At 43.7% G+C, this 133,802-nt stretch overlaps 3 protein-coding genes across 5 annotated transcripts; 1 reads left to right on the plus strand and 2 right to left on the minus strand.

Annotated features, from left to right (window-relative positions):
• Positions 1 to 24,550: 24,550 nt before the first annotated feature.
• On the plus strand, positions 24,551 to 27,663 carry NXPH3 (neurexophilin 3). The gene is made up of 2 exons (XM_063113155.1): positions 24,551 to 24,604; positions 26,959 to 27,663. The coding sequence occupies exons 1-2, from the start codon at positions 24,551 to 24,553 to the stop codon at positions 27,661 to 27,663; spliced, it is 759 nt and encodes a 252-aa protein (XP_062969225.1).
• Positions 27,664 to 44,490: 16,827 nt separating this feature from the next.
• SPOP (speckle type BTB/POZ protein) lies at positions 44,491 to 109,374 on the minus strand. Of its 2 annotated transcripts, XM_063109710.1 has the most exons (11): positions 109,215 to 109,374; positions 74,613 to 74,661; positions 64,550 to 64,693; positions 63,600 to 63,721; positions 61,523 to 61,674; positions 61,273 to 61,400; positions 54,658 to 54,835; positions 51,880 to 51,935; positions 51,194 to 51,316; positions 47,160 to 47,302; positions 44,491 to 45,723 (listed from the first exon to the last, which is right to left on the minus strand). In XM_063109710.1, exons 3-11 carry the CDS (start codon positions 64,625 to 64,627, stop codon positions 45,579 to 45,581), a joined length of 1,125 nt encoding a protein of 374 aa, XP_062965780.1. In that variant the 5' UTR covers positions 64,628 to 64,693; positions 74,613 to 74,661; positions 109,215 to 109,374; the 3' UTR covers positions 44,491 to 45,578. The 2 variants fall into 2 exon arrangements, with proteins under 2 accessions (XP_062965780.1, XP_062965781.1); XM_063109711.1 differs by lacking the exon at positions 74,613 to 74,661.
• A 15,922-nt stretch (positions 109,375 to 125,296) lies between these two features.
• SLC35B1 (solute carrier family 35 member B1) lies at positions 125,297 to 131,644 on the minus strand. Of its 2 annotated transcripts, none has more exons than XM_063110909.1 (9): positions 131,221 to 131,644; positions 130,441 to 130,544; positions 129,702 to 129,832; positions 129,361 to 129,391; positions 128,616 to 128,773; positions 127,409 to 127,535; positions 126,510 to 126,616; positions 126,176 to 126,329; positions 125,297 to 125,613 (listed from the first exon to the last, which is right to left on the minus strand). In XM_063110909.1, the coding sequence occupies exons 1-9, from the start codon at positions 131,430 to 131,432 to the stop codon at positions 125,561 to 125,563; spliced, it is 1,077 nt and encodes a 358-aa protein (XP_062966979.1). In that variant the 5' UTR covers positions 131,433 to 131,644; the 3' UTR covers positions 125,297 to 125,560. The 2 variants fall into 2 exon arrangements, with proteins under 2 accessions (XP_062966979.1, XP_062966981.1); XM_063110911.1 differs by having other exon boundaries at positions 129,702 to 129,807; positions 131,221 to 131,305.
• Positions 131,645 to 133,802: the final 2,158 nt, after the last annotated feature.

The following is a 133,802-nucleotide window of genomic DNA, read 5'->3' on the forward strand; positions in this document are numbered from 1 at the left end:
GTGAGTAGGAAATTGAAGAGAAGAAAGTGAACTCAGATGGGAGAAGAGGAGATGGCAGAGGAGTGGAACTCAGTGAGGACCTGAGGAGACTCCTCTCATGGGGGACACAGGGAGTCACCCCAGGCACAGCTGCTGCATGATAAAGCCTGGGCTGAACCAAGCTCTGTCTGACCCTGGAGCTCAAACTCCAAACTGCTTGCAACCCTGCCTGCTTCCCTCCAGGAGGCTGAGGGGAGCCACTGCAATATAAGGGGCTCAGCCCTGGAGGTCTCATAGGAGTCCTCAGCTCCCACCCAGTCCCCACGTGGTAACAGGTGCTGAGAGACAGCTCATGGGGGAGACATTGTTGTGCCCCTGAAGATTCTGGGGGTGGGGAGAGGTGTGGCCCTGTAGTGTCTACTTGGGAACTTGCTGAATGTGGAGATACCCAGGCCTCTTTAGAGATTCACATTTGGTGGGTATGGGGTGGGGCTGGACCTTTGAGCTCCCAGGTGATTCAGTTGCAGCAGGTGGCCTGAGATTCCATTTTGAGAGGCTCTGCTCCATGCAATGGGCATCTTTACCCCAAAGAGCTGCTGGGAAGGTAGAGGGCCTCATAGTCTCAATGCTTGGAATCAGGGTCCTGATGGGAGTCCAGAACTTGGGGAGAGAATAACAGGCAGATGGTGGAGGGAGGAGCCTAGGTAGCAGTCAGAAGTGAGCTGGGTGGAGGGGGTCTGTCGGCACCCCTTTAAAGTCCCTTGTGCCCTGGGCTCTCCTTCCCTCCCAGATCTTATCTCTGGGTGCCTGTCCCTGGATGGAGCTTCCCTCCGGGCACCCCAACCTCCACCCTCCCCACCCCACCCCCCTGCAGGAGGAGGGGGCAGATCAAAGGGCAGGCGCCCCGACAAGGGAACCTGAGATGCCTTCTTTGTCTGCATCCTGGAGAGACCCAGGCTGAGACAGGATGGATGGGAGTCCTGGGCCAGGGGCTTGGATGGGGGTGGGAGGGTCGGTGGAGAAACTAAATCCTGATGCATTCACTGTGGACAAAAGGAAAGGGTTGGAGAGGGGGTCAAGCTCCTCTCACCAGCTGCTCTGGCTGGAGGCTTCCGGCAATATCTTGGGACATCTGGGTCAGGTTCTCTCCAGGGGCAGGAAAGACCCAAAGGGGGTGGCAGTTTGCACCTCTGTTGGTTAGGGACCTAGTTCCACTCACCAAGCCCCGCTTCTAGCTGATTCCAAGTTACCCACACCCAGGAGGGGGTCTAGGAGCAGAGGTGAGGGTGTAGTAGGAAATAGTCCACCCCCGGATTCTCCATTCCTAGACACCCTGATATCCCCATCCCGCCTGGGGAAGCATACCACTCACTTGGGTGTAACACTATCCCCAGGCTCTGGGCTCCCCCACATCTGGAGCCCCAGCTGCCGACTCACCATAGAGGCTGTGAACTCTTCCCCTTCAGCCTGCCTGGTCGCAACAACCGGAGAAGAGACAAGGGGAGCAGCAGCTGTCTGCTCGGGGCTGTCTGGGCCACAGGCAGGCGCCAAAGCTCTGTGGGGGGAGGTGGCGAGAGTGGGGGATCCGTGTTTCACCTGCCTCTATGGTAATTTGGGGCCTTCCAGTTGGTTTTAGGGTTGGAGCATGTGTTTGGAATGGGGTTAGCATTATATCAACTTTGGTCTGAATTCAAGAAAACATGGAGACTGGAATCCCCAAATCATGTACCCCCAAGTCACCCACTGAGACCATTTGGATTCCATGCAGGTTGCCTGAGCCAAGTACCCAATAGGCCAGGCCAGGTTGGTAGTAGAGATGGGTGGAGGTGGGGTGGGTAAGTCCAGGGACAGGTGGGAGTGTGAAGATCTATTCTCCAGGCCTTCTCACGCACCCTAAGACCCTCCGCCACCATCACTCCCTCGGCTGATTGTTCTCAAGCCCACCTGTATACGTGGCTGAGTACCAAATGACCACAACCCTAGCAGCCTAAAACAATACAATTTTTATCGCAGTGTTTCCATTCCACGGGTCTGGAGGAATCTGGGCAGAACCTAACCGGATACTCTGTTCAGGGTCTTGCAAGGCTGCAGTCAAGGTGTCAGCGGGCTGCGTTCCTTTCTGAAGTTCAGAGTCCTCCTCCAAGGTCACGTGGTTGTTGGCAGACTTCAGTTCTGGCACCCACAGGGCTGAGGTTCCAGTTTTCTCACTGGCTGCCCACAGTCCCTCACCACGTGGCCCTTGCCAGGCCCTCTCACGACAGGGCACATTACTTCTTCAAGGCCAGTAGGAGAATCTCTCCGACCTCAGGGAGGGCCTCAGTCTCTCTTTTTAACAGCTTTCATCTGGTTAAATCAGGCTCTTTCAGAGAAAACTCCCCTTTGATAACTCAAAATCAACTGATTTGGGACCTTAATTACATCTGCAAAACCCCTTCATCTTTGCCATATGCTATTGGCTGGAAGCCAGTCCCAGGTCCTGCCTGCACTCAAGGGAGGGCATTATATGAGGGCATGACTCATTGGGGGTCACCTTAAAGTACTTCTGCCACACCATCCCACTGAGGGTCTTTGTCATGTCACTACCCCTCCTTCAAAAGACTTCTGCCACTTCTGTCTCTGTGGGACAGTGAGCCTACCAATGGCTGGGGAGGGTCCAGGTGTGGACCATTTCTTTCTTCAACTTTAATTCAACAAAGGGCCATCAAGTGTGCATCAGGCTCACTAGGAGTATGCGGGTTGGTGAGGCCTTGACCCCAAGCTCTGGGATCCCCATCCTCTTGGGAGAGGTCAACCCCACCTAAAGAAGTCACTTTAGAGCCTTAGGGGAGTTCAGAAGAGCTTCTAAGAGCAGGGATCCTTTGAGCTGGGCTTGGTGGGGTTTTGAAAGCAACCAGGGTTGGGGGAGGAGGGCGGTTCCGGCTTAGGGACAGCTGGAGTGAAATGACTTTGGAAAACAATGTGGCCGTTGACTGCAAGGCTTTAGACTGAGAGATGAGACTAGAAAGCAGTTGGGGGAAGGCTGAGAACAGTGGGCTGAGAGGCATGGGGAGCTGTTTGTGAGTAGGGGAAGGACAAGATGATATCTTGTCACGGACACCTCCTGAGAATCCTGTTTCCTTCTCTGTATTGAGCTCCCACTATGAGCCAGACGCTGTTCGGTGCTGGGAATACAATATTGAATCAGCAGAGAGGGGACCTCAGGGGATGCAGACATTAACCAAAGCATCAATTACATCTGGAATATGAACTAGAAGGAAAGAACGGGGTATTGTAAGAGCAAAGGACCAGGGATCTGACCTAGTCTGGCAAGTCCACCGAGGCTTGGGGCTGTAAAGGAAGGGGGCAACCAGGCCCAGGTGGTGCCCCATATACCACACCCCTGCAGAGAAAACAGGAAGATCTGGCCGGCTCTCTGCATGTTCAGTCCGAAAGCAACCTCCTTGTCCCTGATTCTTACCCTCTCTCAAAACAAGGGCTACCAGCTCTGAGCCAGCACCCTCCCCCCAACTTCACACACTGTGAAGGAAAAGCACATGATGGCTGACTCTCCTGCACAGGCACAGAGACCCTCAGCCAGCCAATGGAGCACAACTGTGTGTCCCCAGGCTGTGGGAGCTCCCCAGGGCGGTTTGTCCCTCTGTGCCGACATTAGCAGGCCCAGGGGCCCCTGTCCACAGCCTTGCGGCTCTGCACACCCAGCCCCAGATGTTCTCACGCCCCATCACCCCAGACGCAGCCCTAGACAGCTGCACAGCTGGCTGGGTGTTCTGTGGGACAGCGGGCCTGCCAATAGCCCTGGGAAGGAGGGCAAAGAGGGGACACCTCAGACAAACAGATCCGACTCCCTGAGCCAAAGCATACATGGGTCAGCGGTATGAGTGAGCAGGCTGGCCAGGGGGTGGGCTTAACTCCTTCTCTCCCGGCACGGCCCCAAGGAGTCCTCAGTGAGCTCATCACTGTCATTCCCCTGCCTCCAGCCAGGTGTGCCCTCACCGCAACCATCCTAGCCCGCTCTGCTGTCTAGACAGGGAGAGCCCTTCCTTGCTTCCCGAGGAACAAGGTCGTTCATTTATGCATTCATCTTCACAGAAACGAGTAAGACACAGGCTTTGCCCCCTAGGCGCCAGCGTCTGGAAGTTCTTTCTGTTGTCTGGCCTCGCTCCCTCTCTCTGACTGGGTCACTGCTGTCTAACTGCTGCAGCATGACTGCCGCCCTCTGGCCAGTGGCTCCTCCCCTCTGATCTTCAATCTGCCTCTGCCTTCAAGCACAGAAACAGGAAATGCGTCCAGGAACAGCAGGAGCAGGAGAATGGTTGTGATGGGGTCTGCAGGAAGCACCAGCACCTTCGTGTCCCAAGGGCGTTGCCTCTGCTCTGGAGGCAGCACAGCGCAGCCCCAGCTCCCCACCCACTAACTGCGTGTCCCTGGACAAGTCCCCACTTGCAAGATGGCAGTGAGCACTGGCATTCCCTGCATGGGGTACTCACAGGAAGAAAGGAGGTGATAAGGTGCTGGCACACAGTAACTGCTCAATGAGTGCTTCTATCATTATGACAACAGTATGTGACAATAGGTAGTGACAAAGCCTAAGCCATCTTGAACTCTCCCTCTAGTGGGTGAGGCAGACATTGAACACATAAGCAAATGAGCCAACAAAATCATCGCAGACGTGACAAGTGATAGGAAGGAAATCAGGAGGCAGGTGCAGGAAGGGCTGGGGTGTTTGGAGAGCAGCCGTTTGCCCATCTCTCCTGGTCTCTGTCCTGGTGTGTGTTGGGAGACAGAGATTCAAAGGTAAGTGGGCACCAAGCCCTGGCCCAAGACCTCACAGTCCTGACTAATGCTGAGAGACACACAGGGTCGCAGCACAGAGGAGGGGTCCTTCGTCCCTGGGGCGGGCAGAGGGAGGACAGAGGCTTGGGACTATTGGAGAGGAAGCTTGAGGCTGGGGTGAGGTAGGGTAGCCTTGTGGAGCCAGGCTTGAAAAGCTCTGCATGTCAGGCGAGGAGTTGGGACATTCTCCTGGGGCACTAGGGAGCCATAGAAGGTTGGAGTCCCGGAAGTGACTGTTCAGATGTGGGTTTTGGGAGGATCGCTTTTGGCTGCTGTGAAGAGAAAGGACCAGAAGGGCTGGCCTGAGGCAAGACAGGGGGCCCAGGCAGGGGCCATATATGAGGAAAATAAGTAGCTCCTGGTGACTGACTGGACCTGCAGAAGGGGAAAGAATTGGATCATCCCTGGGAGCTAGACTGTGACTCCCCCACTGTTCAATTCACATTTTGGTGAGCATCTGCTACAGGCCAGGCTTTGTCCCAGGTGCAAGAAACAGCCATGAACAAGCCAGATGAGAAGTCTCACAGAGATCCCAGCCTGGAGGGGACAAACAGACATTAAACAAAGGCAATGGAAGTGATGGCTTATGAATTATTAAAGGCAAGTGGGACAGGACTGTCTGCTTTTGGCCTTGAGTTCCCTGAGGGCAGGGGCTACGTCTGCCCCTTCACACTGGGGATGCTTGAGGTCAGAGCAATGTGTTCTCCACGAGGCTGGAGGCTCCCTAAGCCAGGGTCTGTTTCCTGCCAGTGCTGGGGTTGTGGACTTGCAGCCAGGCTCTGCCCTCCCCACACCTCCCGAGGGACCAGAGCAGAGGGGAGTGGGTCGCGTCATCCCGAAACACTCACCAGCCGCCTGCCATTTCCTGAACTGAACCCACTGCTCCAGGGCAGCAGGGCCACCCGCTCTGTCTCAGGAGCACCTCTCAGGGGTGTGGCCAGGCAAGGGAGGATTGATCACCTCCTCACAGAGGGTCCCTGCAGCATTCAGTTCCTGCTGGCCCACTGCTCTCCCCCAAGCCCCAGGGGTAACCGCCTATTCTCCCAGCCCTAGTCTCACTTGGCTGCTGATGCCAGAGTGACTGCTGAGTGGGGCTAGACAGGGCACTGGGCAGAGGCCAGAGGCTCACACTCACCTTCAGGAGGGGGTCTGAGGGCACCAACAGGGAGGTTGCTGCAGAAAGTGCCTAGAAACAAGCAAGGGCTGGGAGACAGGAGCTCCAGCCTCTGTCCTCAATTCCTCAGGTCTTTGTCTAGCCCCTTTCATTCTACTGGCCTCAGTTTACCCATGAGGTGATGGGCCTGAGATAGTCATTGCAGTCTCTCGGGGGCTCACATTTTTTTTTTCCAACTGGGGCAATATGTCTTAGAAAATTGAAAGGTCAGGAGTTATACTATGTGAGACCCCCATGAAGCCCCACAAGAGGAAATGCCACAGCGTGAGAGATTTGAGGCTGATGTTCAAAAGGACTTCCTAGAAGGAAGTGGTATGAGTCTGGACAGGCTCTGTGATTGCTTTCCAGGGTTTCATCTGGCTGGGCAGCAGGAGGAACCTGTGGCCAAGGCAGCATAGCGGGAAACCTCCTGCCCTTTGTAGGCGATGGCATGGTTTTGTCCTGGGCTGCTCTGGCCCTACGGTCAGGCTCCAGAGGTCTGGGCTAGGTTTCCCTCTTGGCTGTCATGGAGTTTGATCTCTGATTTTTAGTTAGGCATGGGGCAAGGCTGTTTGTCCACTCATCCCAGACCATTAGGACTGTGCAGAGCCCGGTATTGGGCTCTGAGAGGAACTAGCAGCCTGTCTGATGGGGCAGAGGCAGACATAGGAGGTGCCTGTCTGACATTGGGAACAGTCACCACTCGCAGGGAGCTCTAATCTGATGGGGGATACATAGTTCCTGCCTTCAGAGGCCCCAACTGAAGGGAGAAGTCACAGCCTCTGGCTCAGGGGAGAGGTCTGTCACATGAAGAAATGACCCAGGAGTCAGGTAATCACCAAACCCCCAACTCTGAAGGCAGCTAGACCCCCAACTGCATGTGAATCTGAAACAGGATCAAGAGCTCTGGGGAGCAGGGATGGTGACATACCTAGCAGTAACTGTAGTGTGTTGGGGGAGCCTATGGAGGTGAGGAAATCATGTACTCCCTGCCCCGGGCCTGTCTGCAGACATGTACATGGGTACGAGGGCAGAGACATGTGTGGGAGAAAGTCCCACTCGAGGCTGTGGGCACATCTGTGGGCAGGCGTTCTGGTGGCTGTTCTCAGGCCTGCAGGTTGGGTGCACCCAGGTGCACGGTCTTTGGTACTCGTGAACATGCTTTGTATAGACACTGTGTGGAGAGTCTACAGACTGTGAGGTGTAGGCACATGCATCGTGTGTGCAGCACACATGCAAGAATCAGGATTTGTACTCCCAGGAAGAGGGAAGAGCACTAGCCTGGAGTGGGGAGCCTGGGCACGATCTCGGCACGATAACATCATGCTGGGTGATCTCGGGGCCCCTGCATGCAAGGAGGGGGCTGGAGGGCTGTGTGAGGCTCCTCCAGCTCCATGGATTTGTGCTCTGAGTATCAGGGAGAACCCCAGGGTCCTACACACCCATCTTCAGGCCTTCTGTCTGCCCTTGATCCCTCGCCCTGGTGCCCCAACAACTGGGCTTGACCAGCTCATGCAGGCTGGGCCAGCTGTCACTGTGACATCCATTCTCCGCGGTGAGGTCTGGGAGCTCCCACCCAGTTCCCCCAGGTCTTTCTCCCCTCCTCACCCACTCCTTCTCCCACAGCTGGGAACTAGGCCCAGTGGCAGCTGGAAGTCTTCTGTGGGGTCTCATGGGGTTTTGAGCCTTAATCCACAAGCGGGAAGGGACCAAGATTACAAGGAGCTCTGCTCCCAGCACTGCCAGAGCTCCACCTTTCTGCCCATGCTCCTAGGGCTCCAGGAGAACTCCTGGGGCCCCTACCAGGGCCAGGAAAGAGAGATCTGCTCATTTGCATATCACTTACATCTGATTAGCATGTGCCTCCTGGCTGGCCATTTCTAAGCAACCCTGGAATTCCAATTTCACTGATGCTGAGCCCTTTCTCACCTCTTTTCTCATGATTTGCTTCTCTTAATTTCCCCTTCATTGACCCAGATGCCTCCTAATGGACAGACACACATACACACAAAGCCCGGCCCCTACACACACCTGCATTTACAGACCTGCACTTGCGCACATGCACATGCAAGAAAGAGAGACTTGGGTGCCTGCCCCTGTGCACACTCGCCATGCCCCATGGGATATACACTGATGCGCACATGTACACACTCACATGCAGCTGCACAGACACCCATGGTCAGGGGTCTTCACAAACACTCAAAATTCACCCACGTGTCCACACTCCTATACACACGCACCCCACAGCCTCCAGTGCACTCTGCACACGTGATTAATGCACAAACATACACACTCAGGCTTACAGAGGGGCCCAGGCCTGCACATGGTCCATGTGCCACTGGCCTGACTGCCACTGAGGTGCTCTAAGCTGTGAGCCCCTCCAGACAACAAGACTCGCAGCTGATAAAGTGTCTATTTCAGTGGATTTACCACCAGTGGGTCCCTGGAATTCCAGTCAGAGCGACAGTCCGTTAGTCAGAGCTTCGTCTTCACTGAAATACGGCTCCAGCCTGCATTGTCTGTCATCCCTGTCCTCATTAATACTCAAACACAGCTTCCCCAGGTGGCCCTTGCCTCTGCCTGTGTTCACCGCATTCCCTACCATGAGCAGCTCCCCGCCTTCCTCCACCGGAAACACGTGTTCCTCTGTGCCTTTGCTCCTGCTCTCCCTCCTCCTGGGTGGGCTTCCCTCCCTGTCCACCTAGAGAACTCCTGTGCATCCTTCAAGTCCCACCTCAAATGTCACCTCCCGGGTGAACTCTTCTCCCGCCTTACCAAACAGAAGTAATCGCTCCTCGCTCTGCATCCAAAGGCAGAACAGTGGGGTGGAAGGACAGGGCTGGCCCCAAATATCTTTCTAGGGGCTTGTGGGCTGTAACCCTCCATCTGTAAGGAGAAACCAGGGGACTTCCTTGGAAACTGAGATTACATTGCAAGCACTTTGGGTTAATTTATACTTTGTGTTTATTTTGGGGGGGAAGAGCATGGGCACTGGAGTCAGACAATGCTGCGTCCACCTTTTTCTTTTCTTTTCTTTTCTTTTGTTTTTTCTGACTGGTAAGGGGATCACAACCCTCGGCACGGTGTGGTCCGCACCACGCTCAGCCAGTGAGCACACTGGCCATCCCTGTATAGGATCCGAACCTACGGCCTTGGCGCTACCAGCGCCGCACTCTCCCGAGTGAGCCACGGGGCCAGCCCCACCCTTTTCTGCTGTGCACCTTTGGGAGACGGTTGCAGCCTCTCGGGGCCTTGATTTCCTTGTCTGTACCATGGGCTCACTCTGGGGGATTATGAAGACCCAATTAGAGCTTGAACATTTGTGACCTAAATTCTCATTTCACTGAACAGTAAAGTCTAATTTGGCTCAAAGGATTTTTGCTCACTTCTCTGTCTCCCCACTGGACTGGAAATTCCTTGAGAGCAAGGGCTATGTCTCTTTTTACCTACAAAATGGGAAAATAATAGAACAGAACTCATGCTTACAGTGAGGATTAGAGTTATTTCATATAATATGCTTAGAAGAGCTCCCTGGCACTACCTCAGTGTTTGCTGTTATCATTATTATTATATACTCTGTCTTTTAATTCATATGGCAACTTCATGTTGTTGGAGATATTGTTATCCCACTTTACAGATGGGTAAAGCAAGGCTCTAAGGGCTTTCTTGTCAAGGTTGCACAGTAAGCAAGTATCAGAACCCAGATCTGGACCTGGATCAGGCAGAGTCTCAGCCACTAGACCACTCTGTCGTCCGGTCATGAGTCAGGATGTGATAATTCTAGGCAAACTAATCAAATGTCCAGCCCAGGACTTCCTGATATGGCCTATTTGTACGTGACTGTGCCACTCACTGTGTCTCTATAGCACACAAGCCGGTACTCCACCTGGATTCAGCAACTGATGACAACATGGGACATCTTGAGAAGGAGCTGCCCCTTGGCCCAATCCCCATGGCTAACAGAGGTTCATTAGTGCCACCCTGAGAACAGAATTCCACATGGGGAGGGGAGAAAGGGCGAGGGCCTGGGAGGTGGGGTCTTTGTCCACACTGGCCCAGGGTGCTGGTCGTTCAGCCCCTCCCAACACATCCATTCAACATCCCAGTCCACAGCGCCTGGCTGGAGAGACACTTTCCACACCACACGCCATACAGTGAGTGCCAGACACTTCTCCTGGGAAGCTTGCCATGGAATGTGCTTCCTGCAACCCCACTGGCCAGGCCCCATTCCCACCACCCACCTACTACAGACCCTAGGCCAGTAGCCTAATGGGGGCCCTCGGTCCTGCTGGGGAGAACCATGGGGGCAGCAGAGGGCCACAGAGGCAGAGGCACATGCATTTTCCCTGTGGCATCTGGGCAACAGCCAGGACAGAGAGTGGCTCCTCCAAATCATAAAAGTCTGGGCCTGCCTGGCCCCCCAGTCAGTGGGATTCTCCTTTCCCTAACCCTGTTGGGGGCTTGGCCATCAGGTGGCAGGAGTCCCCGGATGTTCTCCTGGGGGGCTGGCCCCACCTGTGTGCCCAGTCTGCTCCAGACAGGGTAACCTGGATGGCCAGAATCCCAGGAGGGACAAACTGGGCATCTGAGAGGCGGCAGAGCTTCCTCTGGTATTGCCACAAAACACACGCCCAGGAGCCTGCCAGGCCTGGGATGGCAGAGCCAAGGAGGCATGAAAATAGGGAAGGAGGAACTTTCTTGGGATGAGATGAAGCAAGACACGGGGATGAGAGGCCCGCAGCTGGCACCGATCCTGCCCACAGATGTCCCCGCTGGGGCCCAGCCAGCTCCGGGCCTGGAGAGAATTATAAGGAGGAGCACGGAGGTGCAGATTTGGGTACCAGAAAGGGGGAGACCTGGGAGATCCTGTGACAGAAGCTGCAGTTGCAAAGGGGAGGGCTGTCCAGGGATGTTCTAGCGTTGGGTTCGCCTTCCCCGAGGGCAGAGGGAGGTAAGTTCTGGGCATACACCAGGAGGCTGGCCACCCTCTCAGCCCCCTTACCACTTCCAGAGTTCTTGGGGAGGGTCTGTTAGATGCCTCCCAATTCAGTTGCTCCCACCTGCCGCCTAGGACCTGTGGCTCCCACCCCAGCTGTTCCTGACTCCCGAGAGGAGAGCGACGAGGGCTGTAATGGGGGTTAGAGGACAGCGAATATCTGCTTGGAGACGGCCAGGCTTGGGCAGGAGAGCCACTAGGACCCCGGGATCGTGGCTGACTCCCACTCTCCCGGCTCCTTCTACACCAGCTCCCCTCTCCTCTGAAAACAGCCCTCGTTGCTTTTAACAGCAGCGCGAGAGATTCGAGTTGGACACCGAGAACCGGCACCAGGAGTCAAGAACGGCGGTGCTGCAAGAGGAGCAGCGTCCCCTGCCCAGGGGCAGGCACTCGGCTGTGAAACTCGGCCCAGAGCCGAGGCAGAGGCATGGAAGGAATGACTTCCTGAGCAGCCTCCAGATCCAGCCTGACCTTTTTGGTCCGGGTCTGGAGAACCGGACCCCCGAGGCCTGTGGATGCTGTGGCGTGACCAGGCAGAGAAGGCTTCCGAGGACGCAGAGGCAGCGGACGTCTGGGGCACCCCTAGCGGCGGCGATCGTCTCTGCAGCGCGCTGAGCCCGCTCAGGCGGCGCCGCCACAGCGCCCTCTGTTGGCCAGAGGCGGAGACCGCCTGTTCAGCGCCTCTAATGCGGGTGAGGGGGCCTGGGGCTGCCTGCAGGACTCTGCCCAACCCGAGCTCCCAAGGGTCCCGGGAGTCAGCGCCTATTGAGGTGGTTGTTCGAGCTGGGAGAACCTTGGAGATTCCCTTGTCAACCCTATTTCATTGCTGGGGAAACTGAAGCCAATAGAGGGGAGACGACTGATCCAAAAATGGGCTGGGACCAGGTACTGGACTATGGAGCTGTCCAAGTCCTAGTGGTGGTGCCACCGATGGCCCAGGACTTCCTAGTCACTCCCACCAGCCATACTCCCCACCAACCATTTCAAATAAACCTACCTCGAGCCGACTGCACAATCAAGCTTCTAGACGGGCCCCCCAGCACTTATCTCTGCCTGCCACCCCGTCCACCCAGCTGTGAACTCCACAATCTAACAACTCTAGAACCTTCCTGTCCCCCCACCAACCCCCTCCTCTCTCAGCACACCCTGCAGCCCTCTTTGCTCCACTCCAATCCCTTGGCCTCAAGAGACTACCTGTGCTCCCCGACTCACCAGTTTCTCATGTAAAGTCTCTGCTTCTTTCTTATTTTGTCCCCAGGAAACGAAAACTTTAATTCATTTCTTTTCTTTTTTTATTAACTTTATTGGATTTTCTTTTTAATTACAAGCCATAGTACTACATGTTCTTTGTAATAGCTTAAACAAACCAGAGGTATCTAAAGAAAAAGTTGGTAATCTCCTCTCTCCCTTTCCAGCCGTACACCCCTGAGCTCACTAACGTGGCTGAAGCAGTGTTGTTCTGCCTTAGGATTCTCTAAGGGCGTTAGCTCAACCACTAAGAAGTATGGAGACCTATTACGCATTGGGCCCCGAGCTAAGCCTGGGCTACAGCAGCAAATAAGTCAACAGCCAAGGTGCCCACTGCTCTCATGGGGCTTCGATTCTAGTGGGGCGAGGAGAATATTTCAAGTAGTGATGAATTTTCTGGGGGCGAAATGGAGGGTTGGTGGGCTGGGAGTGATGTGGCCTTGGGCAGGGACCAGGCTGCTTCAGGTGGCATTGCCAGGGAAAGACTCTGAGGAGGGACATCTGAGTGGAGCTCCAACAGAGGGCACTATAGGCCACCATAAGGAGTCTGAACATTATTTTAAGGGCATCAGAAAGCTACTGAGGGCAGGGATGGAATCTGATCTGATGTGTGTTGTCCAAGGACGACCAGGCGTCTGCTGGGTGGAGAACAGACTGAGAGTGGGGCAGTGTGGCTGCCAGGACACAAATTGATAGAGAGATAGATGAAGCTAGAGATAGATAGCGAGAGGAGGGGTGGAGAGAGAGAGATTCCTTCCTTTTAAATAGAATGGGCTTGGATGACACACGTTGCCCTTTTTTCCTTCTAGTGCTTCCAGGTCAGAGCTTGCAGCTCCAGCACCAAAGGGGCAGCAGTTCACACTCCCCTGGCTGTTCTCCAGTCTTTTAATTTTTCCAATCCAAAGGGTAAAAAAAAAAAAAAAAAAATACATCACAATGATTTGGGCAACAAAAGTAAAGTAGTATTGGATTATAACCCAAATTATGAAATAAATATTCATGAGCTCATACTGAGATGCATAAAGGATTGAATAAGTTAATAAGTGGGGAAGAAGAGACAAATCTCTCGTGCAGAATTTCAAAGAAGTTACATAGATTCTTCACCCTGAAACAGGGGGACGCAACTCCCCGCTCCCTAACCGCGGGCTGCGCGTAGCCACCTTCTTCAGAGTTCTGTATGGAAGGAGGCAGGGTAACCCCAGGTGGAGACACCTGCCAAACACCACCTCAGCCAGGCGCTCAAGGTCAACAGCAACAGTCATAAGTCACGTGGGTAGTATGTCCCCTGGATCTGATGTGATGAAATGGCCCTTTACCTCTGTGGTCTTGCTCCCCAAACCCATAGCCCCAGTGTACGAGAAAAACATTCCAACAGAGCGTCCTCCTGTACCGGACCGGTACTCCCCAAACCGTCAAGGTCCTCAGAAACGAGGGAAGCCTGAGACACTGTCCCAGCCAAGAGGCACCTCAGGAGAAATGATGACGAAGTGTAATGAGGTATCCTGGGATGAATCTTGGAACAGAAAAAGGACACGAGGTAAAAACTAAGAAGTTTTGAATAAGCTATGGGCTGGAGTTAATTATAACAAATGTACCATACTGTATTAGTCCCTTTTTGTGGCTTATAACAAAATACTTGAAACTGGGTGATTTATAAAGAAAATGACATTTATTGCTTACAGTTTCTGAGGCTGGGAAGTCCAAAGTCCATCTGGTGGTGGCGACAGTGACCCAGGCGTCTCACGTTGCAAGATGGTGGAAGCAGAGAGAGAGAGAGAGAGAGAGAGAGAGAGAGAGAGGCTCCCCTTCTTTTAAAGTCCTCAGAACCACACCCCTGACCACCATTTTTAATCCATTCACTGCTGCATGGTCCTACAATCCAGTCACCTCTTCAAGGCCCCACCTTTCAATGACCATAATAGGAGTTCCCACCCTCTTAACAGTCACAGTGGGGGCCAAGTTTCTAATACATAAAACTTGGGTGACACAATTCAAGCTTCAGGGAGTTTTGGGGGGACACAATCCAATCCACTACACATACTAATGCAAGTTGTTAATAATAGGGATAATGGGGGGTGAGGGAAATATGAAAACTCTCCATACTGTGTTCAGTTTTGTTTTTATAAATGTAAAACCATTCTAAAAAATAAAGTCTATTAATTGTAAAAAACACACATCACATTGTTGTTTTAAATTGGATTTCCCCGACTCCTACTAAGGCTGAATCTCTTTAAATATATATGTTCTTCTGTAACTGCTTGTTTATACGTCTGCCTATTTTTTATTTTTATTTTTTGCCTTTTTCTTATTGGTTTACAGTTTTTTCATAGAAAGGATGTTAACCCTTTGTCTGTTACAAGTGTTGCAAACATTTCTTCAGTAAATTGTTTATCTTTTTATTCTGTTTGTGAAAACTATGTCACTTGGAAATAACTTTTTCATAACCAAACTTCTCTTTCTTTTTCTTTTTTATGACTTCTCGGTTTCGCATCTTACTTAAGAAGAGCTTCCTCGTCCCCAAGCTTAAAGAATTAGTTTTCTAAGTTGTCTTCTAATTTGTCTTCTAATATTTTTTAGTTTCTTCTAATATACTTAGTCTTTTACTTTAAATCTTTACTCCATCTGGGATCTATTTTGTAGGTGGTGTCTGATGGTAGGGGAGAATTTGGCTTTATTTTCTTCCAGATGGATCACTGATATGGCAGTGTCATTTATTAAGTAAATTGACTTTCCCCCTAAACTGACATTTCCCCTTTAACAGATAATAAATTCCCATATCGATCCTTAGATCTGCTTCCAGCAGGAGACCATCTACCCCACTTCTCCATGCTGTTATCAACATCCAGCTCAAAAGTCCATACGCCCCTTCTCCTTAAAGGCTGTACCCATCTGCCCCCAGTCCTCCCATCTGGAGTCAGCCTTCTTCCCTCCTGGCCTCCTGTGGAGTTCATTCATTGCACACACATTTATTGAGCTCCTCCTGGTTGTCAAGTGCTGGACCAGAGAAGACTGTCCCTGTCTTCTAGGAGCCCGCAGTCTGAGATGGGGGGGCAGTATGAGGGAAGGGAAGGGAACAAGATATAATTATGCTTGAGGACAGGTGACTCTGGAGCTACAGGGGTGGGAGAAGTGTCAATTCCATTTCAGAAAAGCTTCCAGCAGGAAATGATGCCTGAGCTAGGTTAAGCCTCCAGTGGCGAGTAGGTGTTTGCCAGACAGCCAAGAAGGAAGGGGAGGTTGGAAGGTGGAGGGAACGGCGAGTACAAAGAAAGCCTGGTGCATTTAGGGAGCTGCAAATGGCTCGGAGGTCACAGCAGTGGGAGTGAGGGTAGGAAGCGTGCTGAAGAATCTGGACCGCCTCCTGAGAAGCGGCGTGTTGCAGTGAATATGCTCACAACTCATCCTTCCACATCTGCATTCCACCTCTGCTATCATGCCTTAGCACTTTTCTTTCAATTAATTACTTATTTTCCTAAAATACATTTATTTGAAAGGGACACTTTGTATCACTTCCATAAATGGAAAGCCAGTATCCCTTGCCATAAATAAAATAGAAGAAAAACCTTAAAATAAATATATTTCTATTATGATTTACAACGTTCATCCAGGGCTGGACGGTTAGCTCAGTTGGTTAGAGCACAGCCTCATAACACCAAGGTCACGGTTCCGATCTCTGGACCAACCGGTTGCCAAAAATAAAATAAAATGTTCATCTGCACTATTTTTAAAAAGGACTCTCCTAGCCAACACAAAGCATACTTCACTTCAGGAAACACGTGTGGTCAAAGTGTGGACTCTGGAAGCCGGGCTGCCTGGGGTCAAATGCCAGCTCTGAAGAGTACTGGCTATGGGGGCTTGGGGAAGTCACTTCATCTTTCTAAGCCTCAGTTTTCTCATTTGTGAAATATGGCAATAATAGAATCTACCTCATTGGGTTGTGCAGTTAAATGAGAGAATGCAGGTAATATTCAGTGACTATGTTTTGGCTAGTCTGGGGCTGTGGGAAGCCTTCTTAGCATTTGAAACAGGAGGGGGACACCATCTAGTTTGCATCTTAGAACTAAATCTCCCTCTGGCTGTGGGGGTGGCTAAGGGGGTCCGGGAGGGACCAGTCCGAGGCTGCTGTAGTGGCAATAAGCAGTGATGGCGCCCTGAAGCCTACAGGAGGATGCAGGAGAAGATGGTTTTGGGGAGAGAGACCAGAGGCAAAGCTGGCACTGAGATTCTAACACTGGGTGGGTGGGGCCCTTCATGGAGTGGGACACACAAAGGGCCAAAGATTTGTGCAACAGAATGTGACGAGTACGATTTTGTATACCCTGAGTTGGGGGAGTCAGCATGTCCAGAGGTGGCTGATCACAGGCCTGGCATTCAGGAATGAGTAGGTCATCCCCTTGGGCTGAGGTCAGGCCCCCCACCAGCCCACAGGTCCCTGGTGCAGGCAGGTGCTGAATGTGCATGAAGTGGGTGTGGGCAGCCACACTCCCACGGTGGTCCATTGGTAAGCAGGGTCGGAAAAGCATTCTCCAGGTGGCGTCCATCCCGCTGCCTCTCACAGTCTTCTGCTGGTCCTTTAGCCTCCGTGGCTGTGGCAGACCCCTCCAGGGAGCCGCTTGGAACCCAGGTCCATTTTGGGCTATGGACACTCCCGTGCATTGCCCTATATTGCCCCATTTCCCCCATGCATTGCCCTATATTGCCCCATTGTAATGTGGTGGTGGGGGGTGGGTTGCTGGGGAACCAAAGGGGAACAATGATGACCCCAAATAAGGTGGAAGGAGAGGGGCTGGCCGGTTAGCTCAGTTGGTTAGATAGGTGTTATAACACCAAGGTCAAGGGTTCAGATCCCTGTATCAGCCAGCCAACAAAAACAAACAAAAAGGTGAGGGGGTAAACTAGGGGAGTCTTCCTCCTGACTCCCTGTATCCCTGCTGGCTACCACCCCTAGCTCTGCCCCTTCTTCAGTGCCCCTCGCCTCCTTCCACCCCAACCTCTGATTTGGAATCAGAAAACTTTAGATTTTTCCATCTCCCCAATGGAAGTCAGTACTGCTCTGGGAAGTCCTTCTACCTCCCGGACCCCACTGACATTGTCTGACACACTTCTTAGTAGCGATGTCCTAGAAATGAGGTGCGCTGGTCCAGTGGACGGCGCGGCTATTCTCCCCTCCGCCGCCAGGTGTCACCACTGGCCTGGAAATGGAAGTCCCAGGCATGCGGCTCTGGACATCCAAGGGACGGTCAGCCCTGCGACAGGCTGAAGCTCCTGGGCAGGCCGGGGCGTGGTGGCCAGGGACGCTCCCAGATGCAAGTCTCGACTTCCGGAAGTGGCTGCCACTTGGCGCTCTGTCCCCCAAATCCATCGGGGGTCCAGAGGGACGTGATTTCGACTCAGGAGGCAAACCTGAGAGCCAAGGTTGAGGGAGAGTGTGCAGACCCTGGGGCACCCTTCCTCCACACCCACCCTGCGCGCCCCTTCCGTGCAAAGGGAGAGGGAACTTCTCCCCGCACACGTTATACTGACCCATTTTACAAGGAAAGAACCCGAGGCTCAGTTTCCTGCCCCAGGTCGCACCAACCCCCGTCTCCCTCCAGTCGAGGTTTTGCTCACTGGCAGGACTGCCTGCCTACAAGTTCCTAGCACGACAGCGACACTTGGAAATCTGTGGTTGAATGAGTAAATGAATGCGAATATACAATTGCCAGCACTTATTGAGCACTTACTATGTGCCAGACGCTGTGCTCAACCCCGTATATGGATACTGTTCCTATCCCCGTGAAGAAAGTGAAGCACAGAGAGGTGAAGTAATTTTCCCAAGACACAGTGGCAAATCCAGGATTGGGACCCAGGCGATCTGCCTGCAGACCTCAAGCGCATAGCAACGCCTCTGAGTAGCACACTCCATTCATTTTTTGAGCTTTTATTAGGCGCCTCTGTGCGCCGGCACTGGCGAGCGGGAGGCGCCCCGAGCGCCCACCAGGTGGCGCGCTGACCCTCCTTGCCTCCCACACGCCACGCCCGCGCGGTCTCTCCATCGCCCCCTGCAGAGCTGGCATTGACCACAGCGACTTGGGTCCAGCTGACAGGTGGCCGAGGGGGCAACCACTAACCTAGTGCCAGGTGTCTTGCAGTCTGGCGGCCCCGCTCAGGCCCTGTTTTCTCCCTCTTGCTTCTCACCTCCGGAGATGCTGAAATGTAGTGGGAAGGAACCTGGCATGACCCCTTTTGTTTAGTACTTCAGTGTTTACAACGCCCTTTCCACCAGCCACATTCAGACAAAAGACCGGGGAGTACTACGTGCCCAGGAGAGGGCCAGCCATTCTCATACCCACCATGTCCTCACCCCATGAGATGGGTAGGATGATCTCCCTTTGCAGATGGGGAAACTGAGGCCCAAAGAAGACAAGAGACTGCCTAGGATCACCTAGGCAGCAGATCTCAGAGCCAGACCCCTAAGCAGGGCTGCTGGGCTCCACCTCCCACACTCTTTCCATCCTATCAGAGCACACAGTGGAGCCTTCATAGCCAAAAGGACACTTCTGGCTGGTGAGGTCCTTTGAGAGGCAGGGGGATAGACAAAATAACCTCTCAGGCCTTAAGCAATCACATACGCAGTTTGGAATGTCAGTGGCAGCTTCTTTGAGGGCCTACAGGGCCAGCCCCCTCCCCTCCTACTGGATCCCTTACCCGGTCCAGGTCCCCCGTTCCTACATGGCTGGCTCTGGCAGCCGCATTTGGCACACTCCCTGGGGCTCTGCCCTTTGCAGGTTCCTCACACTCTCACTTTGGATGATTCCCTGGGCTCATGTGCTTCCCAGTCTTGACCCTCCAGTCTGACCTCCACTCTGCACCTTGCTATTCACTGCACCTGAGCACACTCAAGCACTTTCCAGGCCACCTGTGCAGGATGGGGTGCCACATCGACAAATCTGTTCCCCAGACCAGAAAGCTGGGGACTCCTCAGTCCCCATGTCCCTAGAGTCTAATTCCTCTCCGTTCCAGCCCTTAGACCTCTTTTAAGCCCATTCCTCCTTCCTACCCCCATCTCTGCCCTAATTCAAGCCACCCTCACTTCCCAGCTTCCAGTTTCATCCACCCTCCCAAATCCACCTCCACATCGCTGCCAGAATGATCTTTCTAGTGATCTTTCTCAAGAGCAAAGCTGACCCCTGTTTAAAACTTGTAATCAAAACAAAAATAAAGACACCTTAATTACAGGATGAAAACCCAAGCCCTTAACTAGAGCCATCAAGCCCTGCACGACCTCGCCCCTGCCCCACTCTCTGGCCGTCTTGTGTCCCTGTCCCCCTCTTCACTACACTCAGCTCCTCCAGCTTCTCCAGAGCACTGAGTTCTTCCTGGGCTCAGGGTCTTAGCAGGTGCCCTTCCCTTTGCCTGGAAGGCTCCTCCTGCAGCTCTATGGCTGGCCCAGGCCTCCTCATTGTTTAGATCCCAGCTGAAATGTCACATCCTCACAGGTGCTTTCTCTGACCACTCCCAGGAAAATTAGAACCCTTCTTGCTTCTCTCAGAACTGGCTGTTCTCCCTGCACCCCAGTGCCAGCACCTCAGAGCTTGCATTTTCGTGTGCTTAGTTGCTGAATCTCTGTCTCTCCCTTAGCCCAAGCTCCCATGCAAATAAGGACTGCAGTCTCTCCATTCACAGCGGTACCCCACGCCCAGCCCAGGACCAGACATAAAAGTAGACACTTGATAACTATACGTGGAACAAATGAGTCTTTCATCTCATCCCATCAGAACCCCATTCACAGGCTTGCTTTCATCTCTGGCCTTTGCTTGAGTTGCTTCCTCTGTCTGGAAGGTTCTTTCCTTTCCCTCCCACCTGGGCTGATCCACATATCATTTAAGACTAATCCCTTTGGGATCCATCCTGGGCCCCCTTCTTTGAATCAGGGTTTCCCTCTGGGCACCTCTAGTACCCTGTACATAGCACTCTATCATAACACTTTAAAATTGAAAATTGCCAGCTAAACATGAGAGATTATTAACAATAATGATCTACTCTCGCCTCTCCCCGACCTCTCTACTCCAGCTGCCTCAAGGGCATCCACTCTCTACCTTTCAAACCATCAGGAACCCCATTTCCCATTCATTCACTAAGCGCTGCGCAGGTGCCTACCGTGTTGTTTTCTTCCCTGCCGCAGTGGAGAGGCAGGGAGGAGGGAAGAGATACAGACAGGATTCTTCCAAGGATGAGACAGAGCAGGTGAACGCATCACAGGTGCGAAGCAAATGCCCATCCAGCCCTATCTAGGGTGCGAGTGGGCACAGAGGAGGCTGGGAGCAGAGGAGTGGACAAGTACATCCAGTTCTGTTCCCTTCATTGAGCACCTACTGTGTGCATAGCACGGTGGGGGAGGGGTTTGGTAGATACAGAAAGGTGATCCTGAATGGCAGACATGTACTGGATGTCACCTCCAGCACAGCTGTTATTGTGTCTGGTGCACAGTTTACTGTGTCTCTGGTCTGTCTTTCCCCCGAAAGCCACTGGAGGGACCAAGGTTGAGTACAGTTGCTGGAGGAATCTCAGACAAGCCCAGTGGTCACTTCTCTGTCTCTCCCTTGCTTGGTCTCTCTGCTCCTTTGCACTGTTGTTCATTCCTACCTTCCCAACACTCCCACACCGGGGTTGATCAAAGTGAGGTCCAGAGGCCACCAACATCTGCATCACCTGGGTGGGGACAGGAGTTTATAAAAATACATAGTCCTGGGCTCCCATCTACCAACTGAGGCTCCCTGGGAGTGGGACCTTGGAATCTGCATAGCATACAATGTGCACTGTGCCCTCTCTGCTTGACACACTCAGAGTGACAGTCCCACTGCTTGTGTTGCTTCCAGGATCAGCCCCACTTGACCTCCTTGCCTCTGGCAGCCTGTTCCTCCTGGGGATCCTTTGGGGGCCCTCTTCTGCTCACCCCTTAAATGCCGGGGTGTCCAGGTTCCTCCTTTTATGCCTGCTGCTCCTCTGGTGTCCTCCACATTTCCAGCACCCCATGCTAGATGTTCTTCTGCCCTTGAGTGGCCAGCAGCACCCTAGGGCAAGCTTTGGACTTGACATGGCAAAAGTTGACCCCACCACCTTCTCCTGTGACCCAATCCTCCTCCCCCGCCTGTGGTGCCCACCTCATCGATCATCCAGCCTGTTGCTCAAGATGGAAAGCTGAGGATCGCACTTCATTCCCTTTCTCCCTTCCTCCCTCAGCTCAGCAACAACCAAATCCTGATCATTTTGCCTCTTAAAGATGTCTTCAGTCCCCACTGCCAAGACTATTGCATTTATCTCCGGGCTGATTCCCTCCTCTTCTCCATCCCTCTAATCTCTCCTTTTTCCAGTAAATTCTCCAACAGCTTTCTAAAATGCACATTTGGGCTGGACAATTAGCTCAGTTGGTTAGAGTGTGTTGTTGGTAACACAGAGGTTAGGGGTTTGGATCCCAGTACCAGCCAGCTGCCAAGAAAAAAAAAGAAAGAAAGAAAGAAAGAAAGCAATAAAGACCTAACCTGAGATTCCTTCTTAAAAGTTTCAACAAAGCAGACTTAAAAAGAATCTATAAAATGCGAACCTGACTATAACTACCAGCCCCCTGAAAACCCTTCTTTGGTTCCTCATAAACAAAGATCTTAACCCCTTGACCCTCCATCAGCTGGTTCCAGCCTCTCCTCCTCCCCTCTGTGCTGCAGGAACAGCAAACAGCTTCCAGTTCTAGCCTCCAGACCTTTCCTCTTTCTGTGCCCCCTGCCAGGAATAGCCCTTGCCTGGTTGACTCTTGCCCACAACCTCCGCATCACCTCCTCCAGGAAGTCATCCCTGACCCAGCTTCTGCTCTCACCTTCCTCAGTGCATCCATAATGCCTTGTGCAAGGATCTGTTATTCCACTCACCACACTGCGTTATAATTATCGATTTTCATGTCTCTGTTCTGAACTAGAAGATGAGATCGTGGAGAGCAGGGATGGCGTCCCATTCCTCTCTGTATCCCTGCCCTTGGCCGGGCGCCTGGCACTAAGGACAGGCTGGGCCAGTGGTTCATGGATGAATGCAGAGCAGAAACTTGAAGGAAGTGAGAGCCGGGAATGGCCGAGAGGGGAGTGAGGGCAAGCCTGGCAGGAGGAGCAGCCAGAGCAAACGAGTGGGAAGTGGAGAAGCAGCGCTTCCGTGTATTGCACTCCTACGGCTGCCCGCCAGCCATTGTGCTTGCGCTCTGCACATTTTGTCTCATGCCACTCTTGCAACAACAGATCAGAAAACTGGCATCAGAGAACCGAAGTAACCTGCCCAAGGTCACACAGCCAGGTCTGGAGTGCAGCTAGGACTGTCTGACCTGAAAACCTGTGCTCTTTCTGCTGGGCCACACTGCTCTCCCAGGGACAGGACCTTCTGGAGATGGCCAGGGAGTGCCCCGCTCACTACGCCTCCACCTAGCTGAGCGCCGGAACCAGCTGCCCACGCTCAGGAGGACAGCTTCTCCCTCCCAGCCGGACCAGAGGCTCAGAGGCCAGACAAGGGTTTACATGTTCCTTCCTCCCCTGGTTTTGGGGGTCTTTGACTACACATGCATACCCCCACCCCAGCCCCCACCACCGCCACCACCAGGAGAGAGTTGCTGCATCCTGGTATGGCCCAGGGTGCCCCGGAATGCAGGGGGCTCCGCGATGCTGTCTGGGTTCTGCAGAATCTGTCTCCCTCACCGCACTTGGCCCAGGCTGATATTAAGATTCATCTGCATTCCCCGCGCACCCGCCTGGCAGATGGTGGGGGAGGAGGCTGGGTGCGTGCTGGGGGCTGCAGCCAGAGGCCAAGCTGGGCCTCAGAGGGCCACAGGGCAGAGTGTCCACCGTGCCCCAGGGGCCCAGCCCAGTCTGGGGCTACTGCAAATGCTGGGGTACCTCCTCACCCTTGCAGCCTCCAAGGGATGCTAGGACTTGACCTTTTATTTTTTTAAAGACTAAAGGAAGGAGACCTGGAGATACAAAGTGGGGGTAATGGAGGATGGCCCCAACCTTTGGGAATCTCAGCTGAGGGTCTTGTTCTTCCTCTTTGCCCTGGAGGTTTGCAGAGACCGGAGATAACCAGGGACCCTACTGGGACAGGAGCCCCCCTGAGCCGGGTAACTGCCCTCCTTGTGTCACGGGGGGGTAAGTAGTTAAGAATGGAGGGACAGTATCCAGGGAGGTCTTGCCCATCTCAATCCCCAACTTCTCAGGAGGCTAACCCCTGCCCCCAGCCCCAGAATCCAGCCCGGCCCCTAGCAGCCTTTTCACCCAGGGCCACAGACGAATGGTTCCTGACACGGTGATGGGACTGGGAAGGTCCGGGGATTATCCCAGCCCCTCCGTAGAAAGGAACAGACAAGATAAAAGGAGTGCAGGCTAGACACGTAGAAGAACTTCCCTCAGCACAGGAGCAAGTCTTGCAGAGAGAGCGTGAACCTGCGGCTGTGGGGATAGGCTACAATAAGAAAAATGTCCTTTCTCTTAGAACGGGTTTGGAAAAAAATGTTCTTTCATAATTCCAGGACTCCTGGGGCTGAGGGTAGGGCAGCAAATTCCCGATGCCCGCTACGGAGAAACAGGCAGGGGGGTGGGAAAGGTAGGGTCCCTATCTCCTGGCAACCATCCTCTCCCTTCTTCTTCAACAGTTACTCCGCCCCCGCGTCAGGTCCCCTTGGGGCTGGACAGCCAGCGTCCTAGGTCCCCAGGCTGCGGGTCGGCAGGGAAGGAGTTAACTCCGGAGGTACCGGCTGGGCTCATTGTACCTGCCGCCGCCGCCGCCGCCGCGGGTGGGAGGGACGAGGCAGCAGGAGCCGCCTGGGCGCCGGGAGCGCTCCAGTCTGGCGGGCTGCAGCGCCTGGAGCGGGCGGCCGGGGCTCGGCGCGGCTCGGGGCGTCCGCCAGAGGGCGCGCCGCGACGGGGCGGGAGGGGCCGTCTGGTCTGGAGAATTAGCACCAGGGACGGGCGCGCGCGCAGGTCCCCAGCACATCTGGGCGAGAACGGCGCCGCTGGAACCGAGGGGGCGCCGAGCTGGTATCTGGAGCGGCGGAGCCACCGCGCAGCTGGGGTCCTTCGAGGCGCTTGGGGCGCACATCTGGGACCTCGAGCGGGGGCCGCGTCGCGCGCAGCTGGAGCAGGGGAGGGGGGCGGCGGCTGCACAGCTGGACCGAAGGGGGCGGGGTCGGTCCTGGGCGACCGGCTGAGGGGAGGGCCGCGAGCCGCCGGGGACTGGAGCATGGGACGGCGCGCCTGAAGGAGCAGGAAGGGGAAGAAGAGGCCTGGGACCCCGAAAGGAGAAGAGAGAAAGCCGGACGAGGGCAGAGAAGGAAGATGCAACTGACTCGCTGCTGCTTCGCGTTCCTAGTGCAGGGCAGCCTCTATCTGGTGAGTGGTCCGCGGGGAGCTGCGCGGAGGGGCGGGGGCCGAGGATCCGGGGAGCGCGCGGGAAGCTTCCGAGCCCTTAAACTTTCTCCCTCCCCCCGACATCCCAGGGATGGAGAAGAAGACTGGAAGCTGGGGGAGGGGGCGGGTCCGAGGCCGGAGACTGGACAGAAAGGGTTAATAGGGGCGGGGAGAGGGTGCTGGGCTGGCCCACCCACTCCGCGGCTGGTGGCGGGAGGTGCGACGAGCACTAGGGAAAAGGCTCGCAGCCGGGTCGCCAGAGGTTGCCCGACCCCTTCCCGGCGCCCCGGGACGCTCAGAAGGACGGTGGGTGGGTGGTGGTTTGTGCAGCTGGTGACCTGCCGGCTCAGGGGGCGTAGCTTTCCCCCCGACCTCCGGCTCCCCCAGGCGCGCAGCCGGTCCAGGCTGGGGCGGCCCCGCGTCCCTCCCTCCAGCCTTCCCTCCAGCTCCCTCCCTCCCCGCCTGTTGTTTTCCTCTCCGCTCCCGGCCGCGCGCAGCCCGAGCCCCACAGGACCCGGGCAGGCGGCTCCCGCCCCGGGCGCTCGCGGCGGCTGAGCGCAGCGCCCCGAGCCCGCTCCCCGTACGCTGGCTCGCGGCTTCCCGGTGGTCCGGGACGCCGGGGAACCCCACCCCGACCCCAGCCCAGGGCTTAACAGCGCCCGCCGACGCCTGCCCCAATCCGGTCGTGGAGAAACCTCAGCCCCACATCTGGATCTGCCTCTTCCCTCAAAATCATAACCCCCTTTGCCACCACCCCTCTTCTACTGTTGGAAGGGCCGTTCCCTTCTCACGGCCCCACCTGTGACCCTTTCTCTATCCTCCAGCCATTCGGCTGTAACCCCCAGGGCCAAGTGCACACGTCCGCAGCCCTGAGCCCAGCCCCAGGATCCTCGCCTCCTGGCTGTCCCTCTACCCCATCCCTGGAGCCTGGCCGGCAAGGTCAGCGCTGACTGTGGGGCAGAGAGGGCTCGGCCACAGCACACTTCTGTGGGCACCGAGGCCAGACAAGGGGCATGAGGACCTCAAACTCCTTTGGAGCTCTCCCGTCTCCAGCTGCTCAGGCATCCCCTATTCCTGGGGTCACCACCAGATCCAGATACTGCCCAGCTGAGCTGGTGCCCCTGATGCTGGGGCACAGACACAAGGGGCGAGGACTGTCTTTCAAAAGCAGAGTAAACACACAACCAGGCTGCTGCCCTCAGGAAACCGTCTAAACTCCCTGATGCCCTCCAGAGCTGCCCCTGAGCTCAAGCTCAGGCTGGCCCTCCCCACAGCTCCTTCCCCAGGCGTGGCCTGTCACCGGGTGGGACGAGCCTTGGCAGAGTCTTACAGGAGATTCTGGGTGGGAATGGGGCTTGGATAAAACCCTTTTCAAAAGATACATCTGGTCTGTGAGGCCAGGAGTATGTGGTGTAATAGGAGGGCTGACCCTGCCTGACCTTAGTCTTGCAGTGATGTAACCTCTGAGTCCTGGTGTCCTCATCTGTGAAATGGGAATAATAAGAGCTCCTACCTCAGAAGGCAAGTAACATCTTGGCATGTCATCATCAGAGTAGCTTTTGGCTTTCCATACCCTTGGCCATCCTGGGTGTGGCATTCACTCCCCTTCTCTCCTTAGTCCTGCGAAAACCTAAACTACATTTGTGCTTGAGAGACAATGTCACTGGGTTCCACTGCTTATTCCATTTTTTGTTGGTTCTCTTTGCATCTGAGAGTAGAAATCATCACAGGGTAGGAATGGTGTTTCACCCAAAGACTAGTAAGTCCCAAAAGGCAGGTGCTGGACCTCTCCTGTCAAAGTGGGGAATCTCCCAGCCCTATCTGACTCAGGGTTCTCAAGGGCAGAGATGATGCCTTCCCAATCAGCCTGGGAATTTCACAGAGGCAGGGACTGCACCTTTCCTATCAGATTGAGGGCTCTGTCAGCACAGGGATGACGCTTCTGCCATCAGATGGGGCTCTCCCAAGGTCTGGAACTGGGTTTCCCCCATCAGACTGGGGAGTCCCTAAGGGTAGGGGCTGTGTCCCTATTGTCACAGTCCACTGGAGAGAATTCTTGACCACCCTTCAGACTTTGAATCGTGGCCAGACAGGACAGTGGGGAGAAGAGGACATGGGGGTGACCCGAGTGACAGAACATGAGAAAGGACCATGACATAACCTAGGGGGTACACCCGACCCCCCATATAAGTGAGCAACATGCAGGGGCCCCTCAGCCCCAAGTCAGAGTGGAAGGGACAGGGACAGAGATGATGCTGGTGGTGGGAAATGGTGGAGCAGAACTCCTGGGTCCTATAGGGACAGAGCTCTCACTGTCCTTCCAACTCCCTCCATAGGTCATCTGTGGACAGGATGATGGTCCCCCCGGCTCAGAGGATCCTGAGCGTGATGACCATGAGGGCCAGCCCCGGCCCCGGGTGCCTCGGAAGCGGGGCCACATCTCACCCAAGTCCCGCCCCATGGTCAATTCCACTCTCCTAGGGCTGCTGGCGCCACCTGGGGAGGCTTGGGGGGTCGTTGGGCAGCCCCCCAACCGCTTGAACCACAGCCCCTCACCCTCAGCCAAGGTGAAGAAAATCTTTGGCTGGGGTGACTTCTATTCCAACATCAAGACGGTGGCCCTGAACCTGCTTGTCACAGGGAAGATCGTGGACCACGGCAACGGGACCTTCAGCGTCCACTTTCGACACAACGCCACTGGCCAGGGCAACATCTCCATCAGCCTTGTGCCCCCAAGTAAAGCTGTAGAGTTCCACCAGGAACAGCAGATCTTCATCGAAGCCAAGGCCTCCAAAATCTTCAACTGCCGGATGGAGTGGGAGAAGGTAGAACGGGGCCGCCGGACCTCACTCTGCACGCACGACCCAGCCAAGACCTGCTCCCGAGACCACGCTCAGAGCTCGGCCACCTGGAGCTGCTCCCAGCCCTTTAAAGTCGTCTGCGTCTACATCGCCTTCTACAGCACAGACTACCGGCTGGTCCAGAAGGTGTGCCCAGATTACAACTACCATAGCGATACCCCCTACTACCCCTCTGGGTGACCCTGGGCAGGTCACAGAGGCCAGGCCAGGGCTGGAAGGACAGGCCTGCCCATGCAGGAGGCCATCTGTCTGGATACTGGGCAGGGAAGGGGATGGGCCTCTGGCAGGGAGGGGGGTGGAAGAGAGGAGATGCCAAGTAGGGCAGGGCCAAGTCTCAAGTGGCAGGGAAGGGATCCCAAGTGCTGGCCCTAACCTGAGGCTGTGGAGCCACCAGGACACAGGAGCACTGTGGGAGGAGTGGGCTCCCTGTGCAGCCTCACAGGGCTTTCCCACTGAGCCACAGACAGATGCTGTCCCCAAGGTCCCTGGGCAGGCAGTCTAGTATGGCCCCAAATCAAGCCATGGAGAGGAACCTAAGCCTCTGCCATGCTGAGAGAGGACAGCAACAGGGAGAGGGGGTGTTATCAGTGTGGACACAAGTAGTCAACTTGGGATGGATGGCTAAGACAGGGCTTCCTGGGGCCAGCAGTGGGGTGGGATGGGACAGGGCAGAAGGAGCTCGCCAGCCCAGCCCAGTGGGTAGTTCTGAGCCCCTTGTCCTGCGCTGAGCATGGCATGAGGGTGATGTGGTGACCCTTGGGGTCATTGACCTCTGGACACATAGACCATCTGTCTCCAGACAGGCTACCCCTTTCCAGACTCGCCTCTCCTGCCAGCACTCTCCACTCCTAGCCACCCTCCTGCTGATGGCACACTGTCCTTAAGTTGAGACAGGACAATGGTGGTCCTCCCAGCACCAAGGCCGTAGATGTGCCAGGTGTCCCTCCTCCACCCCACTCCCCTGCTGGCTCCTCTGGGAGCTTCTTTGTCCGAGCAAGTGGCCCCTCAGTAGTCAGCCTCGCCTGTCAGACTGGGGCTCTCCCAGATTGGGATGGTGCCTCCCTCACGGCCCGTGGGGCCAGCAGCAGCGTGGGGCAGCGTGAGTACTACCAAGCCCAACAAGACTGGAGGGCGCACTGGACCTGTCCCTAGTGTCTGTCTGTGGGCGGGGGGAGGGGAGGGAAGTCTTGTGAAATCACCTGATTGCCGACTTCTGTGTGCAGAATCTTGTTCTTGGAGCAGGGAATAAAGCTTTCCCCAGGGCGCTGGATTCTGAGTTGTCCAGGGGAGGGGGCCCCGGGTGCCCCTCGGTCCAGCCAACACTTCTCAGATGGCAGCAGGATATTTGCTGGAGACCAGAGCTGCAGTCTCTGACAGCCAGCATCAGGCTTCCCTCTTCAGCCCCCTTTCCAGGCCAGCAGATCCAGCACCAGGAAACCTGAGCAAACACCCTGTGCCTGGTGCTCGTAGGGGTGGCGGTGGCATCTGCAAGGCAGCCTGGGGAGGAAGAGTGAGTAGGTAGGAGGGGCCCCTGTTGCCCTCCCTGAATTGCCATCTGGGTAGGCCCCATGGGGGTAGTGGCCAGAGACCAGTGGGGTCCTAGCTCTGTCCTTGTTTTCTGTGTGGCCCTGGCCAAGTCCGTTCTCTCTGGCTCTCTTTCAGTTTCCTCCTCTATATCATGAGGGGCTTGCCCAGCCCGGTGGCTCTCAAATTTGAGTGGGCATTTGAATCACCTAGAAGGTTTATTAAAACACAGAGCTATAGGCCCTACCCCAGAGTTCCTGATTCAGAGGTCTGGGTGGGGCCTAAGAATCTGCAGATCTAATGAGTGCCCAGGTAGATGCTGGTTCTGCTGGTCCAGGGACCACGCTTTGGGAACTGCTCAAATGACTAAGTTCCTTTCTGGCTCTGGCTCCGGAGGATGAGGAGACACCTCTGATGCACTCTCCCAACTGTAATCTTCATCTGCTTCTCCTGGGGAAGGGTCCTTTCAGAGAATCTGAGGTATTGGATTTTCAATCTGGCGACATGCTAGTGTAGGAACAGGTTGGGGTGGAGTGGGGACACAGGGAGCCTGAAAACAGCCGTTGTCCCCCAGCCCATAGAAGGGGCTCAGAATGGGTGGCTGCAGGTGGCACCTTGTCAGGGAGTTAGTTGGGCCCTTCGGGGCTCAATGAGGGGAAGTCTGAAGCACTACCAAGATCACAGTGCCCTCTCTGGAGGTCATTCTACGTCTGTTCTCAAGGGAGGGCAGCACGCAGGTCTCCTGGGTCCCTTTTGGCTATATAGCTGCAGCGAGGAGATTAGCGGGAGGGTAAGCCAGCCTTGCCACCCTGTCTTTAGCACCAGCCCACACTGCTCAGCAGGGACCAGTTCCCCTCACACATTGCAGCATGGAGCCAGGCAAGGCTTAGAAGCCACATTGTAGCAGTTCGACCAGAAAGGGCAAGTGACCTGACCTTATGCTCCTATCCCAGCTTCTTTCCCCAGCACCGTGCTTCCTGGGGCCATCTCTCCTGAGCAGAGAATTAAGACACACGGCCCTTCCCAACCCCCCGTGCCACTCTCTGCCTCCCAACGCTGGGACAGGTGCTCGGAGTTCAGAGAGGCCCAGGGGCTTGAGCCCTGCCATGGGAGGCGTGCAGCTGCTGGAATCTGCAGTGTTCTCCCACCTGCGACACCCACCAGACGCCATCCAGGCGCACCTCCCACAGCACTGTGGCAACTGGAAGAAGACAGGAGGGAGCCGTGGGTGGGTGGCCTGGGCCCCCTCCCCTACTGGCCTGGCTGAACCCTGAGCAGGACCTGGGGACACTCTGACCCACCCCCGTCCTGCTCCTCTCCTCTTGTGGAGAGCCAGATGCTGCCGACAGCTGGAAGGCCCGGCCTGCCTGGCACACAGTTTTGCCTGCACAGGGGGTGGGTTCATTTTAATAACTTCATTTTACCCTCATGCACACTCTGTCGCCTCATTCCCCCTTTGCTTCCTTTCCCAGTAACCTGGCTGTTCTTCTCGGCTAGGATTTTGCTAACAGATTTTCTTCCAAATCTTAATTCTTTGGAGTAAGCCGTCTGGTTCCTACTCTTCTAGCCAGGTACATTCTGTGCCCCCTTGGTCCTCACAAAGGTGAGGGATCCATCCACCTTCCTCTGGCTAAGAAGGTGCCCACCTCTGCCCCCTTGGTGAGCAATGTCTATGGCATCTCCCAGGAAGAAGAACCCCTAGTCACCACGAAGTGCTCCGACCTCCCACTCTTGCCAAACCTGAGAGCAGATTCCTCTGGAGGGAGCTGTGCTGCCTCTCCCGCCTAGAGAAAAGGCCCAGGTTCTCTTTCACCCCAGCCCCCTGCCCCCACCACTCCATCACAGTGGAGTCTCTGGAACAAGCCTGCCGAAATGGGTGCTCTTAAGGCTCTTTGAGGACAGGGCTTGTATTTCTCCATCAGACTGGGGAGTGCTGGGGCCGGGGTCTGTGCCTCCCTCATCAGACTGGGGAGGCCCTGAGGTCAGATCTGTGCCTCCCTCATCAGACTGAGGACTCTCTGAGGGCAGGGGCTGGGTGGCCCTTCAGACTGGAGTCAGCCAGAGGACAAGAACTGTAGTGTGGATGAAGGGAGAACAGATTGCTCTTTTCTAAGCCTCCGAACACCTGGAGGCTGACTCTGCCCTTTAGCTTTGCACAAAGGTGCAGTCTGGCCGCAGCATTCCCACCTCTAATGGGGTGAATCTTCCCCGCAGTCTGTGAAGCTCATGAGAGGGAACACACGTGAGGTCTTGGTGACGCTTAAGGCAAAAGTGAATGGGTGTCTGGCCTTCTCCTCCCGCCTCCCTCCCCCCTGTTCTCCTTCCCCGGGATGAGCAAGCGGGAACTGAGTCACCCCCTTCCCCATCCTTGGCAGGAATGCTGGTGACCTTGCATGTGGCAGACTCCTGTGGTGAGGCCCATTGCTCAGAGATGCAATGAGGTGGGTGGGCGGGTAGGGGAGCTGGGGGAAGGATGATTTATGGGGGAGGAGGCAACTGAAGGTCAGGGGGTGACCTGGGACTTGGATCATCAAGTGGGGGGTTGTGGGAGACATAATGAACCAGCCACTCTGTGTCGGGAAGTGATCCAATGTCATGGCTGGGAGTGGGAGAGAGAAATGTTACTTCCGAAGAGTCTGAGTCCTGTGGCACTTCGAGGAGAACCAGGGGCTAGGGTGACAGGTGAGGAGAAGCACCACCATCCCTACCAGGCAGAGGCAAGATTGAGTGGGGGTGGCACCTGCCAATTATGCCAAAGTCCTAGAGTGGCAGCTGACACCATCACCAAGACACAAATGCCAGAGGGGACCTGGCACTCACCACTCAGGGGCTGGGTTCTGGTTCCATGGGGACCCTGTTTTCCTGTTGGCCTGCCAAGCTCAAAGGCTGACCTGATAATAATTCAAGCAAAGGATGCCTAGTTCAAGGCCTCCCAGTGCCTCTTCTCAGGGCCACTTGGTTAGCTGGTCCCAAGGGACAAACTAGCTCCTCCCAGACTACAGAGGCTAGAACTGGCAACATGCTTGCTGTAGGAAGCTATATCTGGGTCCTCATCCTGGTCTGTAACTTATTAGCCTTGGACAAATGACATAATCTCCCAGAGCCTCCTTATATGAAAAACTAGGGCTCTACTTGCTTTGGAGCATTGTTGGGAAAATTAAATGAATTTTTCAACAAATGTCATTTCCTCCTCTCTTTTTGAGATGAGTTTAGGTTAACTTTAGCCTTGTTCCTAGGTTGAGGAAGTGAAAGGATCAGGCTTCCTGTCCTGGTTTTGTCCCATGATACATATGGCAAGGATTGCTAATTGTCCCATAATATCCATTTCCACTTTCTTCATAGTAATGGGATCCTCAGTTTTTAGCTGGGAACATGGCTGCCTGAAATAAATACTACATTTCTCTGCCTCCCTTGCACCTCGATGTGGCCATGTGACTGAGATCTGGCTGGTGACATTTAAACCAAAGGGTTATATGGCAACTTCCAGAAATCTTAAAGATAGTTGATGTCCCCCTTTGCCCCTTCTTTGTTCCATCCTTCATCCTGCTGCCTGGAATATGTATGTGATTGCTGAAGCTCTAGCTGCCATCTTAGACCATGGAGATAAGAGCCACACTTTTGAAGTGGCAGGGCTGTGAGCTGGAAGAAGTCTTGGCCCTTAAAAACTTTGTGGGATAGTAATACTATACCACCCCTAGGCTGCCTATCTTCAACTTCTGTGTGAGAGAAAAACCTAGTTTCTACCTTATTTAGGCCACTGTGCTTTGGGTGTCCATTTCTAGCAGTGAATTCTAGCTCTGCCTGATTCAGTGGAGGTATTTAAGTACTTCGCTTGTGTGGAGCTCAGTTTGCTCATCTGTAGAGCTGAGATATGCTTATGTACCTTGCCACACATCAGAGAGGTTTTACTAACACATCAGCAAGTATGAATTTGGGAAAGCTCTGACCCCTCTTCCCCGCTCTGGTGACTAGACATATAGCCTCCATTTTGGGGGGTGGAACAAGTTCTTGCTATACTGCAGGGAGCCCCCAAGGGGCTCAGGAGGACTCTCTACCCCTGTCTGAAAGACCTTTAGTCCCCAAATTCAGCCCCCACACATCTGAGTCCCCATCCACATTCTGATGTTGGTGACATACAATCCTCGTTAAGGGCCTGACTGATCCCAGCCAGATGGGATCCTAATTTAATTAAAACCCTTTAATTACCTGCAACAACACAGCTTTGGAAATCCAGTGCAGAAGGGGACTGTGATAGAAGCGGTGCTGTCGACAGGGTAGAGCAGTGCTGCCCTTTCAGCACTCAGGGATCCCAGGTTTGTGAGGCATCCCCCACCCTGTTAGGCACAAAGCCAGTGCGGCCTGGGCTTCTGGCGTGGTCTACAGGGTATAGCCAAGTGGGGAGTGGAACAGACCAGGCCCTTGGGAGCAGAGTACAAGGCTCTTGGGCCCGAAGCTGTCAGTGGTGGTTTTATGTTTACACTGAGACCAGCACAGCCTGTTTAAGGTCAGGTCCGAGCCATCCTGAGACCCTGGCCCTGCCCAGAACACTCTGGGTAGAAGAAGGCAGGGCTTGGATTTCTCCCGGATGACCTCACCATCCACCAAAGGAAAGCCATGCCCCTGTGCACAGAGTCTTTCCTCAAGGTGTCATTCACATGGGTGGGGGATAAAAGAGAGTGACAGGTGGGCTGAAGAGGGGCCATATGGTTTCTTGGGTACTAGTAAGGACTCCCGTGGTGCTAGGCCTCAACTGGCTCCTCCCTGTGAAGGCAGAAGGAAGTTCCAGGCCAGGCCAGAGCCTGCCAAGCCTTGGCAAGGGTAGACTCAGAAACCCAGATTCCTGAGTCAGGCTATTTTTAAGCCTTGTGGACTTCATACATTAATACTCCTTATATTCCCCCTTAGTACTTACTCATTCAACAAATACTGTTTATTAAAGTCTCTGAAAGTCCCTGCTGGTCTCCACTGGGCCAAGAGATTCAGGGGAAGAGGTTTCAGTTTACACTTGAGCCATAGCCTTGAAGAGAAATGTTCTATTGGAGTCAGTGTGATGTCAGTGGCTGGAATTGGGGCAAGAAACCCCAAGAGGAAAGAGAAACTCAAGGGGGAAAAAGGTGGAATCACAAGGCCCAGCCTTTTCACACTTCAAAGATTCTCCTTCCAAATAAAACCAAGGGGGTCTGTATTTTGCTTTGTTAAACAAGCCCCCCAATACCTAGCTCTTTGTGCCCCCACCCTTCTCACCACCTTCCTCTCTTTCCAGAATCCTCCCTCAACTCCCCTGTCTTTCTTCCTCTGTTCTCTCCTAACATCTATAGCCTCTGAAGAAAGGGCCTGCTCCTATCTCTTGACTCAGGTTGTATCTGGGGAGCTAGCTGTGTACCTGCCAATTTGGGGACTCTCAGAGCAGGAAATGTGCATGTCTCCTCTAGACTAATAGAGACTGGAAACAGGAGCTGTCTTCCCCCTCAGACTGTAGACTCCTTGAGGGCAGGGGCTGTGTGCCCCCTGTCATTGTTCTGCAGACTTCCCAAAAGCAGGATGGCACTTCCTCTGAGGTGTAGTTAATGAGCCACCTTAACGCAGGTGTCCTGGCACATCAAATTCTGCATGGGCCACCATCCCTGCCATGCCCCATTGGACAGTGTGCTGAGGCGTGATCGCAGCCTTCATGCCGCCGTGTGGGAGAGGAAGTCGCCACAGGAAGGCAGGCTGCTTCGCAGATAGCACTCTAGTGTTTCCAGGCCCTCCTGGCTAGAGGAGCAGGTGGATCAGGAAGGGTGAGGGCAGCGACCCCTCCTCCCACCTGTCCCTGATACTGTGTGCCGTCTTCTCTAGGAAGGTCTTCAGTGACTCAGCTTACCTCCTGGGTCACAGTGAGTGGCAGCGTATCACCCTGAGTCACTTAGACATAGGAAAAGCCAAGGCCTTCTGGCTCCCATCCCAGTAACTTCTCTTCCCAATAGCAGGCTTCCTCACCACGGATCTCCTTCATGGCTTGACAGAGGATGGCCTACTTGGTCCTGGGGAGCCTAGGCTCCCCTCACCTTGGGGTGAAGGCAAGGCCATGCCCAGCCATAATGTATTGGGAAAGTGGGGCCTGAGTCTTGCCATGGGACCCTGATCTAGTCACCTCGCCTCTCTGGGCCTCACATGGCAATTCTTCCCCTGCCTGCTAACATGGCTACTATGAGGGACAAACTGGCTCTGTCAATGGTGAGCACCAGGTCAGTGTCAGGTGACTGCTCATGGGCATCCCAGAGAAGGAGAAAGGGCTGGTTTCTCTTTTTTTTCAGGGCAGGAGCAGCAGTCGAGAGCACAGATGCTGGAGCCAAGTTGCTGCATTCCGATCCTTGCTCTGCTACTTCTTAACTGTACACGTTGGGCAAGTTACTGAATATCTGTGCATCTCAATTTCCCCATCTGTAAAGTGGGGATGATCTCTACCTCTCAGAGCTGTTGTGAGTTGGGACCTGTGAATTAGTTGGAGCTGTGTTTGGCACACTGGCAGTGCCCAGGATAAGTTACCTGGATCACAGCCCCACATCATAGCCCTCCTGCTCCTGGCCAAGCCTGGGTGGGAGGTAGGGAGAATGGCCGTGGGCACTATCATTCCTTGCTGCAGGAAGGATATGCAGGAAAAAACCCCTAGGGAAGGTCAGAAGTCTGTCTACAAAAGACAACATTTATAAAGAGGAATCTACTTTTGTTTTCTTTGATTCTGTCCAAGAAACATTTGAATTCCTACTGCTCCTTGGGCCCAAAATCCCACTTGTGCATCGCTCCAGAAGCCCCTCAGGTGCATCGAGCAGTTTCATCTGTGTACTACCCTCTGGACCTCTACCTGTAAACATAACACAAAGCTCAGAGAAGGCAGGTGGCCAAAGGGTCTTTATTTAGAAGCACAGAGAGCAACCAGCCAAATGCACTCTCCAGGCCCAGGGCGCCCTCCTGCCTTACCTTGCCCTGAGCCCTCGTCCCACTGTGCTGCCCCACGAAGAAACCTCTCTCCCTCCCTCCACCCCCTTCTTCCTCACCTCCACCCGACAGCAGTTTCTCATCAGCTTGGATGGCCTCCCATCAGCTGGGACCTCTGTGAATGGGTGTGTGAAATGTGTCCCTGTCCTGGACTGTACTCTGGAGGGTGAGGACCATGTCTGTTCTGCCACATGAGGAGTTCCCTAAAGACGGGGCCTTGCATGACCCACTTCTTTCACAATTTGAGAAGCGCCAAGTGAACAGGGCACACACAAGTCCTGGTCAGTAAACCTGACTCACAAACACTGACCTCAGTTTCTATCGTGCTACCTTTCACAGGGACAGGGAGAAAGAGAAGGGAAGAGACATAGGTGAAGAGGCAGCTAGACTCTGCCAGGCTTCATGGGCAGTAGATGACAACAACCCCAGTTTGGGTAAACAGGGGTAGATGGAAGGTAAGAGTGAGGAAAGGCATCTAAATGCCCCGTTTACCAGTCTTGGCAGCTCCCAGGCCAGGGACGGGAGGGGCCTGCTGCCGCTCAGTCAGGCTCTGCCATCTGCCACATCTCAGCAGAGATTAGAACTGGAGGGCTCGTTGTAGGCGGGGTTTTTTTTTTTTTTTTTTTTTTTTTTTTAATGTGGCAGGATCAGGCTCAAGATGTCACTCCAGTGAGTGGGACTGGAGACCGGGAAAGAAATGTCTAGGAAAACAGGGGAGAAATAAATGGAAGGTTCCATGCTCCAGAAGGAGAGAAGAACAGGGGGCGGAAAAGGAAGGAAGGAAAAAAGAAAAGCAGCAAAGGAAGGACGAGTGTGTAGAGATGGGTTTGATTCAGCAGGTATGTATCCATCTTTCCCTGGTCACTCGGAAAGCAGCAACAGCCCAAGAAGCAGGGCTCCTGGGTCCCAAGTTACTTCTCCCCAACTCTTATGTTTACACCTACAATCCAAAGTGCTTCTGTCCTGCTCTTACTTCCTCTCTGGAATGCCTAGTTTCCTAACTTTCGGAGATTATAAGAATGACAACAGTGAAGATCATAAATGAAAAATGAAAGAGTGATTTCCAGATGACTGAGAGACTGGGCGCGGCCTGACTCTCTCCAGGACCTCTGTGGACTCTTCCTCCTCTACATATCACAACAGATGAGACACCCAGAGCCTCGTCGGATACCAGGCTAGCCAGTCTACTCAGGATGCTTTTTCCAGAGTGATTCCTGCTTCAGAAGATCCCCACACTCACAAAGGTGCCCATTTCAGTGTCTCATCACAGATTTATATTCCAACCCAACAAATCCTAAAAAGAAGTGTACTCAAAAGGCCACATATGGCTTAGGTTAGAAAAACAATAATTACATAGCAATTACAATAACATAGTAGCAGTTTACCTCTCTGGGGCCTTTATGCAATGCCAGGTCCTGTGTTAAGGATGTGCCATGTGTTTTCTCATTGATTTCCATGAGAACTCTGTGAGATATACCCATTTTATAGATGAGAAAATTAAGGCTTACCCAAGCCAGTACTCTGGCGTGGATCATCAACGGTGGCAGGACATGACAATCAGGCTCCTGGACTCCAAATGCTGTGCTCTTCAAACACCAGTCTTGGCTGGCCCCTCAGGGCTGCCTGCACTCTTACCAACTCCTCTACAGCTAGTTCAGATCGGCCTCCAACCCCCCACTCTCTCTCAGGAGTTCTCAGCCACTGACCTTATTTCTACTTAACACTGAAAACATATGAGGACATGTCTCCAGATACAAACTTGCTCAACTTCCCGCTATCAGACAAACCCACTCGCTTCTGCAAGACTCTCCTCTCCTTATACCCAGATAGAGGAGTGAGTCGTCCCTCCTCTTCCTACCTAAGCCCACCCACCCACCTTCTCCCAGCACTCTCAGAACCTCGCAGTGTAGATTATTCCCTTTACTGGACCTTGGAGCTTTAACTGCGTGCTTCCTCTCTACTCGATCCTTTCCATCAGCCTTAAACATGCTCATGTCTCTTGCATCCTACAGAACTTCACCCCCACCCCCATTTTCTTCCTCCAGTTAATGTCCTGACTTTTCCTTCCCTGCACAGCCATACCTCAGTCTTGCCTATACTCTGTCTCCAGTTCCTCGCCTCACACCCACTCCTTATCTCACCCCAATCGGGATCCCTTCCCTGAAATGGCCTTGGCTAAGGTCACCAATGACTTCCATGTTGCTAACTCCAAAGGGTATTTTTTGACTCTCTCTTATTCAATAGCATTTGACACTCTTAACACTTTTTTGTCTTTGTTCTCTCAACTTTATATTTTCTTTCTATAGATCTCTGGCCACTTCTCCTCTGTGGCAGATCTTCCTTAAATGGCCTTTAAACTGAAGAATTCCTTAAGGTTTAGTCCTGGGCTCCCTTCTCTCCTCACCCTATACTGCTCCTCGGTGATTTAACACACCTCAAGCCTTCAATGACACCTACATACCAGTACCTCCCAAAACCATCACCCCAGTTGCAACCTCTCTTCTGAGTTATAGGCTCATAATTTCAGCAGCCCATGTGATTCCTCCATTTGAACTTCTCAAGGCATCTCGTAATCAACACGTAAAATAAAATTAATGATCTCATTTCCCTCAAGCTTGTTTATCTTCCCATTGGTCTCTATTCTCGTGAATCCTTCTAGTCACACAAGCCAGAAATCTCTTCATCCTTACTCCATTCAATTCACTGAGTTTGCCAATTTGCCTCCTAAATCTCTCAAATAAACCTACTCTTCTCCAGCTTTGCCACCTCCCTACTTCAAGTTCCATTATCTCTTGCCTTCTTCCACCCCCATTCCCAATCTTTTCTATACTCTAGCAGGATATCTTATTAAAATGCAAATATCACCATCCTCTCCTGCCTAAAACTCCTGCAAAGTTTTCCTATTGCTCTTAGCATAAATTCCTAAATCTTAAATGTGACCTCTGAAGCCTGCACATTTGGCTTTTTAAAATTAATTAATCAATTAATTATTTTAAAAAGCTTATAGCACCTGATATTCCCAGGCAGTGTCCCATCTGAGTACTAACCAGGACCAGCCCTGCTTAGCTGACAAAATCGTGTACGTTCAAGGTGGTATGGCCATAGACCACTCTGGCTCTCACACCTCTCCACACTTGAGCCACCCAGTCTTCTCTGGGCTTCTAGAACACACCAAGCTCCCTCCTGCCTCAGGGCTTTATGGATGCAATTTCTTTCGTGTGGAATGTACGTCCCTGGCTTTACCAAGTTGACAGCTCCTCATCCTTCAAAAGCTGTTTTCTTAGGGAAGCCTTTCACAGGCTGTCATGGTGCCCTATACATTTTCTTCAGGGTACTTACTACGGTTTGACATTATGTATTTGTGGGACTATTAAGGATACTCTCTCCCCACTAGAAACTAAGCTCCAATGAGGGCAAGGAGCAGTTAGTTTTACTCATGGTTGTATCCCTAGAAACTGGCACTGTCTTTGGTACATTGTATATTGAATGAATAAATGAACAATTAGTGAAGACAAAAAAGACTGTAAAAACTCATTCTTAAAAGGCCAAACCAAGACAGAGATTCTTGAACTTTGATGGGATTAGAAGAGCTGGGGATCACCTATTGGCATGCTGACCACTCTCAAATGCCCTTTTCTTTAAAAAAAAAAACAAAAAAAAAACTTTTGTTCAGAGATAATGCAGGCAGGAAGGATGCATTACGGAGACCACAATCCCCTGGAACAACTACAGATTGTGCTGGACAACTTGTCAATCAGTGGTGACACCTATTTTTCATTAGTGTTTCAATAAAATACACACCTCCAATACTGATAAGAGGTAGAAATAAAAATGTTAATTTACTCAGAGAGATTAAAATGTGTGATGTGACGATTGGATCATGTATCAGTGTCAATGTATCTATAGATTTCTAAAAAACAGTGCTTCATTTTGCCCTTAAACTACATAAATACATCCTATTTTTTGGCAGCTGGCCAGTAGGGGGATATGAACCAATAAATGCATCTTAAACTGCTGTGGGATAACAGGAAATAACAAGATACCCAGTCGTCAGAGAACAAATCTGAAAGCACACCAGTGGTTGTGCTGGAGCTGGTTCACACTAGCTTTCTAGAGCCCACTGTTACATTTTCAGGAATTTTGAGAGCTGCTTGTTAAACAGCCATTATTAAAAATTAAATTGTATTAATGTATGATTAGTAAAAGTAATAAGTACTCAAAATTCATGTATTCCTAATTATTTTACATTTTATTGTCTACGCTCTTGAGGTTATTTACATCTACGGTATCTGCATGGCTGAGATACTAGATCACAGTGTGCTGCGCATCTCTTCCCAACTCCGCATGCAGTAAAGTCACCTTGGTAATTTGAAATCAGCCATGGTGGGACTATTTACACCGTCAGGACTTACACGTTTGGGAACTGAATGTTATACCTTTACTAGCATACCACTGAAGCAAACCATTGGCTTATGAAGACGTTTTAAGGTGTGAAGCACACTTTTACTTGGAAGATGGATAGATTACAGAAGTATAAAGACACATCTTTAGGAAATCATTCTCAAAATTGTGCAAGGGTTGAAGATGATTGTTTTCTTTCTCAACTTGAAGCTATTATTACTTACAAACATGATTTTCATTACAAATATTACTCAAGTGCCCATAATTTATGAAACAACCTGTACACTATTACTTCTAGACAAAAATGAATGTGCTCACTGACTAGATTGAGATATAAATTCTTAAGAGTAGAAGAGATTCCCTTCCTCTCTCTCTGCCAAACTTCTGGAAAGAGTAGCTTACGCTCAACCTATGTTTGTTTACCTCCTCTCATCCGTCTTGGCTTCTGCCTCCATTTGATCAAAACTGCTCTAAGGTAATCATTGACTCCTTTTTACTGTTAAGTTCAACAGTTTTTTTTTTTCAGTTTTCAGTTCTGTGGCCTCCTTGGTTTCTTCTTGCCTCCTCCGTGAGACTAAAATAGCAGAGCAGAAATTCGACCCTCTCACCCAGGCCTAGCCTAGCACAATGTCTGGGACCTCCTAGGTGCTCAGCAATGGTTTGCTCAATCGGTGGCCTGAGTTTTAACTTCTGTGACCTTGAGCATGTCATCTCACTTCCCTGGATGCGTTTTCTCAGACATGAAAGTGAACCACATGGTACACCTTCTTTTTTCCTTCAATTTGTCAAGAGCAAAACTTTAATAAGAGTCTTGAGAGGGCTAAAGGTCTCCCCATTTCAACTGGGCATTATGACATGTGTCCACTTTACCACCAGGCAAACTCTTGGATGTTCGTCTTCTCCTTGGTCCTTGGTCCTAAGCCCCAAAGCTATTCCTTTGCTTTCTTTTGTTTCTTGGCTCACAGCCAGACTGAGAGACCTTGAGAAAGTCACATCACCACATTCCCAAGTTACACAATTGGAATGAATGGAAGCTGCATGAGATAAGCCCTCAAGTGTTCAGGGCCTTCGAGATCTGTAAACCGCAGGTACTGGTACTACATTCCCATATTCGAGTTCTGCATATTTTATATTCATAATGTTCTTCCACTAGAGTTGATGCCCTTCAACTCTTTAATCATTTCTGTTACTTGTACTGAATTCCTTCAAGTCTTAAATTCTTTTTTTCCCTAGAGCTGCAGAAATCAGAACCTAACAGTATTCCAGATGCCATTTTCTACTCTGGCATTATAGGACTGACAGAGGGGGAGTGATCATCCTGCTAATGGCCGAGCAGCAGGAAGATCCCATCAGTCAGCGGCAAACATTCAAGTTTCTGCTCTCATCTGTAGGTCAAAGCTTCTGGTTCTCTCAGCTCATTATCCCAAATACCGATTGTCTGACATTTGCTTTCTCGCTGTCTCCATGAGGTGTCCACCTATTGGGTCAAAGGCCCCAATATGGCATGGTCACCTCTGAAATTAAAAGGGGGGAAAACACATCCACCTTGCACATTTACATATAGAAAGAGCAGTCCAATGATACTCACCTGAATGTTAGATTAGTCAGCAAGCCATTAGAAAAGAATTTAAATGATCTAGGGCAGAGTTCATGGAAAAGTCATGGGATAAAGGAAACACACAGGGCCCAGGCAGATTAAAAAGATAATTAGTTGTGGAAAATAAGGTTGGGCTCCAGCCAAGAACTTGCCTTTGACAAAGATAAACCAAAGAAACCCAATACAGTCATGTTGGGGGGACTTAGTTGTTCTTTTATGGGAGTTAAAGAGACAGAAGAAAGCAATAGCCAGTTTCAAAGTAGAGTTCAAGTCCCCCACCGTTTGTTGTTATGCTCATAAACATACAAGCTGTTTCCTTTCATCTGCACAGATTCATACAATATGGAGATCCCACTATAGGTTTAAACCAGATTTTAAAATGATTATGTGCAGAATGGTGGTCAAGCCAGAGATTTGGTCTAAGAAAGGATCTTGATGTCTCCGGCTGGAATTAAAAAAAAAAAAGAAAAAGAAAAAGAAGAGGAAACTCTTTAGGACCTAAAAGGCCTTCAGCCTTACCGATGAAAAGGAAAAGAGGGGCATCTCTTATTCGAATTGTTAAAACCCATAAAGGTGTTCAAGATGTCTAATAACAAGGCAGAGAGGTTTAATCTCCATATAGGGAATAGGAATATTTTTTCACGGACGGCCAGATATATAAGGGCCTGACCAAAGGGGAGGAGGGGCACTGGGGATGATGCCAGATACTCTATTTAGACCTGAAACTGCAACTCCAAAGGTTCTGTGAAACTACTTGCCTGAAATATTGTTTTGATAAATAAGCCATATCCTTGTGGAATTGCAATCTCCAACTGTTCCACTGGCACGGACATCTCTGCAGTGACAGCACATGCCCCAGATTGTGGAGTTAACTTGAATTAAATTTCAGATGTGAGGGAGCTAAGGGAGGGCATGGTGGCAGTGGGAGGTTTATGAACAGTATGCTGGGGCTCTGATGTTGTCATAACCAGATGGCTTCAACTGTATCATTTAAAACAAAAACAAACATGTCCAGGAATAATATAATAATGATAGGAGAACCATCGAACATCTTCACCTGTACCCGAAATTCTAACAGCCTTGTACCCACAGTAAAGCCCATGTTAGAAATTACATAAATATCGAAAATCCCAGAAGAGACCTTCATCCTGCCAGCAGCTAGGTGCCAGGACTAATACCCTCCTGAAGGCATATTCCCTGAACCCACCAGCCCCCAATCCACAGCTGTCTGTGACTGAAGAGGAAAGCAAATTTATTTGAAGCCTGATGTCTTCCTGGAATCTCTGAAGAACAGGCAGACGGAGGCACTTTTCCAGAGCTTTGTTCTTGCTATTCCCGCAGTAAAGAAGGTTCACTTCTGAGTCTGTACCTAAACATTTCAGAAATGGACCTCCTTCCAATTAATTACATAATCTTTAGGATACTACGTCAGAAGATCTGGCACCCAGTAGTTGTGTGATCTTAGGAATGTCCCTTCTCTGCATTTCAACTTTTCTCATCTATAAGATGGGAAGATGCTGTATCTATCACCTGTCCCACCAATCTCATCAAGTCGTGGGGAAGTTCATACGAGATAATGTATATGAAGGTGGTCTGACAATGACAACTGTGGAGCAAACACAGTTACCTGAGAGACAATATGGGTGGACTTTGTGTCTGCCCCGAACCCTGGATCTGTGTGATGATCTGGAAAGCTAGAACCGAGGAGACAGAGGATAGCAGTCAGCACATGAAGAACTGGGCACCTCCTCACTAGGTGACACTCAGAAGAAATTGGGAAGTAAATGGAGTAGTTTCTAAAATTGATTGTATTAATAGTAGATCATGTCTATCCATTCTAGGGGCAGTGAGATAGATAAAAACTGGACAGCATGCAAAAGCAATCTGAAGGGAAATGCAAAGTAAATTAGGTTGAGGTTCCATCTAAATTCAAATAATACACAGCTTGGCCAAATGACCAACGCATTTTCCAGTGTATCCCACTGTCCTATCTAACAGGGCTATGAAAAAGGCAGATGGGGAGCCCCAGAGCATTCTTGTGAACTCACTCAGAATTCACACATTAACTTTTCTGGAAACACATCAAGTCAATGACAGAACCAGTCAGAGACAATAACTTCCCTTTATTTAATATGCACATTCATATCCCCTGGATCTTTTTATATTTAGTTAGGAGAAGAGAAATTGGGGATTAGGTCTTAAAACATACATGGTGCAGAAAAGCCCACTACCATTACTTGCCTTGGCAGAGGTAGGGGCCTGATCCCTTGTTAGGATGTGGACTGTGAGATACTTATGAAGGACAAGAGACTGGCAGATGCTGATACCTCACAAAGGAAACTTGAGATTACATAGACTCAATAAATCCCTGCTGCTTATTAGACATTTCAAACATAATCTCTGCAAGCTGAAGGATCAAACTAGGCCTTCAAAATCCCTTAAGTAAGGAACTCAGACCCAAGAGACAAGCCAGGTGAGTGAAACAAAAGACCAGAGATGCCACACAGTACAAAATAGTAATTATTTATATTTTCAAAAAGAAAAAAATTAACATTTGGAAGTTCTCCCCTGTAGGAAGAGGGGCTAATCAGAAGGAACAGGACTGGCTCCTATGCAGGCGGCAAGTCAGGTGCAAACAGCTGAGCAATCTGGGCTGGGATTTTCTCACACAGCATTAATAATAAAATTTCCTTTTCTCTTCTTTTTGTTCAGTTTTGTATGTTTTTCATTTTGGGGGTTTTTTTAGAAAAGAGGGGAAGGGAGGAGAAATAAAACCAGAGAAAAATGCCAAAAAACATTTTCCACAATATCTAAAAACAGAACCATAGTTCTTGTCAAGATAGTATGAATTCTGGATGAATTATCTTTTCCAGTTTTCAACACCAATAAAGATTTTTTGCAAAAGCTACCACATCAGAATACTCATCTTCCATATCAAATAACCTCCTTCTCCTTTCGCCTTCACTTGTTGTTTTTCATAAAAGGATAGAAGGATATATTCTGTTCTTGCAAACAATAAGTGCTAACAGCAAGAGAGCTCTTCTGATACTTGTACGGTGATGAAGAGATTTCACAAATATCAAAGTTTTAGCACAGTTGGAAGGACTAAAATTTGTTTCTCTCAACATAAATACTACTGGAATCCACAACTGATTTGAGAAATTCTGCAAAAATCTTTTCTTTCCTTTCTTAAAACTAAATGTCCTTTTTTTCCTTTTTGCTCCAGGCACCTGACGATTTGTTCTGCTCAGTCAGATGCAAACAGGTTTCTCCGAAGTACCACGCTGCGATGTCCTCGGGGCCAGCGCCTAAACTGAGTCCCCACAGTATCAAACTCGGCCAGGCCAAAGGGAACACAGTGACGCAGCAACAGGGTTTTCATTAGGTTGAATAGCTCTGGGCCCCGGGCCCTTCCCTCCCCCCACTTTCCCCAAGTTATTGAGTGCTGTTTTAAAAGTCTGGGGCCACGATGCAGTCTTTTCCCCCCACAACAGAGTAAAAGCTCCACAGATTGCGCTGTCTACCTGGTGGTCACTGGCAGCAACAGTGGCTGCTGCTTCTGGAAAATAAACGAAGTCTTACAGCAGGCAGGATCTTAGGATTGCTTCAGGCGTTTGCGTGGGGGTCCCAGAAAAGGGCACTGTGCTGAAGCCAGAGAGCGGTATGCCTCAGCCACCAAGTGGGGATGTGACACCACCATTGACTTCCACCCAGAGGTCTCCAAGACATCCGAAGCATGACTAGGAGAAACGCGGAGAACTGAGTTACCAAAGGGCTTGAGCAAAAGATGGACTGAACAGCCACGTAGACAGCCTATTTTCCCAGTCTGGTGTAAAGAGTATCAATGCAAGAAACACTCAAACTGAACCCTTAATATCCATGAGAATTTGCTTGTTAGACAATATGCAGACTGGTGACCAGGTAGTAGCTGTTGTAATGCTGAAAACCGGGACTTTGAGCCACTATACTCTCAAAAACAAAAATGTAATACGCCTCAGGCTCTTTTCAATATTGTCAGTGTTCTTTATATACACTGGTGATGCTCTTAAAGAGAAAGAGCAAGGGTTCCCTCGGTCAGAGAGCTCTGAGCTTCCACCTGGCATTGTCATTTACTAGTCTTGTAACCACACAGCAGATCATAGCCTGGGGCCTATTTGATTATCAAAAAAGAGGGGTAATAACTACACTTCATTCAATGGTTGAGTTAGTATCTAAAAAGCACCAAGTAAGTGTGAAGCACATAAGTGTGAGCACTCAAGAGAACTAACATTTACTAGTCCTTTCCCTCCCTCTTCTGCCTCAACTGGTAACTCTTTAGAAACAATCTTAGGACTAGACCCAGAGGACAGTACTTCCTATCTTTAGGCATTTTCTGTGTTGAATACTGTTCACTCATCTACCTGGAACATTTTAGACTTGTCTTACCCCAGAACTGCTGTTGTGGAGGCTTTATAAAGTCTGCTTCTCCTCCTTGGGTTTTCCCCAACTTTTGCTCCCTATCAGGAAAGGGAGCAGAGCAGGCCCCACTAAGAAGATGGGTTGTAGTCACCACTCACCTTGGTCCCTTCAAATTATTTCAGAAAGTAATATGGCCAGGTCATTTGTCACTTAGGATGAAGGAACAGATCTAGTGGAATGAACATTTCTTTCTCAAGACAGTATTTAAACTATCCCAGCTATTGATCATCCCTTCTCTTTTTCCCATTCCACAACAGACCATTAGATAACATTTTACTAACTCATAATAAACATACTTCTATAAGGTACTTCAAAAAGTTCACGGAAAAATAAAATTAAATGATAATATGAATCTTTCCATGAACTTTTTGTAGTACCTTCATATTCTCTCAGAAATCTGTCTTTTATTAAGACAGTGATTGTAAAGTAAAGATGCTATCATTTGAGGCACACAGCTATTTCAGGCTAGCAAGTTATCATTTTCATCAATTCCAATCACTATGAGGAAGTAAAACATTTCACTCACCAGCAGGATTCAAACTGTGAAAGCAAAACCATTTTCCATACTGTCAAGCTGAAGGGAAAGATGAAAACTCTATACTTACTACAAAAAGGTTAATAAAGCTACTAGCCTGTTTTACTCACTAATTCAAAGTCTTTCTCATTTCTTTAGCTATCCAACTATTCTTAAAGAAGAACTTTGAAGATGCCAACTCACTAGTTGATGAAATCCACTGCCTGAGTTTTCAACTGATCTGCGCTGTGGAGGTCAGCCAGGATGAGAATTTCTGCGGCGTTCTCCACAGAGAGGTTACTGCAGAGGGCATCCTCACACATGACCTTTAAACGCTCCAGGGCATACTGTAAAACACAAGCACTGCTGTCATTAGAGCAGCAATAGCTCTGGGCTGATCACTACTGAAATTGTTTTCTTTAGCTGTACCATCATATAACTAGATACCTGAACAGAACTGCACAGACCATGAAAAGATATTTTACTGCAATTATAAAACATAACCATACTCTGAAAGTTAGGTGTTTAAGCTTGAAATGAAGACAACTAAAATAACTTGGGCAGTTGCCATTCAAGTTCTAAGATCTACTTATTAGAAAAATGGCAATTACACAGTAGACCTGCATTCTAAAGTTTGCTCTATCTCCTGAATATGATTAAAATCTTCTTTCAACTATCACTTCTTGCCCTAACAATGAGATGATAGTCTGCTTCAAGTCAACAGAGAAATTACATTTAAAATTTCTGCAATCCTTTTATTTAGAGCCAGACTAGGGTAAAACACAGTCCGATCTACTTAAGCATTGTCACTAGTGTGGCAGGATATCCCAACTGACCCATCAGGCTGTGAAAAGGAGCCCTGTGGTGACTTTCACCAGTATCTCTGCCACTAGTTGTTACGGAATGAGGGTCAACCAAAGGCCTCCTTTTAAATAGAAAAGGACAAATGGAGTCTTATTTTATTGGAGTTTAGGTTAAGATTCTCAGGGTAAAAGGATAAAGCAGCAGAGACCTTGGAACTAGTTTCAATTTAAAAACTCCTATATTCCAAGTAAAGGGCATAAATGTTCCGGAAATGGAAGGTCTAGGTTAATGCTGGGCACATTTGATTCGGTTGATTGGTTTTGATGCAACTCTACTATTTGCTCTCTAATATGAGATTATGAACTTACTCAGGAACTTCAGGGATAAGAAAGAGAAAGGAAATAAAAGGAGGCAGAAAATAAAATGTCATTAATCAATTCACAGGAGACTGGTTTTCTTTAAGGCTATCCACAGTCTCCTTATAGGTCGCATCTTGAGGGCCTCAGAACTCAATGACACAATGCCCCTCCAGGCTGAATCATGGCAATCAAACCAGGACAATTTTATTGTTATGAATTCTGGGTGAGGAGGCATATCTGCTGGCACTGTGATCTCCTGCAGCGAAAAATAGTGTTTTATTGGTTTTGGTGCAGCTTTAATTTTTTGCATTTGAGTAACTAGAAAACAGTTTCCACAGAAAACAGGAATGACAGTACACAGGCAAGAAATGAGGTTGCTGTTTTTGTTTTAAAAGGCTGGAAAAGGTTGAGTAAATGATCAGTCTTTATACAGTGCTGCACGGGCTACTCCTGTTATCCTTTCTCAATACGTTCATTTAAAAGGACTTTTACTGTGAATAGCTCTGATCCCTACTGCATAATTAGACAAAAGTAGCCATTCTTGTCCCTTGGGGGACAAAGTTTTTTTCTTAATTATGCTTCTGAAAAACCTGCCTAATGGCAATACTTACCCGAGAGATTGAAACTGTGTCTCCCCAGCATGGCCGAAGTGTTTTGTTTTGTTTTTGGTCTAATTATACATGTCCCCAGGAGACTGAAAAAGCCAGAAGAAGCTGTTTCAGCCTCTTGGGTAAATTCTAGATGTTTAGTTCTTTCCATGAAAGATTTCTTATTCTGTTTTCCTAAAACTCACAAGGAGGTGTAAAGGTAAAAATGTTTTCTTTCACATGGGCTTAGAGCAAAGACTGTCTAATGGAAAATTTTGAATGGAATTTGGAAATGCACCCTTCAGTTACTTCTCATTCATAAATTTAAAGCACTGCTGTGATTCAAATGCCTTTCTTTTTTTTTTTTTTTTTTAAAAAAAAGATGACCGGTAAGGAGATCTTAACCCTTGACTTAACCCAGTGAGCTAACTGGCCATCCCTATATGGGATCCGAACCCGTCGCCTTGGTGTTATCAGCACCACACTCTCCTGAGTGAGCCACGGGCCGGCCTGAAATGCTTTATCTTTTAAAAATGTAAGTTAAGGGCTGGCCTATGGCTCACTTGGGAGAGCATGGTGCTGACACCACCAAGTCAAGGGTTAAGATCCCCTTACCAATCACCTTAAAAAAAAAAAAAAAAAAAATGTAAGTTAACACATTGTACTGAAAATACCATCCCTGCAATGGCAATTCAGGCTGATCCCCATGTGGTATGAACTTACAGTAGGTTACCAGTAGATTCTCTGGTTGAATATTAAGAATGAAAATCCAGGGACAAAGAAGTTTAAAGTGGCTCTGAAGATTTACAACTGTGAGGTTTAATATTTCTGTCTAAAAAGTGGGCCTTGTAATACTATTCACCTTTATGAGATCTAGGAGATGGGGGGGATAAATATCTGATGTGTACGAGCACAAGTGACCACTTCACTGAAAATCAGATGGCAGGTCAGGCAGCATCATAGGAACTTTATAAAAGCAGGCACTGGACTGTCTTCTACTCTCCCAGAGCTTGCAGGGAATATTTTCTTACTGTCTCCACTGAAACCAAGTTTCCCCTGGTCAGAACTGAGGTAGGTTGGAATGGTATGGAATTTCATGTTGCTTAACTGTATTAATAAAGTCTTAAAAGGTGATAAGAAGGATATGGTTATTATTCCAATCTTCTTCATCAGTAGCACTGATTGAGTTTACATGTTCCAACCTCGACAAAACTCCAGAAAGCTGATCAATAAAGATAAAACCTTCACTGTAAACACAGGCACTTTTCCTCTGCTCTCAGGTGCAAAGGGATGTAGGAGACTATCCCCATGAGCAAATCCTGGAAGGGCTCTGGTGCCCTTAGCCGGAGCCCAATTTTCCTTCAGATGGGTGTTGCAGCATCACAGCAGGAAGAGGGGCACTTCTAGCAGAGAACTTTCTTTCTTACAGGGTCTACTGCTGCCAGAGCTTAAGCCCTTTTAACATTTCTCACAACCCTGCACTCCAACACAAGAAGAGTTTCCACAGGGCAAATACCAATCTTTTCACTCCTTGCCTGCAGGTCATGTTTCCACAGACCACAGGGCCTGGGTGGGCAGGCTCCCAAGCGCTCTCTGATGTACCTATATAATGAATGTTAGTATCCCAACATGTGTTTTGGGAACCACTAATCCTCAGAGGCAATCCTTGAGGAAAAGGATTCCAGAGTTAACTAAATTAGAAAAGTGCTGACTATCACATTCCCTTTTAGAAAACTTACAGTACACATTAACGTGCTACAGGTTCTGAGAGACCTTGTAGTAAAATAGTAACTATTTGACTTGGTTAAACTCAGTGTTTCATAAACGCTTTACCCTCAACCTAACATCAGATACTTCACCTTATATTAGGAATCACTGACCTGCTGTTTTAGGTAATCACCATATTTCTTTGATTATAAAATCCACATTTTTATTTTCACACTTTAACATTTCTCAAATTGAAATGAGTCTTACAAAGTATGCATTTACTGTAGTAGTGTCTCTTTCTTCTCGAAGAGCTATTAATCATCTTATAATTTCGAAGAAATACAGAATATTTCAATAACTACTTAGGTAAAAGTTGAAAATGCTAACCAGGACACTAGGTAAAAGATTATTCTCTTATTGACAAAGTTTAAATAAGTTAATAAACTCAAAAACATTTTGCAAATTATAAAGCACAACCCAAATGTTAGTATTATCTGAATCTTTACTATTACTGTGGTTAAATTTGAGACGTGGAAGAGAGGTAAACATCAAACTTCTCTTTCTTTTCCATAGTTAGGATAACCATACAGTTTACCATTCAAAGCAGGACACTTTTGAGAATAAAAAGGGTGCTATTAATAATTGTGTTGGAATAATACATATAAACCAAACTAGAATATATGCTCACTTTACCCACAATGCACCACAAAGGCCCATTCATGAAACTCAAGACATCACAATAACTCCTAGCCCTGTGATTATTATTCTATTTTTATCTCACCTTGTCAGCAGCTGCCAGCAAATCATCAGCCATTTTGTCAAGGTTAGGAGCCTTCCCGGTGTAAATGAAGCACATCATTTCCTTAAAAACTTCAGGCTCCACATCATTGATTTCAACCCGATTCTACACCAGAAAAACTGAAAATGAGAAACATTCCAACAGACCAAAATTCCTAAACTATTTTCATGCTTTTAAGCTCTAGTGAGGAGAGATGTTTGTATCATTTAAAACCTAACAAACGGAAGGCCGGCCCGTGGCTCACTCGGTAGAGTGCGGTGCTGATAAAACCTAACAAACGGAAAATTTCTCTTTGGCCTATTTGATCACAATAGTATTTTCTTATCATATGTACCATCTTTGTTTTCTTAAATATGACAGCAAAACAGCCGTACCTTTGATTTTTCACCTTTCTTTTCCTGAGCTTTCTGAGAAGAAACATATCTAATACCTTCATCCATTTGTTTGGATGATATGCCTGGGGCCTGAGTGAATCTGAATTACCTAGAATACTTCCAGACCCCTTCTCTCTACTCTCAGAAGGTGTCTGTGTTCAGGGAATTGTATTCCATTTTAATAACACAGTAAGAAAAAAATAATAATTTGGAAAATAAATCTGCTGCCAAACTGGGAAATCATCTGAGTCTAGTCATCTGGCTAAAAAGACATATTTCCCTTACGTTACATACCTTTTTGCTCTCCTCCATTTCATGTTCAAACATGGCACTAAAAACTGGAGAACGAGCTACAAAGTGAAAGGGAAACAGATAAGGTTATCACATTGAGATCTCTTGGTTCTTCCCAGTTATGATAAAGAGATCATTTTCTTTCCCATTCCACTGCTACAGGAAAGGGTCTCAGCCTCAAATTACACCAGAATTATAAAATTCTTTTCTTCATGTTTTTATAGCAATGAGTAAATATTATAATACATAAAGGGGGAAAAAACCCACTACTTTCAAAATAATTTCTTATTAGCTCTACTCCAACCATTTGTGTTTTAAGGAAATTACTCAAGTCACCTATGTTGGATGACAATGCTATATTCTCTCTGTAGAATTGGGGGTTCAAATGGAAGGTCCCTCATGGTCAAACCAGGGTGTCCTAATACCTGGGTTTCTGCCTGGAACAATGACACCATATTTTCTCTACCTCCAGGACCACAGAGCAACAAGATCAAGGACTGGGCTCAATGGCATCCACTAACCAGATGAAGTACATGCTCATTTATGGCAGATAGTCTGTTCTGCCAAGCTATGCACTCTGAACAGAGATAATGTTGCCTCACAGACCAAAAAAACCTACATATTATAGTGGTTTGTGGTCCTTCCAAGCTCAGCCCTACCTGATAAAATCTTCTTCCTTAGTATTTAATTTCTCTCACTAGAGAGAATTTAAATTTACGTTTTTCTCATTAGGGGTGTGGATAATGAAAAAAGGCTGAGAAACAGTGCTTGAACCTATGCTCATTCTAGTTTAATGAGCATCATGAAAAGTAATAAAATGAACTCAAATTTTTTCACGTCAAGTAAGTCAAGGATTTTGGTCAAAGTTGAGACTACCAACAACTGCCTAAGAGTAGAGAAACAGATTTCCATGTACGTAGTAGGGCTTTGAGTTAACAGGAAACTGGAACTTTTGGCCTATAGTTTATGTATTTTAGCTGTGCCATTTTCTAACCGCATACTCTTGGGCAAATCACTTAACCCTCTAAACCTTGATTTTTTAACCTTTACCTAAAGAATGTTAATTCTCATCGTTCATATCTCAGAAAGGTTCAGACTAAGGTACTAAGTAAATATGAGGGGTCTTCAAAAAGTTGATGGAAAGATTCACATTATCCTTTAATCGCATTTTTCCATGAACTTTTAAAAGTACTGTCATATATTACAGAAGTTAAAGACTAAACTGGTGCTTTTAATAAAGAGGGAAGGGTCCGAAGTAGCAGATATGTCTTAGAAGGTCATCAGTAGATAGACCGCGGCTGATGTGATGGGAATAAATGAGATCACCCAGGGAAAACATGTAGAGTAAAAACAGAACCGAAGCAGACTTGGGGCTCACCAGTGTTGAAAGGGATGGGTGATGAAGAGGGAGGGAGGCCACACTTTAGAAGGAGCCAGAGAACTAGGAAAAAACCAGGAGGGAGGAGTCAAATAATATATGAGCTAATAAGTCCCTCAAATTTAGGGACTAACGGGTCATGCAACTTTGGAAAACTGCTTCTGGAGCATGGAGGTGAACTGAGGATAAATGGGCAGAAAAAAGTAGAGAGTGAATATGCTAACTCAAGCAACTTAGCTCTGGAAAAAAAAGAGAGAATAATGAGAGGGAGAAGCTTGAGCCTATTTACAGGCTGAGGGTGAATAGGCAATAAGAGAAAGAGAGATGGTAAAAATACCAGATGGCAGGGTACGACTGGTGGAGTAAGGTTTCTGTGAAGGCAGGATGGAATATGAAACAGAGCAGAAGTAGGAAAAAGTCTGTACATGAGGAAGAACACCTCCTCCACTGAGGACACAAAAGAGGTGAGAGGCAAGAGTTGAGGGAGTTCCTACAAAAGGGCCTCGATTTTCTCTTGGAAGAAGTAGGCAAGGTCATCTTTTAGGAGTTGGAAGAAGTTAAAGGAGAGAGATTAAGGTCTGAAATATCTATCGCTGAGAAAAAGAAAGGGAACTATTTATGTGTAGAAAGATTCACTGGCAGTGTTGCGGGCCTAGCTGAACACGGAGACACTAACCTAAGAGTTAATGACTTCCTCAAGTCATTAACACCTAGTTGAGAGAGGGAATAGGAAGGTGATAGAGCTGAGAGTGTTGGTAAGAGGTGTGTTGATTGAAGGTTCATGTGATCTCCACTTAGGTCTTACGGTCTGAAGAGAAGTTTGGGGGTGACCACTACCCTTTCATGTGAGGTGAAGTCAATCTTCCCCCATCAGATCCTCTTCTATGTCAGTCTTTCTGGTCTTAAAGACCAAGGGCCTATTTGAGCAAGACCCCCCATGTCAGTGGCAAGAGTCTCATTCTTCCAGTGTGTTTATATTGAAAAAAGGGCTGAGCCCTCCACGGCTGGGGACTTAGCTAGATGGTATTTAGTCCTGGGTCCAGAATCCTGTCTATTATATCCTAAGCCCCTGTCTAGAGGCTGACACATGCTTTTAACTAGTGTTCTGACATCCACTCTCTAGATGCAAAGGCATTCAGTACCTTTGCACATCATCATCCATTCTTTGAAAGCAGTGGCCTAAGTCCACTACAGAGAAGAAAAACAGAAAATACGACTTTTAAGGAGAGGAGCCTTTTTAGTTATGAGAACGAATGTCATCACAATGTAAAAATACATTTAGTTGCAGGGTTTTTTTTACAGCTGAGTTCAAAAAGTTTAAAGTTGTTCAAAAAGTGATTACGCCAGCCACTGTTTTTCCTTGTTTCACCAAAACTATGAAGCTCCCATGAATAAATACCAACCTGCTAAGATAGCTTTGTGTGCCTGGAATTCCTGGCCAGCAACACACAAGCAGCAGTCTGTGAACCGGGAATTCTCCCATAGTCCTCCTAGCTCATCTGCCAATCGGCACTCAGGAACCTTCACCATATTCATGGTATTCTGGCCAGAAATGTTGACAGAATCTTGCACCACACTCACCTGTGAAATACAAGTAAACACAAACCAAAGCTTTTGTTACCAAGAATTTTCTTCCCAGCAGGCAGAGAGATGACTTTTACCTCATTGCTCTGGAACTTTCAGATACTAATGTGACTAAATAATATGACTAATATTCTCTTGAAACCACCTTCACAAATCAAGGCTTTATCTTCTGGATCAAGGGGGAAAAGTGTCAGAAACAAATATTAAACCTCAAGTATTTATCTTATCTTGCCTTAAGCAAAAAGTTACATACAAAGAACCCCTATAGGTAGTTTAATGATTATGACACTACCAGTAAGGACTGGGCTTGGAAGACCTTTCTGGTAGTGATAACTGGGTGGGTATCCCACAACTTTTATGCCCTTACTTAGTCATTTGTGACAATGACATATGAGATGGCTGGCTGCAGCTATGTATGCACTTACAGATTTAGAACAGAATGATGACAATAGGTTTATAGAGGGATTCAACTTCCAGCATGTTAACCAGTTGAATGAATTAACTGTTCAACCTAGATAAGAACCAAGCTAACTTCTAGATGGGTCAGTGAAACTCAGAAATTTGTTAGGGCACCAAATACAAGGATTTATAAATTACATAACATTATGAAATAAATGTTATTTACCAAACTGAAAAGACCCTGCAGCTCAGTCAACTGCCTAACAAGCATTGTTATGTTTCATCTCCTATATCACATACAGTTAGAAAATTTAAAATCAAAGCAGAACTCACAAATCTTTAGAATTAGCTCCCCACTCTGGCTATTCCTAAGAGTCAGATGAGAAAGACAGCTTAGGAACATCTTTAATGACTCAGATTTCTTTTAACCTTCAAGATGCAAGTCATTCCTTAAATGCAGTCATAAACCCAAAGGCAAAGTTAATGCCCCATCCAAATGACCTGTAGTCCCTTCTGTACAGTAGTGAGATATTTATTACCAGGTCAAGAAATTTATTTATTTGTTTAAAACTAGCTGTTATGGTCTTGAGCAATGAAGCAGCCAAGCTAATCAATTATGAATAATGCACTTAGCATTAGTAGCATATTTATCAGAGCCACATTATAACATTATTTTAATAGCCCAGGACCCAGCACAAACCACCATATAGAGATTCTCTCTTGTCCTCTGTAAGATCTCTAATTTGGTTCAGCCACTTTCTCATATTAACACCCTCACTTCTTTGATATAACATTAACACCAAAAGTAGAAGTTATAGCTCCAAGACACTGATTAAAAAAAAAAAAAGGAAAGGACCAATTAAATCCACCTTCCTCATAGGGAAAGGCAGGAACCTCCTGGGATGGCCAATGAAGGGAATGGAGAATGCTTCTGGCACTGGGATACTAGCTTGAATTAAACCAGGTTGACAGGAACCCAAAGTCATTAACACTTGATGGCAATTTAGTAGACTGGTAAAATGAATTGGCAAGAGTTAAGCTGAATATCACATAATCAAACTATGGTTACCAGTGGACCTTCTGCTAGTGAGATGCATGCTTGGCAATAAGTGGGGCCCAAAGACTGTGACACCTCTCACTGGGATAATTCCTCTTTCTGGACACAGACAGGAACATAGCAGGAAGGAAAATGTACCTTTACTGTCAGAGCCAGGCTTGTCTGCATATATATAGATGCCTGGAGTCTCCAGAGCTCTGAATGTCTGGCACCTCTTACCATCGTTAGATATGCTTAATTAAAAATAAATTTTAAATGGCATTCACAAATGAGTCTTCAGAGCCCAAACTTTTAACTTAGAAAGAGATTGTTTTCCTCTGCAAATGATGATGCTAAAATGAGACCATTTTGAGAAAAACTAAAGATTTTTTTAAATGCCTATAAAGCTGACTATGGAGACTCATTCAGAATTGCAGCTGTGAAGATGACGTGACTGTGACATTTGTCATCTTAAAAATGACTGCATGAAAATGTCTTAAGAAGGCTGTATAATCCCCAAAATTTCAAGTTGTAAAAGGGTCCATCTTTTAAAGTCAGTTCTTTAAAAGAGAAAATTTCATAAAAGATTAAAGATTGTGCCAATTCTTGTACATTCATCTATACATAAAGTCAAAATAAAACCCATGGAAATACATTTTTTTAACTTCTATATAATTAAAACTATCAAGAAAAAAAAGACATTGCATACAAATTGTTTTAGCAGCAGCACTATTTCTAATAGCAAAAGACTAGCAATAATATAAATACTCATCAACAAGAGAATGAAAAAATTGCACATTCACACAACAGACTATTATATAGCACTAAAAATGAATGAACTACAGTTACATCCACAATATAAATTTTGGAAACGTAATATGAAAAAAGCAACTCCTAGATGACTACATATAGTCTGGCGCCATTTTTATAAAGCTCAAAAACAAGCAGAACTAAACAATATATTATTCAGGCATACAAATAATAAACAGGGGGATGAATAACATAAAATTCAAAATAGCTATGTACCATCCTCTGAGTAAGGAGACAAGTCTCAAATATGGGGGAGAAGCATATACAGGTTAGTTCCAAGTTACTGGTGATATTCTTAGGTTGGGTGGCAGGTTTACTACATTATCTTGCTTTAAAACCTTCAATGATGTTACATATAAATCACCATTTTTGTAGGTCAAGAAAAACCAAACACTGAACTAATAATACAGTAGAACTAATAAATCCAAGTAATCCATTAATAAAAAAGTAAAAAGTAAAAAATGAACAGCCCCACTTAGTAACATTTGGCAAAAATATATATTCCCAGGATATGAAGGGATATTCTATGTTTGAGAAGGGAAGGATGGATATTTCACGTTTCATATTTCAACTTTAATTGCAACATCACAAAGAGGCACTGGGATCATCTATCTGTCAAAGGCATATACAACAAAAGTGGAATACATGCATCTTTATTGCTAACAGTTATTTATTTTCAATATAAATAACTGGAGAGAAGGGTCAATGGAAACTGAAACATTTCATGAACGTTTTCTCTGGACCAAATTGTTAAAGAGAAAACTAAAAGTGTAACTTAAACACACTTTCATGTGTCTCTCTCATTACTAGAGTAAACACTCCCTGTCAGGAGAACTTGGGAGAGCCCAAGCTTTCTTGGTTAATAGTGTTCAGCTCCACTTAGTGTAATGCTAGGAAAAATTACCTGACCTCCCTAGGCACTGCTTTTTACCCCTGCACCATGAAATGAAGAAAACAGAACTAACATAGCTCAAAGGACTGTGATAAGGGACAATTCAGGAAACGCTTTGAAAATGCTTCCAAATAAGTTAACTAAGCAGTATCAACTTATGGAAGAATTGCCACATTTCCTATTAGTCAGACAAAAACATCACTGAGAATTGAAAGTGAACCCAGTGGGGCACATTATAAACAAGATCACCCATTTGGCATTTTCAGAGTTTGCAATCTAATTTCATTTAACCTTCAATAACAGTAATACCACTGAAATAAAGGCCAAACACACAAATGTGTGATTCTCAGTCTTTCACCTTAGGATTCCTTCTTGTGGCCTCGAGGAGTACCAAAAAAATCCATAACACCACTGTACTTCTTGCATGAGGATAGGACAGAAGTGCCTGGGGCTTAGTAAAGAATGAAGCCCAGTGGGGTACCTATAACCAAGATTTTTGTCTATAGCCACACCACCCTGAACACACCCAATCTTGTCTGATCTCAGAACTAAGCAGGGTCAGGCCTGGTTAGTACTTAAATGCGAGACCACCTGGAAATATCAGGTGCTATAGGCTTAAAAAAAAAAACACACAAAACTTAAATTTCTATGTGGATATCAACTTCATAAAAGCCTGTAAATAATAAGAAAATACTAATCAAACCAATAATAAAATATTAATATGAATTAAACTCGTTTATGAATATTCCATTGTTAGAAGGGAAACAACAGGTCAAGGGGATAGAATTTGTACCAAAAATGATCTAGCTATGAAAAGTGATAAGAACTAAGATGAGCTGGGCCGAGCCCGTGGCGCACTTGGTAGAGTGCTGCGCTGGCAGCGCGGCGACGCTCCCGCCGCGGGTTCGGATCCTATATAGGACTGACCGGTGCACTCACTGGCTGAGTGCCGGTCACGAAAAAACGACAAAAAAAAAAAAAAAAAAAAAAGAACTAAGATGAGCTGCAGACATTTTTAAAACCTACACATCCAATACACACTCCCACGCAACTGTCTTGCAATGCTGAATGCTACTAACTCCACAGAGCGCCTTGGAACAGAAACAAGTCTCACTAGGCACAAGCATAAGTACGAGAAGCAACACTCAGCACCTGTAGCCAACAGAGAAGTGTGAGAGGAACAGATGGCACACCTGGTTTGATGGTAAGAAACCAATGGCATCAGCAGAACTCAGCAGACGTTTCCCTGTTCAACATCTCCTCATTTCCAAAGTGTCATCTCACTTCCCTTCTAAGTCAGTAAGGCAAATCTAAACTTAACCACAGGATTTCTCCTAAGAGAATTTCATATGGGGAAGTGAAGGGAGAGAGAAAGAGCTGGAACTCAGCCTCAGACTCAACCACAGGATAAGAGATTGCCAAATGAGGGCAGGCCAATTGGTTTCCAAATCAAGAACATCAGTACAGGGGTTGGAGCAGCTGGAATGGATTGGGGAGAGAGGCGGAAGCATATGAAAAAAGGCTAAACTTGTTGAGGACTTGAAAATGCTGCAATAAAGGTAATGGCATTGCCTAAAATGCCAGACGTGATATTTAAAGAAGCATTTCTTCAGAGAACAGTTTGAAGATTGGCTTTCATTTACAACAGAAATTAGAATTTTCCACTATTTTTAAGTTTTTCTGAAATACAAGTCTCTAAGATAAGTAAATGGAGATTAAAACAGATGGTCAGTTTATATAACATCTAACCTCATACAAAACCACCTAATCATTCTCATTTCCTCACTCAGGCAACTGAGAGTGATCTGTTACTAGGTGAACTTACATGAAATTCAAATTTTAAACTCATCAAACATAAAACAACTGCCACATTTTATGATTTACATAGATGCTACCACTCTAGTATTTCCTTCTTTGACTTAGCAATTAAAAATGAGAAGGAATAGCTACTATACAAACTACGTTTTATGTATTCAATGTGGTTTCTGAATAAACCATGCCTCCAGAGTTTTCTAATCATTAGCAACTATTCTGTTGAAATACAGAAGCCTGCTACTGCAGCCAGACTCCTCTTCGGCAAAAGGGCAAGATTCCTAAGGGACTCCCTTCCCTTCTACATAGGTGGTGATATGCCTTTGGAACTGTCCTTAACTCACAGTGTGAGGCTATTATTTGACAGAGCAAGTTGGCAGCTGGGGAACTTGCTGCACCCTCCCCCATGAAGAAACAGTGGTTATTCTCATCAAGTGGTGCTGTTCAGGAAGTGGTTCCCCAACCATACAATGTGCAAGGAACACTAACATCCCAGGTAACTGGAGATTTTATTCATTTATTACACTGTGAGCTTGTAAGTATTTACAAATGTACTGATAACAGTATGAAATGACTAATTAATATGTAATCATTAAAGAAACCACTTTCCAACTCACTCTTGGTTTGGAAATTTTACTTCAAGACTTCTCCTGCAAACCTGGGAAAGGCTTTTAGGTGGTTGATGGGAGAAGGACTCTCCTAGCTGACTACAGCTAAACTCTCCTAGGTAACTATGAGTTAGAGAGCTTTACTCACCCTCATCCTAGAAAAAATGGTTCTCATCTTCCTATTTCACAATTACTTAAGCAAGACAAATCACAGGCACTCAGCTCCTGATAAGTCGTCTAGTTCCAACAGCAGAAAAGGAAAGTAATCTACAGTCAAACACACAAGAACCTCACCCTCAAGGAGGAGCCAGCAGATTTTTTTTTTTTTTTTTTCCCAAGATGACCGGTAAGGGGATCTGAACCCTTGACTTGGTGTTGTCAGCACCACACTCTCTCAAGTGAGCCAACCGGCCATCCCTATATAGGGATCCGAACCCATGGCCTTGGTGTTATCAGCACCACACTCTCCCAAGTGAGCCATGGGCTGGTCCTGATGCCAGCAGATTTAAGGAACAGATATACATATTTAGTTGCTAGACATTCTCCTCAGCCTGAGGTGACAGTCCTTCCAAATGCTATCTGAAAAAACTAACAGTGAAAAAGCCAGAATCCTGACCCAAGCAAGCAACTCAAAACTGACACATGCCAAGAGAGCACACAATCTTTGTTTTTAAGGACAGTAACAAGTGGAAAGCTGAAATGCCCAACAACATTGAAATCATGAGGTAGTTCGGTCAATCACATAAATAACATTCACATAGCACCACTCCTCTTGGGGATTCTTCTCACTCTACATCCTTGATACAATACAATTAAGTCTATCCATACCCATCAGGTCTGGGAATTGCTAGTCTCACAGCAGGGTAAAAGGACTCACCTCGCAGAAGAGGGTAAGCTTGTCATCAGGGAGAAGCCCGTTGGCCTCATCCAAGAGAAAATCTCTACGGATGAATTTTTTGAATCCCCAGTCTTTGCCTTGTACAAACCTATACGCCCGTTGACTCTCTGGGGTAGGAAAAAAAGTCATATTTAGGGTTACTCAGAAACCAGATCAAATCCACAATTTGTCAGCATATGAAGTTGCTGGATGTGAAAGTAAAGAGTTAAACAAAGAGGAGAACATTTACCCATAGCTTTGGTTTCTTCTCCCTTGGCATTCAGGATGGAGAATTTGAATTTTGCCCGAACTTCACTCTTTGGACAGCTGACCAGTAACAGGTAAAGTGACAGGTAATCTTTGCTTTCTTCATCTAGCCCTTTTGGGTTTACTCGCAAACACCTGCCCAGAACATGCGAAAAAAATGTGTTGAAAGCATCCATGTTTATAGACTCCTGAACTGACAGGATGGAAGTGGAACATCAGAATCAAGGGAGGATGTTTTAAAAAAATCCAGGCCCTACACCAGAAGTTTACGATTCAGTACAATGACTACCTGGGAACCATTTTTCTAGAGCAATCTGAGCCAAAATTAAAGGGGCATTCTAAATCTGACAATATGTTTTTCCTTATAATCTCCCAAATCTAAATCTGACAATACTATTTTCCTTATAATCTCCCACATCACTAACCTTTGTTCCCCCCAAAATATTTTTAAATTGAGCCTAGTCTTGCCAATCCTCAATCTCAGGAAAAGCATCCCTTAATTTTGCTGAGACTATGGAAAAATCATTAAAAAAAAGGCCAATGAACCCTTCAATATTACACTTTGGGAGAGAAAAAGTATTCTGGAGAATTATGTGAATAGTATCTTTACAGATATCTTATCAATCTGGCAATAATATTCTAAGATTAAAATAAAGGAGGCAACATGGAGGAAACACAGACAAAAGTAAACTCCCATTACACAGGTTAGAGTTCCAGGCTAGGCTTCTAAATAGAGTTAGAGATGCCAATCAGTTACAGATGAATCAAAACAGAATCCAGATGGAATTTAATAGGTTCAACTAAGTTGTAAATGTCATTAGCTGAATTGAATGTGGTTCAGACACTGCTTCTACCACATAAATACATAGGCCGTATGTATCCTTAGGCCTTGCCAGTATTATGGCACCTCTCTCAGACAGGTGTCCCAAACCAGTGCCTCTCTAGGGAGTGCATATGCCATTTACATTACTATAAACTGTGCTAAACATGTGGATTTAAATACACTGCCTAAGAATAAACATTTCTCTCAATACCTAGTAGTACAATGCTTGCTAAATGTACACAGCCAACTAATAGTAAATGAATGAATGAACACCTATTCGGTGGATTATAAGAGGTCAAAACTGGTGGTTCAGAGACACGTGTTTTGGTCTTTGCAGTGGGCATATAGTTGTATGCTAAACTGTCTGCTCCTCTTCCTCAAGATGACACGTGGTTTGGATGGGACTGACCTCCCACTCTCAGACAGTATTCACCTTGCCCATAGGATTAGTTCAGGGAACAAAGACATATAAACCAATCAGTGCATGTATGACATAGTCTTGGCCACACAGTTCGTTCAGAGAAAGCTCAAAGACTTTTGTTGGCATGTAGTGGGTTATGCCCACTGCCACTGAAAGACATCCTTTCAAGCACAAAGGAAGCTAGACTTGAGATGTCCAACAGCATGGAGAGAGGGCCAGAGCAGAGAGAAATGGGGTCCTTAATCTAACGCCTGGCCTGCTAGATCAAACTACCTTCAAACCCATTCTACATCCTGGTCAATCCAGTTACATAAGCAAATAAATCTCCATTATTATTTAAAAGCAGGCAATTTAAAAGTCAAGATTTTATGCTAAAATCTAGATTCTTTGCTTTTCTTGAAAAATCAGAAAATTTGGAAATGGTCAGCCCTTACTAATGCAGAGCTATGGTTAGCTGAAGCTGAGTAGCCACCACCACTTTTAGGACACTCACTAGTTTGCCAAGTAGTCACACTAGTTTGCCACTCACATACCAAGTATAGAGAGATATCATTTACAACACTGACCCTCTTTATCTGTTTATATTACCCTATAGCTTCAGTTTGCTGATCCCTAATATACTTATTGAGTTAATTCAGCAAATATTTGGTGAGCACCTATTATGTGCCGGAAACTGTGCTAGGCACTGGGAAATACAGTAAGAATAAAACAAAGGCCCTGCCTCAAGGAACTTACATTCTAAGGCCAAGGTGTTCCATAAAACCAAGCATAACAACTTTTAGAAAAAGTTTTACAGCTAGATGTATTCTTCCTCACCATTTCAGTTTATCATTGGCTCCTGATGAAAAGGTTGAACTTTTAATGACTTCACCCATTTCCTCCCGGCAAAAGCTGAAGTTATTGATGGTCCACATGTAGGAGAATTTCACTACTTTGATCTGTTGACAGAAAACCAGGAAGCAATTAAATAGGAAATGGGCAACCTGAAAACACAGGCTGAAGATCATATAATCATTTCCCCTCCATCCCTCTGGATCATCCCGATAGGAAGACAGTACTATTTTTAGCTTTTTCTCACCTTAGGTCTCTCATCCAAATTTTAAGAAATCTCACACTGACCACATGCTTTTATAACGCTTTTCAGCTTTTGACAAATACTGGATGGAAAGTGAGAAAAAACACGGACAGGAAACACACACACACACACACACACACACACACACACACACGGAAGCAGCTGATAAATCCACAGAGTTGGGAAAGCAGTTAATAAATCCACACCTAAAATGACACACACACAGACACACACACAGAGTTGGGAAAGCAGCTGATAAATCCACACCTAAAATGACACACACACACACACACACACACAGAGAGAGAGAGAGAGAGAGAGAGAGAGAGAGTTGGGAAAGCAGCTGATAAATCCACACCTAAAATGAGTCTCTGTTGATGCCACTGCCTGGGGTTGCAAATCTCAAACTCAGTTTCCTCAACAGACGAAACTCAGTACTCATTTCCATCAAGGGAGATGTTAAGTGGAACTGGTTTCAAAGATTCCCCCTAGTGCAAAACATTAGACTAGGGGATTCAAATTCCATGTGGAAAACTAAGGAATGGAAAGCTGACAAGTATGTTACCTATCTGCTATGTGGCAGTTAAATCCCAGAAAAGGAGAAATCCCAGTGTAGAAAAGCAATCCTATTCCTTTTGTCCACCAAAACCTCCTGAGATGCAAGATTGACAGGGTGAAAGCTTGAATGTACCTGTGTGTAGCACCAGCTCTCGGCTACAGGGCCACTCGACATTTCTGCCGGAGGTGGAGGACTTGGAACCCTTGACATCGCCAGTTTGAAGGTTAAACGAGACTTCCAAAGTCAGAGGGCAAAGATTTCTGTTCTCTCTTCACCCTGGTCAGGCCCAAGAAGCAAGAAGACTTTATAAGATTATTGGTATACTCTCCTATTTGACCTTCCGGAGACTGGAAACTTTGTCTCCTGCCTGGAATGCTTTACCCTACCGTTCAAAGGGCTCCCTAGCATTCAGATCCCAAATTTAAATGTTAACCGCAGAGATTACCTAATCTAAAGTAGTTTCCTAGTCACAATTATATCACCCTATTTTAATCCTCTGCATAATACTCAAGATTATTTTACCAAATGAATTTACTAAAAAGTTATGTAAAAGTACATTTATTGAAAGGCTGCCTGAGGAGCAGACAGCATAGTTAACAGCACATACAACTCAGTGCGGGCTTCTTCCCTTGAGGCATGAATACTCACTCAGAACAAAATGACCTTGTTACCCTCTAACTTTGCCTCAGGTTCTCCTACACTTTACTGCAAATTAAGAATAATCTTCTATTCTTCAACTCATTGCTGCTGCTCTCTAGAAGGGTGACTTTTTATACCCTTTTTAGACGTGTTCCTTTCTCTGCAGCATTAGGGATCTCTCCCCACTTACTCTCCATCACCACCCAATTTTCCAGATTCTTCTCCCTCTCTGTTGTCTATCATTCCTCATTCTCATTTACTAGATTCTCTTCCTCCACTGTTGCTCCCCATGGTTTAATCCTCATTTTCCCAATCTACAATTCTTTATGGCAATTACATCCATCCCAACAGTGTCAGATTTCTGCCTTTACACAAATGTTTCCCAAATCTCTCTCTCACCTCTCAAACCATTTTCAAATATTTGCTATACATCTCAACAGGGTGTCCCAATAGCAAATCAAATCCAACTCAAAATTCTCCCCTCCAAGGCTTTTTAAAATACAAAAGCCATTCAAAAAATTGGTGAATGGGGGAGCAGAATGGGAGAGATGTAGGCCAAAGGTTACAAAATTGCAGATATGTAGGATGAATGAGTCTAGAGATCTAATGTGCAACACGAGAACGTATCATATAATGGAAATTTGCTATGAGAGTAGATTTTAGGTACTCTTACCCACCCTCCCCCCCCACAAAAGGTAACTATAGGAAATGATGGATGTGTTAATTGGCTTGACTATGGCAATCATTTCACCATCTATATGCATATCAAAACATTATGTTGTATACCTTAAAGATATACAATTTTTAAAACTGGTGAATTTGGTTACAATTTTTAAACAACATAAAGTCAAAAGACAAACTAGAAAAAAAAAGCTTGCAATACACGACAAAGGGATAACTTTATTAATATATAAAAATAGTTATACAAATTTTTCCTACAAAATCGATAAAGGTCAACTATCCTATAAAAACACTGCTCACCAAAAAAGGAAGTAAAATAGCTTGTAAACATTTTACACCTATCAAATCAGCAAGAAAAAAAATCAGCCATACTGTGTATGAGAAAATGGGAACTTTCATACACTGCTGGTGAAACTATAAATTAGTAAGCATACTCTTATTTTGAATAGAAATTTTGCCATTTCTAGCAAAGTTGAAAATACATGTACCCTAGGACTTAGTAATTCCACTTTTAACTATATATGTGCTACAGCAGTGGTTCTCAAGTTTAGAGTGCATCAAAATCACCTCTTAAACGGACTGCTGCCCACCCCCCCATCCCGCCCCAGTTTCTGATTCGGCGGTTTGGGATGGGCCCAAGAGTATGCATTTCTTCTTCTTTTTTTTTTTTCTTTTTAAGAGTTTGCATTTCTAACATGTTCCCAGGTGATCCTGATATGCTGGTCCTAGAATCACAATTTGAAAACTAATGCCCTAGAGAACCTCTACACATGGGCACAAGAAGACATAGACAAGGGTGTTCAATGTGGCACTGTTCATAATGGTGAAAAACTAGAAACTAATAATCCATTAGTAGAGGAACAGATAACTAAATTGGATTATTTCCATATAATGTAAAACTATATTTCAGAATTTAAAATTAATGAACTAGATCTATAGCATGAACATCAAACACAGTGCTACTGAAAAAAGCAAGTTTTGGAATGACATGTGCAGTACATTATTTATGCAAATTTAAGATTTATATATTATTTACAAATATACGCATATAGTAGAAGTAAAACACTGACAAGCTATGTATCAGTTTGATGAAGGAAGAAAGAGAGAAGAATGAGACTGGAAAAAGAATAAAACTTCAAATTTATCTCTCATGTTTCTTTTAAAATAAGGATGATATGAGGTAAATATGACAATACAAACATCTGTTAGCTAGGGATTACAGGCATTTGAGTACATACTATTCCTTGTTCTGTTCTGCTTTATTTTTTAAACACTGTAGCAGTAGTATAAAAATATGTTCCATTATATCACACATTATATAGTTTATAATATCTAAGAGAGAAATTTCTTTCCTGAACATCTGGTTTGTTTTTAGCTATGGATGGACAATATGACTCTTAGAACTAACTGATCCTCTTGCCTTCTCTGCTCGGCTACTGGGAAGTCCAGTAATCACAAATGCAGTTAACAGTCTTGTACATTTGGTGGGCTATCTCACTGGAGCTAGCAAACTAAGCACTGTAGTGGCGTTTAGGCCTGCCTGGCTTGTGCAATGCATGATCCCATGATAACATCAAGAAAAGAGAACAAATGTTACTGTGATCACCTCTGAGGTAGGCTTGCATATGATGGAAAACACATTCTCACAGAACTGGGTTTCTTTGTCCAGTAACAAGTAATTATATCTTAGGCAGTTTTACACATCTGTTACCATTACTGTCAGTTACCATTATTGGCCAGAATGAAATATCAAAATTCCTACTTTTGGGCAGGGTGGCAATGAAGATGTGAATTTTACACGTTAATTAAGAGCATAAAATTTGGCTCTGGAGGTGTGGGTTGCAAGCTCAGCTCTACACTGAACAATTACAAAATACTAATTGGAGCTTATTTTGAAGTTAAAAAAAAAAAACAAAACCTTCAAATATATTTAGCAATTAACAATTTACAAATTCTTTAAGACCAAGAAAAGTCCAAATCTTAAAAACCAGTTTATTTTAATGCCTTAATTGTTGCTAATGAAACTTGGTCCATTATTAACAACCAGAAAACAAAACATACTTACTTTAGTCATGGCCATTTTTTTTGGTTCTGACTTATTTTACAGTCAAGTCTTTTTTATTTTTATTTTTTTCAAATAACACTACCTTTCTTTCAATTTTTTTTAATGTCCAACCCAAGAGTTAGTAGAACTGGAGTCCCAGTCTCAGACTTTGAGGAGCTCTAACCACACAACCTGCTGGGAGGGAAATTGACTAGAATAGCACAAGTATAATTAATTTCACTCATAGCAGGCACCATGGGCAAAGTGTTCATCAGCACAGTAGCCTAGTGCTCCATGAACTCTCTTGCACTTCATGCCAACTGCTGCAGATGCCCAGTAGAAAAACAATTTTAGAGAAGAGAGATCTATTTGAGGGTCATAGTTTGAGAACCTTTGCAGGAGGCAACTAGAGCCAAAATACATTGTCCCTGCCTTCAAACAAGTTAAGACAAGACTGTCCAAGATCTCTAATGAGAAATTTATTTTCCAAAGCTTACCAAACTTTCTAGTATGCTGACAACTATGAGGCTGAACTATCTGTTACGTATCACCATTTATCACCATTTATTTTCCTGCTCACTCTATCAAAGTCTGACCTGTAAGGACAGACCTCTTCTGCGTCACATCAAGAAATATACTTTAAAATAACTCTGTCATCTATAATACTGCTTGAATTCCAATGAAGGTAGTATCAGCTGGCAACTAATAACAATCTCTAACAGAATGCTTCCTAGCAGGTGTTATGAGATCATGAAGTCATTAACCATTTCTGACAACAAATTCAAGTAAATCAATATGACATGATTTTTCAACTAGAATGTTAAACTTTGGAGTGAGTACAGAACTAAAAAAGAAAATAAATGTATTAATGCTGTCATGATGCAGAGATAATGCTTTCAACTGAACCTACACAGCGCTCTTCTTTTCTTCCTTCTTTTTCACTTATGAACATTTCTGCTGCCTCCAATAGACTTTAAGCTCTTTAAATGGTGCTTGCAATTGTTCTTTGTATCTATCCCCTCATCACCTGGCACAGCTTGTTTGAAACTGGGAATATTCAGTAAAAATACTTTGATGACTGAAACACTTATCCAGTTGCATATCTCTAAAACAGCCCTTTGAACAAAGCTGAGTATATCAGATTTGCAATGTAATGAGAATCATTAATTTCTTCTTTTGGATAAGTTACATACAAAGCCCCAAACTCCTAGCCTGACACCTCAAATCCCAGCCCTGGTAAAAATGAGTTTTTCATCCAGTATCAAGTATATCTTCATTCTGCAAGGGGAGAAAGAGTGGTTATAATTTCCTCCATTTTGAAAACACAAATCGGCAACTAAAGTTCAAACTCCGACATAATCAGAATTCTTTCAAGATAGAAGATGAATTAAAACAAGGGAAAATGTACAATACAAGAAAATGTCCCAATAGTTTACCATGCATGTAAGCTATCATACAGAGCCAGGCTGAAACACTCTCTGAAAAGTGCTACACAGATAGCTTATGCAGTTATTTTTAAATCTTTTATTCCCCAAGAGCATTCTTCCATCACCAATTTAGTCTATTCATCTAGAGAATTAAAAAATAAAACAAACCTATTAAGACAGTAGGCGTGAATCTCATACATGGTATCTATGAGTTAACATTACATCTGTCAGTTTTTAAATGATAGGAATAAGATTCTGAAGATATTAGGTTGAACCATGAAACTGTTCTTTTGTATGACAAGAATAGCTGAATATTGGCAATTTTATGTGGTTCAACATAATCTAGCATGTATGTGCTAGATGGCTGGGAACATAGCTATTTGCCAGAGAATGGTTTGTTATGAACTTTTAAAAAGACTGTCTCTCCCTTCTTTTTTTCTTTTGGTTTAAAGCCTTGCACAGTTTCCAAGTAAAGAAAAATCCCATTGTCATAATTATTTTAAACTTGAGAGACGTGTACATTTTCCAAAACAGCAGATGCCAAAAAGATGTTGACAATAAAAAAAAAAAATTATAAAAGAGTTGTCTATACTCATTTTTGAGAAACTAATGCGAACTAAAAGGAGCATTTTGTGGTACAGTATACTCAATAATATATATACAGCCCAGGAGGTAGTAATTTCTCTTTCATTACCCTAAGGACAGTTATTTACAGGTCATACTGACTTCCTCTGTTGCAAGGTTTGAGTGACTTTTGAATATTTGTTATGAGTAAACTTTTTGCAGTTCAATCTAGTCTAACAAAATACTAACTGTACTTTTTACAGACATTCCTTAAAATGAAACTAAGGGCAATAAAGAGAGACCTCGATAGGCAAAGGAAAGACGGGTTTCTCTTATGTCTTCTATCAGGTTCATGCTTTGTAAAATTTTTAAAATGACTGCTTTTTTGTTTTCGTTTTCTAAATTCTTCAACACTGACCTATAGAGAGATTTAGCAATATTAAGCAAATCTACACATCAAGAAGAAAAAAGCAACAGGCTAACAGAAAAATGGGCAAAGACTAACCAATGGTGTACAGAAATGGAAATACAAGTGGTTCTCAGAGATATGGAAAGATGCTCAACTCTCATTCATACTGAGACAAATGCAAATTAAACCACACATTAATTCACCCACTGAATTGGCAAAGATCAAAATGTTTGATAACACTTGCCCAGGGTAATAAGAACATTTCTTGTTGGAGTATAAATAGTTACAATCTCTGTGATGGGCAATGTCTATCAGAATAAGAAATGCACATACCCTTTGATCCAGCAATTCCACTTCTAGAAATGTATTCCTACTGACATATTTAAAATGACAAATAGAAAAGGCTTTTCACTGTGGCACTACTTCTAAACACACAAAAACGGAAATAACCTAAAAGTCCATCGGCAGTGGATTTATTGAATAAATTATGATACCGATAGACGATGTAATAATAAACATTTATTAAAAAATGAACAAGGAAGCTCTTTCTATTTTTGTAATAGAAAAAATATATTTGTTTTAATATACATAGAATATCTCTGAATAGCTACACAAGAGTCTAGGGCCACCAATTACTTCCATGGAAGGAAACCGGGTACCTGAGAAGCAAGAAGAATTTCCATTGTATTCTTTTTTGTACCTTTTGAATTCTGAACCATGTAAATATTTTACCTATTCAAACAGTAAATAAAAATTTTTAAAAGGAATTAGCCTTAACAATTAATTTTTCCAAGTTGTGAGAAGACATAAATCAGATGCATATGAGAGACAAGACGGGAATTCTTCAGTGTCTTCCATCATCATCCGAATAAAACTGACCTTCTTGTCCTGATTGCTATGGCCTCAGCATACCTCCTTTACCTCACCTAACACTTACCCTTTTCAGTAGCTCAGGCCTTTATTTCTACTCTGTGAATACATGAGCTCTTTTTTCAGCCTGGAAAGCTCTTTCTTCCCTCAGGTCTTTTCATATCTGGCTCCTTCTTGTCATTTAGTTCTCCTATCAAACATAGTATCCTCAGAGGTGTTCTCTGACCACCCAATCAAGTCGAGGTAGATCCTTAGGATTTACTTAGATTTGACCTATAATTTTCATATCTGACATTGGATTTGATTCCCTTAAAACTGACATGTGGAGAAAAGATAATTAACATTAAATATATACATGGGTAAACACGTATATACATGTAGACACATCTTACAAACACTTCTAAGCACATAACTAAGTTTTCCTATATCAGGCTAAGATGTAGAACACACGCATTTCTGGCATAGCCAAATATTTCTCTAATTAAGAACTAAATTGCTTTTGCAACTGTTGTATATAAGGAAAACTCAGATACAAGTATAGTATTATATGTATAAATCAGTACCTTTAAGATCTTCCCAGTTTACAGATATTTATGCAAGTACAGATTGTGAAAAGATTGTGAGGGTTAGATAAGTTTTAGCACATTAAAAAGGCTATTTTTCCTTCTCCTCAATCTAAGTGTTATAAAATACAGTTTTACAGAAATATCCTCACTAGCAAGGCTCATCCAAAGTCAAGCTGAAGATGAACAAGAAGGTACATGAAAGACTCTCAAGTCACTAAACACAGTTGGATAACAACAAAATGCTCCCACTGACTCCCAAACCTCAGTGTGTGCTGGCTGTTTACAGCCTTACTGCCCTTCTTACAGGTTATAAATAACTACAAACTGTCCCTGTCCCCAAGGAGGTCTTAGCAGCCAGCTCAAAGGTTAAAATATGGAATAATTCTCACTTTGGATGTAACTCTTCCAGTTGGCAAAAAATCAGCGCAGAAAATGTACTGCCAGTTTAAGGGCTAGAGAATCATCCTTTCCCTCCAAAAACTATCCATTATGTAAGAGTTATTGATATAGACATATTAGCATAATTTTCTACCCCAAAAATATGTCCAGGGAGAATGCAATGCATCTCTGCTCCAAATGCAAACATTTGTCCTGGAAAGGGGCAGATGTCACTCAACCACCTTGTAGGACTGCAACTCCTCAGGCCTTATAAAGACTTCTTGAGTTTTTGTTTTGCCTTTTAATTTAGGCACAAATGACTACTGAGCTAAATACATTCGCATAACATCAGAGGAAATAGTTCCTCTGTCTGCACTTGGATGGAAGATCCAGCAGAATAAATCACAGCTGCAACAAGTACAGGTTTCACAAGGTCCAGGTTGATACCATCAGGTGATGCAATGATATTGTGAATTACGGAACCCTTGCTAGGAAGAAAAACTCCTTCAGCTGCTTCAAAAAAAAAAAAAAAAAAAAAAAAAAGCAGATGGGTTTCATCAGATTAAGCTTCTCCAAACATCACTTTCAAAATCCATCAGTTGGGAGATGTCTGAAATGGAACAAAATGACTCCAAATCAGGAAACAAACCTGATTATAAAGGGGCTATTTTACTTCAAAGTGGGTCTCAGCTCCAAAAGAAAACATCTTCAGAAATGAAGTTAGAAAGGCAAAACCAAACAATCAGCAACCTCTCATTCTCAGAAATTAGAATCATGTGTTATTCCCACGGAATGGCTTGGGCAAAAATCTCGAGGGCCACAAAGAGCGAACTTGGGGAAAGATGAACATTTTAACACATCCCACATGTTATCAAAGATTTCTCCTCTAGGCTGAGAAAATTTGCTTATTATGAACAAGAGCTGCAAAAGGATCAAAAAAAGGAGGAGGAGCAGGAAGAAGAGGGAAAAAACACTATGGGTTAGAAGATTCTATTTATTATATAAGTTACTATTCCCAAAGCTGTTGTGAGATTTAAAAGATTATGATCTTTCACCCTCTCCCCTCAACTATGAATATGAAGAACTTATAAAATCTAAATACTAAACAGATGAAAGGGTTGGTCCTAATACTATTTAATCGTGTCCAATCTGTAAGGAATTAAAAAACAGAAGAGTCATTTCATGAAACAAATAGGCAGAGGTTGCATAACCCCATTGGGTCCTCTGGCCTTCATAGAAGACAAATTCAACAGGTGGTTCTCTTTGGCCATCTATACTTTAGTCAAGCCATTTATAATATTTCTTGCTAACATGATTTGGCTACAGATGATGCACAAGGAATTAATTTCAAAGGAGAAAGTCTTAGTGTTAGGGTATACAATTTTGAATAAGTTCATTAACTTGGAAATTGAAAAGGCTCACCTGCTCCAGAGCATTTGGTATACTACAAGGGCAACCCATATGTTTGGCATTAACTACTACCATCTAGCAATACAGAATTCAGTATTTCTTGGAGACACTTTATGAAAAGGACCTAGGCCTCCCTCCAACTTTGGAAAAGAGATGGAGATAAATGTATGCTTTTAATCTTCTCCTTTATTGTCTTCACTGAAGAAACCTGATTACTGTTTACATGGACCCATGTACCTTACCTAGAAAACGTCTGCAGAAAATAAATTCTTTTTCTAAAGTTATTAAAAATAAGACCAAAAAAAAAAAAAAAGCCAAATCCTATGTTAATGTTAAGGTTCTAAGTAAACTAAATGGAACAAAGGATGGGCAGGAAGTTCTCAGTTTTATGTGTTCATTCCAAAATTCATGAGTCAAGGAAAAAGTAAAACCACACAGACAGACAAAACAGGGGAAAGTTAGACAGAATGTCTGTTTTAACAGAATTTCCTGGCTCCAGATGATCTGCATCAGAATTTAAAAGATTAAAATGCAATAACACCTATTTCACCAATAAGACTCTAAAAACATACCATAGCATTTGAGGTAAAAATTTTAATGCTAGCCAAAATGATAGATTTTTTTTCTAAGTTATCCATAGAGAGATGAGCTCTAAGATACAAAGGCAATCTGCTCAAAATCAACTCCGTTTATAGAGTAAAACGAAGCCCATGAATTGCTTTAAGGTATCTCTTTTTATAAACTATATTTCTAATTTCCCTGAAGATCTTTTCTAGGGAGAAAAATAATCATACTCTAAGGCCTCCATATCATGTATTATCAACCACTGATTAAAATTTAAACCCAAACATCTTTTCTCTCCTCCACTATTAGTGTAAAGCCTTATTCTACATATAGTAGTCACCAGAGAAGACTTGAATAAATTGTGATTTACTTCAGGTAAGAATATTTAGAATAAAACTTTTTTTGAAGCAACTTATAAAAAATGTTTCTTTAACATTGCACTACTCATTATTAAAAAAAAAAAAAACTTACATGTTTACCTTATTTGACTTCCACTTTACCCACCACTTACACTGAAATGAAACAGTAGATAGCACTCAAGATGTGCATTTTTTAAAGTCGTTGTAAATACTTCTATGCATCTCATTCTGCTTTTTTCCTCATGATTAAACTATGTTCAAAGTAAAACTACGTAAAAACTCACCAAGTTAAGTCAGTAGGAAAACTCTAATTTGTCTTCTCTAACAGGAAATCTGTTGGAAATAGAGATGATGAATCAGACTTAACTAGATTCTGAATTTCACACAAGTCTTTACTTACTTGGCTATTCTTAAAAGGGAAAATCTCACAAAAAGCAGGTAATACAGTTGCAAAGAAATGACTAGTAAAAAGGATTTACAAGTCAAAATACCATTCTTATATATCATCACTAGCTCTGAATGCTCTATTTTTTAGTCATCTGAAAAAGATTATACTTAGAAATGAAAGAAAGAAATCCAAGCTAGTTCTTTTAATGAACTGGCCTATGAGTACAGCAAAAATGAAATAAGTGACTTGCTCTGTGTCAATATTTATGAGAAGTAATTACTTTTGTCAACCCCTAACAAAATGCTGAAAAAATTACAATGAAGTTTTTATGTAAAATACTATTTTAAAAAAGTGCTCTGTGGGTAAATTACAGCAAACCAAGACACATTTAACCAAAGCCATATATCCTATGGTTTTAATAAATAGCTGTCACACTGAGATTTGAGGGAAGGCACGGTGTCACTAAAGACTGGATTAATACTGATTAACCCAGACAGAAAGTGGTTCCTGTTGAAGACTGGTGAGGTATCTTGGCTAAGCAACACCCCTACTCTAACCCTGTAGGATATCTACCACATCCTAAAAAGTGACTCAAACCAGAAACAGGAATAAGAACGGTTGCAAGGCTTCTAGAAACCTAACCTAGGCAGAAAATTCTGGTGCTATCTTTTGTGGGAAAATGAAGTACTGCATAAATCGTGGGTAAATGATTCTTTAAAAATAGAATCTCTGGGGCTAGCTGGTTAGCTCAGTTGGTTAGAGCGTGATGTTATGACACCAAGGTCAAGGGTTCAGATCCCTGTACCAGCCAGCTGCCAAAAAAATAAATAAAATTAGAATCTCTTCTTGAAAATGTAAACACTAACTTTAACAAGTACGCTGGTACAAATAAGGTTCTCTTAGGCTATAATAGATTTTGATAAACTGTTTCTGGTTACTATCAGTAATGGAATAGGCTATCACTAAACATCGTGCTAAACTACTGACACTAAAAACAGGCAAAGTCTTGATCAGATACCACAAAATAAAGCCTACAAAAATCCCATGTTGTTCAGTCAAAAGTAGCAGGAGTCAGGTCAAATTCATTCAACAAATATTTACTGAGCACCAATTGTGCGAGGCATTCTTTGAGACACAGTGGTAAAAGAGACAGACAAGGTTCCTGACCCTCTGAGGGTAGAAAGATAAATGCCTTTAAGACTTTCTAAGTATTCCTAGGCAAAAGACATCAAACAATTCTAACAAATGAAAATGATCTGAATAGTTGTGATTCTTAAAGCAAAAACCAATACTTTTAGTCCTTTACTCTGTAATCTTTTTTAAGATTAAGGATTTGGTTTCTCAGTTAATTTGCTAGAATTAACATTTTCAGGTTCCATGGACTGGCAAAATTAATTAAAAGAGTCTGACAATACTGGTAAGGGCTGGGAGGAACATGGACACTCTCACACTGTTAATAGGACAAATTGGTACTACTAATTAGGAAAAGTTTATTATCTAATAAAACTGAAGATCCAGCCAATTTCCCTCCCAAATATATGGCCTAAAGAAACTCTCATACATGTCTATCAGCAAAGGTAAACAAAAATATTCATAATAGCACTGTTCATATAGCCAACAACTAGAAACAATCCAAATGTTCAATAGCAGAATGAATACATAAGTTGTGATATATTCACATAACAGAATGCTATATGAAACTGAACTACAACTCTATTATATAACATGAACAAAATTTACAAATATATTGTTAGGTCCTGAAAGAAAACACAAAAGCTCGCATATTGTATTATTCCATTTATACAATGTTTAAAAACAGACAGAACTAAACTATATCAGTTTGGAATAAATCCTAGGTGGTAAAATCTTAAAGAAAAACAAGGAAGTGATTATCACAAATGTCAGAATGTCAGGTTACCTCTGAGCAATGGTATGGGTTATGGTCTAGAAGGAATACACAGCAGGCTTCTTCTGGGTGCTGGCAATGATATTTTCTAAGTCTAATTAGTGGTTATACAGGTTTTGCTTTTTATAATTAATCTTTAAACTGTACAGTTATGTTTTGTGTATTTTTATGTGCTATTATTTCATAATAAAACATTCAAAACATACATTATTAAAATAACCTAATATCTATCTAGTCTCCAATATTTAAGGGTGAATATGTCTTGCATATAATACACCTTTTTTTTTTAAAGATAATTCAGGATGAGAACTCAGAAATAAAGCAGGGCCACCCAGGAATGAACACCTATAGACAAGATTTCCTACTATAATTCCTTCCTTTGAGTTTAAATGCAATACCTAAGATCTGTATTTCAGGGAAATTTTCTGTACTGACATAAATAAATGTTTAAATCTATGTATGACTACTCACCAGGAGCCATTAGTTCAATACCCAAATATAAAAAACAAAAGCTTCTGAAAAAGCAAAGCCAGGACACAAGTATTCTTTGCTTTTACAGTAATCCCTCCTTATCTGGAGGGGATACATTCTAAGACCCTCAGTGGATGCCTGAAACTGCATTCGATTTTTTTTTTCTTTCCTTATTGAGAACTTTCACTTTTTCATTTAAAGGAAGCACTTTACACATATCCATATTGCCAGTATAACTACTCTTGAGTTTGGGGGCCATTATCAAGTCAAATAAGGGTTACTTGAAACACAAGCACTGTGATACAGCAACAGTTGATCTGATAGGCAACACGGGCTACTAAGTGACTAAGGGGCAGGTGGCATATACAGCATGGATACACTGGACGAAGGGATGATTCACTGAGGTAGGACAGAGTAGGAAGCATGAGATTTCATCATACTACCCAGAATGGTGCACAATTTAAAACTTATAAATTGTTTATTTCTGGAATTTTCCATTTAGTATTTTTGGAATGTGACTGACTGCATGTAATTGGAACCCAGGAAAGCAAACTGCAGATAGGGAGGACTACTGTATTAGTTTTATCTTGGCCTCTTATGGAACCTCCAATAACTTCCCATCTCATGCTGAGTAAAAGCAACAGTCCTGCACCATGTTACAACACCAAGGTCACAGGTTTGATCCTGACACTGCCCCCGCCCCCGCCTGGGCAAAAAAGCCATATTCCTTACAATGGCCAAAAAGGCCCTGCACAATCTGGACTCAATTACCTATCCAGCCTCATCTCCAACTACATTCTCCTGAGCTCACTACTGCCCCTCTTTATTGTGATTTCTCAGATAGAACAGGCCCATGCCTGCCTCAGGGCTTTGTACTTGCTGTTTTCCCTCTGGATAACTCTTCCCCTAGATATTCTCCAGGCACACTCCCTCACTGTTGCTGGGTCTTTCCTTAAATGTCAGCATCTTTGTGAGGCCTTCCCTGACATCCTTAAAAATGTAATCCCCTCCCCGACAGCCACAATCATTTCCTGCCTCATTATTTTTTCTATAGCACATAAAGTCATCTACCATACTGTACCTTTTACAATCTGTCTCCTCTAACGGGAAAATAAGCTCCACAAAGGCAGATTTTTGTCTGTTTTGTGGCTGCAGCCAGACAGTAGAAGAAAGGCAGACCAGAAACAAACACTTATTTAATAAATGACTGAATTAATCCTTTTTCTTTTGGATTTCCATCTCTGAAAGATTAGACAGCAACTATACACACTCCAAAAAAAAAAAAAAAATGTTTTCCTCTCTGTACATCAAATTAACAAAGTTTATTTCACTAACAAGTTTAAGGTTTATGCTCTTATTAGTATTAATGAGTTATAGTTAAGACTTCTAAAGCGTTGATGCATCCATAATTGTATTTTCCCCTAACAAATGTACAATACCTGTTTTTAATGATAACAATGTTGTTGAGGGCACAAAGAGTTAAGAAGCTTCAGGTTTTGCTGGTATGAGTGTAAAGTGGCATAACTGTTATGGGAACCATTTGACAATATGGAGCATTAAGACTGAGTGCTTGCTTCCTTCATTTACACTTTTTGTTATTTTGTTTGTAAAAAATGAGCACGTTTTAAAATGTTTTTAAAGGAATTATGCAAATAAAAAACAACTTCAAGAATAAATTCTTTATATTTTGATTCCCACAGGAGCAGTGAAGGCTTCTGTTACATATCCAGATAAAACATCCCAAAAGGGTGATTATGGTTAGCAAAAAATATTATTTTTGACTTAGGAACTAAAAAAAGTTTTATAGCACAATTTCCAGAGTGGAAAGGAAAACAAAACTACATGGTATTAATGTTCCATATAAGAATATAATTTTCTTGCAAAGAAAGATTTAAGATAGCAACATCTCTCTGCAGCATAAAAGGTGGAGTTGGTGTGACAAAAGCAGGTGATTATGATAGCGTAAGGAACAAAATCGCCTCTTGGGTGACATGACAGATACTCCTGAGCATACAGATAGCTCTTGTACTTTTAATGGAATACTTCATACATGTTAATATCAGAGTAAGCCTAGATCCAAAGGTTACATTCCAACCCCAATATTTATGACCTGAACCGTATACTAAGATGAGAACACCTCTGAATGAAAATACACAGGCATCTGATATTCTACTTATATTTATTACCGTGATTTCCACTTTAAGGTCTTATTGGTTGTTTTAAAAAAAATACTCAGCACATAAATTCTCCTCAAATTCTTAAAGATGGTTGATATATTCATGAGACAGGAGGCTACTCAAACTAGTCGTTGAGAAAGGAAGTCCTACTCAAACACTTACAGCAGGCAAAGTGTGTTATTAGAGAAGAGTAACAGTTTTCATTTGTAACACTTTATGATTCCAAGTGCTCAAAGCTCTGAACAGGATCCAGGTTTAAAAGAGGAAAAAACATGGAGCATAAAAATTAAAAATATACTCAACCTCACAATAATGAATAGAGCACAATGGATTAAAGACTCCAGAAAAAAAAAAATTATAGATGAAAACCACTGGTCATTGAAACATATGGTCCTTGAACAAAATTTATATGTAATAATCCTAATCTAATATCAAGGTGAAGGCATATTTTTAAAATGCTTCCTTTGGCTAAGAATGCTCCAAGAAACTCTTTCATAAATATCAGCTATGTCTGGATTTTGCTGCACTTGTAAGGTAACACAAAATTGCATGAACTGGATTGAAGATCACTAAAATAGTCCCACGTTTTGTGGGTAGAAAGTATTCTAGGAGTTAAAAATTGGTAAAAGAAAACTTAGGAAGAGGGGAAAAGGTGAGTGGTTATTGAAGGTTATGTAAAACAGCTACTAGATATGAGACAATAAAAATAAAATATAAATAAAATAAAAATGCAAAATATTAAAATGAAAAGTTGCCGAATTTATCAGGTTCCAAAAGGAATCTATAAGGAAAGAAAATTTTGGAGCATCTCGCCCTGGTAAAAGACGACTAGTAATCCACATTATGGAAAATTTTCCTCATCCCTCTCCCTCCTTCAAATAATAACTATAAATACCAACGTGTTGGACCAAGTGTGAGAATTCAAATAATGAGATATTTAGGACAAAATCAAACCACTGAAGCAAAAAAAAAAAAAGAGAGAAGGAGGAGATATGTATGAGGTTGCTCACTGGAGCTGTGTCTATAACGGCAAAAAAATGGAAACAATTTATTAATTTTATTTTTAATTTCCTTTTTTAGGTGGCTGGCTGGTACAAGTATTGAATCCTGGACCTTGGTGTTATTAGCACCATACTCTGACTAGCTGAGCTAACAGGCCAACCTAGAAACAGTTTAAATGTCCATCAAAGGGGTTGTGGTAAAACTGTGAAATGTTCATACAGTGAAATAAAACAGCTAAAATGGGAGACCTAGATCTATATATACCAACGTGGATAGATTTTAGAAAGTAAGAATACATGAGAAAAAAAAAAAAAAGACTCCCATAGAATTTACACATGTATAAATATATATACATATATACTTACACATGCATACATAACTTATTGTGTAAAAATTAACACAAAGCAATACATTTTCATATATACATACACATATATCTACATTGCACCAGAAATCTTTCAGACAATAGGTTGTCTCTGTGGAGCAAGGGTAGAAAATAGAACTGAGAAAGTGAATAAAGAGGACTTCAGCTGACAGTTTTTGTCACAATCTCTTTTTGTTTGGCTTTTTTTTTTTTTTTTTTAAAGCTTTTCAAATCAATTAGTTCAGGAAAAATGGTAAATTAGAAAAGCTTAAAACAAAAGCCAAAACAACGCAACATGGGAGTAGTATTTAAAACAGACAATAATGCAGTCTGAATCAAACTCCAAAAAGCCAATGAATTCAGTCCAGATCTTCTCACTGAAAATCCTATGTTGGTAAAATATTTTTCCTAAAGCTGATGGGAATTATACAGCACTGGGGTTACTTAAGCAGAGGGAATAAAGAGACTGACTTCATATACTTCAGTAAGAGAGCACATCTTAAAAATAAGATGTAAAAATATGTAATCCAGCACACCGTCATAGGCTGTAAATCCTTACAAGGCATCGTGTTTCCATAGAGCAAGTTCTCTTTCCTTCCTCTCCACCATTCTACCTTCTAACCTCCTGAAGAAACTTGTCCTTTCTTTAATTTTATTTATTCCCCTCTAAGAACCAATCCCTCCTTCTTTAATCACCTCAAATTTCAATACCTGAAAACTCAGACAGATTTCTAAAAGAAGACTTGGGACTTTGTTTTTGCCTCCTTGAAATGATTTAAACTTTTCCTCCTCTTTTAAATATGTTTTTCCTCCCTCTTCCTTTACTTTTTCCATCCCCAACCTGTTGTTTTTCTTTTTTTTTTTTTTCCTTCCATTATCTAGCTGACTAACAGTTGCTTTGAATTGCTAGCGTGCCTCTGGCATATATATACTTTTCAATTCTTAGAGGAAAAGATACTCCCAAGTAACCCAAACGAAATCCCACTCCACAACCTAAAGGTCAAATAAAGGGGAAAAACATTTCAAGGTAAAAAATATTAACCATATTTTGCTGCCTTACATTTTGGCATAATGGCTAAAAATAAATTCTAATCACCAAATAAGAGCAAAATCAAAAACTTGTTTGTACATTTTATCATATTTATAGCATTTAAACTTATTCAGCGTCCTCTGTTTCACAAGTCACTCTGGTTAAGAATTATAAAGGCCATTTAAAATAGATCTGTACAGAGAGCTCTTGCCATTCTCACCATCAGATTGCCTGTGTCCCACAGGACTCTACAGAGTTCCCACCAAGAAGAAGGTCCTCACCAGATGAACCCCCAGACTCTGGACTTCCCAGTCTCCATAACTAAGAAATAAACCTTCTTTATTAAAATAAAACAAACAAAAACAAATAGATCTGTACAGTTAAGTGCTATAGTCTAGTGGAAAGCATATCCTCAAGATTCAAAGTAGAGGTACAACCCGTGCACTCCCACCCTCCATCCTTCTGGTCTCCTCCTTTAAAAGGACTTTCAAGGTCCTTCTGAGTTAAAAGCTTTAATGCTTTAGGCTGTATAACCAACCACTCCCTCACAAGCAGTATTCAAGGCTCTGCAGTATTCAAAGTACTCTGACATTCATGATCTTATTTGGGATTTTTAACAGCTTTGTGAGGCATGCAGAACAAGTATTTTACAAATAAGGAAAGAGAAGCTCAGAGGTTCCCATTTGTCAGGGTCACATGGCTATTAAGGGGCTTGAGTTCAACACTCAACTCCCAGTCCAATGCTCTCTAACTCCTTTGACTCGGTGATTCTTACATCAGACATGGTCTTTTATTCAACATTAGGAACTGGAAAAATATCTGAGAGAAGATACACTTACATACCCTAGCTTTCAATTCCAATTTCATTTTCAAGTGGCAACTCTGTAGAAAAGTATGCTCTTTCGTTCTAATGAATTCTGAGCACCATTATTAATGGAGACTTCAGCAAATCACTGATGAGTTCATGCCTACTTCTAAGACTCAACCCTGGGAACAAATCCTATGCCCTAATTCTTTTAGCATAACTTTTCATATGTTAGCACCTAATCATCAATTTTTTAAAATAAAATCTCTACTGTTCTAACATGCTGGAGTAATTTTGTAGGCTGAGTTTCCAAGAAACTAGTGTCTTTCTCCCCAGAGATCTTTCTCTCTCCTTTACCACAAACGTATGAAATTAAAAAGCACAATTTCCACCATTCCTTAATTATTTTCATTTGAGGTGTCTAACATGACTAAAACTAGCTGACACCATCTTCAACTTAGTTGCTCAAATGAAAAACCCTATCTTTTCATGTCCATCTATCAGCAAGTCCTGTCAGCTCTCCTGCTTCTCATTGTATTCCATATTTATCCATTTCTGTCCAAGCCCAGTTTTCTCTCACCTGAACAGTGTTAACAGGTTCCTATTTGATCTCCTAGCTTAGTCTGTAGCCCAGTCTATTCTCCACATAGCAGCCAAAGTGAGCATTTTAAATGTAAATCAGATCATGCCACTCCCTTACATAACCACACTTAGAATAAAATTCAATCTCTATCTGACCCTACAGGGTCCTATAAGAGCTGGCCCATTATACCAAATTCATCACCTACCACTCTCCCTTATTACTAACTTCACTCCAAACACACTGGCCTTCTTTCTATGAACAAGCCAAGCTTGTTTCCACCTCAGGGTCTTGGCACTTTCTTCCTCTCAGCCTGGAAGACCCTTCTCCCAGATCTTCATATTGCTAGTTTATTACTCAGGTCTTAGCTCAAAAGTCACCTCCTTTAAAAGACATCTTCTCTGACAGCAGTCAGAGAAGTACCAGCCCCACCTCATCACTTCTATGAATTTATTTCATGTGAATTAATCCTCTACATTGTCTACAGTCTATATAGCTGGATCATCTTCTTGGTGTACTTGTAATAATGACATTCTAATCCTGCAAGGCTGAGAACCAGAACCTGGACATGGGGGCTCTGCTGAGATAAGGCCCATTTCAAAGTCAGAAGCAGTCCCCTGGTTTTTTGTTTTTTTTTTTTTTTTTAGACCCAACAGAACCTCTACTAAACATTTTTTCTTTGGGTGTAAAATTTTTAAACAAAGGCATACCTAATGACAGAAAATTTTCCTATAATATTGTTTAGGCCTCTCTTTTTTTAAATTTCAATATTATGCCTCTAGACCCTGTCCTTATTTTCTATTTGCCTTAGAGAAATGACTAGTTTTTCTGATCACTAAGTCTTACTCTACAGTTCATAGTTTATTTTCTATCAATTAAAGAAAACAACAGCTGATCATGATAGGTCCAGAGAGCTGGAATCTGTTTTCCAGGAAGGGAAATTGGCTTGCCAATAGGAAAACAAAAGGTAAAGATATGAGTATTTTTTGAGCTGAAGATCTAAATAAATACCAACAATTTTAACAAATGCCTTATAAGGTAATAGTAAAAAATTGAGGAAACTTGCTAATACTACTAATTTTTCAAGAGAAAAAGATTAAGCTATCATCCCTGCAATTATGTTGGAAAAAGATGTTGGGATCGAGAATTTCATTGTGGGTAAATGAAACATTTTTTTCATTGGTGAAAAAAAATCAGATTGTAGTTAAGGACACTTGGTTCAATAATGATTGGTAAATTGAAAAAATGCAAGACAGACATTGCTGACGACAACAGTTATCCATTATATACAGTCTAAATGGACCAACCGAATTCTTTCCATTATCAGAAAGGATACTAGAAACAAACCAGAAAACACATGCAACATTGACATCTCATAGCTTTCCAGCCTTATCTAAGGCAACTGTTCAAATTAAGTCAATTGTCAAGCTACCTAATACCACTGTTCAGTCTACATTCACAAAAAATTAATTAAAGGGGTTATAAGAACTGGATTTGTCCCTAAGGATATGAGGTTACAAAGATAAATTTTTAACTCTATTTGTTCTTGGCCCTTATAACCTTTTCTCCCTTTCCATTCAACTAAACCTTTACTGATTAAAATAGTACAGACATAATTTGACTCTGATCCTCAAAATATGAGAAGACTTCTTTATTTCCTGAAAACTCTTTCCTTCAAAGAAAAGATTGATTCTATCAGCCCAATCAAATTATCATCAAATATTTAGAGTACCTGTTTTGAGATAAACCTATGGGATCATTTAAATTTTGGAAAAGTAAGTTTTCCCCACCTATATACTAATAATAGTCACAAATAAAGACAGATTTTAATCCTAAATCTAACAACTAATCTTAATATTAGTAAATGTGTTTCTATTCTTTGAGCCCTAAAGTCAATCAACTATAAAAAATATTTACTGAATGCAGTTTGAATGTCCAGTCCTATGGTGAACTGCCAATCTCACCATCACCAATTTCTTTGCTTGGTTTGAATACAGAGAATAGGTTTCTGGCCTTGAAGAACCATGAAAAGACTCGACTTACAATAAAAGAAGAACTGCTCTTATTTTCAATAACTAAGAGCTTCTCTTCAATATATAAATTTTCCTCCTTTAGAAAATTTCTTACCATCTCTTATACTAGATTTTGTCTTTAAGTAGCAAGCCATTTAAGAAGTCACAAAGACTCTCTCTCCACGTTGATACCAGATAGAACAAAAACATAATAAAATCAATTTTAAAAGTCATGAATAATCAGCTAGTTATTCAAATAAAAAAGAGAAGCTTTGACCCTTACCAGTCAGCAGCGAAATAAGTAAATAAATAAATAATAAAATAAAATATACGGGAAGATGTGCATAGGTTATATGTAAAAAGAGAAGCTTCGAACTCTAAATACAAATTCACTTAAAACAATACTTAAGGAACTCATAAATAAATTCACTTTCAAGGGATTGGATCCCTCAAAGTTACAAAATGTGGAGAACAGTTAACACTATCACTTTATCATTATTGCCAGAGGTAGTTACTTTAAGAACTGTCTTACAAAAGGACAACATTTTATCAGGTCTTCCAAAATCAATTTTTCACAATGAGAAATGGACATCAGTTAAATAAACTGTTTGAATAAGAACAGAACAAGTCAATATATTCATAAGCTATTGCTGTCCTCAGGACCTGAATTCTAATGCAGCTTTGCAGATACTTTCCTAAATTTGAATATTCCTAAATCTGAATTTAAATTGAGGGCAACTGTATAAGAATCTGTCTCTTCCAGTGCTAACGTTCTGTGCCCCACTGGAAATACTGTTAAAATTTTATCTGAGGGCCGGCCCGTGGCTCACTCGGGAGAGTGTGGTGCTGATAACACCAAGGCCACAGGTTCGGATCCCTATATAGGGATGGCCGGTCAGCTCACTTGGGAGAGCGTGGTTCTGACAACACCAAGTCAAGGGTTACGATCCCCTTACCGGTCATCTTCAAAAAAAAAAAAAAAATTATCTGCCTCTCTTCATATATGCTTTTTAAAAACTAAAAACAATATATATACAACATAAATAATTCAAAAGTTACAGGAAGCTATAATTGAAAAGTAAGTTTCCTCCTAGACTCCCAAACCCCTCTCTAAAGTCTGACAATCAATGTTTTTTCTTGTATCCTCAAAGAACAAACAAAAAAAGGCATGTACCAGCAAATACAGTCATGTGCCACATAACGACATTTCAGTCAACTACGAACTGCATATACAATGTGGCCCAGTAATATTATAATAGAGCTGAAAAATTCCTATCTCCTAGTGACAATGCAGCAGGGGTAAAGCTGTAGCACAATGCATTACTCACATACAGGAATAGGCTATACCATATAGCCAGGTGTGTACTAGGCTGTACCATCTAGGTTTGTGTACATATACTCTATGATGTTCTCACACAGACGAAATCACCTAACAATGCATTACCTGGAACATATCCTTTCCTTAAAGATGTATGACTATATATATCTGTGTGTGTATGTGTGTGTGTGTATATATATATATATATTCCCTGTAGGCACACACATATATCGTATTCTTCCTAATGGTTACACAGAATTCCACTGTACCCTGCTGTGCAGTTTCCAGATGTTTTGCTACCACCAACAATGTAGCATACAAGTGTATATAAACATAAGCACAAGCAGGCCCAAAAGGCTGCACACTGTTATGTTGATAGATATTGCCAACTTGCCCTCCAAAAAGTAGCAATATATACTTCCAGTGTGATTCCCCTTAAGCATCTATCCTCTTGATACACTATCCATTCAGAATAGCCAGAGATAGTCATAGAAGAGTGGATACAAACAAATCTTTAAGTAGAAGAGCCAGTGAGATTAAGACAAAAAAATAAAGGCCAGAAATGTCTTTTATAAATTAAATGGACAAACTCCAACCAAAAATACAGCAGACATGATATACGGTACTTGTTTGTTGTTTATTTAGAAGATTTAAGTGTTAATGTTTCCTTGCTGTACTTGTAAAAGAAGATATTGACAGAAAATAAATCTCTATTCAAGGAGGATAGGTAAGCAACTTGTATCACAAATACTATGAATCCCCAAAAGGCCCAGTTCTGTTGTAGATCAGGATGCACATTTAATAAAATATATGGCCAGATTCCTCCACATATAATCTGGTCACTCTCACCACGAGGTGGTTATCAGCACAGTAAAAAGTAAACTTAGGGGCCGAGCCCGTGGCGCACTCGGTAGAGTGCTGCGCTGGGAGCGCGGCGACGCTCCCGCCGCGGGTTCGGATCCTATGACCGGTGCACTCACTGGCTGAGTGCCGGTCACGAAAAAACGACAAAAAAAAAAAAAAAAAAAAAGTAAACTTAGTTCCTTGTCCTTGTCACTGGTAAAGGATCCCTATTAATTCAGCTGTTTGCCCCCAAATTGAATGGGACAGTGCATGATTCCAAAGGTAATAAATGTGTTAATAAAGCACATATGGAGCAACTCTTAAGATATTAAGTGTTTTTCAAATCAAATAATTGGTATAAGGTCTAGCAGGTAGTATATACCCAAAAAGTAACTGTTAAATTAATTCATGATATCTACTTTGGAAATTAGCATCTTACTTTTAACAGAAAGTATTGCAAAGGCCCATGTAAACACAAGACAACTCTAGGAGTGTATGTATATGTGTGGGAGAAGGGGGGAACAAAAGAATTTATAAAAACAAAATATGTACGAAGTTCCCATTTTACCTTCCTGTATCTTGCTATTATAAATATTTATTAATCTTCAATTGAAGCATGCTACTAAAATTTTGGGCGGGGGGGGGAACAATACTTTGGTCTTCTACTGAAATGTTAAAAAAAAATGAGTATTTTAGAATCAGGGAAATGTAGTATATCTAACATTGTATATCTATTTTCAGCAGAAGCACCCTCTAATTTTGTAAGAAAAGTGGGAAAATATAACTTATGAGTATTCACTATGAGACTATTTCCAACACATTCTACTCACCCAAGTAAACCAACTACACCCAATAGATAAACTTTTCCCCAGTTCCTTCTATTATCAGGGATCACTAAAACACAAGATTGACAATTTTAAACATAAAGGGAAGTACTCAGAATCAAGGCCAACCTTATATATACATCAACACATAAAATTAACCAAGCACAACAAGTTCTTTGCTGAAGGCCAGAAATATCTCTTTCAAAATGAGGGTGGTCTTCTAGCCCTGTTCAAACTACACCACAAATGACTGATGGGGCCCAACTGCAGAAACGGGGCTCAGAGCAGATAGTTCCAGGTATCCAACAGGGCATCAGCTGGAAAATGGAGGGTAAGTTGAACGAATGGGATGGAAAGTCAAATATAAGGGTTACTTGGCAAGGGTCCTACCTATGTATGACATTATCAAAAAGTTTTGTGGGAGGTCCTCAAATTCTATCACTAATAAAGAAACCCTTACCTGCAGGCATATGATCCGGGCAGGTACTTTAAGATTTGTTGCAGCTGAAGAAAAACTAAAGTTTTCTAGGTGCTAGCAAATTCTACCTGATAGAAGTTCAATGTCTCATTTATCAGGCTGAATTCTACAGATTAGTAGATAAAAATTTTAGGTTAAGAGTTTCAAATAAAAATTTTAAACCAAAGAAAAATAAATAAAATGTTCCAATCATACAATTAAAGAGGCAGACCTCAGACTAAGATGAAATAATTACATCTGTCAATAAAATCTACTGTTTCCAAGACACACGAGAACACGTTCCTTGGACTTGAGATTGGTATTAAGCGGCAATGGGTCAATGAGAAAAAAATATGGAGGCGTGGGGGGAAAAAAGGAGAAAAAAAATAACTGACTATTTGAAACTAATCCAAAAATCAAATCCAAAGGTATTCAGTTTAACACTGAGCTTGCCCATACTGTCAAGAACAAACTAAAGCAATGTTTGGTTGGGTTGCTATGTTAAATGGCAAACGATTGTGACATAAAAGAAAACAATAGCTCATGATTGGCTGTAGTTGCCAGAAAAGTTTATCCAACAAGATCATGTAATACAAATAACTTCCAAAAGTAAGTAGTTTTTAAATCAATGTCCAATGTTTAATCATATTATTTATAACTAACCCAATCGCTTGTATAGGTATGTTATGTCTATAAGTTTTGATTTTCACAACTGATGTTAATTTAGCTAATTCAAGATATTTTTATGTTATATTACAGTTGGCAATAAAGATGATACCTTTATCCTCATTCTTTATTCTGGATTGAAATTACGACCTTTATTTCAAATCCTACCGTAGTAGAAGAAGATGAAAAACTTAAGAAATTTCAGAAAAATTATTTTAAAACAAACCAATAGATATCTTGGTGAAATCATTCCCAATTTTAAGGAAAAACAACAACAACAAATGACTAGAGTCAGTACAGCTTACTATTCAGTTTTTGGACCTTTCAGGTCCTTTCTTGCCTGCCTCTCTACAAGTATTAATAGCCAAGTTGGAGAAGGAGAAAGGATAAATTCAAACCCACCCATTTTCTTATTCATAAACTTGATCAAAGAACTGGTGAGAAAGTTTAAAGAAATTGGTTAAAATGAGGTTTTTGCATTATCAAAAATAACTATATCTTCCTGTTAAAAGGGAAAAAAAGTAGAGTATCCACAGAACTCTGGGATAAACTTTGAATACTTTTTTTTTTCTTTTTTACGATTTTTATATACAGTAAAATTTACCTTTTGGTGTACAGTTCTGTGAATTTTGACAAATACCTACAGTCATGTCACACCACCACAATCAAGATACAAAACAATTTTGGGTTAAATTTTAGGACAACCACCATAAATTAAAAGAGTTCTCTAAAGCACTTACTTCAAAAGACAGGACTTCTACCAAGTCAAAAGCAGACAAAACTGGTCCTAAAAATTTGAACAAGGATTTACTGAAAAGAAAGAAATATGCTGATCCTTCTCTATTTTTGCTCCAGCCTTCTGGCCAATCCAAACCATTTTACAATTTCCCCCATTTCACTAATTTCCATGGCTTCAGTTACCATCTGCATGCCTGCCTATCTCTTCTGTACTGCAAACCAACTTCCTGCTATTACACATCTCCATGTGGCTACCCACAGACATCTCAAACTCAAGTCCAAAATGGAAGCCCATCTTCATCCAAAAACCTGACTGTCTTCCAGTGATCCTACCATTCATCCAGGTGCTCAAACTAGAAATCTAGAAGTCAGCCACAACCCCTTACTCTCTCCCTCACTACCCCCTTCACTTCCCACCCCTCAGTTCAGTCAATCACCACATCTCCTCAATTTTACCTCAGAAATACTCTTCAAACTCATCTGTTTCCCTCAATCCCCACAACCAACTATCAGCTTAGTCCAGGACATTAACACACTGCAGTATTACTTTAATTGCAATACTCTCCTCTTCCATTCCTGCAAACAGAGTAAGTTGTTTTTTTGCTATGGCATCTTTGAATGTAATGTTTCCTCTACCCAGAATGCCTTTCCCTCATATTTGGAATAAACATCTACTCTAATCTCTCCAAGTAGAATTAAATGCTTCTTCCTCACTCTAAATGTGTAGATCTCTTGCTGTTGTAATTATTTTTCTTTCCCACTGGACTAAGAGTCCGTGGAGGGTACTTACCATGTTATATTAACCTTGGGAAGCCTTTTGTCTATGCATTGCCTAGCAAAAAGTAGGTGCTTGATAACTGTCTGAAAAGGGAATGAGTGAATATATTGTGATCTGGATGAGATGGCCTCAAGGATTTTTACTTCCCTTTGCTCAGATTCCACGTTTACCAAGTGATCTTTTGATTAGTACAACACAGTACGTTTGCTAGCTGTACAATCTCAAGCAAGTTACTTAAAAACCTCTTTGTGCCTCAGACTTCTCCTCTGTAAAATACAGATAAGAATACCTCCCTTATAATATCGATTCAATCATCACATAATGTACAAAAATACTGACAGTCAACTCTGTACCTCATAAATATGTATAATCAAAAATAAATTTAGCAAAAAAAAAAAAAGCTGGAGGCATAACACTACCTGACTTTAAACTATACTACAAAGCTATAATAACCAAAACAGTATGGCACTGGCATAAAAACAGACACACTGATCAATGGAATAGAATAGAGAATCCAGAAATCAACCCACACACCTACAGCCATCTGATCTTTGACAAAGGCATCAAGCCTATACACTGGGGAAGAGACTGCCTCTTTAGCAAATGGTGCTGGGAGAACTGGATATCAATATGCAGGAGAATGAAACTAGACCCATACCTTTCACCATACACTAAAGTCAACTCAAAATGGATTAAAGAATTAAACATACACCCTGAAACAATAAAACTTCTTAAAGAAAACATAGGAGAGACACTTCAGGAAATAGGACTGGACACAAACTTCATGAATATGACCCCAAAACCATGGGCAACCAAAGGAAAAATTAACAAATGGGATTATATCAAACTAAAGAGCTTCTGCACAGCAAAAGAAACAATTAACAGAGTTAAAAGACAACCAACAGAGTGGGAGAAAATATTTGCAAAATATACATCTGACAAAGGATTAATATCCAGAATATACAAGGAACTCAAACAACTTTACAAGAAAAAAACAAGCAATCCAATTAAAAAATGGGCAAAAGAGCTAAGAAGGCATTTCTCTAAGGAAGATATACAAATGGCCAACAGACATATGAAAAAATGCTCAACATCACTCAGCATCCGGGAAATGCAAATCAAAACTACACTGAGATACCATGTCACCCCAGTTAGGTTGGCTAAAATCCAAAAGACTCTGAACGATAAATGCTGGCAAGGTTGTGGAGAAAAAGGAACTCTCATACATTGTTGGTGGGACTGCAAAATGGTGCAGCCTCTATGGAAAATGGTATGGAGGTTCCTCAAACAATTGCAGATAGATCTGCCATATGACCAGCTATCCCACTGCTGGGAATATACCCAGAGGAATGGAAATCATCAAGTCGAAGGTATACCTGTTCCCCAATGTTCATCGCAGCACTCTTTACAATAGCCAAGAGTTGGAACCAGCCCAAATGTCCATCATCAGATGAGTGGATATGGAAAATGTGGTATATCTACACAATGGAATACTACTCATCTATAAAAATGAATGAAATACTGCCATTTGCAACAACATGGATGGACCTTGAGAGAATTATAAGTGAAACAAGTCAGGCACAGAAAGAGAAATACCACATGTTCTCACTTATCGGTGGGAGCTAAAAATAAATAATTCACACACACACACACACACACACACACACACACACAAACCAGGGGCGGGGGAAGAAGATATAACAACCACAATTACATGAAGTTGGTACGACAAGCAAACAGAAAGGACATTGTTGGGTGGGAGGGGGGAGAGGGAGGAGGGAGGGAGGTTTCGGTAATGGGCAACAACAATCAACCACATTGTATATCGACAAAATAAAATTAAGAAAAAATAAATAAATAAATAAATAAATAAAAGAATACCTCCTTCAAAAGATTATTGTGAAGATTAAATCAGTTAAATACATGTAAAATGCTTAGAGTAAGGCCTGACACACAAAATTGCGTCAGTAAACATTAGCTATTATTATTAGTTTTATTTATTTATTTATTTAAAAGATGACTGGTAAGGGGATCTTAACCCTTGACTTGGTGTTGTCAGCAACATGCTCTCCCAAGTGAGCCAACCAGCCACCCCTATACAGGGATCCGAACCTGTGGTCTTAGTGTTATCAGCACCACACTCTCCCAAGTGAGCCATGGGCATGCCCTTTATTAGTTTTAGTAATAATTATTAGTAATAATACCCTGACACTAGGAAGGCAATGTACTGAACAGACATGTTTTCTAGGTCATGGAAAAGGCTACCCCTCAATGTACATTAGTAAAATGGCATTCTTGTTTATCTGTAGATCCCCTGTGAGTTTGGTTGGCTACTTTTTTTTTTTTTTGTCTTTTTCGTGACCGGCACTCAGCCAGTGAGTGCACTGGCCATTCCCATATAGGATCCGAACCTGCAGCGGGAGCGTTACCGCGCTCCCAGCGCCGCACTCTCCCAAGTGCGCCACGGCTCAGCCCTGGTTGGCTACTTTTTTTCGAGACTAATCAACTCTGGTGACACTGAAGAAACTGAATTAACTAGCAAAATTGAGGAATGGATTCTGAATCCTGAAAACCCCAAATTAACAGCATCCTGAGAGGGCCTGTCAGAAGAGGTAGTTGGTCACATTACATCAACTTACCTTGGTTCTCCCTAAAATGCAATATTTTGTTCAAAAGTAGTGCAATTTACTGAAAAGAATGTGATGCTAACAGGGAGATACTTAAAGTATGCCACTAATTAGTACTGAACATGATTGCGTATTTTAAAGAGAAAGTCCCTGAGTTAAAAAAGTACTAGTCAGTTCTCAATTACCTATACTATGGGAGGGAAAAGGTGATAAAAAATAATTTGAAATAGATAGTAAAAAAGAAATCCTTAACATTTTACTTTGGAATGCATTATGTAATTTTTCTATATATTTTACAGCCCAAATCATATCTTGGCTGAATTAATAAAAATTATTTACACAGCCTGGATATACATTAAAGAGATAATGGGAGTGAATTCAGGATAAAATAGGAAGCCAGCATGAGATACATTTCAATGGATAATTTACATGAGGATAATTTAAAACTGACTATTATATAATAATTCCTCTTGACATCATAGCATTTTCTTGCAGCTAAGTCTTCGCCATCAAATTCTTTCAAATAAAAATCCCTAAATGTTAGAAATAAAAGATGAGAACAACTGAATTTCCAAAGGTGAATCAATCTAGACATGGGAGGCCATTAGAGAATCATCCAATTGAGGATTTTTGATCCCACAGATGTAGGTATGGGGTGCATTATTGTGCCTAAGGAGCTAGAAGTGGGTACCAGCCTAACTGTAGGCCAACTTATTCCTTAAAATCAAGGTATTCTTAAAAGATTATGTAATAATAGTGCCAGAAAGGACTTCAGAGACCACTTTGTCTAAACTCTTTGATTTTGTAGAAGAAACTGAGATCCACAAAAGTCGTAACATGTCTACCAAACTATGTAGTAAAATAAATATTTAAATATTGGAAGTTCATTATTTAAATCACATATAAATAATTAACCCTTCTCCTATATTTCCTGTAAAAAAGAAACTTTAATATAGTTGGCTTAAAATTAGGCCACATCTATATATCGCCTTTATCTTATAGTTCCATACTATACAACTTCAGATGTACTAAAAATAAAATCAGTCTTCTGGTATATAACGACTCTCATACAAGCTTTTCCACTATATCACAACATAAACCCTCCTCTCCAATTAGTTGACTCTAGCCTCTTTGTTGGCTCACACATACAACCATATGCCTTTCTCAAATTTATTCATACCACTCTAAAAGCCAGGAACTGTTCTCCTACTTCCTATCTGAATACTACCCTTCCAGATCCATGTCAAGTCCTACCTTGCCCTGAAGCATTTCCTACTCATCACAGTTCACTCTGAATTCTTATCATACTTATTGTCACTTTCTTGCAGCAGTTAACAAATGTTTCTTAGAACCCATTAGCTGACAATTGACAGAGAATGTCCAGAACTGTAATTATTCTATATGTGTCTTTCCCTACCCCAAATTCCTTTCAGTAGGTCTACTGAAACCTAAGAACAGACACTTAAAAATTAAAACAACTTAGTTGGTCCGAGCGTTGTGGGTTATTGTTAAGTTGAAAAATTAAAACAACTTATGAGATGGGAAGAAGAAAACAGTTGCTATAAGAATAAAATTGATTTTTTCCCTTTATTAAAATGTCCTTTAGTGCTGTTTAAGTATCTTTTCAACTGTAAAACTATTTAAGGAATAATTAGGAAAAAATGTAACATCGTGCACCCTTTAACACAGCAATTCCACTTCAAGAATCAATCCTAAGAAGTCAATCTTATCAGTGCATACAGATTTATGTACAAAGATGTTCATCACAGCATAATTTATAAGCAAAAACTGGAGGAAAAAGAAGTTCATTAGTAGGAAACTTGCCAAATACAATGTATCCATATAACAGAACTCTATGTAGTTACTTTAAGGATTATTTTTTTTTTTACTGGCATGAAAACAGGTAATACACTGAATTTTGAAAGCAAATTTTAAAACCATATATCATACAAACTTTGTAAAGATATAAATATCTATATGCACATATAAATTTAAAGAAATGCCAAATAAGATGTTCAGAAAATGTTAACTGTAGTTAACTCTGTGTGGTGGGATTTTGGGTAATTTTTTTTACTTCTTACTTTATACTTTTCTACTTTTTTCCATGAATTATTTTAAAATCAGAAAAGGCAAATACTTATATTCTGAAGAAAATACAGTGTAGATTTTTAAATCACACACAATTCTTTTTAAGGATTTGTATGTAGTGTATTATTCCCATTGACTATTATCACCAACACTTAAGGGGTGACATAGTAGCTCATAAAGTGTAGTAATCCCTAACAATGTGTCAAATGTTGACATACAAGTAATTTCCCTGCTGTTTTCCTGTTATTTCTGCAAGCCAGAAGTTTCTGAAATAATTTACCAATAACTTTCACTAAAGGAAGTTTCTTACCTATGCAGAAGATGTTTCCTAGGTGATGCTAGGATAGATGGCAATGAGTCAAGTCATCACCAAGTCAAGTCATATTCGAAGGTCAACCATCACCACCACCACCCCATCATTAGACCACCAAGGTGGAGGGGAACCACCACTGCTTTGGTATCTCTGGTCAACAGATTTGAGTACTGGCGCATACTAAGGCCAACATGTGTCTTTGTGTTGACAGGATTTCAACTTCAAGGGTTCCCATAGCCATTCCATTTTAGATGCTCATCCATATTCCCATACCTTAGCAAAGATCTCTTGGAACTTTCTCCACTTCCCAGATACCAATTTCTGAATTTTTCTCTCTGCACTCCTATCCCTTTATCAAGAGGTAGGGAAAAACCAAGACGAGAAAATAAGGTACAAAAGCTCTGAGGGAGGACCGAGCTGGGTATACTGGAAGAACAGAAAAAAAGGTAGTACAGCTTGAACATGGTGACCAAAAGAAAACACTGTACAAGAAATAAACAAGGACCATATCATAGAAGGCTTAACAGGTCATAATAAAGACTGTGAATGTTGTCATTTTCACAAATTTTGGTACTCCCATGGTGAATCGATTTTATATAAATGAAATTGTTTCATTTTCAATGTGTGAAAATGAATTTCTAGATCTATGTTTCGAACCTCATCTGCTCTTCCAAAACCCAGTGCAACAGATACAACTGCCTGCCTGCTAGGCAGCCTCTTCTAAATGTCAATACATCCAAACCCAAACACTATCTTTTTTCCCCAAACCAGCTACTCCTGACTGTTTCATATCTACTAATGGACCGATCATTCATCCAGACTTGATATCGCAAAGTCATCTTTCATTCCTTGCCTACTGTCCACCCCCACTACATATGGGCTCCACAGGTCCTCCAAATCTCCAACCGATTCTTTCTTTTCTAGTTCCACTGCCACTATCTTAGTTCACACTAGCATCAACTTTTAATCAGATTACTGGAATAGGCTAACTAGTTTCTTTCTCCATCACATTTATCCTACATGATGTTATTTCAATACTTTTAAGACCACCAATAAGCAGATGATACACAAATTTATTACCCTAAGCTCTGATTTCACTTCAAGCTCCACTCATATATCTGCTTGCTTAACATATTTATACTTAGCCTCATTCACATTTCAAATTTAACATGTTTAAAAGTGAACTCCTAGGGCCGAGCCCGTGGCGCACTCGGGAGAGTGCGGCACTGGGAGCGCAGCGACGCTCCCGCCGCGGGTTCAGATCCTATAAGGGAATGGCCGGTGCACTCACTGGCTGAGTGCCGGTCACAAAAAAGACAAAAAAAATAAATAAATAAAATAAATAAATAAAAGTGAACTCCTAGGGCTGGCCCATGGCTCACTTGGGAGAGTGTGGTGCTGATAACACCAAGGCCAAGGGTTCGGATCCCTATATAGGGATGGCCGGTTAGCTCACTTGGGAGAGCCTGGTGCTGACAACACCAAGTCAAGGGTTAAGATTCCCTTACCGGTCATTTTTTTTTTTTTTTTTTTAAGGGAACTCCTGATTTCTGATCTTCCCTTGAAATCCTACACCTACTCCTCCTATTCCTTTTTATTTCCCACCCCCATCTCAGTAAATGACACCTCTACCCACCCAGTTGCTTGAGCCAGAAGCCTGGGAGTCATTCTTGACACCTTCCTGTCCCTCAACCCCCACATTCAATCTATAATTAAATGAATCCTTTCTTTAACATACTTTTCAAATCCATCAACTGCTCTCCCCCTGTTCTGCCACTGAGTCCTACCTGCAAAGATTCTTATTTAAGTGGTATTGGTATATCCCAGATATCAGGAGTTTTAAAAGTTCCCAAGCTTTTCAAATGATTCTAAGAAACAGCCAAAGGTGAGAACCACTGCTCTATAGGATCTGGAATTCCACTGATCTGACTTCATTTTTACTACTTTCTCCCCTGCTCACTTACTTAACTAAGCTGGCTGGCCTCCTTGCTGGTTCGTTGAACATGCCAGGCACACACATGCTTCAGGGCTTTTGCCCTTACTATCTTCTCTGTCTGGAGTGCTAGTTCAGTCCATCATATTCTACAGACATTTACTCAAACATTACCTTTGTAGTGATTTAGTGAGGCCTTCACTGGCCATTCTATCTAAAACTGCAACACTCATTCCCACCCCAACACTCCCTTCTATCCCTTTCTTGGGTTTTATTTTTCTCCTTGGGACTTACCACCTTCTAACATGCCATATCTTGTTTGCTCCCTGAATATGAGTTCCATGAAAACAAGGATTTCTTTCTGTTTTGTTCCTTAACTATGCCCATGGCACCTAGAATAGCATCTGGCACATAGTAGGTACTCAATTAATACTTAACACCTCACAGTAAGGTCTTCCTTGACTTGCCGACTCCCCCAACTAAACTTAATCTCTCCATAATTCTCCCTAATAGTAATTTATTCCTTTCCTTCATAACATTTACAGTAATTTATAATTATATTTGCACCTATTTGTTGAAGCTCCTGTCCTAGACAGCAAATTCCATGAGAACAGGGATTTTCTGTTTGGTTCACCATTATATACATCTTGCCTCATGCCTACATGGCACAAGGTAGCTATTCAAAAATAAATGAATTAATAAACAAATTAGGTCAAATGAATTTTCTGAAAGACACTCTGATCATGTTATTTCTTTAATCAAAACTTTTCAAAATGACTTACCACATTAAATCCTAACTGCTTGGCCATGGTAGAAAACCTTCCATGTTCTGAGCCAGTTTACTTCCCATCTTATCTCCCATTACCCCATGCATCTTTTGCTTCAGCCACACTACACTCATTATTTCCAGTACATACCCTGTACTAAAGAACACTGCATTTGCCCACCTTCACATTTTTCTCATAACATTCCTTCTGCTTGAATTCCCTTCCCCATTTCTGCCAATCAAAATTCCAACTTCAAAATACCTACCCTTTAAAACCCAGTTCAAATGTAACCTTCACAAAGACAGTCTTGACTCTCACCCTGGCTTCCCCAATTAAACCATCTCTCCCTCTTCTAAAGAGCAAATATATAATACTAGCTTAATCCCCTACTCATTTCAAAACATACCCCTCCCTGACCTTCTACAATGTCTTTTGCATTGTAGATATTGAATAAATATCAATAGATATTTATTGAAATGAAGTCAGTTAACACTACTACTTCCTTCTCTGTCACAAAACATAGTTAAATTGTTGGGGGTGGAGAGGAGCTGTTCCCCTTTAGCAAGACCCTTCTAGGACAAAAAGGTAAAAAAGATATATAAGGCAGATTCCCAGCCTTAACCTTCCCTTCTATGCCTTTTCTAAAAAGGCAGGACCTTCCCAAATGCAATGGTTTTTTAATATGTTCAACTGATTGAAAAATGTTAAGCTCTATGTACTACTATATGACACAAATTCCATAAGCTTTATTAAAATGGTTTATCCTAAGATTATCATATACTTGAAAGAATATCTGCCTATCTGAATACCTTAAACTCTGCTGTTTGAAAATGATTATTCCTTATAAACATTGCTGTTCAACTAGAAATTTGAAACTTTTTATGGTCTTTGAAAATATCCCATTCATGTTGACATCATATTAAGTGACTGCACTAGCGATCCAATAAAATTCCACCATGAAACACTGTTGCACCTCAAATACAGACCTGTTTCCTCCACCCACACCCTCTCCTAGGTTGTGGTTCTCAAAGTGTGGTCCATGGATCCCTAGAAGTCCCTTCCAAAAGGCTGTGAAGTCAAAACTATTTTCATGTTACTAAGAAACTGTTTGCCTTTTTCATTGTGTTGACATTTGCACTGGTGATACAAAAGCAGTAATGGTTAAAACTGCTGGTGCCTTAACATAAACTAAGGTAATGGCATTAGACTACACTAGAGTCATTATGTCTTGTGCCACCATGCATGGGTGATTTAAAAAAAAAAAGTCAAGTGCACTGAAGAATATTCTTGATGAAGTAAAAAAATTTATTAATTTTATTAGATGTGAACCCTCGAGTATAGGTCTTTTAAATATGGTTTGTAATGAAAAGGGAAGTATGCACAAAGCACTTCTGCAGGATACTCAAGTACAACTGTTGTCTGGATGAAAAGCATTTGTGATTTAATTGTGAGCTGAACTAGCTGCTTTTTTCATGGAACACTACTTTCACTACTTATACTCTGAACAAAGGACACACTGGTTACTCAGACATAAACATGTAGCATTTTCTTGAAAATGGAGTCTGTCACCTCAAGGAAAACAAATGACAGCATTTGTTGCCAATGAGAAAATTTGAGCTTTTAATGAAAATATTAGAATTTTAGAAAATTTGTAGCTGCTTGACAGCTTCCCAGTACTTCTTCTTTTCTGATGAAATGGGTGGTGATATTAACTGTGGGTTTTTTAAATACTGTATTATGAAATGTTTAAACATTTAGAAGACCTGCTTAACTCAATGAACCAATATTACCCAAATGACCAAAGCACATTATAAAATCATGTATAGGTAAAAGATCCACTCAAGTGCAAGACAGACCAATGGATTTTAATGTAGCAGTAACATCAATATGATTTCAGATTCCACAAAAGAAACTAATACTTGTAAAGTTTTGGTGTAGTATCAAGAGAAAAATATGCACAATTGTCTCAAAAGGCTATAAAATACTTCTCCCAGGCTGGACAGTCAGCTCAGTCAGTTAGAGCACAGCCTTATAACACCGAAGTCACGGGTTCGGATCCCCATACCAGCCAGCCACCAAAAAAGTAAAACATAAAATAAATAAAATAAAATACTTCTCCCTTTCTCAACTAAATATCCTTTGAGCATATTGGAGCAAACATGCATAAAGGATATTTAGTTTTGATTCTATCAAATCAGATTGAATATAGGAGCAGATATGAGAGTCTAGCAGTCTTCCACTAAACTGGATATTTGAGAGATTTAAAAATGTAAAAAATGCCACGCTGCTCACTAATTTTTTGAAAAGCAGGTTTTCAGAAAAATATATTATTTATGTAAATATGAGACAGATTTACTACTGTTATTTTTAAATCAAATACTGTACCAATTCTCCCTCTTACCCTTCCCCATCCCCAACTGGAGTTGAAACCGGGGCACATATCTGGCTCGGGGAAAATCAAGCCTTAGACTGACCAAATCAGATCTCCCTCAGGAATTCTGAATTAAGCCTCATGGAGACTGAAGTCTATTTATAGCAGAACACAAGAGTCCATTAACTCTTACTGCTGAAGTTTCTGGAACTGTTTTGGTTCCAGCCCTTTCTGAGGCTTGGCTGTTCAGCTTTTCCTTGGATTCTACAACAGCTAGATACGTCTGATAAATCTCCTTTTCTGTGAGCTGATTTAAATAGGTTTCATTTCCTTATTATCAAGAAAGTCTTAGCACCCCAGTAGGATGGTTAAGGCTACTATCAAAAAAACCCAGGAAATAAGTGATGATGAGGATATAGAGAACTTGGAACCTTTGTACACTGTTGGTAGGAAGGCGAAATGGTGCAGCCACTATGGAAAACTGACTGAAGGTTCCTCGAAAAAATAAAAACAGAATTCCCATATGATTCAGCAATTCCACTTCTGAGTATATATCCAAAAGGACTGAAAGCTGGTTCTCAAAGAGATATTTGTACACCCATGTTCATAGCAGCATTACTCACAATAGCCAAAAGGTGGAAACAATCCAAGTATCTATCAACAGATGAGTGGAAAAACAAAATGTGGTATATACATATGATGGAATATTATTCAGCCTTAAAAAGGAAGAAAATTCTGGTAAATGCTACAACACGGATGAAACTTGAAGACAAAGGGAAACAAGCAAATCACACAAAAAAAGACTAATTCTGTATGATTCCACTTATATGAGGCACCTAGAGTAGTCAAATTCCTAGAGACAAAGCAGAAGGGTGGTTTCCAGGGGAGAGGGGAACAGGAAGTTGTTTACTGGGTACAGAGTTTCAGTTTTACAAGATGAAAAAGTTCTATGATCTGTTGCACAACAATGTGAATATACTTAACCTACTAAACTGTACACTTAAAAATGGTTAAGATGGCAAATTTAGCATTATGTTTTTTACCATAATACTGTTCATTATTATGTGTAATAATAAAATCGGAAATAACCTTAGATTAGCAGGAAATGAATAAATTGTAATACAGTATATTCATACAATAAAATACTATACAGCAGTTAAAATGGACTTAAATTACATGCATCAACCTAAGCAAATGTCAAAAACCATACTGAGCATATATTAAGATAAAAAATGGTATATATTGGGTTATATGGTACACACTGGATTATCGTACTGTTAGAAAATTATAAACACCAAATTCAGGATAGTCACTACCTCTAAGGAATGAGGAAAGAAGAGAAGTACACTAAGGCTTCACTGTTTCTGTAATGTTTTATTTATTAGGGGGGAAAAAAAAGATTTGGGCTGGCTGGTTAGCTCAGTTGGTTAGAGCACATGCAGCCTTGTAACACCAAGGTCAAGGATTTGGTTGCCCATACCAGCCAGCCACCACCCCCTCAAAAAAAGAAAAAAAATCTGGGAGCAAATATAACAAAATGTTAAGATTTGATAAAGCTGGGTGATGGGTATAAAAATGGTATTATTCTTTATATTTTTCCATATGTTTCAGGTACTTTATAATTTAAAAATTAAGACAGCACAAATGATGTTTTACATTGAAAAGCTGTTATTTTTATTTATAGCAAATTTCTACTTTCTCAATATCAAGGAGTATATAAATCTCAATTTAAGGAGATGAATGATTATGTGTTATTTCTCCTCTTAACGAATAAACAAATAGATACAAAGATAGGAGAAATTAGAGGCTTTCAGAGAACTACTGCAAGCCCTTTTCTGATATAGTTGGTACCACAGCAGGAAGACTTATACCAACAGCTTCTTAGAAAGAAACAGCCAAGAATAAAAGTCTTCATAGTCAAGCAAGAGTTAATGTCTGAATGTTTAATTCCTACTGAGGTCTGCATCCAGCTTTCCTGAAGCTGCATGACCAGCTTTGCCATACACAGCATCTAGGCAACTCCTTGCCAGTTCTATTAAAATCTCACCATAGCTGTAAGAATAATGGCCCAAGCATTTCCAGAGTCTTTACTTCAGAATTTTCTTTCCTATAATGGGAGCTTTTCAAAAACAAAAGTAAAAGAAGCTAGCAGATCTTATTAGCAAATGTGTTAGCACAGCCTTTCAGAGTGATTTGCCATGCCTGAAAACAAACACAAGAAACAGTTGTGCTTCCCGGAATACACAACCAGAATTTAATGTTATGAAACCAGGTTGCAAATAACCTTGTAAACATGACAAGATGGTAAAAAGAAACTGAAACATGAATTTCAGATAAATATCAGAATACCATTAATTGCCTGGCTTTGAGTAATCTGAAATCAGTAAGATTACTCAAAATCCTACTACATGATAAAAGTCTAATAAAACATTTTTTGCTAAGGCAGGAATTAGTCCAGCCTCTGAAATCAGCTTTAGAATGCAGTTCTGCTGTATCTTTAATTTGTATTAACCTTCATTAGTAGGATGGATTTTCAGAAAACACCATGGATGCACTGACATTTCCCCTAAATCCATAGTATACGATAGAAGTCCAAAGGACTCAGAGCTGTTCCAGACGCTAAGACGGCTATCAGAGTTCATGGCCTATCTAAAATTTTTCCTTAATTAAGAACAATTTGTCTTACTCCTTTTTTATGATGAAAATCTAGTGATAAAAAATATGCTATTAGAGCATAATCTTATATAACATTCTGTGTAGAGAAATGCGTGTAAATGAGGAAAAGGGACGGACGTGTTCTTATGCATATACCCACAAAGATGTTTTATATAATAATAAAAGCCCCACATCCCCAACAAAGCTTATAAATACACTAAATACACAATTTCAGTTTCTAAATTTCATTCTGCGTACCTTTCATCTCAGAAAACAGCAAGGTTGCTAATAAGAAAAGAAATCCCCCAGTCTCTTCTACAGCTAACCTTATGCTAAGGTATGGGGGGAGGGGGAACAATACTTTCTTCAGAGATACTGTCTTTCCCAAAGAATATTCAAGACAAGGAAGCTGTGAGTTCTAAGATCCAGAATCCAACAATGCCAGAGGCATACAAGTGAATCAGACACGAGGTATGTTGGCTTAAAATAAAGGCACCTTTAGTTTTTAGAATTTGGTTCCATAAGCTCCATAAGGGAAACAAACAACCTAATTTACCAAAAGGGAAGAAAATGTGATATAAATGTGTAAGGTAAGGGTTCCACATCAGGGACTAGCAAAAATACAAGGTGAGCCAGGAATTTCTTGTGCCAGAAAGCAAGGAAGCAATCATACTCCACAGGTCAAATATGGAACATTCTGAGCATCAAAGAGAATGTAATTTTTGGTAAAACACACAGTAAGTTAAAATCCATGAGTTCCTAATGATACTAAAACAAAGAGAGTGAGGAAAAGAAATAATTCATTTACCACCATTAGAGATGACTATTATACCACCTCCTTTCTCAGAAAAGTTAAAGGGAAAGAATTAAAAATTTACCTTAACTTTTTAGTAGAAATTATAACTTACTAACAGATAAGGGAAATCTTTATAGAAGACTGAAAGCTAATCAATGTAAAAGGAATGGCAGAATTAGAAAATCACCATTTTGCAACAACCAATTAATTAACTGATTCAGGCAAGAGTAATCATCAGTAGGTGAAAGGTTGCTAGAGAAGCATAATAGTATGGCACCACTCTACAGATTACTTGTTAATTACAAAGGGAAAAGATGTCTTTACAATAGAGAGATCTGGTATTTATCACCTTAAACAAATGATCAAACTTAGCCTCATTATGACATTATGTTTCTCCTACTATGATGCAATGAGGAGCAGAGCAGCACCTATGGAATATTCTTACCAAAAAAAAATTTTTTTTTTTTTGTCTTTTTCGTGACCGGCACTCAGCCAGTGAGTGCACCGGCCATTCCTATATAGGATCCGAACCCGCGGCGGGAGCGTCGCTGCGCTCCCAGCGCCGCACTCTCCCGAGTGTGCCACGGGCTCGGCCCTTACCAAAAAATTTTAACCAGAATCTAATCAAGCCTTTAGATCCTAGTGCCAGTTTATAGGTAATACAGGGATAAAGGAACAAATTAAATAAAACTGAGAAAACAACCAGAAAATTCCAGAAGTGGTATGTATACTCTACAAGACAAATGGCCTGGTCTCTTCGAAAAACCAGTATTATGTGGCTTCTAAAGTGTTCTAGATTTAAAAGGAGACTAATGAGACATTTTTGGAGAAAAAAATTCAAATAGCTAAAAAAGTGTCATCTTCAAGACAACTGAGAAAATCTGAACATGAACTGGATATTAGATGGTATTAGAGAATTACCATTAACTGCCTTAACTGCAAAAGTATTGTAAGAACAACTAAGTAAAACAACGTCTTTATTTTATGAAGTTGCATCTAAAATATCTAAGGGTAAAGTGTCATGATGTCTGCAATACAAAAATTTATATACCATATATCTAAACACATATGCACATATATAGACGAAGCAAATACAGCAAAATGTGAGAATCTGTTGAGTCTAAGTGATGGGTATAAAGGTGATAACTGTACTATTCTTTTAATTTCTTTGGTATGTTTAAAATTTTCCACTTAAAAAAGCTGTAAAAAAAAAAAAAAAAAAAAAAAAAAAAAGCTCAAAATGCACTTCCTCCAGGAAGGCCTCCCAAATGAACTCTCCTATAACCTTTAATCAGTCCTTTCTGAGGTCCTCTCAGCAGGGAACACAGTGTATTACTGTTCATATTCTGTTTTCTAGCTGTTCTCTTATTATTTCGTATATACAATAGATTTGGTTTTTCAACAAGATTGTAAGCCCCTTCGGGCATAGACACCTTTTAATTTTTTTCTGTTTCTGCACAGCTCATAGTGAAGTATTCCACAATCACTTTTAAAAAGTGCTAGTACCAATAGTCTGTGCCAAGACAGCAGGCACTCAGTAAAGCACAATAACTAACTGAGTTAGCTTTTCAATTCCTCAACAGAACAGCAGTTCACTTGTATAAACAATTTCAAGTCACAGCTATCAGAAGGAGACCATAAAATATCACTTACAGGCTTACAGAATTTCACACAGAGAAAACAGCATCTCAGAGTTAAAGGAAGAAATTGGGATATAGGTTTTATATGTCTTCCTAGCATTGTCATGGATTTGCTGTTATCCAGGCATATGACTTTATTCTCATGACATTCTTCAGTCAAACAGTATCGTCCACCACCCCCCATCTGCAAAACAGTGATATTTATCCACAACTCCTCAGTGTAATGAAGCTTAACAAGCTACATGATGAACTTTAAAATCTTAGCTAAAAGACTGCACAAAAGATAAAAAATTTTGATAACACAGCACTGATGAGGGAACAGGCAGACTCACACTGATGGCAGGAATATAAATTCATACAACCTCTGTGGAAAACAATTTAGCAATACCTAATAACATTAAAAATGAACATATACATTAATCCAGCACTTCCACTAGGAATGTAATCCAACACCCATGTACATAATAAGGATATACAAGGAACTAACTGCAGCACTGGGAAAAACCTAAAGTCTAATAATAAGAGTTGGGGCCGAGCCCGTGGCGCACTTGGTAGAGTGCTGCGCTGGGAGCGCGGCAACGCTCCCGCCGTGGGTTCGGATCCCATATAAGAATGACTGGTGCACTCACTGGCTGAGTGCCGGTCACGAAAAAACGACAAAAAATAATAATAATAATAATAATAAGAGTTGGCCAAATGATGATACATCTATACAATGCCATTTTTCAAAAAGGAAGAGATACTGTATATACTGCATGGAATGATCACCAAGATAAATTAAGTGAAAAAAGCAAAGTGGAGAATAACGGGTACCATATCTTACTATTTGTGTAAAACAAACAAAAACAAAAACCACCAAAGAATATATATGTGTATATGCTTGTAAAAGCATAGACTATCTCTGGAAGAATAAACAAGATTGTTGCCTTTGAGGAGGATAACTACATGAATGAAAGGAAGACTGCAGAAGAAAGACTTTTCACTCTCTGTGTACCTTTTGAATTTTGCTTCATATATACGTACATGTGCTACCCATTTGAAAGAGTGATTTTTTAAAAATAAGTCTCTGCACCAATATGAATTATTTAAACTGACTCATCTTAATCCTAAAAGGATTTAATGCCTTTTTACCATCAAAAAAAAATTTTTTTTTTTTTTTAAAGAGATGACCGGTAAGGGGATCTTAACCCTTTACTTGGTGTTGTCAGCACCACGCTCAGCCAGCGAGCTAGGGATCCGAACCCGGGGCCTTGGTGTTCTCAACACCGCACTCTCCCGAGTGAGTCACGGGCCGGCCCCTACCATCAAAATTTTAAATGAGGCTTCAGTGAATTCAACTAGATGAAATATTTTCAGATAAGAACAAAGCATCCTAGATGGCAGAAACCTACGGAGAAGACAGATGGACATTCATTATCTCAATAGTTCTAGATTTCACCTATTCCAAGTCTGGACATAGGCAACTAAACATCCCTAACCAAACCAGCCACTATAAGCTCTAAAAGGAGAAGTCACTAAAGGACCAAATGGACACCAACTGCCCTGGCCCTAAGTGTGGGGCTATCACAATAACTTCTACGCATGGAAAAACAGATGAGTATCCAGCTCTTTCCCAAGACAGAGGATGATATATGCACCCCAAATTCCTTTGCTTCTTCTGTCATCTCTTGGCTCCAACTGCAACCATGGCAACAGGAAACAGCAAAAAAAAGACAGATGAACCCTGTAAAGGCCAGGGTTAAATGAGGAAGTGAAAAATATATATATACTTTAAGGCACAAGAACATAAGGTCTGAGTTAAAGAATGGAAGCCAAAAAAGTCTTGAGAGAAGAATATCAAGGAAAGTAGAACACAAAAGAAAGAGAACAGAAAATAAGGCTTACTAATATGTCCCATTCTTAGTTATCCAGCTAGGACACAGGGTTGGCAAGGATAACTGAAAAACACAGAAAATGTCCCTCCCTCCTTCCCCATGCCCCTCCCCACTACAGTTTACCTATTCATTTCAGTGCTATTCATCAAACCTTTTGCTAGTAGGAGTTTATCTTTTCCTCACTCTGTTCTGATGACAGAGGTAAGAAGCAGTGAAGTATCTAAGAGTGGCAACACAGGAGCAAATTAAAAGACCACGTATAACCTGTCAACTGAAAACCCTGGTCTTAGATCGCTGAAATATTATTGTACTTTAAAGTTCCTTTTTGGGAGAGTGTGGTGCTGGATAAAGTTCCTTATATTAAATTTCTTTTGTTTGCCAATGGGAAAGAAACCTCACTCTCATTACTTAAAGTTAAAACCTCCACTGGATAAGTTACTGTCCACCAATAGTTTCAGTGCCTTTGTTTTCATGTGATGTTCACGGAGCATCAATAATAACAGTTAAGACGAAAGCGCTAAGGAAGATCTTTCACAAAAAAAGAGGCAAACAAGTCACAAAGTAGGAGGGCTGGCAGATGAGAATCCTGATGTCCTGATTTACAGTTACGACCCTAAGCTTTATACTGTGCGCGCTCTTCATCTCTACCTTTTCTAGTTCTGAGAATAATTGAGAATTTTGCTAAGAGGGGATGCCCTCCTTAGTTTCTTTTTTTGAGAGGCCCTTAGTCCTCTCAAAATCCCCTGCCAGAATAACAGAACGGGTTGGAGGACCTACTCCTAAATTTAGGGAAGTATGTACTAAAGGTACAGTATGACGATAGGACAGGAAAGGAAAAGTAATCCTAGAACTAGAAGTTGCGGTGACAGTTTCAAAAAAAGTGTCAGTGTGGGACACGCTGGCTCTGGGAGGTGTTTGTAGCCTGGGAGTCTCTAGGGCAACACCAGATGCAAACAGCGCTTTGTCCATAATTCCCTCACATAATTTAAAGTCTCCCTTTTGGACAGGAACATCACATCAGGATCCCTATGTGGCAGCAAGTCTAGTCCACCGCCTGGGAAGTAGGCAGGCGCGTGGTCAAGGGGCTCTTTATCCCGCAGGTCCCTGCAAAACCGCGATGCGCATGCGCCTCCGCGGGCAGCGAACAAGCACCCGGAGCGCGTTCACTCTCGCGCATGCGCAGTCAACCATCTCGCCGCAGGCGACAGCTCACTATTTGGCAAGGGGGATGGGGCTGGGAAATGATGGGGGGGGCTGAAGGCAGGGGGCGCGTTTGTGTCTTCTGAACGCTTGGGATAAGAAGAGGGACGGTTGATTAGGCTCTGGCATTCCCAGGCCACGTAACCTGAGTGTAGGAAACGGGGCAGAGTATATATGTGGGGGGGTCAGTCACCTCTTAAGAGAGGCGTCCCCCCCACTCCGACAGGACAACCCCCTCCCTCGACTCTCCTCCCCCCACTCACCTGAGAGCGGCGGCGACAGCTGCTGGTCCGCGTCCCCCTGCGCTCGCCTCATAGTGTCCCCAACATCCGGGACCTGCGGGACCGTCGATACAAAAATACACACACACTCGGAGCGCGCACACTCACACACACACACACACCAACACACACCGGCCGGGGCGTCATGGCGTCAGCACGCCGACGCAGCGAGCGCGTACCCGCCGGGCCCCACCCCTCGCGGCCTCCTCCTCTCTACTTCCCTCCCCTCCCTTCCCCTCCCAGGTTCTCCTGCCCCTCCTCCCTCTTCCTCAAGACTCCGCCCACCTTCCCAGTGCGCATGCGTCCCGAGGCCTCACCAGGGCCCGGGGATTTGAAGGGAAGGAGGGGCCTGAGTAGAAAGAGGCGGGAACTCGGTGGGGGTCGCGTGCGGGGCGCGGGAGGCTGTGCCGAGGTGCGAGGACCAGAGACATACCAAGCGGGAGGGGGGGGTCGGGTGGGTGGCGTAACAATAAAGGCATTTCACAACAGCAGCTTATATTTGCAAGCACTTTATGAATTACCAACGACTTTTACATGCCTTAGCTCATATTTAAAAAACCAATCCTATCAGTAAAATATTGTGTAGACTTTATGATAATGCTAGAGACTCTTAGTAACTTTTAAAATTTAACATTTGGAAATGAAAACGAGAAGGACTGCTCTTTCGGGAGAAGGTGGGTTATATAGGTGGCCCAACTGAAAGGAAGGTGTTTAGTGACAATTTGTTGTCTTGGACACCTGGGTCCCCAGTCTACCTCACATCTTAGCTCCCATGGGCCATAAGTGATTCCTAAGTTGGGTAAAAGAAATAGTCTCAGAGCATATCGGCCCTGGGAGAAAAACAATAGTCTTCTAACCTCCGTATTAGAGTAATAACGTCAGTGCTGAGATACTTGTTATTGCTACGATTCTTTCCTCCAAACTTTAAAAAAATTATTCTTCCTGAATCAAGCCAAATAATCCAAAGCAGGCATTTTCTCTTTTCCATATTGAGACTGTATGACACAACTACATACACACAGATGCACGCAGCATTGGACTCAAGAGAGAAACCCAATGAACCTGTGGGTCATGGGGTGACAAGGTGTGAGCCCCATCTTGGGAACAGCTTCCAGGAGTTCTGCTGCTTCCCAGGCCTGTGGGACTGTCTCCAGGAAACGGTGCTCACTGTCTCCTGCCACCTGCGTGGTGGCGCCAGGTGCCTGGTGAGTCTGGGAACCCATGAGCAAAGCCACAGGTGTTCAGGAGAAAAACCCTGACAATACCACACAGTCGTCCGCTTTCAAATACAGAAGCAGACCCTATAATCCCACAGTTTAAAATTTCCTAGGAGTCAGAGACAAAACACTCGAAACTCCTAGAGCTTGCACAACCTGCATTTCAGCCAAAATGATCAAGAAATGGAGATCTTAAATTCTACAATGATGTGGTTACTGTGCCTGACCCACTTCAAAACAAAAAAAGCTCTTGTCACCTATTAGGTGGATGTTTAAAACTTTCCACTTACATTTTACTTATTATCATTTGCAACACACATTCATTTTGTTAGCTGAAGCCAGAAAGGTTTTAGGTGCTTGTGAAAATTTGGAATGCCCCAGAAGTAACCCAGTATCTGGTTACAAGTAATTGGCTCCTGGTGTCACTGAGACTGTTCAGTCACCTGTTCTCTTGATTTCAGATTTCACAGGAAAGCAGGGAAGAAAGAAAAAGGGTAGTCCTTGGAGGAAGGAGTATGAAGGTGGAGAAGGAAGGAGTGCAGAAAGAGGAAACTGGAGGCACGGACAATCTTCTTTAGCTACCTCACAATTGGGGCTAATCATTACAGTTTAGCCAGACTCTCCCTAGGGCGTGGGAGGGGACTCCTCAGGGCAAGAGAGTCTGTGCCAGCAGCTTGTCCAGGCTGGGCCTGAATCCCCAGCGATCTGGAAGGGCATGAGAGGTCCTAGTTCCATCTGCAGTCTGGTGTGATGAAGCTCCCATCTTGCTATGGGGACCATACCACCCACCTGAGATTGATCCTACCAGTCTCAGTGCAAAGGACTTTGATTTGGTATAGAGCTGATTAAACGATTGTAGATGTCCTTGGAAGCACTATGTGGAAGAATTTTAAACAGCTTCTCCTTTTTAATATGCACTTCCTCTTCGGTTTTAATTATTTTGTTCCTACATTTTCCCTTTCAATTTACTAAAATCTAGAAATGTAATTAGAGCAGAGGCTGGGCTCAGAGAAAGCTGCCAGGATTTGTACAGCATGATTAAATATACCAGGCATCCCTTTAGTGTGGGACTGAAAAATAGGATTCTCATTATTATCTTTCCCTTATCCAGGAAAGAATCGGCACCACGTACAGATACGGATTTATTGAAAATGCAGCACTAATTAAAAACTCACCCAGCCTCTTGACGAGGTTTGGGGGAGAAAAAAGCAGTTATTTAATTATTTCCTCCATGTAATGTTTTGTTGTTGCTATAACCACAACAAACAAGAAGCGCTCCCTGCTCCTCTTTCCTCAAAATAAAATTCTTCTCTCCTCATGAGAGACTTAATGAGGCTTTTATCTATGCAACAACAATCAAGCTTACAATGGCACCAATTCAATTCACTGCTCCTTGTGTTGGTAGGAAACATGCAGAACTCATTTTCTTAATCCAAAACACAAATGACAAAGTGTTCATTGGTCGTCATGAGCCAGGTCTGGGCAGGGGATCTGTCCCAAAAGACCCTGAAATGTCTAGTATTTATTCTAACAACAAGGATCTTCGGTCCATTTTACAGTCCAGTAAGCAAAGATGCGGTTCCACTTGAAGTTGTAGGGGAGGTGGAAGCAGGCAGGACTGAATAGAAGTACAAATCCCCATTTTGTTTGTAAGTACTGCAGGAAAATGAAGTCTTTCTCTCCTCCCTGTACAGCTCTTCAGTTGGTCAGTTGGCCCCCTTTTCTGGACATTGGAGATGGATATACAAGGATGGCTCAAAAAGTTCATGGAAAAATGGAATTAAAAGATATTAATTCTTCCATGAACTTTTTGAAAACCTCTCATATAGGAAGGGAGCTACTTAGGAGAGGTATAGTCCTTGCTCTAGAGGTTCCCAGCCTAAAGGAAAAGATACATATGACACACCCCAGGACATAGGTGTAAAAGCATGCACAAACAAGCAAGAACACATTGATGAGGTTGTGCTGGGGCCACAATGGGGTTAATGGAATATTGGCATTGGAGAAATGTTTATTGATTGATTAAATTTCATAGTGAGGCAGCTGTGGCTTAATGAATGAGCTCTGGCCTCCTTGTCTAGAGACTCAAGATCAAACCCAGCATTTATACTTACTTACCATAATATAAACTCGGACAAACCTCTCTGAGCCTGTTTTTCCATTGGAGCAATGAATAATGACCACTTTACCCATATTGTCTCAAGGATGAACTGAAATCATATTTGAACATAGCACAGTCCCTGGCAGAGAGTAAACCCCACTAACTTATGGACATGTCACTGAATGTGGACTTTTGGGGTAAGTGTTCATATACCTGCTGGTCTTCAAGCCTCATGCTAATCTGTGTACCATGATAGCTCCTTTTCTCTGTGCCCTTCTTTAGAATTCTTCGGGACACATGGAATCATGTATACAGCACAGACTTATCAACCAGAACACTGCCATTTGCCAGCTGTGGCCCCTGAACTAGCTCTTTGACCTCAGAGCCTATTTCCTCAAACATCAGCCAGAGTTCCTTGTTGTAAAAACTGCACCACCTCTGGCTATATCAAACACAACTGGAATTTACTGAAGAAATATTGCTGGCTCCCAGAATTGGCAGAAGCTAAAGAGCCAGACTTGGAAATTCAGCTGGAAACCAAGGGCTGGTTGAGGAAGAACAACCTTCTTTAGCTGGACAGTCTGACAAGGGGATCTAACTGCTGGACACTGCCACAAAGTGCTGCCACCAGACACATCACCACTGCTGCTGCTCCTGTGAAGGATGTCTTAACCTTCCCTCCACCTTTGTGCTTCATACTGCAAACCCAAAGCCCCAGGTGGCAGCACCCAGTTGGCCAATCTCAGGCCATATCCTGTGCCCTGACCACCAGAGAGGACAATAAGGAAAGGTCTCACTGCCATGGTGTCCAAAATGTGATGGGCAACCCTCCTTCTTACTGATGCTATCCCCAATAGGGCACTTGTCCCAAACAGGAAGTGGATCAGATGCTGGACCTCTAATCTCCCTTCTCATGGGTGAAATGGGCATTCATATGATAATAAACAGCATTGAATGACAGATTTGTTCAAAAGTGCTCAGCATACAAAAGGCATTCTGTTACTTTATTTCCTTCTTTGATAAAACAAAAGGCTTAGAATGGTGTACTTGTCTGAGGATTTGATCAATAGGTTTATAGACATTGAAGTTCTAAGTTTTTAACCTGGGAAGCCAGCTGGGAAACATGATATCTAAAGGGTGGCACTCCAGGCAATGAAGCAGCAGCGGGAAAGAGCGGATAGGAAATGGCAGGTCTGAGTCCTAGTTTTTCTTTGATTTTGTCTTGGACTGGCAACACAACTCCATCTCTATCTCATTCATCTTTAAAACAGTTCTAAACACTATCTGAAGTCATTACTTCAAAATAAGTTTTAGAAGGTTAATATTTGTTTTCAACAAAGAAAATATTACCAAAAGTAGATTGTATTCACTGTTATGAATTATTTTCAATGTTTTTTGGGTCTTATTCTGAATAAGATTGATCCACCATCTGTTGGCATTTACCTGAAAATAACATTTACCTAAATGTAGATAATTAGTTTAGCAAAAACAAATTTTTTTCCTATGTCAACTCAAACAGGAATTAGTTTGAATTTTACAATTTTAGATTATCCTTGCCATGGCTCTACTATATCAAGGTGAATTGATTTCAACTGAAAGTTTACTTTGTGTTAGAATCCTATTCTTAAAAAGGAATTTAATCTAAAATTCAATTATGGAAGATCTGAGCCAGAGTGAAAAGTCAACTACCACTTATTGAATGCTACCCGGGTACAGAGCTGTACCAGGACACTACAAGATGAGTCAGAATAAATAGAAATATTGTCCCTATTCACAGACTTTTTAATCTAGAATAAAAGAATTTCATAACCGGAAGGAACCTTAGAGATTCTCCAAACCAGTGGTTTTCAAATGGTGCTCCCTTCTCAAACTCTGGACTTCTGAAGATTTGCCCCAGGGGCTCCAAGGAATGAGGCTGGGGCAGGTCAGGTCAAGCAAACCTGTTTCCCTTTCCACTTGCTCAGGTTAGAAATTAGGCATCATCCTTGACTCCTCTATTCCCAATACCTCACATCTAATTCATCAGGAATTCCCAGTACGTTCATCAGTAAATTCTGGTTTCAAAGTATCTCTTGAATGCATCCACTGCTCTCTATCTTTCCTGTCTCATTCAAGTTCTAACCACCATCCTCTTTTGCCTGGACCATAGAAAGAGGGTCCAGGGCTGGCCGGTTAGCTCAGTTGGTTTGACATGGTGTTTTAACACCAAGATCAAAGGTTCGGATCCCCATACCAGCCACGGGAAAAAAAAAAAAAAAGGTCCTAGTCTTAATTCTTTGTGTGTCCCTCAAATCCATTTTTCATTCAGCAACTAGGGCAATCTAACTAAAACTTCAGTAGTCAGATAATGTTGCAACCCTGCTCCAAACCTTTGAATGGCTTCCCCTTAGAACAAGAATAAAATGCAAACTTTGTACCACTGCCTGCAAGAGCCTCATCTTCAATCACATCCCTTCTTGCGTTTTTTCTTGAATGGATGAAGGTATAACAGAAAGCCCTGGCCTTGTCTGGAATGTCATAGAAGACTTGTACAAAAGTTGGAAGCATGAATGGAAGGTTGGTAGGCAAAGGGGGTGAAGAAGGGGAATGGGGAAGAAAAACAGTCCAGATAAACAAAGATCCTAAGGCCAGAGAAGCATGAAGTTTTTTAGAAACTCCATGAAAATTAGTGTGGCTGGAGTACAGAGGGCAAGTGGGAGGCTGTGTGAGATGGGTCAGGAGCAGGTTAGGCAGAGCCAGCCAGCATTCCTCCCCTGGGATCCAAACCACAGGACTGAGAACAGGGGAGGAGTGAATTCTCCATAGGGAAGCAGGGTGCTCTTGGCGGGAGAAGGGGGAGATGAAGGCTGGAGGCCAACCACAGAAGACTCCTGATTTTCCTCCCACCTCTCTGGCTTTTTCTCAATCTCTATTATGAGCTCCTTTTTTTAAAGCCATCTTTTGAATATCAGCTTTCCTTGGGTTCCACTCAGTTCCTCTCCTCTTCACATTGTCCTCACTTGCCCTGAGATTGCTCCTTCACTCTCATGGCTCCATTGCCTTCCATCTGCTAGAGAATATTCCCACTCCATCTTAAGCCAGGCCTTTTTCTCTTGAACCAGGCCTTTCTCTTGAGCCCCAGACTTACATATCCAACTACCAACCTGATATCTTCAGTTGGATGTCCCTAATATTTAGCAGATCTGAAGTCTGCTTCTCCTCTAGAATTCTCTATCTCATCAAGCAGCTGAAGCCTGAGAAATGGGAAGCGTCCCTGACAACTCCGACCCATATCCAATTCATCACGAGGTCTGAGAAATCAAACTTTAGTTACCTCCCCATCCTGCCTACTTTCTTCCATTTCCAGTGACACTTCTCAATTCTCCCCTGGATCACAACAGCCTCCCAGCCTCTGGTCTTCTCCCTTCCACTTCATTCTCAGCTCTGCAGCCTGACCAGGCTTTCTAAAATGCCAATCTGGGTCTGGCTGGTTAGCTCAGTTGGTTAGGGTTAAGGTTAGGTTAGGTGTTATGACACCAAGGTCAAGGGTTCGGATCCCGATACCAGGGAGTGGCCAAAAATAAATAAACAAAATGAAATGCCAATCTAATCAGGTCACTTCTTCTAATACAACCCTTCAATGGCTCCCCATTGCTCACAGGAAAATAAAGTCCAAACTCCTTAATAGGAGTGAAAGGCTCTTTCCCAGTTCCTGTGCTTTTTCTACCCTCCCACCCCTCTCAGCAATACGGTTTCCAGTCATGCACAGAACTACTCTCAACTCCCAGAGTGAAACCAAATCCTCTCTTTTCTCACATACTGTTCTCTCTTCCCAGAAAGTCTTCTTTACACCTTTCCCTGGCCCCACCCCCTACGTTCCCCTTTTAATTCTCTGCTGATTCTTCAGGCTTCGATGTATCCATCGAAGCTGGGCAAGTGTCTCATAACACTGAGTGAGGTCTTCCCATATTTCTCCCCCCACTGCACTATCACCCTGTATTATGGTTGCCTGATTCTCTCCCTGTGTTTCTCTCTAAACTGTAAGGACTTGGGGGTGGAGTTTTTTTCTTTTTCTTTTTTTTTATTGTGTTTCCAGCCCCAAGCAGCATTCCTAGCACATAATAGGTATTCACATAAATGCTTGTGAAATGAATAAATGAATAAATGGGTGAAAAAAGCATTCCTTTCAAGAACTTGGTTCCTGGAGTTTCAAGCACAGACGCCTCCAGCAGCTTCTTCTTCCCGCATCCATTGTTCGGCCACTGGCTGGTCAGCAGTCTGGTCAGCAGCCTGTGAAAACCCTGAACACCCATCCAAGAGGCTCCTTGACTCAGACCCTCCGCTGGGAGCCCAGTCTTCCCTTAAAAGGCCACCTTATTGGAAAGCGCCTGTGATGGCACTTATGAGCTCTATTTTTATCTATGTTGGAAAGCCTCAAAGTTAATTCCCAAGCCAAAGACATTAAACTCAGGAACGTGGATGAGCAAGGAAGCATCTCCATGATGCTTTTGAGTCACGGCTTTGTTTTCTGTGGCAAGGTCCTCAGTTCCTCCCCATCACTGGGCCTTTGTTTTTAAGGACTGGCTGACTCTAAATGACTTTTGATCCCACATTCATTAAAACTAGATCCTGCAGCCCTACATGGTCTATGCAATGGTGTTGTCTTCCCTAAGATTCTCTTAACTATGCTGGGCCATTAGAGCAGAACACAGAGCGGATTGCTAAACATCTCCCAGTTTATTCAGACTGGCTTCCCACTCCCATCCCCGAATGGAAATTAATTGTGGATGGTGGAAGGAAAGAGACAGGGTGGCCAGAGGGAGGGCTCCTAAGGAGCCTGGCCAGAGAGATAATTGGACAGAAGCTACAGAATGAGGAGAGAAACCCAGCAGGGCTGGCGAGCAAGTGGAGGGCCTGTGCCAGGGACAGGATTCACTGTCAGAACCACTGAGAGCAAGGAAGGAGGAGAGAGAGAGAAGGAAGGGAGGGGCGTGGGGAGAGGAAAAAGAGCCAAGGACCAAAGCGAGGGAGGGTGGTGGGAGGGAAGCAGAAAGCAGCAGGGATGCATGGGATCACAGGTAGTTTGTGGAGAAGGGGAAAAAGACAGAGGGAGCATGCATTTTCCCCTTACTCCAAGTAAAGTGGAAAGAGAAGGGGTTAGAGAGTCAGCCAGAGGCCCCAGAGAGATGGTCAGTCCCACCCTCGGATGAGACTCGAAATCTGAGGGCAGATTAGAAATGAGAGCTGGGAAGATATCAAGGAACACTGTCAGTCCTGGATTCAGGGCTCTGACTTTGCCACCATCCCTGTTCCTGGTAATTTAGGAAAGATAGGTCTTGTGAAAGGGTGCTGGAACCCAGGGGATTCTGCCTCTTGTTGATTCTCTCTTCCCTTGCTCTTAGCAAAAGCCTAAATAGTTCAGGGTTCATGCCCACTGTCTCTGCCTGCCCACACCCGTCCACTCCCCCATTCCCAGGAACACACACACACAGCCCAGGATCACAGCCTCCTGTGCACCTCTGCTCTGTCAGCCACTCTGGGACAGGAACCACACAGAGCTTGAGCCTGGGCTGAATCAGCACTGCCTATAGGAGAGACTGCTTCCTGGAAAAGTCCTGCTTCAAAGCCTCTGGCTGGCTGAGTGCTGGGTAGGGAGCATGAGGCACCTTGGATGCTGGGGGTGGCTTTGATTTTCAAGTTTCCTCTCATATGAGAGAGAATCATCAGACAGAAATTTCCATAGTCCTGACTAAAGAGTGATTCCAACCTACTGCGGCTGCCCCAATGCCCTCTTCTACTCTGTCCCATTCAGAAAATTTCATTTTCCAAGCCTCATAAGAGATTTCAGGGCCAAGATGGAGGCTCTGATTCCTGAATGATCTAGTTACTTCTCCTGAGAAATTAGATAAAATATACATTCTATGCCTCAGATGTCTATTTTCCAAAGATATCCCTTATCCATTGGGGCAGCAAGAATGCATATGGGTTGCTCCATGTGGGCATGAGGAGCTCTCTTGATAAAAAGACTGTTAGCAGAAATCAGCAGGCTGCCCTGGTGGTCAAGCACCTGCTCTGCTTCTGGGGGCCATGATGGGGAGTCTAAGCGACCCCCACCCTTCTCTTTAACTTGAGAGTTTTTTTTTTTTTTTTCCCCCTTAGGAAAATTAACGAAAATTTATTTATTTATTTATTTATTTATTTATTTATTTATTTTTTAACTTGAGAGTTTTGATCTCTCATAAGTCTCCTCTCCCAAAGCAGGGTAAAGGGTCATTTTGATTCCCTCATTTTGGACAAGCAAGAAGACTATACAACTGCTTGCTATGCAGTGGGCACTCTAATGGGTAGGCAGTGGGTGGCAGCAGCTGCCATACACCTTCCCTCAAGGATGCATCTATTGGTACCAAAAGCCTATATGAGCTCTTTCTGATCTCTGTGCCAGCAGCCACAGATCCTAGAAGGAAGCCAGGAGGTCCACCATGACACCCGCATTCTTCTCCTCCCCCTCCCCCTCCAAGAATGGGAAGGGATAGCTTGTGAGTCCACCAAGAAAGGAGCTGATGGTTCTTGGACACATTTTCCAGCTGCCACACCTGCTAAAGTGGGAAGTCACATTCATATGCACACGTGCACACTCAGCAATAAATGCAGTGTTGCGCTTTATTTCATCTGTCCCATCCCCTGGGCAGTAGCAATAAGTTCTATTCTTATTGCACTGTTGTTCTGTTTGTCTCCTCCCTCCTTTCCTCCCTTCCACAGACATTTTTTGAACACCTGTCATGTGCCAGTCACTGCATTAGAGGCTAAAGATACGAAGATATAGTCTTGGGGGAGAAAATACATATACACACTAATCAGCTAGGCAGTGATTTAAGTGCCACAATATGGTAGCTGGCAAACTGGTGGCCATAGGCCAAATCTGACCTGAAGGCATGTTTAGTTTAAACTGACAAAAAAATTTTCAAAAAATTGGGAGAGTTTATGCAAAAATCAGGATTTCCATTTTCTCTTGAAATAACAATTTGTGCTACAATCAGGGGGAGGTGAAAAGCTACTCTCACTTTGTCACAGGCTGCACCTTTCCCACCTCGCAGCCCCACCCCCTCCTGAATGACTTAACTAGATCCCTTCATTCATCCATGTTCCTGGCAAGGATTGCGCAGGTGTTAGAATTTAGGACCCTTAACGTGAAAAGCTATCAGAAGACCCCAAGGAGGGAATAGCCAACTCTCCGTGAGGAAGGCAGATCAGTAAGTCCAAGTACCTTATTTATTTGACTACTTGCTTATTGACTCCCCTCCCCCAGATTCCCCCATTGTGAGAATCACAAGGGCTCTAGTTGGCCTTTTTCTGCACAGCATTTCCAGCACACAGCATAGTGCCTGGTACACAGTTGATCTCAGTACATATTTGTGAAATGTGCTGAATAAATAGAGTTGCTAGAAGCATCAAATGGAAAAGGGAATTCCAAGCAGAGAGAACTTGGGCTCAAAGGCATGACAGTAAATTGCCTACAGGGAAGATGCAAATAGTTTCTGGTGAATGGGAGTGTTGGGAGTGTCAAGTGGGTGGGATCAAGTAGGGTGGAAGTAGTAGGGCTTGAAGTAGGAAAAATGGACTCCAGTGGGATCCTGAAGGGCTTTTTATGCTGCCTTAAGAAGGTAATCATGGAACCTTGGAAATGATCTAAGGCGTGGAGTGACAGGATCTGATTCTTGCTTCACAAAAGCGGGTCTGGCAGGGTGGGAAGATGTGAGCTCCAGAGGGAAGACAGAAGCAGCAAATAGAAACTTCAATTCCATGCCCCCATTCCCTATTCTGAACCCCTGGAACTCACCTGGGAATCTATTTTAAGAGAATGGTGCCCCCTGCTGACTAAATCTGAGCTTGCACCTCCCCTGGGCCATCAGGGAAATTATATAAAGTTTTTGGCCCTGAACAAAAGCACCTGGAAGCGTTGTGCACAGAACTGCAGGTTGTGATGTATCTGAGAGTGCCTTACTTTTCCTAGGATAGAGGGGCCCATGAGAACATTTGTGATAATGACTAATGCCACACATAGTATTGCCAGATAAAATACAGAATGCCGGCTAAATTTGAATCCAGGGACATACTCATACCAAAAGTTATGTGTTATCTAAAATTCAAATCTAGCCAGGCACCTTGTGTTTTTATTTGTTACTCTAACAACCCTAGATGGTATGTGGAGGGGACAGGAGAAAACTAGAAATGAAATTGGATGGGTTACTCTCCTTGGGGGTCTCTCAACCTCAACCTCATCCCTCCATCTGAGCTGATCTGGAACTGATGCTTTCCCATATTTTGCAGTCGTCCTTGTTATACAACTCTATTTGAGAAATCACTTTGAATTAAATGAGTCCCATGATTACGGTGGATCCTGTGTATGGACCTTCCTTACAGAAAAATGAACCTACCAACTCAACAGATGTCACCCACACCCACACCCACACACACTTTTACACAGAATTTTAGGGAGTTCTTAGCCTTCATTTAAGAGTAACATATTCCCTTTAGGGCTGTGGTCTGAATGTGGCAGTTCTAGGGTCCTGAAGAGGAGGAAATGGTCTCTGGTCAGAACCTAAGCTGAAACGGTACTTCTGTTAGCTCTGGCCACCCACACACCATGAAAAAACACAGAAGTGGGCAGGAAGAAACACATCGTCCCTCTCCTTGGTAAATGCCTTGAGTCAGTTCCCTCTGTCAGGGACACAGGGACTCAGGCATGTTCGGACAGAAAGCCCACCAGCCTTTGTGGACTCGTGCTCCAGCTGAATGGAAGACACCGAATGAAATCGCTCTTCATTCCAAGTCCCTCTTTGTTCTCCCACCCTTCCTGCCAATGGCAGGCATAGCCCACTGGCTCCCAGTCTGAGACTGCGCCTGTCAGAAACCGGCTATCACCAATAGGTAGCAACCCTCCAAAATATATGCTGGACATGGACTGAGCGATCAAAGCCACAGCCACATGCTGTAGGTAGATCTCAGTAGAGAAGCCCTAAGTCTCCTTCTTGCAGTCCTTACTAGAAAGCCCTCTGAGAGCCCACAGCCTGCTCTTCTCCTGGCCCTATAAAGTGAAGGCAGAAGTGGCCAAGGCCAGGGGTATATTGTTTTTGGACTCTCTCAGAATGTTCTAAATTATAGAAAATCTCATTGCAGGTTGCTTCCATCTCTGCTAGCATGCGCTGTTGAACTGCACTGTGGAATACAGCCCCCAAACTGACCAAGTTGTACTAAGCAAACAATCATAGCAATATACCCTACAATGTATTATCGTAGGATAACATTTTATGCTGAATATCTTCTGCAATTAAAAAATTGATATCTCATCCATATAGTGGTATGATTTCCAGTTATAATTTCTTTGGAGGAAGGGTCCTTTATTCTAAGGTGGATAGCTTTTCCTAAAATTTTTTAGTTAAAATGTCATTTTCTAACCATAATGGTGACATTACATTTTTTAAAATGTCTTTACCTGAAAAATTAAAAACCAGGGCCAGCCCATGGCTCACTTGGGAGAGTGTGGTGTTGGTAACACCAAGGCCTTGGGTTCGGATCCCTATATAGGGATGGCTGGTTAGCTCACTTGGGAGAGCATGGTGCTGACAACACCAAGTCAGGGGTTAAGAAGCCCTTACTGATTATCTTTAAAAAAAAAAAAAAAAAAAAATTAAAAACCAGCATGCCAAAAACCAGCATATCAGTTCCCCAAATTATTTGGAAATTCTACTGGGAATTTCCAGAAAATCCAAACAGCTGGGAACCACTGGCTTAGCTTGCTGAAGGTTAAAGAGCTTCCTGATCCCCGACAGCAGGAAGCGAAATAGGAGACACTTCTGTCTCCCGTCCTCCCACAGAGTCGTGCGACTTTCAGCTGATACTCTTTGGTGAGTTTCAGGCTCCCCCTATTCCAAATATGGTGAGACTTGTTTCTGGCTTAACCTCTTCCCAGGAGTGTTCTAAGGATAAAATATCATGTACTAAAAAGCTTTGGGAAAGAAGGAGCTCTATAAATATATGAGATTACTGTTCCTAAAGACAGCTGGTGTTTTCGGTGGGAAGGGCTGAATGGTCCTGCAGGGATCCAGGACAATTTCTCTGCCAGGGCATCTGGGGAAAATGACCAGCATCACTTATAAAACATGCAAACGTTCCACTGACAAGTCGGGCCAGACAGCAGAGGCAACGGGCCTCCTGAGGAGCTTCTCTTTCCTCCCTCAGAGGGCACAGGTCCAAGTGCAACTAGAACTCAGGGAACCTTGAGTTCTAGTTCATGTCTCAGGGACATGCCCATGGACCTACCACAGGTCACCTAACCTGCCCTCACTTAGGCTTTTCCAGCTCTAAAAAGTACAGATGTTTGTTCGGTCCTCTTTTCACAAGGATGTTACAGAGCTGTGAGAAAACATAATCCATTCCTAATATCTCACTATACAGATTATCCAGTTAATGTTTAATTCCTGCCACCTTTAAAAATAATGTGCGACTTTTATTTATTTTAGTGTTTAATTACAGAATAGCTTTCCCTATGATTGTACCTCATGAATCACATTTGTGGGCCATTCCCCTTGCCATAGGCTAAGAGGTGCACAGGAAATGGAAAATCGTTTTACCATGAGTTGGAGCCAGAACAGCAAAGGAGGTGTGGACCTGATGCTTTGACCAAAATAGACATAAGTACAATACACTGCAAACTAAAAACATAGTGTTTGGGGAAATTTGCCGTGCTGGTTTCCTCCCTCCTACACATAGCCAAGAATTAACTGGAGATGAAAGCTCTTTGATCTTTAGAGAGCAGAAGCATCAGGCTGCCCAGGGTAAGCGATCAACAACTTTTGTTTGAACTTGTCTGGTATTTCACATTTATCAGCCCTATTATAAGCTAACAGTGTTACTGACTTTAGCCAAGTTTGGCACTCTCGGTTCCTGTGATCCTGCAGGTAATGCCACCCTGAAAAAGCTGGTAGCTCGCAAAATGTTTTCAGGTATCTCCAAGTTGCGTGAAATGATGCCTCACTTGAAAGCCACTCTCCTGCCACATGTTCTTACTTGAACTGACTGGAGGCAGGAGCACAGGGTGAAAGAAAGAGCAGTCAGACAGTTTAAAATCCCATTTCCTGCTTGGCAGTAGAGCCAAAGCTCCATCTCCTCCGACTTTCATCTTCCTACACTCTCCAGCTCGAGCCACACCTTGCCCAGACATCTTCCTTTGTTGTTATCCCTGCCATTTCTGAGATGCAATGATTTGCCTTCCTGTCCCCCTGTTAGACTGTAAACCACCTAGAGGGTATATACTAGTCCTACTTAAGTTTGAACTCCCAGCATTTCAGTGCTTAGTACACAAAATAAATGCTAGACGAATATGCAGGGGCATGCACGACTATACCAGAACTGGGCTCCCAGCCCGCCATTGGTAAGCCAGGCTTGCTCTACGAGCCCTTTCTCTAGTATCAAGTGAGAACCATGCTAAGATGTTGAAAATCCTTTTGCTCTTGGTGACAAGTATCAGGCATTTTTGAGACAGCTAGTTGGGAATGGCAGGGAGAAGAGGTGGAAGGGATTGGTCTCATAGCTGAGATGTCTCTTTGCAAAACAAGCCCAGATGATGACTGCTTGCAAGTCCCTGGCCTTCGTAACATAATCTAACTACCTAATCAATTCACAGAACACAGTTAGGAAGAACTATCAATCTAGTAGGGAAGAAGCTAACTGATGCAAACTTCAGGATAAATAAAACAGAGGGAAAAGGGGGTGGAGGAAAGGAGGTTCAGCCAGATGTAGTTAAAACCTCTTCTCTCTAGGAGTTCAAAATGAGAGGGGGCCTTTTGGGGCAGAATTGCAGAAACACCTGGGCACCCAGAGCACAAGATGAGTGGAAGTGAGGCAGGGCTTGAAAGGCTGGGTGGAGGTTGGCAAGGCAGCCGTTCAGGAAGGAGGCTGGGCTCCCATCTGGAGAGCCAAGGGGCCGGGGCTGCTGAACAGATGGAGAGAAAGTTGCAGCTGGTGAAAATGCACTTTCATGTGTAAAGTTTGGTCCTGAGAGGATTGCGATTTCCAATTCTGAAGGCAGCAGTGGCCAGGTGGCTCTGCTCCATGCCCCGCCTTCCCCCTGCCCCCCTCCTGTTGCCACTCAGAAAACTCAGACACCATGCCTCCCACCAGCATCCCTTTCAACAGGCAGAAGCTGGCATGGTGGATGGCAGGGGGCTGCAATGCTTTGGCGGCTGAAGGAGGCAGGGGAATAAGAGGAATTAATCTAGCCTCCCCAGAAGGGGACCAGGTAGACCAAGAGCAGACGGAGAGATGGAGGGAAGAACGGAATCAGGAAAAGTACATTTACAGACCTTCCAAAGCTGTTCATGATATATATGCACTGGGTCTCTACTCTGGTTCTGGTTGAGCTTTGGCTGAAGGGGAGGCAGTGGGGAAATGGGAACACACAACAGAGGCTCTGAGTTCGTTTTACCCCAATCTCAAGAGACGTTTCTTAAGGAGAACGTACCTTTAGTTTTTTATGAAATACTTGCCCACCAGAGCTTTAACAGATAAGTGATTTTTACATACTCTGGCTCTGACTGACAGCCACCTGTCTTAGCATATTTAGAGCCTCACATTGGAACAGAGGTTGCTAGCCCAACTGCACAATCTCTTAAAGTTCCTCCGACTACTGCTCAGACTGTCAGGGAACTCCCCACCCGACCATGTTAACCACACCTGAAAGGAAGCAGCTTGGGTCACAAGCACCAAGCTCCACCTCTTCTTTCTCTCTTTATTTGTGCTACACTGTGCTCCAAGTCATCAAGAGCAGAAACCGCCAACTCTGTCTTGTTAAAAGTCCAAGTGCCTGCCTTTTTCAGAATATGTGATTTTGCTTCCATTGTTTTTTGTTTTTGTTTTTTTTAAAAAAGACTGGAACTCAGTTTCTTATACCTATTGAGTCCATTTTCCCAAAAGATGTCTCTGTTTGAGATAATAATTTAAATACTCTTGGAGTGGAGATAGTCTCTCTCTTCCTAGTGGGATGTCTTCTTAGCTCCTTTCCCAAACTTGGCATCAAGACCGAGACCTATGGCAAGGGAGAAAATGGGCTTAGTTTTATGAGGTGTAATTAAACTTACCAATGATTTGGGGGGTGGGGGTAGGGTATCAGTTTTGGTTCTCCAAAATTGAGGCTTTAAATAAAATAAATTTCAGGACACTGGTTTCATATAACTTCCTCAGAGACAAGAGAATAGCATCAAATGAAAAAAATCACCAAGATACTGGTAATTATATATATACATATATAAAATATAGAAAGACTAAAAGAAACTTAAGAGTTAAAAATTCTAAGCTATTTCTCTCAGTTCATTCATAGCAGCATAAGTCAGTAGGGAATAAGCATAATAATTCTATCCTGCTCAGGATCTGGGGAAATTCAAGTCATTGAAAGAAAATCACTAAGATGAAATATGCATTAGGAAGGCTGGATTAGAAATAACACTTCCTTTTTCCTTAAAAATTTTTTTTTCTTTAAAATAACTAAATATTTCATAAATATAAAAGCAAATTTTAGGAAAAAAATAATAAAGCTGTGTCACTGTCTCTCTCTGTGGCCCAGAGGAATGTCTGCTCTGGATGGAACTTACCAAGGAACACAAGCACAGTGCCCACCCACTGCATGGGGCTGATAGGGTTGGCGAAGAGGATCACAGAGGCCAAAATGGTGAAGAACTTTCGAGTTGTGGTGATGATGGAGCAGGTCAGAGGGCCAAAATACACAACTGTCATGAAGATGAAGCTCTAGAAGGAGATAGAGAAAGGTAGGGTCAGGCTGGTACTTGGGTATCTGACATGAGGTCTAAAGTCTGTAACAGATGTCAGAGTTAATCTTGTCACCCTTCTTCTTCCAGCCAGGCCATTCTTGCTCAGGGAACTAACTGCCATAGTGGGGGAGCTAAGCGTTCCCTCTCAAGCACTCACCTGACCCAGGGCACTGGTCAGGCCAAAGAGCAGGATATTATAGATGATGGTAGGGTACCTTTCAGCAAAGCTCAGGAACAACCAGAGCTCCCCAGTGAACAGTATTCCTAGAAAGAAATGTCAAAAGATGAATGATGCATCTTGTGTGCCCATATCCACGTGTACACCCATGTGCAAACACATGGCCGGCTGAAGTACTGTGAAGGAGGGTGGGGCATGGGAAAGTGTATGGGGTAGGTCTGTACTATCCCATCGTGCGTCTTTCTCATATTTTTTTCTGATTAGAGAAACTAACTAAAGACTTGATTTTGTGAGAAAGGCTTGAAAGTTAATGAGTCACTTCTACCAGAGTGATTGAAAGCAGAGATCCTCAGATGTTGTGGAGATACTGACCCACACATCCCTAGCACAAGGAAGCCCCAAGCATGGGTCACCTCCAGCCATCAGCAGCCTCCTCCATGAACCCCAGTGTGCTATGCAAAAAATACTTTCTACATGTGCCCAGACTTGAAGAAAGTTAGGAAGCACTGATTTCAAAGCAAATGTATTCATGATTGAACTGTATTCGGTGTACACCTAAGTCTGTTTCCTGTGAGCACTATACCAATATCTCATTTCCTTCCTGAGAGGGAAAGTTCCCAGGTGCCCCATGTGTTTTACTACTGTGTGTCTTCCCATGATACCTGGCACAGGTCTACCCCTCATTGTGCTAGTAATAAGTAGCAAGCAGATCATGATAGTGCAGGTTTTTAGCGACTTCGACAAAATGGCAACTTGGAACTAATTCAGGCCCTTGCCCTGGGCAAAGTTAGCAACTGGCAGCTGAGCTAGTGATCAACTGGATAAGGGCAGTCTGCCCTCTGGTGAGACATGGAAAGAATAGCAGAACTACTCCTTACCGGCTCCCAGCAGCAATGTTGACCAAAGGTTGACGTTCAACATCATGTGGTTGGAACCTGTTTGGTAATGAGCCCGCATGTGGTCCTGGGAAACACCCGTCAGTCCATCCAGGGTCAGAGACAACAACTGGGAAAGAAACGAAGTAGCTTGCAGTGAGGTGGCCAACAGGGCCCCTCTCCAATCCAGGACACAGGATTCTCACCCTCCAGCTCCTCAGAAAGCTGCTGCCTTAAGATAGGATCCTCAGAACAAAATGCTGCCATTTGGTCATGGGTGGGTGTGAAGAGACCATGCTAGCACCCCCCTTCCCCCAGGCAGTGGACTGACAGGCTAAATGAGCCACATAATTATACTGTAATTAGAGTAAAGAAAGAAGCCTACCACTTCCCAGCATAAAGCCTTGAAGCTGGTGTGCAGGGGCCTAAAACAGGCCATAGTGAGACATATACGTTCCTTCATTAAAGCTGGAAAGGTTAGCTCATTTGGTTAGAATGCGGTGTTATAACATGAAGGTCAAGGATTCAAAAAAAAAAAAAAAAAAAAAAAAAGCTGTAGAGGGGAAATCTAGTCCCAGCAGGTTAGCTTCCTAGCTTGGAATATAGTGTTCCAGAGGTTGGATTTTGTGGTCAGACTGCCTGGACTAGAATCCTGACTCTTCCACTAAAACAGCCATGTGACCATGGGTAGGTAACTTAACCTCTCTGTGCCTCAGTTCCTTCACCTGTAAAATGGATATGACTACCTATGAGATTACTGTTGCAAAATTAATCAAATAATATATAAAACACTTGGAATAGTGCCTGATACATAAGCAATAGCTAATACTGTATTTTATTATTATTTTTTTTGGTTACTGGCCAGTGAATTTTATTATTTTTAACTCTGGTTTCCAGGTTTATTGGAAAGCCAGAGGGAGAGACATACTACTCCTTCCTTCTTTGTTCACAGGTCTCTGTGACCTCACATGAGGATTTAGACACATAGTTATCTCTTCCCCAGAAGGAGAGTTGAGCTGTAGTTAAATATTTCAGGCTTCCCAATATGGCCTTAGCAAAGGCAGAGACCCTGCAGCAAAGAGCAGAAATGAAGGCCCGGAGCACCACAGGTGCCCTCAAGACATATGACTGTCCTTCTGCCTGCCTCGGTGGGGCTGTCCTTTGGTTAAGTTTGCTGGAAAAGGCTACCTTCCCCAACAGAATCACATACCAGGAGCAGTTCTCCGTAGCCGACTGCATGTTCTTCCATCCCAACTACTCTCTTGGGTTTGTACATGAAAAGGGCCACTCCAGCCACAATTAGCAACACACACAGGTACTTGGCCAGTGGGTACTTCTTCTTCAAGAGGGTCACCCCAAGGAGCATGACTACAGGCAAAAAACAGAGTGGAAAATTCAGGTACCCACAGTTATTGATGGCCCCAACACCCTCCTCCCAGGAGCCAAAAAAAGATTCAGGGAGAAAAGAACATTTGAGAATGAAGGGCTATAGAGGCCAAGAGGAGGGTGCCAGGCTGGTACCCAGATAAAAATGATGGAGCAACAGGATTGAGTATAAGTCAGGGAAAGGTAAAGAGCAAGGGTGAAATGTCTTGGAAAGAGTAGCGAAACAGTGGGGAATAGAGGGGAAGGATGAGAAGTTGAGAGAAAGAAATTGATGATCAAGATAGGATTTAGTGTGTCTAATGACAATGTAAACACATGGCACACAAAATGACTGAACATGTGAAGCAGACTAAGTCAGCCTATAGCTCCCATTAAGGATTACCAGCCTATGAACACTACGGGAAGTGACAGATGACAGGTGGGCAGAGGGAAGGACTGGAGGAAAGTCCCTGGAGATAGCTATGATGGGATGATGAAACCCAGAGGGACACACAATTCTGGCAGAGGAAGAGAGAGCTTACTACAGGAAGAGTGAGGACAGAAGATGGAGACCATCTTCTTCTGCTTACCTGGGATTGGCTTGCAGGATTTACCAAGGACCTGAAATTAAATTCAGCAAATAATTTCTGAGCATCTGTGATGTGCCATGTACTATGCTAGGTGCTGCATTGATTAAGATGAGTAAGTGTAGAGCCTGCACCAGGGATCTCAGCCTCAGAAAGCAGCCCTTTCATGGCCCAAAACACTGCCACTAAACCCCAGTTCTATGGCTCTATACACTCTGAATTTCTCAAACACACTCTCCCAGGGTTGTTATCTTTTTATTTAAGTCACAGACCTGAGGAAAAAAAACCCTTAGTCTTTTTCAAACAATTTCTGAGCCAACCCTCATTCCACCCTGAGGTTTCACCTGAGTTGGGTAGTTGACAAACTGTAGTGCTGAGTTGCTGGAGACCATAGCACCCAGATAGGAGACAGAACAGGCCGCATAGAGCCAGCTCCGAGTACGATCCACCCTGGCAGTGTCAAAAAACTGGATCACTGGCAGAAGACAAAAAAACAAACAAACAAACAAAAAAAAACATACAAGAGAAACCTGGTGGGGCTAGGATGGACCACTAAGCAAAAGTTGAAGCCATGTGAAAGGAACCTGTCTGTCAAATAAGACACAAATTATTTCTGTCTTAGACTGGGAAATTTCTGAAAATTATTCAACTCTCCAATTCCACCTCAGCCTAACACAAAAGCACATGAAGGGCAAAGGTGGCGACCTCATTCAGTTCGAGGGACACTTAGCCCTGCTGCTACTCACCATGGAACAAAGCTCAAAACATACTTGAAGCTGACACTTAAAGGAAAGTCAAAGGGACAAAAAAAAAAAAAAAGTTTTAAGTATTCTCATCGGGGATTTGGAACACAGAAAAGCCATTCTCTGCACGTTTCTGACTCAGAAGTTGCTCTAATTTAAAGCCATAATATTTTACCCCACTTCAAAGTCATTACTTTTACAGACTGCACAGAGAGGCTGTGTAAGTACTAAAGGGGGTGGAAGTCATAAGGGTTAGACCTTAGGGTTGAATCAATGCCTAATGCCCAGGATACAGAGAAGATGTGGGTGGGACCCAACAAATTACTATCTAGGTACTCACAGATCTTGGCAAACACAGCATTGATCACACATTGGATGAAGACCAAAGTTAAGGCAAAGGTAAATGTCTCCTGCTTGGCTCCCTCCCCATACTTTCCTCTTGTTCTAAGAATGAAATGCATAAGAAAGAGAGGGGAGAAATTAGTATATTTCACTCACTGTCATCTAGCATGTCCAGAATCACTGAAAGCTTTAAAATTATCTTGCCTGTCTGGATGTAAGGAAAGTTCGTAAGGCTCGTTGGGCTCATTTACAAAAAGGACTGATAATACTGGATCTAGAACCCAGACATCCCAGCCTGCTGATTCCATAGCCTAGGGAAAGAATATCCGTAAAGGATGGAGCTAGAAGAAACACGGAAAATTACATGGTGAAACCAGGCAGGAGAAGATGATGTCTGGGCTACGGCAGCATGGCCAAGGGCTAAAGAGTAGGCCGTCTACTAGCATTTGGGAGTTCCAAAGAGGAGCCGTCTTAGGTCATGGAAATCAGCTGGGGGTATAAGTCTCAGCCTGTAAAAATCAAGTCCTCAGAACCAACAAGGGAAAAACAGCTAAAAGAGAAATAACCAGGTTCCGAGCATCCAGAAGACAACTCTGGCATTTTGGAGTTCTGGAGAGGTTCAGCCGCTGCTGCAAAGGTTGCAGGCTGCTGGGAGGGCGACACAGCCGGTGGGGAGGACAGAGAGGAAAGCCCAGGACCGGGGGCAGGAGGCCACAAGCTGGGGAGAGCGAGCTGGATGGAGGGAATGTCTGCGTTCCCACACCGAGGGTCTACTCACATCTTTTCCTGAAGGATCCCATAGTAGAAATAGCAGACAAAGACGCCTAGGAAGCAGAGCGGCAGGCGCAGCCGGTCGGGCACCAGGGAGCTGCTGGCGGCCATGAGTCGCCCGGACGAGCCGACCGGAGACCCGCTCACAGCTGGCAGCGGCAGCGGCGGCGGGGGCAACAGTTCCAGCCGCACATCGCCGACCGGCATCAGGGGCCTCATAGAAGCTACATGCGACCGCTACTCAGGAGGGCCCAGCAGTCACCGCCAGAACTGCCAGCTCATGGCGTCCGAGGGGGAAACTCCTCAGAACCTAGCAACCGCTTCCTAGGAAAGAAGACCCGCCCTGAGGCCTTGGCTCCATTTCTGGTGGTTCCAAGAGCCAGCTTCCTGGAGATTAATCTCTCGCTTTCGAGATTTTCCGATCAGGCAAGTCCGAGGACAACTACAACCCTTTGTTCGACGGGGTGGCCTAGGAGATACCCGGACGTGGAGTGTGACGTATAAGGACGTGGAGGTCACCAATTGGCTGGGCTGTGTGAAGACGGACAGGTGAGCGGGCAAGGAGGCAGTGCAGCCGGCAGAGCAAATCAAATCGTCTTTTTCCCGGTAGGCAGTCAGGCTTCTGCTGGGTCCTAACGCCAGGAGATCCCAGTGGAGCCTCAGCGCCCTCTAGCTGCTGCCCAGCGTCAGCGACTTTACCCGCTCTGCCAGAAGAGCATTCAAGGCCTTGGCTTTGGAGAGCAGTCCTCCTCACGTACATCACTAGGCTTGCAACGGGGAGAGCGCCACAGTAAGACTCTGCTAGGTCAGAGCTCTTGTCCCAGCTCTATCACTTACAAGCTGGGTAACCTACGCGTGTCACCTAAATTCTGAGCCACAGTTTTCCCAGTCTGTAAACTAGAGGTAATTAGTAACAGCCACCCTGTTGCCTCTTGAGTGTTCTGAGGATCAAATGAGCTGAAGTTTGTGAAAGTGTTTTATAAACTGTAAAGTGTGCTGCACAAGTTTAAAGTATTATTAGTCATTATTCTTTCTCAACTCTGATCCTATTTTTTCACACCCTGGAGGTGGAAATGGAAGCTTATTAGAGTGAATTTTCTTCAAGGATTTACAACTTGCCAATGATGGAGCAAACCCTTTGGCTGCCCTCTAGATTTTTTCCCGTTAATCAGCTCCTCGTTGGACCCCTTCCTCATCCAAGTGTTGGGTCTCCACCTGCTGGCACAAATTGCTAGGGCAAGATTGACCCCAGGTCTTTCCACTACCACTCCCAAACCCCCACTTGGTAAATGGCCCAAATCTCAGGAAGCCTGTTTGGACTGTGGGCTGCTATCTGGGTAGAGGCTCCTTCCCTTCCAGCAGCCTGCTCCTTTGGCACAGCCTCAGGCAAAGGAAGGAAACACTGGCAGCACCACACCCATCACTCCCGGCCTGACTCACTAAGGTTTCGGGGGCAAGCCAGGCATCTTTCAGGGAGAAGGGATAGGAGATAGGGTCTGTACCCAGCCCACGGTCTCAGAGGATCCCCACACATTTGCTCTCTTGCCTGGTGGCTTATTCTACTGAATCAGCCTGTGATTCCAGGGCCCCAAATAGCAGCTGGGGTGAGAGACCTGGGTTCCAGTCCCAGCTCCACCTCTTTACCAGCTGGGACATCAAACAATTCACTTGACCTCTGAGTCAAGTTTCCTCATGTGAAATTAATGGAAATTTAATAACAAGCAGGAGAGGGCTGTGGTTAGAAGCATGGGCACAGGATTCAAATGATCAGGTTTCCAATCCTAGCTCCCCCACTTTGTATCTGTCTTTTGGGGCAAGTTGTTCAATCTTTTTGTCTCTCCCTCATCAGTACAATGGGACTTATCACATTTTTCTCATTGAGTGGTTGTCATATTTCAATGATATTTTGTGTAAAGCACTTAATATATGTTTTTGGTGCTTACCAAGCCAAATAGTTGGGGATAACCTGGCTTTGCAATTTGTCCTGAGGTCTTATAAGATAGATACAATTGTACTTGTTATGACTGTCCTTGGGGTAGTCGACTTTTCACCCATACAATACGGATAATATGTCTCTTGTTAAAGTGCTTTGTAAATTCTAAAGCACCATCAGAATGTTGGGATAGTTATTCCCATTTTCCCCAAAAGCCTGAGCTCTCACAGGTGCAGCATTATAAAGCTGAGATGTTGCAAAAGGATAAGATCAGTTTCTTTGTACCCTCCAAGGCTGCACGCTGTGTTGTGGGTACTCACTGAGATGGGATGAATACCTGAAAGGGCCTAAAGCTTTTCTAAACTGTGCCAAGTGATTCAACCTGAATGCTAGTCCCTGGTTTCATTCCCCTTGCCAGTGCAGGGAGCACCCACAATGTCAAACTGTACCTCTTGGTCCCCCTCATTTCCTCTTTGAAATCCAGTCTCCCTAGGAGGCTTCTTCAGATTCACACAAAAATGGATAATTTCCCCAATGACTCCTTCACCCCACTTCCAGGACACACCACACTTTTCATTTGGGAAGACTATTCTTAGTTCTACTGCTTATATGTCCATGTAGAGTACAAGCATGATATCCAGAAGACAGGAATTCTG

The sequence above is a fragment of the Cynocephalus volans genome, chromosome 10 (genome assembly GCF_027409185.1).
Source record: "Cynocephalus volans isolate mCynVol1 chromosome 10, mCynVol1.pri, whole genome shotgun sequence".
Lineage (NCBI taxonomy): Eukaryota > Metazoa > Chordata > Mammalia > Dermoptera > Cynocephalidae > Cynocephalus > Cynocephalus volans.

Coding starts and splice junctions, on each gene's coding strand:
- SLC35B1 (XM_063110909.1), bottom strand. CDS start 131,432: ATGAGGCCCCTGATGCCGGTCGGCGATGTGCGGCTGGAACTGTTGCCC. Junction 129,833..130,440: donor TGCTGTGTTTGCCAAGATCT/GTGAGTACCTAG, acceptor GTCTTCTGCCAG/TGATCCAGTTTTTTGACACT. Junction 129,392..129,701: donor TTGTCAACTACCCAACTCAG/GTGAAACCTCAG, acceptor ATTTAATTTCAG/GTCCTTGGTAAATCCTGCAA.
- NXPH3 (XM_063113155.1), top strand. CDS start 24,551: ATGCAACTGACTCGCTGCTGCTTCGCGTTCCTAGTGCAGGGCAGCCTC. Junction 24,605..26,958: donor TGCAGGGCAGCCTCTATCTG/GTGAGTGGTCCG, acceptor CTCCCTCCATAG/GTCATCTGTGGACAGGATGA.
- SPOP (XM_063109711.1), bottom strand. CDS start 64,627: ATGTCAAGGGTTCCAAGTCCTCCACCTCCGGCAGAAATGTCGAGTGGC. Junction 51,317..51,879: donor AAATGGAGGAGAGCAAAAAG/GTATGTAACGTA, acceptor TTTCTGGTGTAG/AATCGGGTTGAAATCAATGA. Junction 47,303..51,193: donor TGCTGGCAGCTGCTGACAAG/GTGAGATAAAAA, acceptor TGTGTTTTACAG/TATGCCCTGGAGCGTTTAAA.